The sequence below is a fragment of the Cervus elaphus genome, chromosome 21 (genome assembly GCF_910594005.1).
Source record: "Cervus elaphus chromosome 21, mCerEla1.1, whole genome shotgun sequence".
In the NCBI taxonomy this organism is placed as follows: domain Eukaryota; kingdom Metazoa; phylum Chordata; class Mammalia; order Artiodactyla; family Cervidae; genus Cervus; species Cervus elaphus.
In genome coordinates, this window is record NC_057835.1 from 4653106 (window position 1) to 4777661 (window position 124556).

The 124556-nt window shown below is 42.6% G+C and overlaps 2 protein-coding genes across 6 annotated transcripts; both read left to right on the top strand.

The window, feature by feature from the left end:
* The first annotated feature begins 20409 nt into the window (after window positions 1-20409).
* Window positions 20410-49093, top strand: LOC122678993 (GPI ethanolamine phosphate transferase 1-like). Of its 2 annotated transcripts, XR_006336307.1 has the most exons (12): window positions 20410-20552; window positions 22135-22288; window positions 30152-30273; window positions 30738-30834; window positions 33024-33173; window positions 36492-36616; window positions 39000-39116; window positions 41413-41453; window positions 44647-44756; window positions 45882-45974; window positions 46661-46716; window positions 48195-49093. XR_006336307.1 is itself a non-coding variant. In XM_043879185.1 (11 exons), exons 3-11 carry the CDS (start codon window positions 30162-30164, stop codon window positions 48313-48315), a joined length of 681 nt encoding a protein of 226 aa, XP_043735120.1. In that variant the 5' UTR covers window positions 20410-20552; window positions 22135-22288; window positions 30152-30161; the 3' UTR covers window positions 48316-49093. The 2 variants fall into 2 exon arrangements, 1 of the variants encoding a protein (XP_043735120.1); XM_043879185.1 differs by lacking the exon at window positions 33024-33173 and having other exon boundaries at window positions 36577-36617; window positions 38985-39116; window positions 44647-44706; window positions 48267-49093.
* Window positions 49094-55788: 6695 nt separating this feature from the next.
* LOC122678994 (conserved oligomeric Golgi complex subunit 2-like) lies at window positions 55789-88614 on the top strand. Of its 4 annotated transcripts, none has more exons than XM_043879189.1 (4): window positions 55797-56008; window positions 65218-65379; window positions 70285-70365; window positions 88594-88614. In XM_043879189.1, exons 1-4 carry the CDS (start codon window positions 55937-55939, stop codon window positions 88597-88599), a joined length of 321 nt encoding a protein of 106 aa, XP_043735124.1. In that variant the 5' UTR covers window positions 55797-55936; the 3' UTR covers window positions 88600-88614. The 4 variants fall into 4 exon arrangements, with proteins under 4 accessions (XP_043735121.1, XP_043735124.1, XP_043735123.1 ...); XM_043879188.1 differs by lacking the exon at window positions 88594-88614 and adding an exon at window positions 72172-72880; XM_043879186.1 differs by lacking the exons at window positions 70285-70365; window positions 88594-88614 and adding an exon at window positions 67762-70278 and having other exon boundaries at window positions 55789-56008.
* Window positions 88615-124556: the final 35942 nt, after the last annotated feature.

Sequence of the window (124556 nt, forward strand, 5' to 3'; positions counted from 1 at the left end):
TGGGGTGTCAACCAGGACCCAAAAGAATCTGAGGGACCTCCACTATATACCGCTACCTACTCATTAAGGTCTAGAAAGATGCGTCCCCAAAAGCTCAACTCCAGCCCACACGGAAGGGCCCTTACCCCATAATACTCTCGACCTCCACAGCACCCAAGTTGCCAAGGCATGACTCCTGGATTCACCACTTTCAAGTAAAGTCGTAGAATAAAACAGGAGAAGATTCCCGATGTACCTGCGAGCCTCTGGAAGACCACCGATATCTATTCAGGACTACAGGTGAGGGTCATTCTGATGAATATCCAAAAGCTGAAGCTCCAGGGGATAAGCTTTCTTGGGATGGCACTTGCATTCAGTCTGGGCTACCTCGTTGCCTCTCTCTTGGTTTGTGTTAGTCAGGGAGATCCTATCCTTTTCATGTCTGTTATCGGTTCCCATAACACCATACTCAGGACACCCCCATGTGGCTCATGTATCTCTGGGGCTGTCACTCTTATACACACTCCTGAAGTCCAGCCGCCACAGAAACCATGAACACGCTCAATAAGACTAGCTGTGGTATGTTCTAAAAAGCTGACTTATATCAATAGGTCAGGACTGAGCACCAAAAGCTTATTCGAAACTAATCAAATCCTGGACAAGGTCACCACAGCAACCTGGTTCCAGCCAGTCAAGGATGCGGCCCTACCGTGCATCTGGCCTATAACTCTGTTGGCTCCCTCTTTCCTCAACCTACTTAGTTTACTTCTCAGGTCAGCAAGATACAGGCTCAGCTTCTGAGACAGCACAGATATCAACCCCTCATCCCTCTGATGACTTCCTCAAGCCACTCCCCCTTGGACAGACAGAAGCAGCCCTTACTGGCCTCTCTCATTGACAGCTACCAAGTGATGGACACCCAAGGCCCCTCACTGCCCCAACTCAGCAGGAAGTAGCCAGAATGAATGACACCCATTTCCCCAACGAATTGGGGTCCATACACCTTGAGGGGGGACTGTCAGGTAGGAAGCTACATGAGCAACTTGAAGGGAGGCCTGGCTGAAAAGGGATGTAAATTCATCTCTAAACTCCACCCCAGACACACCCAGGAGAGCTCACAGATATATTACAAAATAACCACAGAGACTTTTCAACTCCTGCACATGGCCCTAGGCACACCAAGGATGCAAAAAGACCACAGGAGCTTCTCTTAGTAACCTCAGGCAGTTAGGAGACCATTAAGGACTCATGAACATCCTACATCTAACAGAATTATGGGAAGACATAAACAACACAGCCAGCTGTTAGACAACTTATAATTGTCAATCAGCCTCGGGCATATGCCCATTTGCATTCCCTTTCATTGATTGGTGGTGGGTACAAGCCCTATTTGACCTGGGCATAATCAAAAGGAAGTGTAAAAAGGGGAAGCCAAGACATCTACTATGTGCCAGGTAACTCTCTAGACACTAGCATACAGCAGTGAACAATATGGGCAAAAATCTTTGCTCCGAAGAAGGTCACATTCTATAGTGGAGGATGGCAAATAATAATATCAATCGAATAAAATATATAGCCTATCAGTGATAATAAGTGATAGGAAGACAATAAAATGGGATCTGGGGGAGGGATGACTGTATTAAAATATTACTATTAAATATTTTATTGAAACTTAACTCATTGTTGTAAATCCCACAGGGGGACGATGCCTACACCCATATCCAGCCTAGTCCTCTTTCCCTAAGCCTTACGGTCATCTGTCTGTTGGACACCTTTACTGGGGTGTCTTTAGGCACCTTAAACTTCACATGTCCCAAACTGAATTAATAATCTTCATAGAAGGGGGCGACAGAGGATGAGATGGTTGAACAGCATCACCGACTCAATGCACATGAGTTTTCACAAACTCCGGGAGACAGTGGAGGACATGTCTCTGATGTGCTGCAGTCCATGGGGTCACAAAGAGTTGGACACAACTTATCGACTGAACAACAACAAATTGTGTCTTCTACCTCAGTTTGATTTTGTCTACTAATCTTAATTAAGCACAGAGTCACAATCCATCCAACCCCCAATTTGAAGTCTGGACTCCTCTCTCACCTTCACCATTATCACCAAAATCTTGTGGAATTTACTTTGAAGTATTTTTGGAAATTTTTCCCTCTTCTCCATCACAACCCTAGTTCTGACTCCCACTATTCCTGCCTGAAACAATCATAGTAGCCCTTGAAATGGTTTGGCTAAAAATAAAACAGATTCAGAGAGAGCATGTCAACTGCCCAGGGACACACTGCCTGTAAAGGCAGTGCCATAATTTAATCTTGGTTCTCTCGTGTTCCCAAATCCCACCCCTCAGCTCTTCAGCCTTTGAAGATCTTGTCCAGAACTCATGATGGCGGGGAGCAGGGAGGGTTGCAAAAGCCCCTGCCTGCTCCCTCTGCCCCTGGTCATGCTGAGGGCTAGAATGTCAGCTGACATCATCGCCACCTTTGGAAAAGTCTACTAAATCCGTGCCAGGAGGCCGCATAGGCGCCACAGCCACCCCTCAGCTAACCCATCTATGGTTGGAAGAAGAATTATGTTGGATCCACTTACAGGCACACCCCAGTTTATACTATTTGTGAGCAGAAGAGATTGTGTATTTCATAGCACTGCATTACTTGCAAATTTCTCTGTAGATGCAAATAATAACACGGGGGTTCCCCATTTCCCAGGCTTCCTGTTTGCATGATGAGGGAATTCCATGAATGCACCCCTCTCACTCTCACTAAGGAGGGCAGTTTGGAAGAAGGTCTGAGCAGCATTGTCTTAGCACCTTTCTGCCTTGTTGGGGGCAGCCTGCCTAGGACACCCACCTTCTCCATCCTCCACTCTGTAAGTTCACTGGGGCACGCTCTGCCTGCTCTAGGGACACCCCAAATTTTCCAACTCAGCCAGGGCGGGTGGTAAGTCTGCCTAACTCAGGGTGCTGAAGCAGCACACTGGCTTGTAATGCTATAGCTCCAAAGCTCAATTCTCCTCCTTGATTCATCAGTAACTATCTCCATCTGGAAGATGGTTTGATCTCCATCAGGGTTTTCTATGTCTTATTTCTCCATTGGTTCTGGCCTTAGGAAAGGAGATGCCTCCCTCTCCTCCTCAAGTCAATAATCATAGAAATAAATATCAAAATGGATTATAAGAAAATGGATATTATTTCAGTAAGTGTTTAATATATACTTACTCCCAGCTAGAACCTGTGCCTGATCTCAGATTACAAATGTGAACAAGACACAACTGGCCCTCAGGGAGCTCACAGTCCACCAAGGGGTTGCTAGGTAAAGAACTCGTTTTTTAAAAAGAATGTTTTAAGTGTTCAAGATGAAGATAAACAAAACAGTGTGGGCCCGGAGTGTGGGCACATGGCCAGTCTTGGAGGGGTCAGTCTTGGAGGGGTCAGTGTGGAAGATTTTAGGGTATCATTGCTGGAGAGGGTAGACTCTGATCCAAGACTTGAGGAGTTAATTATGCCAAGAAGGAGGGGAAGGAAAGATGTTCCAGGAAGAATCCCCAGAATAGGCATAAAGTACTGAGGATAAAATTCATGACAAGAGTGGTAAAAATGATACACCATGGAATATTACTCAGCCGTTAAAAAGAACTCATTTGAATCAGTTCTAATGAGATGGATGAAACTGGAGCCCATTATACAGAGTGAAGTAAGCCAGAAAGATAAAGAACAGTACAGCATACTAACACATATATATGGAATTTAGAAAGATGGTAACGATAACCCTATATGCAAAACAGAAAAAGAGACACAGAAGTACAGAACAGACTTTTGAACTCTGTGGGAGAAGGTGAGGGTGGGATGTTTCTAAAGAACAGCATGTATATTATCTATGGTGAAACAGATCACCAGCCCAGGTGGGATGCATGAGACAAGTGCTCGGGCCTGGTGCACTGGGAGGACCCAGAGGAGTCGGGTGGAGAAGGAGGTGGGAGGGGGGATCGGGATGGGGAATACGTGTAACTCTATGGCTGATTCATGTCAATGTGTGACAAAACCCACTGAAATGTTGTGAAGTAATTAGCCTCAAACTAATAAAAAAAATTTAAAAAATAAAAAAAAAAAAGAGTGGTAAAAATGAGGCTGGAGAGAGAAAAGAGGCTCAGATTATGGAGGCTCTCGTATGTAACGGAAGGAGTTAGGATTTCTTTTTTCTAAATAGCAGGTAGGAGGTGGTGATCTTGAGTGATTTTAAAGCCACGTGATTTGATTTCCATAAGTGGATGTTAGAAGGCCAAGGAAGGGAAGCCTGGGGGCAGGGAAGCCAGGGTAAGTGTGTGGATTGAGTGAGTGAGTTCATGTCAGAGACAGACAATAGCACCTGTCATAGTCACAGTAGGATGTAAAGTATTTCCTGTTGTTGTTGTAGAGACGTACCTGGTGGCTCAGACTGTAAAGGATCCACCTGCAATGCAGGAGACCTCAGTTTGATCCCTGAGTTGGGAAGATCCCCTGGAGGAGAGCATGGCAACCTACTCTAGTATTCTTGCCCGGACAATCCCCATGGACAGAGGAGTCTAGCAGACTACAGTCCATGGGGTCACAAAGAGTCAGACATGACTGAGTGACTAAGCACGCATGCCAATGCAGGAGACGCAGGAGACGCAGGAGACATGGATTTGACCTCTGGGTCAGGAAGATCTCCTGAAAGAGGAAATGGCAAACCTCTCCAGTACTCTTGCCTGGAAAATTTCATAGACAGAGGAGCCTGGCGGGTTACAGTACATGGGATCCAAGAGTCGAACATGACTGAGCATATACAAATTGTTGTCATCCGGATGGTCTAGGTCAAAGGTCAGCCAGCTTTTTCTAGATAGAACCAGATAGAAAGTTTGTTAGGTTTTCCATGCCATTAGGCCTACTTTGCAATTCCTCAGTTCTTTTGTAATATCGTGAAGGAAGCCATAGACAATATGTAAATAAAACAGCATGGCTGGGTTGCAATAAACTTTATTTCTATAATTACAACCCACAAGCTATACTTTGCCAACCCTTGGTCTAGGTTATGCTGCAGTTTCAATTCCCAAAGCTCATTGGTTTATGAGGGTTACTCTTATTTCTATAATTATCCATCAGAATGGGTTAGGTTATGCTGCATTAACAAACAGCTCCAAAGCTTTAGTGATTTATCCGTAGAAGGGTTTTGTACTTACTCACACTGCATATCCACTATGAGTTGGCTGGGAGCTCCACCCCATAATTCCTCGCTTTGAAACCCAGGTTGAAAAAGCAGCCAAACATTTCTGGCCTCCGAGGGAGAGAGAGAGAGAACTTTGGAAGGTCCTGAAGCAGCGATTAAATGAGCCTGCCCAGGAGTACAAGCAGCAGATCCACTCACAACTCGTTGGCAGCACCAGGCACAGGGACCCACCCAATCACAAGGGACCTAGAAAATGCAATCCTGCCTCCTGCCCCAAAATCAGGGGGCTGGAAATACTTGGCAAACACCACTGGGATGATTTCCACATTACTATTACCTATGACGAAGCTTCCAAGTAGACATGTGACAGCTCTGGCCACACGGAGGAAAGATGTTCTCTCAGTGTAATTCCGAATTCTTAAGGCAGAGAATCTGATCAGCTCAGCTTGAGCCAGAAGTGCATAGCTGGTTCAATTCACCAAGGCAGCAGCAAGGTATTATATCATCAAGTATGGTTGGTGGGAGCCCTTTGTTTGGATGGGAGGGGGTGGAAAAAATTAAAGGGATTATTTTAAGTTGGGCAATTGCTCCAGTATTCACCAACCTTAGTAAAGTGGCAAATAACCGCAGTTCAGCTTTCTGTGAAGGCAGTGGGAAGAAAGACAGGGTCGGACATAAGTGAAAGCAAGGAAGAGCTATCCCAGAAAAACAGGGCACAAGCCCTGGGTCTGTGGCTAACCAGGCATCCGAACTGGGCTTGCAGTTGTTCAGTTGCTCAGCTGTGCCTGACACTTTGTGACCCCATGGACTGTAGCCCTCCAGGTTCCTCTGTCCATGACATTTCCCAAACAAGAATCCTAGAGTGTGTTGCTGTTTCCTTCTCCAGTGACCTGGGTTAAGACACCTCAAAAGCTTTTGGTGCCTCTTTTTCCTTCTCTGTGAAATATATACCTTAGTAAAATGGTAGAGAAAAAACCATAGAGTTCTGAGAAAAATGAAGCATATTAAGATGAAGGTCATGCTTCATTTTTCCAGAACACTGTGTTTTTCCTCTCTCAGTTCAGTTCAGTTCAGTCACTCAGTCATGTCCGACTCTGAGACCCCATGGACTATAGCACGCCAGGTTTCCCTATCCATCACCAACTCCCAGAGCTTGCTCAAACTCATGTCCATTGAGTTAGTGATGCCATCCAACCGTCTCATCCTCTGACGTCCCTTCTCCTCCCGCCTTCAATCTTTCCCAGCATTAGGGTCTTTTCCAATGAGTCAGTTCTTCGCATCAGGTGGCCAAAGTATTGGACTTTCAGCTTCAACATAAGTCCTTCCAATGAATATTCAGGGCTGATTTCCGTCAGGATGGACTGGTTGGCTCTCCTTGCAGTCCAAGGGACTCTCAAGAGTCTTCTCCAACACCACAGTTCAAAAGCATCAATTCTTTGGCACTCAGCTTTCTTTATAGTCCAACTCTCACATCCATACATGACTACTGGAAAAACCACAGCTTGGACTAGACGAACCTTTGTTGGCAAAGTAATGTCTCTGCTTTTTAATATGCTGTCTAGGTTGGTCTTTCCTTCCAAGGAGTAAGCGTCTTTTCATTTCATGGCTGCAGTTACCATCAGCAGGGATTTTGGAGCCCAAAAAATAAAGTCTGACACTGTTTCCCCATCTATTTGCCATGAAGTGATGGGACCAGATGCCATGATCTTAGTTTTCTGAATGTTGAGCTTTCAGCCAAATTTTTCACTCTCCTCTTTCACTTTCATCAAGAGGTTTTCTTAGTTCCTCTTCACTTTCTGCCATAAGGGTGGTATCATCTGCATATCTGAGGTTATTAATATTTCTCCCAGCAATCTTGGTTCCAGCTTGTGCTTCTTCCAGCCCAGCGTTTCTCATGAAGTACTCTGCATATAAGTAAATAAGCAGGGTGACAATATACAGCCCTGACGTACTCCTTGTCCTATTTGGAACCAGTCTGTTGTTCCATGTCCAGTTCTACTGTTGCTTCCTGACCTGCACACAGGTTTCTCAAGAGGCAGGTCAGGTGGTCTGGTATTCCCATCTTGTTCAGAATTTTCCACAGTTTATTGTGATCCACACAGTCAAAGGCTTTGGCATAGTCAATAAAGCAGAAATAGATGTTTTTCTATAAGTCTCTTGCTTTTTGCATGATCCAGCGGATATTGGCAATTCGATCTCTGGTTTCTCTGCCTTTTCTAAAACCAGCTTGAACATCTCGAGCTACCACATGCCTGAGGTCGGGGGTGGCGGGAGAGAAGCAACCCCACGTCCACGGAGCAGCGGCTGCGCAGGCACAGAGGGCCGAGAGGAGCTACTCCACGTTCAAGGTTGGGAGGGGCGGCCGTGAGGAGATACCCCACGTCCATGGTAAGGAGCAGCGGTTGTGCTTTGCTGGAGCAGCCGTGAAGAGATTCCCCACGTCCAAGGAAAGAGAAGCCGAAGTAAGACGGTAGGTGTTGCAAGAGGGCATCTGAGGGCAGACACACTGAAACCATAATGACAGAAAACTAGTCAATCTGATCACACGGACCACAGCCTTGTCTAACTGAATGAAACTAAGCCATGCCGTGTGGGGCCACCCAAGACAGACGGGTCACGGTGGAGAGGTCTGACAGAATGTTGTCCACTGAAGAAGGGAATGGCAAACCACTTCAGTATTCTTGCCTTGAGAACCCCATGACAGTATGAAAAAAATCTTAGTAAGTTCCAAAAAAGACAAATCCCATTTTCTCGCCATGTGTTGGTTATAAAATCAATTAACTAACCATTGCCTAAGAGGAACACAAAAAGAAATATTTAAAAATAACTTATATGAATGTAATTTAAAACATCTACAAAGATGGAGGTACAGTGCCTTTACAGATATAAAATACAATGAGTTAACTGTATGGAGCAGGTTTTAATGAACCATTACAAAACCTTAAATCCAATGTCTGCCTTCTAATATCAATAATCTATTTTACACTTACATACTTACTGCAAATGATAATAAATATTAATTCAGCTGAGTCTCATAACAGCTCTTATCAGGTAGGTACTGTTATCCTCAATCCTCATTTTTAGATGAAGAAATTGAGGCACTGAGAGATTAAGAAACAAGAATAAAAAAGTGGTAGAAACAGGATCAAAGCCAGGACTCCAAACTTTGTGCTCTTAACTCTCTATGCTGTACAGTTTTACTTCTTTAACTTATGGTGGCTACTCAAATAGAAAGGCTATCTATTTTCACATGAATTTTTACATGAATTTCAAGTACAGATGTTCCCAGTATGTTTTTTAAACAATTATTTTAATTAGGATGTCACATACTCATTCAGTTCAGTTCAGTCGCTCAGTCATGTCCGACTCTTTGCGACCCCATGGACTGCAGCATGCCAGGCCTCCCTGTCCATCACCAATTCCCAGAGCTTACTCAAACTCATGTCCATCCAGTTGGTGATGCCATCCAACCATCTCATCCTCTGTCGTCCCCTTCTCCTCCTGCCTTCCTTCAATCTTTCCCAGAATCAGCGTCTTCTCCAATGAGTCAGTTCTTTGCATCAGGTGGCCAAAGTACTGGAGCTTCAGCTTCAGCATCAGTCCTTCCAATGAATATACAGGACTGATTTCCTTTACGATTGAATGGTTTGATCTCCTTGCTGTCCAAGGGACCCTCAAGAAAATTCTCCATCACCACAGTTCAAAAGCATTAATTCTTTGGCGCTCAGCTTTCTTTATAGTCCAACTCTCACATCCATACATGACCACTGGAAAAACCATAGCTCAGACTAGACGGACCTTTGTTGGCAAAGTAATGTCTCTGCTTTTTACTAAGCTGTCTAAGTTGGTCATAACTTTCCTTCCAAGGAGTAAGCATCTTTTAATTTCATGGCTGCAGTGTCACTATCTGCAGTGATTTTGAAGCCCAAGAAAATAAAGTCTCGCACTGTTTCCCCATCTATTTGCCATGAAGTGATGGGACCAGATGACATGATCTTTGTTTTCTGAATGTTGAATTTTAAGCCAGCTTTTTCATTCTCCTCTTTCACTTTCATCAAGAGGCTCTTTAGTTCCTCTTTGCTTTCTGCCATAAGGGTGGTGTTATCTGCATATCTGAGGTTACTGATATTTCTCCTGGCAATCTTGATTTCAGCGTGTGCTTCATCCACCCCAGCATATTGCATGATGTACTCGGCACAGAAGTTAAATAAGCAAGATGACAATATACAGCCTTGACATACTCCTTTCCCAATTTGCTACCAGTCTGTTGTTCCATGTCCCGTTCTAACTGTTGCTTCCTGACCTGCATACAGATTTCTCAGGAGGCAGGTAAGGTGGTCCAGTATTCCCATCTGTTTTAGAATTTTCCAGTTTGTTGTGATCCATGCAGTCAAACGCTTTGGCATGGTCAATAAAGCAGAAGTAGATGTTCTTCTGGAATTCTCTTGCTTTTTCTATGATCCAACAGATATCCATTACTCCTGCTTAACGCTATAAATCAGTGCTGTCAGATATCACCTATTTTTCTCAGTCGTTTATCATCAGCAAATATGATCTAGTCTCCCCTGTTTCATCCATATTTTCTTACAAAACAAAGAAGTTAGTATCAAATGAGTTTTTGTAGTCTTCTCACATATATACCTTCATGTGAATGTCATTAAAGCTCCATAACCAGCACTGGACAGAAATTATTACTCTGCTTTACACAGAATAAGAAAGGTCTGAAAGTCTAAGTAATTAACCCAAGGTAATAGAGTTATAGGTGGCAGAGCAGAACTGAAGATCAGACATCAGTACTGCAAGTTCAGTGGTCTTCAAAAAATAGGCCAAGTTCACTTTCACTTTCAAAAGTATAGGTGGTACACACTGGCACAGACCTACTACTGTTTTATCAGCCACACAACTTTCCACAGTTACTCTTCTACCAAGCTCATATTTCTCTATTTCATTCACACCAATGTGAGAGATCTGTCACATAGCTTGCTATCATACAAATACATCAGCAGTAGGACATTCTTCTTGATCCTGTTATAGTTACCTTTTGCTGAATCTTAGTAAATACCATTGCTGTATTCAATTATATCAAGTATTCACTTCTCAGAAATCCAAAGAATCTATTTTTAAAGTAAATTAGACAATTTACATCCAACTTGTTCAGATTGTTCTGTGCAGATTTCCTTAGTTTGTAGAAACTATATGCACATATGGAATTGGAGAGCTATCAGTCTCCCATGCTCCAGTGAAATGGGGCCAGAACCACTTTTAAAAGTTAATCACAGGTACAAACTTCCAACAAGATAAGTCTTGGGGATGAAGTGTACAGCATGGTGGCCATAGTTAACAATATTGTTTTGTGTATTTCAAAGCTGCTCAGAGAGTACATCACAGAAGTTCTCATCAAAGGAAAAAACAAACAAACAAACTGTAACTGTGTGATGATGGGTGCTAACTAAACTTACTGTGGTGATCATTTCAAAACACAGACATGTATCAAATCATCCTGCTGGACACCTAAAACTAGTAAAATGTCATGACGATTACATCTCAAAAAAAGGTTAATGGTAATATTGCCATAAACATTCCCATGTTAAGGGAGCTGAAGCAGATCAATCCTAAACTAATGCAAATCCCCCAAAAGTCAACCAAAGAGGCATCGTGTTCAAAATATGGCCAAACAGTAGAACACAATTTATTTAAGTATCAACAAGTATGTTTTTAGTATAAATAATTTAGAAACCACATTTTATCATCAACTCTTACGGTACAGATGTGTGTGTTGTGTGTGTTTAGTTAGTTACAGTACATATACATAGAAGCCAATAAAAACAACTACCCGAAGGAAAAAAATAGGCTATTAATATTTAAGGCCCTTCTCAGTCGATATTTACAATTTAGATATAAGCAGACTGTACTTTTAGACCAAGGTAAGTGCTCTTTTTCAGTTAATCATCCTAAACCATGGGAGTTAAGGTAGCAGGCACAGTTAAAAGCCACCATACAAAAAACAAATAACAAAATTTAGTTTTTGACCTAAATAGACTAAATAAAATGAAAACCGCGCCAATCCTGAATGGTTTTTTCCAACAAAGGTGCTTAAAAAACAAGCAAAGAAACAAAAAAGCATACAGTCTGAAGATCATCTCTAAAGTAGAAAGTGTAAATTTAGTTTTTAACACAAAAAGGCCTGTTTGCTGACTAATACCCCTATCTTGTTTTCTTTTAAACTATGTACCATAATGGTTTGAAGTGTCACATTGCATTTTTATAACACCCAAATGGAATCACTTTATTAATTGTGAGCCAGATAATGGCAAGCATGTTCCCAGATGATGTTTTAAACAAGGCAAAATATAAAATAAATATTATCTTCTCTTTACCCTCACTTCCCTTTCCTCTTCCTCAGTCAGGATGAAGAGTCTAAATATGGCCAAATAAGAAAGTTACTGTTTATATTAAAATTTCACTCATACTTGAGCATCACATTAAAATTTTACTTTTTCAACAATTATCACAATCAACAATGATTTTTCTATATCTGAATGCTTACACTATTACCTGCACCATGGAAAACTATTCTATAGACTTTCAGGTGTTAGTCTTGCCTCTCCATTAAGAACATAATATGCTCAAGGATATGCAGTAAACTTCCTTTGGATTCCTATAATACTTAGCTGATCACATAATTTAATAAATTTACTGATCAATATAAAATATTGAATACCAACTATATGGAAGTCACTGTTCTAGGCAATGAAAATATCTGACTAAATTTCCACAAGAATTAAAAAGTTTGAAGCTGCTGAAAGGCATGGGTAAAAAATGACAGTCATAAAAGAGAAATTTAGGAATCTATACTAATAACCTCAGATATGCAGATGATACCACCCTTATGGCAGAAAGTGAAGAACTAAAGAGCCTCTTGATGAAAGTGAAAGAGGAGAGTGAAAAAGTTGGCTTAAAGCTCAACATTCAGAAAACTAAGAACGTGGCATCTGATCCCATCACTTCATGGCAAATAGATGGGGAAACAGTGGCTGACTTTATTTTCTTGGGCTCCAAAATCCCTGCTGATGGTAACTGCAGCCATGAAATGAAAAGACGCTTACTCCTTGGAAGGAAAGTTATGACCAACCTAGACAGCACATTAAAAAGCAGAGACATTACTTTGCCAACAAAGGTCCGTCTAGTCAAGGCTATGGTTTTTCCAGTAGTCATGTATAGATGTGAGAGTTGGACTATAAAGAAAGCTGAGTGCCAAAGAATTGATGCTTTTGAACTATGGTGTTGGAGAAGACTCTTGAGAGTCCCTTGGACTGCAAGGAGATCCAACCAGTCCATCCTAAAGGAGATGAGTCCTGGGTGTTCATTGGAAGGACTGATGTTGAAGCTGAAACTTTTTGGCCACCTGATGCGAAGAGCTGACTCATTTGAAAAGACCCTGATGTTGGGAAAGATTGAAGGCACGAGGAGAAGGGGACGACAGAGGATGTGATGGTAAGATGGCATCACTGACTCAAAGGACATGAGTTTGCTGAGCAAGCTCCAGGAGTTGGTGATGGATAGGGAGGCCTGGCGTGCCAAAGGCACTGGCACAACTTTTACCTTGCAATCTAACTGGAAACCAAACTGGCTCAGCTGGCAAAAATACAGGGGAAAACAGATAATTAATGTGTGTGTATATTCAAGCAAGTAATGTTACATGCAAAAGATCAAATCAGTTTATCAAGTGGACCTAGTAGGAACATCACAAGGATGCTACAATTTATCAAACACTGAGACTCCATGAGAGCTCATTTTAAATTCTTCCACTGAAAACAGCAAACTTAAAAAGCAATAGTTCTTTGATATGTTTTATAAATGTGACTTACTCTTTTAGTCAAGGAAAAAAAGATAGTATGAAGACTTCTTAAAGTATTTTATAATTACCGCTATACTATTATCTAGGTCAACAGATTTTTGGGCAAACAATTTAGTAAATCTTACAAAGTTAAACTGCTTTTGTGTGTGCTTAGTCACTCAGTCCTGTCTCTCTGTGACCCCATGAACTGTAAGCCTACCAGGCTCCTCTGTCCATGGGGATTCTCCAGGCAAAAATACTGGAGCAGGTTGCCATGCCCTCCTCCAGGGGATCTTCCCAACCCAGGGATCGAACCCAGGTCTCCACATTGCAGGTGGATTCTTTACCATCTGAGCCACTAGGGAAACCTTTTAGACATCTTTAAATAAAGAAAACTACTGTTGACTATACATTTATTACTCTGAAGTTTTATGAATTTTCAGACCAGACATACATTAATCAAAAATACATAAAAACAAAAATAATTTAATGTTTTAGATAATTTACACTATCAATCTTTATACTGCTTATAATAAACCAAAAACTACTCATTGAGTATTATAAAGTCATAACCCAACTAGCTACAATTAACATGGTAGAACTGAATACAGAGGACCTTTATAACCGCAGTAGTCTGGTCCTAAAGAAAGATTCATCCTCAGAGTTTCTAAAATATAATTTGTATATCCAACTATTAGTCAAAATCTTCAAAACATGGTACTAACCACAGATTTACAGACTTATTTTAGCATTTATCTATTTTCTGACTGTATTAAGACATTTAAATATATTGATATTTTGACATACAATGCATTTAGATTTAAATTATACTAAAGCTCATGCTATAAGTGTCTGCATAATTATAGGAGGAATATTTCAGAAATATTTCTTCTTTTTATGTTGCCATCATAGGCCTAAATTTAGAAACAGAAACTATAAAACTTCCAGAAGAAAATACACAAGAAAAATTTTGCAACTTTAGGATACACAAATATTTATTTAGGAAACAAAGACCATGAATCATTAAGGAAAAAACACAATTAACTGGACTCGATGAAATGAAAATCTTTTGCTCATAAGACACATTGTTAAAAAATGAAAAGGCATGGCTGATTCATTACAATGTATGACAAAACCCACTGAAATGTTGTGAAGTAATTAGCCTCCAACTAATAAAAAATAAATAAAGAAAGAAAGAATGCACTTTGAAAATAAAATGTGAAAAAAAAAAAAGGCAAATCATGCTGGCAGAAAAAACTTGGAAAACACATATTTGATGGAGGACTTGGGTTCAGAATATATAAAAGAACTACAACTCAATAAAAAGCTATTAACAGACATTGCACAAAAGATATGTAACAGCAGTAGACACACCCCCCAATGGCCATAAGCTCAAAGAAGGAGCTCAGCATTACTAGTCCTCAAGAAATAAAAATTAAAACCACAATGAAATACCACCGTACTCTCACTAGAATGAGTTAAATACAAAGCCTGAAAATACCAAGGGTTTGGGGAATGTATAGAAATTGAAACTCTCATACACTGGTGATGGAAATTTTAAATGATACAACCACTTTGGAAAACTGGTTTGACAGCTTCTTACAAATTTAAATGTATACTAACTATATGAACCAGCAATTCTATTCTTAGGTATTATCCAAAAGAAATGAAAACATATGTCTCTGCAAAACTTACACAAGCACGTTCATGGCAGCTTTATTCATATGGGCCAAAAATGGGGAAAAAAAATAAACGTCAGATGAATGGAAAAACCCAAAAAGGAATGAACTACTATTACACATAAAAACATTATTTGGATGAATTTCAAAAACATTCTACTGAGGAAAGTAAGCCATACAGAAAAGACTATATGCTCCAAACTGCATTTATATGAAATTTAAAAACAGGCAAAACTTATCTAAGGAAGTGGTTCTCACTGGGGAATTTTGCCCTCCCCTTCCTCGGACGGTGCTGGTGACATTTCTTGATTGTCACAACTTGGGGAATGGGGGCTGGGTGGTTGCTTCTGTTATGTAGTGGACACAGAGGCCAGCAATGCTGTTAAACATTCTAGAATGTACAGGACACTAACACAACAAAGAATTATCAGGCCCAAAATTCCAACAGTGCCTAGGCCCAGTTGGAAAATTGTTGTCTACTGTGGTCAGTGATGGTCTTGGGATACTGAATGCAAATGAAAATGAAGGTGACAATAAAAATGTTCTATATTTTATTTGTAGTAGTAATTTGTTTTCCAAAATTCACCACACTGTACACTTCAAATGGGCACATTTTATTGTATGCAATTTTACCTCAAAGTTGATGGTAAAAATTATAGCCTATCAAATAATATAAAGCTACAAAAACAGTTTAATCCAATTTTTGCTGTTAAACATATATGCATAGAAAAAACAGAAAAGGCAAGCAAGTACTATTGGTTGGATTATGGATAACTGTGATTGTTTTCCCCTACTGCTCATCTGTTTTGTATTCACTTGAAAATATGTAATAATGTACTTTTGAGTTATACCCAAAACAGGTCCAAATAAACTATGGAAGAGCACAACTACACATGAATATTTGACTATAGCTAAACTCTGATTTACGATCACAGGACTGAAGTTATTTCAAGAAACTATAAAAATGTATAATGCAAAGGCATTTAGAATTCAACTTTAAAAACAGCTATATTTAGAGCCTAAATTATAAATATAACTATTTCTGTACAAAAAGTATTTAAGAGAAATTTTCACTATAAACAGTGATACTACACCATAATAAGGTAGGCTGAAAAGATTAATAAATTCTTTTAAATTAAATAAAATAATGTTATAAAGGAATAACATTTCATTATATCTATACAGCAGAAAAACATAACAGATACAATTCAATTGTTCAACAACAGGCCAGGGACTATACAAACTGTGAGTAATAAAAAGATGTCCCTCAAGAAGCTGACTATCTAATGGAGAGAAATGATACTGTTAATAAATCAAATAAAAAGAGTTAAAGGCTATGGTAGAGGTTTGAAAGGAGTACAATGAAAGAATCAAACAACTAAGCCTTGGTAGTTTGGGAAGTATTTACAAAGATGACAGTTGAGCTGGGTCTTGAGGAAGTAGTAAGAGCTTATCAGGTGAAAATCATTATTAGACACTTCAAAAATCTTAAAACAAACAAAAGCCAACTGCCTAACAATTTTGTTACACTGCTCTTTTGTTACATTTTATAGTCTTAAAGGTCAGCAACAGAAAAACCAGTTTCAGGAAAAGGAAGATATTCTTGCAATACTGAGCAAGGAAGTTACGCCTGCTAGGAAAATTCCATATTCAAGAAAGACTGCATTGGATTTATCTTGAAGGAAAAAGGCACTCTTTGAAGTTTAACTACATCTAAGTTATATCTAAGTTAGGCAACTGTGGTGTTGGAGAAGATTCTTGAGAGGCCCTTAGACTGCAAGGAGATCCAACCAGTCCATCCTAAAGGGAATCAGTCCTGAATATTCATTGGAAGGACTGATGCTGAAGCTGAAACTCCAATACTTTGGCCACCTGATGCAAAGAACTGACTCATTGGAAAAGTCCCTGATGCCGGGAAAGATTGAAGGCGTGAGGAGAAGGGGACAACAGAGGATGAGATGGTCGGATGGCAGCACCAACTCAATGGACATGAATTTGGGCAAGCTCCGGGAGTTGGTGATGGACAGGGAGGCCTGGCAGGCTGCCGTCCATGGTGTCACAAAGAATCAGAGACGACTGAGGGATGCCAGCAAATATGGAAAACTCAGCAGTGGCCACAGGACTGGAAAAGGTCCGTTTTCATTCCAATCCCAAAGAAAGGCAATCCCAAAGAATGCTCAAACTACCGCACAATTGCACTCATCTCACACGCTAGTCAAGTAATGCTCAAAATTCTCGAAGCCAGGCTTCAGCAATACCTGAACCGTGAACTTCCAGATGTTCAAGCTGGTTTTAGAAAAGGCAGAGAAACCAGAGATCAAGTTGCCAACATCCGCTGGATCATCGAAAAAGCAAGAGAGTTCCAGAAAAACCTACTTCTGCTTTATTGACTTACGCCAAAGCCTTTGACTATGTGGATCACAACAAACTGTGGGAAATTCTGAAAGAGATGGAATACCAGACCACCTGACCTGCCTCTTGAGAAACCTGTGTGCAGGTCAGGAAGCAACAGTAGAACTGGACAGGGAACAACAGACTGATTCCAAATAGGAAAAGGAGTACATCAGGGCTGTATACTGTCACCCTGCTTATTTAACTTATATGCAGAGTACATCATGAGAAACGCTGGGCTGGAAGAAGCACAACCTAGAATCAAGATTGCCGGGAGAAATATCAATAACCTCAGATATGCAGATGATACCACCCTTATGGCAGAAAGTGAAGAGGAACTAAAAAACCTCTTGATGAAAGTGAAAGAGGAGAGTGACAGAAAAAGTTGGCTTAAAGCTCAACATTCAGAAAACTAAGATCATGGCATCTGGTCCCATCACTTCATGGCAAATAGATGGGGAAACAGTGGAAAGAGTATCAGACTTTATTTTTTGAACTCCAAAATCCCTGCTGATGGTGACTGCAGCCATGAAATGAAAAGACGCTTACTCCTTGGAAGGAAAGTTATGACCAACCTAGACAGCATATGAAACAGCAGAGACATTACTTTGCCAACAAAAGTCCGTCTAGTCAAGGCTATGGTTTTTCCAGTGGTCATGTATGGATGTGAGAGTTGGACTATAAAGAAAGCTGAGTGCCAAAGAATTGATGCTTTTGAACTGTGGTGTTGGAGAAGACTCTTGAGAGTCCCTTGGACTGCAAGGAGATCCAACCAGTCCATCCTAAAGGAGATCAGTCCTGGGTGTTCATTGGAAGGACTGATGTTGAAGCTGAAACTCCCAATACTTTGGCCACCTGATGCGAAAGAGTTGACTCACTGGAAAAAACCCTGATGCTGGGAGGGATTGGGGGCAGGAGGAGAAGGGGACAAGAGGATGAGATGGCTGGACGGATCAGTGACTCGATGGACATGAGTTTGAGTAAACTCCGGGAGTTGGTGATGGACAGGGAGGCCTGGCGTGCTGTGATTCATGGGGTCACAAAGAGTCAGACACGACTGAGCGACTGAACTGAACTTAACTGAGGGACTGAAGTTAGGCAATCTCAGTCTCCAGCACCACTTAAAAGTACTACAAAAAACCATCAGTTTGGCTACAATTTTAAATCATGTATTTTAACATGTGTGAGCAAATTTCAGTTGGCCTCACATAACAAATTGAAAACCTCATACTGTTAGCAAGGGAAAATCTAAGATGCCTCTTAAGAAGGATAGGTACTGGGACTCCAATATGCATCCTTGGTGGTACTTTTTTTTTGGGGGGGGGGGGGGGCTATGGATTGGGATAACTTAATGTAATTATGTAAGTGTTCCAGCAGAGAAAATGTCTGAGGCTATATTTTAAAATGTAAGAACCTTCTGAATTAAGGACATGTGCTAAGTCGCACAGTAGTGTCCGACTCTTTGCCACCCCATGGACTGTAGCCTGCCAGGCCCCTCTGTCCATGGGATTCTCCAAGCAAGGATACTGAAGTGGCTTGCCATGCCCTTCTCCAGGGTTGGCAGTACGTTTCAAAGACATAAGAAATGCTTATAAATATATGATGAATGAGGTAAACGACCACTCTATACGGTTAACAATGATTACAACGCGGCAGAAAAGTTAATTCCTAAACTTACCAAGAGAAAAAAGCCTACAGGGTTCTGAGACCAAGGAGGTAACACTGCAGGGAGAACCTGCCTACTCTGCTCCTTAGACTTCCTATAATTCTGGACACCCACTGAAATTAAGGAACCGAAAGTGAATGAAACTGAGTTTATTTAAACTGAACAAATTTTATGCAGAAGATGCAACTTTTGAGTAATCAACTCAACCCAAAGACAAGGGGTCTTCAAGTAGATCTGGTTTCGGGGAGAGAGCAACATATCCTATTCTTTACTCTCTTGACTTAGAGTCAAATAATTACTAGGAACAACATAAGGAACACTGTTTCCAGGTAGTGGCGGTTCAGGAGACAGGAGAGAATGGAAAAACGATTAAAGCGATAAACCAAGGTTGCAAGGGAGTCTTCTGGAGTCATGTAGTAGCCAGTGAACTAGAAACTCTGGATATTAAATAGATATCGACACCAATAGTGGAACCAGGAGCTGGTGGAGGCAGGCAGCGAGACAACAGTCGCTGTCAGATCCTTTGGCCTCCACCGCAAAAGATCACCGCCCGACCCCCGCCCCAACCATCTAGCTGAAATGCTCCCAGTACTCAGCACCGGCCCACAAGCACCCCCTCCCCACAATAACCCCCCACAACCCCAAAAGCCCAGTCGGAGGGACAGCGCCGTCGTTCACTTACTGAGCTGTCCCCCACCCGACGTCGTACTCCGTTCCCGACCTCCTGCGCCTTCCAGGCCGGTCGCCCCGGGGACCCCCGGCGCCCCCGTCCCCGGCGGGGTCCCGGTCTGCCTCTCGAAGTTGCCAGGATTGGAGAAGTAGTCGCGCAGCCGAGGGAGCTCGCGCCCGCTCTCTAACAGCTCGGTGTGCAGCTCCAAGGCGGTCAGCAGGTACTGATCGAGCAGCAGCTGGGCCGCGATCGCATCAACTGACAGGCGGGCTGGGATCTCCCCGAGGGTCCCACAGGGCCGCCGCCGCCGCCTCCCCGGGGAGCGCAGCTCGGGCACTGCTCCCCAAGGCCACGGGGTGCTGAGGCGACAGCGAGTCCGCAGAGCCTGGATCTAGGCCGCCCCCGGCACCCAGCCGAAGTCCTGCCCGCAGCCCGTCGGTCACCGAGACCTCGTCCTCATCCTCGTCCGAATCTCTGAGGAAAGGGTTCACGCCGCCGCCGCCACCTCCAGGCGCCATCGCCTCCATCTTAACTGTTAGGAGTGTGGGCGCCTCCCTGTCTGGCTCTGACAGGCCGCGGCCTGAGTCCCCGCTCAGCCTCGGCAGGCACCGCTCGCTTCCACAGACCCGGCCTTGCCACGTCCGGCCTCCTCACCTGGAGACCAGGCGCAGGCTCGGAAGCGAACCGTCCGGAGGCTGCAGCGATAGCAGCAGCCACTACCTCAGCCGCATCTGCACCAGCAGCCCGGCTCTGCGGGCGTCTTCCTGGTCCCCGGTCTCGCGAGAAATGGCGCGTGCCCCGCCCCTCTCCCCGCCCCGCCCCGCCTGCTCCCCACGCTGGCGAGCAGACTGAGGGGCCCCGCCCCCTGCTCAAAAACAAAGCCCCACCCCACTCCTTTTTGATTGGTCGCAGGAGGTAGGGGCGGGGATTGGAGTCACGGAGGATTGACCCGGGAATTATCGCGAGAGTAGCTTCTGGCCAGGTAAGTGTCAGGGTCGTTTCGTGGTTGGGGGGCGTTTGTGATGGTGGCTTAGGAAGCTTCTCTTCTGGGCTGGAGAGGAGCTCTGACTCGCAGCCGGGCCCCGCCTTCGCGCTGACGAGACCTCGTTCCCGAGGTCAGGCCTGACCTGCTCAAGCCCAGGTAGAGTCCGGGAGAAGTGGAGGCAGGGACCGGCCCGACAGTGGCGCTCGCCGGGGTGCGCCGCCCCCCTTCCTTCGCTCCTGCGGTGTGCGCTGCCCGCTGCTGACGTTTTCCCCGCGGGGGTGGCCGGTGCCGGGCAGGGCCGGTGATCAGAAGGGGGCTTGCTTCCTCTTTCTCGCCCTCCCAGCCTCGTGCCTGCGGGACCCGGGGGGCTGGGTGCGGCACAGGGACAGAGCCAATGGAACATGCAGCGGGGACGTTGGGATCTGCTTGGATCTGCAAATATCCCGATAGTCTCGACTTCGGTAACAAACTATTAGGAGCGCAGTAAGCACTTGTGATTTAATACACAGCTTGCACAATGGGGACGCTTCAAAACATCAAATGCTGTCCCTCAGAGAGTCCCTTGCAGAGCAAGGAGATCCAGCCAGTCCATCCTAAAGGAAATCAGTACTGAATATTCATTGGAGGGACTGATGCTGAAGCTGAAACTCCAATACTTTGGCCACCTCATGCGAAGAACTGACTCATTGGAGAAGACGCTGATGCTGGGAGGGATTGGGGGCAGGAGGAGAAGGGGATGACAGAGGATGAGATGGCAGGATGGCATCACCAACTCAATTGACATGAGTTTGAGCAAGCTCCGGGAGTTAGTGATGGACAGGGAAGCCTGGCATGATGCAGTCCATGGGGTTGCAAAGAGTCAGACACGACTGAGCCACTGAACTGAACTTGGGGTATCTGTTTTGTTTTCGGTAGAAGTTTTTTTGGTGCTTTTAATACTAAGAATTGGAAGCATTTTTTTTTTTTAACAGAACATTACTCCTAGTGTTTAATTCTAAATTTATGTGTGTGTGTGTGTGTGTGTGCGCGCGAGCATGCCATGTATTGAAGAAAAGCATGGGAAAAAAATCCCAGATCTTAGGAAAATAGTATCAAAAGAGACACCAGTGTTGTTTCATAGTCCTTAGCTAAAAGGTTTGCTGATCTTTATTGTAATTGAGTTGCCAGAGAGATTGAAGATGGAACCACTTTCTGGAATGGAAAAATGGGAAGGATTAGGGAATGGCGTGGAAAAAGCATGTTTAGAAATGGGTTATTTATATGCAGTATTTCCGCCTGTATAATGGGAATTTTACACATCTGTTGTACTTAAGGTCCCCACACTTAGGGTCTTCCTCTCAAGGACTGTGCTTATTAGGTTGAAGAGCCTGCATGCAGTTCATATCCCCGTCCTGCCAATGATTTGCCTTGAGACTTTTAAAAAGTTACTTGACTCATCTCAGCCTCCTCTGTCAAGGAGATACTTAAAGTACACAGACTTAGGAATGTGTTTGTCACAGTACCTGGTACCTAGAACACAACAAATGTTACAATCATTTATCAATTAATGTACTACTCGTATATCTTGACAATATTTGACAGATTTTTAAAAGTAAAGTGAAACAAACCTGATGTCACTCATTTAGTAGCGTTAGCCAGAAAAAGCTAATTGCCCCAAAGTAGGCCCCAAAGGGAATATCTTTTAGGGTCTGACTTCTAAAATGAAAATTGATAATAGACTTAAAATATGTTTCCTCAGAGAGTTGTAAGAAGTGGGATATAGAAGTTCTTCCTTGATAAGCAGCTTCCTATGACACATCTGTAATTCCCTGGTTCTACCTCATATCCTGTAATCATGGACTTGTTAATGTGACCTTCCAAGCCGCTAACAAATCAACTGGCCAGTTGTCTCAGTAAGTACCTTTCTCTTCCACAGTGCATAGAGATTTCCTTATCAATTAAAAATGTTGAAGAAATATTAATAGTGCATACTAAGATATTATTAACAATTGCTGATTTATATTTAATAATAAATGCCATTAATATTGTTGAGGAATTTTCCTTCTACTTACCAAGTTTTGCATTAATCTAGGTCTTTACAGCCAGTGTTTCACTGAATAATCTGGATAGACATTGATGCTTGTATGTTAGTGATAAAAAAAAAATATAAAAGATCACTTTTTTCCAAGCACTTCAATTGTTTTCTTGATTAAAAAATTATTTTTTTGTTTTAGTACTCTTAAAATAACCACAAGTAATATTTTCAGTGCAAGTTTTTCATTGATGTAAAGTTTTATAAATATCTAATTTTTTATACATTTTTACATATTCTAATTTTTGACATTGTTTTTCAGTGTGTGGTAAACATCCCAGAGGTATAAGTTAAATGACTTTTATTGATACATGGTTATGTGTATTTTAAACATTTTAGTAGTTATTCATTTTTTTAGGTGATTTCCAAATGATTCACCCATGAAGAAGTTCTTTTTCACTAAATTTGAATAAAAAATGGTTTTTAAAAAAGAGAAATATTAAATGATAATAGTGCTTAATTATATGTGCATAGCTATAATTAAGTAGCATGTGAAGGATGATATTTTGGAATCACTGAAATTTTATGTATGCCACCGCTGCTGCTGCTAAGTCGCTTCAGTTGTGTCTGACTCTGTGCGACCCCATAGATGGCAGCCCATCAGGCTCTGCAGTCCCTGGGATTCTCCAGGCAAGAACACTGGTGTAAATGACAAATGTGAAAGTTACTGTGGTTGTATTTATCTTGAATCTTCACTGCTCTTGTGTCTGTTCTTGGGGAATAAATAGAGAAGCAAGGCAGCCTCTAGTGGCTACAGTGCATATCACACATACCATTGAATGGACAGTCCTAGGTTATTTAATAGCCCTGACTAAGTGCCCAGCACTGGGCGGAGTACTGGAGAAAGCCTGTCTTGCTGGAATCAGCATGAAGTTACAGAGGCAGACATTACTACAAATAGTCAGAGTCATAGCTGTGTAGTTATAAACTGAAGTAAAGGGTTGAGCTTCTGATTTGGACTGAGTAGTCCCTGAGGAAGTGATGCTCGAAAGTGCCGGGGAGGGACCGACTAAGATCCCACTGTTACTATGTGAGAGAGCTAGATTTTTGTGTTAGCTATTACAGCTTCAGGGTCAAAGTTCTCAAATGTTTGTTTTACTACTTCAGTAAGCTTTAGGGTAGTGGAAAATTTGTATTATCCTTTAACACACTTTGATACTTTTGACACTTTGATACTTTTTACAGAAAAGTTGTGTAACAACAGTGGGGAAAAGAAAGAACATAAGTCCAGGGAGTTTTATTTGTAAATGCAAAATAAAGTGAGAAATGATAAAGAGATTTCCTTATTAATGAACATGATGAGGGTACTCAGGTTTCCATGGTAGAGAGGAGTATTTAAGTCAATGGGAGCTTCTCTACATCTAGGTAGATACCATATGTACTTTAGTTGTAAATCGAGTTTAAGATCTTACTGAAATGAATTAAAATGAGTTGAAAAATGAGTTACTTTGCATAACTAAATATGATACCTGATAGAAGAGTTCTGAGCTAGAGAACAGAAGAAAGAATAAGTGAACAGAATATTATGGACCGTTTTGTCATAATAAATTTGACAATTTGGATGAAATGGACAAATGGACAAAAGATACAAGTACCAAAACTTACTCAGCAACTAGTAAATAATCTTAGTATCTATCTCTCTGGATATGAAGAAATTGAATTTATAGTTAAAAACCTTCCAACAAAGGAAACTCTGAGCCATTGATATCCTGTTACACAATAAAGGAAGAAATAGTACTAATTCTACACAAACTCTTCCAAAAAATAAAAGGTAATAGCACTTCCTAATGCATTGTCTGACACCAAAACCAGAGAAAGACATTACAAAAAAAAATATAGTCTAATATCACTAATAAATATTAATTTAAAATGCTAAATATTTTAGCAAATAAAACCCAAGAGTATATAGAAAGGATAATACTTAATGATTAAGTTCAGTTTATTCTGGGAACCCTAGCTTGATTTAACATTTGAAACTCCATCATTGTAGAGGCCCCACACCAGGAAAGGCCCCACACCAGGAGATCCTACACCAGGAGATCCTACACCAGGAGAGGCCCCACACCAGGAGAACCCACACCAGGAGAGGCCCCACACCAGGAGAGATCCCACACCAGGAGAGGCCCCACATCAGGAGAGGCCCCACACCAGGAGAGGCCCCACACCAGGAGATCCCACACCAGGAGAGGCCCCACATCAGGAGAGGCCCCACACCAGGAGATCCCACACCAGGAGAAGCCCCACATCAGGAGATCCCACACCAGGAGAGGCCCCACACCAGGAGACCTCCACACCAGGAGAGGCCCCACATCAGGAGATCCCACACCAGGAGAGGCCCCACACCAGAAGATCCCACACCAGGAGAGACCAAAAGAGAAAAGCCAGATAGCCATGGCCCTCTCACTGGACAGGATCTCATGTGATCTGCCCCTCTCACTTTTGCTTTTGTCAAAAGCACTTGACAAAATCTGGCATTTTTCATTCACAACTTTAAAACTGCATATTGAGAGTAAAAGAGAACTTCTTTAATGCAACAAAAGGAGTCTCTGAAAAAAACCTGACAACTTTCATCCTAAGACTGGAAACACGGCAGGATTTCTGTTGTTTCCACACCTACTCAACATTACACTAGAAGTCCTGGCCAGTACAAGCATGAGACATAAATTAAAAGTGTATAGATTGATAAGGAAGAAGTCCTTTTATTCACAGGTGACATAATTTTTCTCCTTGGAAAATCAAAAGGCATCTACATAAAAACTACTATAACAGTTTTTCACTGTTGCAGAATGCAAGGTGAATATATAAAAATCAGTGGTAATTTAAAAACTAACGAGGGGAAACTGAAATAAATGCCATTTACAATAACATCAAAAAGTGAAATATATAGGGATGAGCCACAGGGGCATGAGGAAACTTTTGAGGATTATGAGTATGTTCACTCTCCTGTGATTATTATACACTTAAATATGTACACAGCTTATTACAGGCCAGTTATGCCTTAATAAAGCTATAAAAATGCTGTGAAGAACATTACTGGGACACTTCAAAAAGTTGGAGTATAAATGGTAGATTAGGTAAAATACTGACGTTGAGTTTATTGAAGTTGGTAACCACCGTAGGTACATAAGGGAGTATCATTATTGTCAGAAAATAAACACTGAAGTATACTCCTGCCCCCCCCACACACACACACCCACACTCACACACGAGAGGGATAAGTTAAAGAGACAAGGCAAGGACCAGAGAAAAATGATAATGTTAGAGATACATGGCTTAGGGGTATATGGATGTTTGTACCATTACTGCAGCTTTTCTCTGGACTTGAAATTGTTTTAAAATAAAAATATTGAAAGTCTGTACTAAAGAAAGTGTTGTCATCTACAAAAATTCCCTAGGTGGAACACAACATACAATCACCAAAGAAAAGTTAATTCATTGAACTTTCAGAATTTTTAAGTAAATTTGAAAAAATTTTGAAAAACACAGTTAAACACAGTGTTTAAAAACACAGTTAAAAAAATGAAAAGGGGATAAAAGAGGATTAAAAAATGTCCATTACATTCATGTAAAGTAGCTCGACATTATTGATCACCAGGGAAATGTACATTAAAACCACAATAAGTTAACAGACTGTACAAAATTAAACAGATTACAATAACAAGTTTTGGCCAATGTAATGGTTATGGCATTGAGGACATAATGCTCAGTGAAACAAGTCAGTCACAGGAGGACAGATGTGCACATTTCTCCTTGTCTGAGATAATCCAGAAGAGTCAAACTCATGATGGGTGGGGGTGGGGGGTGATGTTCCATGACTGTAAAATCTCACTTTTGCAAAGTGAATAAGTTGTCAAGATCTGATGTACAACAGTGCGTATAGTTTGAAATACTGTATTTTACACGTAAAAATTTAAGAAGGTAGATCTTATGTTAAGAACTCTCTTCTCTCTTTTTAAGTCGCTTAGTCGTGTCCAAGTCTTCATGACCCCATGGACTAGAGCCCGCCAGGCTCCTCTGTCCCTAGAATTCTCCAGGCCAGAATACTAGAGTGGGTTGCCATTCCACATCTCCAGGGGATCTTCCCAAGCCAGGGACCGAACCCAGGTCTCCCGCTTTGCCAGCGTATTCTTTACGGTTTGAGCCACTAGGGAAGCCCTCTTAGCCACAACTTGAAAACAATTACCCGTGTAGATAAGGCAAGTAGCCGCATAACAATGAAGCTTATTGAAAGACGGAGGAAATAAAAAGTGTCCACCAACCTAAGAAGTTTTTTGAGACTGAAAAATGAGGCAGGCAGCTCTAGTCATCAAGTAAGTTGAAAACATACTTGTTTGCACTAAGGCTTACCAGATTTAGTTTTGCTCCCTCTTTCCAGTTTCTCTTGGGGATTAGTTCCCCTGGATATGCTGCTGTACGTTGCTTTGGGCTTGCTTGTGCACTTCGTGTTCTTCGCCCCCATCTTCGACATGTATTTTACCTCTCCTTTGGTTCATGGAATGACTCCTCAGTTTACACCCCTGCCTCCCCCAGCAAAACGATTAGTGCTGTTTGTCGCTGATGGCCTGCGAGCAGATAAACTTTATGAATTAAACGAAGATGGAAATTCTAGGGCACCATTTGTTAGTAAGCATGTCAGCTGGTACAAAGACATCTCTGGAAATTGTTACGCTAATAATGTTTATCTCACATTGGGTAGAGAGGTGATGATGAAAAAGAGAGTAGGGCACATATGCCTCTGCCTTTGTCATAGAAATTAGCAAGTGTGTTCCCTTCTACAGTTACTTCTGTTATTGTGGAAGTTGATACCAGGTAGTCAAAATGCATGACCTTAGCTGCTTGGCCTCACTTGTCCTGAGTTCTGAATCCTGGCTTACAACTCAGTACATTATCTTTTTTTCTGTTTTCTAAAGTAAGACTGGTCAATTTTTAAGTAATGACAAGCATAAATTTCAGTGAATTGCCAATTACAAAGGTATTTAGCTAAAAAATATAAATTTCTATTCAAAATATGTTTTCTATAAAATAAAGCCTTCCAAATTTATATCGCTATGTAATATGATAATTTTGGATTCTGTTAAGTGGCTTTGAAAAGAAATATTTAATTTTTTGGACCTGTGGGGTTCTTGCAATCAACTATTCTTTATTTTTTTCATTCATAGCAAGCCCCTCAAAAGCCCTTCCTAATGCTACTGTGGAGAGATTAAAACTCAAATTCAAGGGAAGTTTATCTGAAATTGTCTGTCTTTCCCCTGTCCCTACCTGTCACCATTGCTTCCTATGCCTCTACCCTGTTTTGATTTTCTTTATAGTACTACTTAGCATGTACAACTTCCTCTAAGGCAGGGACTTTGTTTTGTACACTACATTATCTCTGGTGCCTAAAACATATTGGGCAGTTAATCAGTATTTGTTGACTGCTAGAAGAATGAATGAACCTGAATTCTATGTCAGATTTCCAGGAATAAATTTATGGTGCGTCAAAGAAATGCAGAATATATTAAAGGATACAAAGAAACAGGCAACTCAGGGCAATAGGAAAATACGAGTAGGAAAATAAGGTTGTCAGGGTTAGGTTCAGTACACAAAAATATGTAACATAAATTTCTATGACTAGTTTAAAAATTGGGGTGATATATTTGGTTGCATTTCTTAGTTGTCATAGAGAGGAGAGGAATGTAGTTCACTGCAAAGTTAATGACATTAAAATAGACTGGTTGTTCAGGCAAAGATGAGCGTCTCTGACAGCGCCTGTGTCTCCCCGGGGTGTTCTTCGTTTCTTTAAAAATACGATCTGATCAAAATGTTTCTCAAGAGAAGTATCCACATTGCTTTATACCTCCCTGTTTTTGCTTGAGTTCAGTTTCCACTATAGAACTGAAGAAGTTAGAAAATATTTCTCTCTTAACATGTGGTTTAATGGTTTTTCAAGCCTTTTATGTTTTATGTATGTATTTTACCAAAATAAGTCAATTAAAAGTATCTAAATCAGCACTTTTAGGTACTTCTCTCCAGAACATTTTGAGAGTTGAGAGTTCAGCTTGAAAACTGTTACAAATGAATTCATGTTTCATAACTTGTTGCTCTGCTGGCCTTTCACCTGCAATGGCATTACTGTTGCTTTTGCATTTTTCTCCAGATTTTGCAAATCACCCTTAGCTTAAAGAATGGTGATACATTTTAGCAAAACAAACTTTTGACTTGTTTTAATCTCAATAACCTCAGATATGCAGATGACACCACCCTTATGGCAGAAAGTGAAGAGGAACTAAAGAGCCTCTTGATGAAAGTGAAAGAGAAGAGTGAAAAAGTTGGCTTAAAGCTCAACATTCAGAAAACTAAGATCATAGCATCTGGTCCCATCACTTCATGGCAAATAGATGGGGAGACAGTGGAAACAGTGTCAGACTTTATTTTGGGGGGCTCCAAAATCACTGCAGATGGTGATCGCAGCCATGAAATGAAAAGACGCTTACTCCTTGGAAGGAAAGTTATGACCAACCTAGACAGCATATTAAAAAGCAGACACATTATTTTGCCAACAAAGGTCCATCTAGTGAAGGCTATGGTTTTTCTGGTGGTCATGTATGGATGTGAGAGTTGGACTGTGAAGAAAGCTGAGTGCCGAAGAATTGATGCTTTTGAACTGTGGTGTTGGAGAAGACTCTTGAGAGTCCCTTGGACTGCAAGGAGATCCAACCAGTCCATCCTAAAAGAGATCAGTCCTGAGTGTTCATTTGAAGGACTGATGTTGAAGCTGAAACTCCAATACTTTGGCCACCTTATGCGACGAGTTGACTCATTGGAAAAGACCCTGATGCTGGGAGGGATTGGGGGCATGAGGAGAAGGGGACGACAGGATGAGATGGCGGGATGGCATCACTGACTCGATGGAGTTTGAATAAACACTGGGAGTTGGTGATGGACAGGGAGGCCTGGCGTGCTGCAATTCATGGGATCGCAAAGAGTCGGACATGACTGAGCGACTGAACTAAACTGAATCTCAAATTTAGAAAGAATATTTAACTCCTAATTGAGAGTATAGCTGTTTCCTCTCTTAATTTTTTATTTTTAAAAAACTTTTAACTACAGAAATGTTGAAAGGATTATATCATGAATATTCATCTGTATATCCTTAATCTAGATATGACCATTTTAAACATTTTTCATATTTGCATTTTCTGTCTCAATACACACACACACATATACACACTTAAACTTTATTTTTTCCTGAATAATTTGAAAGCAAAGTATTTTAACACTTTACCCCTAAACACTTCAGTGTGTATCTCCTAAGAACAAGGACTTCAACATGATCACAAAACCATCATCACACCTAGTGAAATTTAACATTGACAAAGTAATACTTTGTGTATCAGTGATTTCTTATGTAGCACAGCGTTTCAATACTTTGTGACTTAGAGCTGTAGCCTCTATTTTGTTTTGTGATTCTGTGCAGTGGTTGGGTGGTTCCTTGTCTAAGAAAGTTCCTTGGGCTTTCTTATGCCGCGGAATCCGTCTGGTGGGAGGAACTGGGCTGAGCCCAGCTGGGATCAGAAATGTTCCTTCTTAAATTTTGACTCCTTCTTTTGATTGGATTTCTTCTGTGGTGATCTTGTTTTTCTAAAGCCTTACCAGAGCATGTGGTCATAGTGTGTGCTGACTCCTTGTCTGTGATACCTTTCAGGAATGTCATAATGAACGAAGGCAGCTGGGGCATCTCTCACACACGTGTGCCGACCGAGTATCGGCCCGGGCACGTGACCATGATTGCAGGGTTTTATGAAGATGTCAGCGCAGTTGCCAAAGGTACTGTCTCTTTAAATGATTTTATCACGTGAGGAGATTGATTGCATAAATATTGCTTCTTTAATACTGAATCATAACACAAAGCGAAGTACATTTTGAGATCCTTTTGACAAGTCATTTAGCTTACCTAAGTCACTTAAACACTCACTGGGACTGACTGAAGAATAAAACTTTAATCTTGTATCATCCTGTCCTGTTGATAGAATATGATTGGGTAGATCTCTGGTTTTCCTAGATGTTAACTCTCAAAAGTTCAAAAGTGATTCTGTATTTTAGTAAGAAGTCAATTAACTGTTGTAAGCTTTTTTAAAAAAAAAAATTTGTAGTATAATACAGATAACAAAATCTGTTGTTAGTTTTGCATTTGTTCTGCAGTTAATCCTCTTTGTTGTTATTTGAAAAATACTTCTTCAGGAGCCATACCTGAATTGTCATTGTTTGTTTTTTTTCTCAATTACCTGAAGGATGGAAGGAAAATCCTGTAGAATTTGATTCTGTTCTTAATGAAACCAGGTACACATGGTCCTGGGGAAGCCCAGACATCGTGACCGTTTACCAAAGGTAGGAGTCACTGATTGTATTTCCCCATATATTAAGTAGGCAATAAATCAATATGGTAATTTAAAATATATACATTTTACTTATTATGAGATACATGTTTTGACATATGTAACATCTCTGAAACGAGTGTATATTATAATAGATGTGTGAGTTTGATTTTTTTTTTCATCTTAGTTGTACTTAAAATGTTGGATTATACAGTTTAAATACCTTGGATTCAGTGAAATGGTATATGATTCTAACATCTAACAGCTTTTTAATCTTGGGTAAGTTAGATAACTTCTCTAAATTTCAGTTTTCTTTTTTGTAAAATGTGATAATAATAATTTCTATCTTACAGGTTTGTTTTGGGCATTAAATAAGTTAATTCATGTGAAATATTGACCAGAACGCTTATTAGAATGATCTCATTGTGATGATGTTCACTCACTTTGATTATTAAGAAGTTAGTATATAATCACATAAAGATTTAAAAATTTAAACTTTATATTTATAACTTCTATTTTCATGTATTCAAGATCACGCCATTGAGATTTGTTGTATTTATTGTGTTTCTGTGCATGAATCTGCAAGTATGAGAACATCTCTTGATGAGAAAATTTATTTGCATCATTTTCTAGAATCAGCTGGATTCCACTTGAATTTTATGTTATTAAGTGCTTTTTAGTGGGAGCATTATAGTCATTTCACCTAATGAAAAGGTTTGGACCTTTAGCCATGGGTATAATTATACTATAAATTATAACAATTGGATCATTAAAGATTATTCTGTATCTCAAAAGCAAAACAGATACTCAGAATTTTCTGTATGATAGTCACAGAACATTATTATTTAGAGCAGGTCCAAAAACTCAATACTGCTTGCCATTTATATACTCCCTCAGTTCAGTTCAGTCGCTCAGTTGTGTCGGACTCTTTGCGACCCCGTGGACTGCAGCACGCCAGGCCTCCCTGTCCATCACCAATTCCCAGAGTTTACGCAAACTCATGTCCATTGAGTCGGTGATGCCATCCAACCGTCTCATCCTCTGTCATCCCCTCTCCTCCCGCCTTCAGTCTTTCCCAGCATCAGGGTCTTATCCAATGAGTCAGTTCTTTGCATCTGGTGGCCAAAGTATTGATGCTTCAGCTTCAGCATCAGTCCTTCCAATGAATATTCAGGACTGATTTCCTTTAGGATGGACTGGTTAGATCTCCTTGCTGTCCAAGGGACTCTCAAGAATCTTCTCCAATACCACAGTTCAAAAGCATCAATTCTTTGGTGCTCAGCTTTCTTTATAGTCCAACTCTCACATCCACACATGACTCCTGGAAAAAACATAGCTTTGACTAGATGGACCTTTGTTGGCAACGTAATGTCTCTGCTTTTTAATATGCTGTCTAGGTTGGTTATAGCTTTTCTTCCAAGCAGCAAGGAGTTAAGCTTTTTTTGGTAGTGGTGAGGATGAAGTTGCTATGGCTTACCAAATTCACCTCCCTACTTCTGACTACAGTTCATAGGACAGGATCAAAGCCTTAACTGGAGACAATCCAATAGAAGTGTTCCATTTCTTATAGTAACTTGCAGTCTCACTCAGACCTTTACTTGGGATTTGAAGAGTAGAATGGTTGAGGAGTAGAACCAGTATCATTAGAGCTTAGCTTGTCATTATTACAAAAGATTATCATTATTTTATCTCTTCCTTATGACCTTTAAGAGGCTATCTAACTCAGAAATTCACTAAGTTGATTAGATCCTTAATAAAATCATACAAGTGTATAAGATTAATATATTTGTTGACCCTTTCAAACTCTTTGGCAATTATCAATATTTTTTCTTATATATTGAGAAAAATGCATGTGTTTTATGAATAAAAGAATTGAAATATTTGAATTTTCTTCTTGGTTAGGGAATTTTGTAAAACAGGTGATTTAATCTGTTTTAGATTGTACCATCCCTAGATGCTCAAATTCTTTGATTAGTTTCATCCTTACTTGAAGACAAACTCTGTTGTTTACTTTTGCGCTATTGTATACTAACTAGCGTTGTGATTTTTTCTCTTAGCATTTTAAATTACAACTCACTTGTATCTGTAAAATTGGAAAATGTTACTGGGAGAACAAAAGCAGCAGCATATGTTCAAGCATACACCATGGTCCATGGCATGTCATTAAAATTTCCGCCCCCCCCCCCCCAATTTCCTCTTCAGGTGACCTTGGAAACCATAATTTTGCACACACTTACGATGCTTCCAGTGAGGATTTTGGTGCCCACGATGTAACACAACTGGACACGTGGGTTTTTGATCATGTGAAGATATGTGCTATTGAGTGGCTAACCTGTAACACACTAGATGCAGGTATTTGTCTAATGTGCACTAGTTGTCTAGTACCTGTACCTAATGTGCTAGAAACTGATTTGTTAATACATGCATCTTAGTTTTTTCTGCTTGGATGAATTTGAAAGTTCCATACTGTAGCATACTATTTTGAAAAGACTGGATTCTAAGAAATTGCACATTCTACAATAACCATACAGGTTTTTAAAAAATAATTTGAAAATGTAAACCCTTTTCACTTCCACACTTCTGACAGTGAAGTGAGCCCTGGATGGGATTCAGGAACCCCACATTTCATTCCTCGTTTGCTGAATCACCCCAGAATGACCTTCCTGTTCTTTTGTTGACCACAGAACCGTCTCTTACAAGCAGTGATGATGTATGTGAAAGTCTTTTGAATGTTCAAATCTAAAGCATTTATTATTAAATAAGGTAGATAGTTTAAATATTTGTAAAGAAAAATTAGATAAGCAAAAAAACAAGTTCATAAGTTAATCATAATAAAACATTTGAGTCTCTTTAAGAAATAGAGGGGGGTTTTTTGGACTATTTGTTAGTGACAATCCTCACAGTTTCACCAGGAATCCAATAGAGTTTGTGTTTTCAAAAGTTGTGAGAGAATCTCAGCTCTGGATGTTGGCTGACTCCTATCTATCATTGTCTTCTTGCTTATCTCCAAATTAGAACTCATAATTCATCTATTGTAAGAGGCATTCATTAACTGACCTTTAGTTGTTCTTTTGTTTACCAGTAGTGTCTCTGGACTGACATTGTGGGCTTCTCCATAACACAGTCATTTTTTATTGTTTGTTTGTAAACAGTCAGTAGGTGTCTGCATATTTATCAGAAATTAAGTGCTCAATATGTTCTTTGATAAACCCTATTTCTTTTCTTAGAAGTTTTTTCCTTAAGATTTTCTTGTATTACTCAAACTGAAAGTGAAAATCTTCAAGTTAAATAAAATCTCTTTACAAAAATAGCAAATGATTTTGGTAAGTATCACTTCTTAATATAATCAACTTACGTTAGTATTTGTTTCAAGGCCCTTGGCTTCTAACTTCCTAAACATAGCTAAAAATGTTCAACATTGTGGATTTGATTCATTGTGGATAGGCAGATATAGTTAGTGCCTGGCTTGATTCTATGCCTTTTTTACCTTATTTCAACAGTGCTATTGACCAGAAAAAAAAAATTCCCTATAATTTTGTAAGATATGATAGAGTATGTACATTAGTCAGGTAACAACAAAAATATGAAATCATCCACAATAAAGAGTGGTGTGAAGGAATAATATAGGGACTAAGAATATATCTTTAGAAAAGTTCAATCTAAGCTGAACAGTTAGAGGAAGACTTTCCTCTGAGTTTTGAGATAATCTCTGGCGAAGCCTAGGAAACAAAGAAATGGTTGGACCTGGATTGCATATAGAGAAGAGTATCTCAGGCCAACAGCATAATGATAACTTGGGCTCCAAAGGAGCTCTGTAATAGAGTAAAAATATTGCTTTAAAGTTTGTTTGTCTCTCAATAAATAATAATGCCAGAAGTAGGCAGCCGAGGATTGATGTAGTCCAAGATTACCATGGTGGTTCCCCAGTGTCATTAAGACCCGGTCTCTTAAGTGTGTCTTCTGTCCTCAGAGCATGACCTTAGCTTCTGAGTTGTCTTACGACAGGAGATGCTGGTGTTCCAGCCATTGTTTCAGTGTTTTAGGTCAACCATACAAGGAATTGAAAAGGACCTTCTCTTCTACTAAATTAAATTTATTTCAAAAAGACTTTAACAAATAGTTAAATTTATTTCAGAAGGCACATCGTCTTTTGACTGAAGTGTTTGATTTCTGTCTCCTTGGCCATAACCAAAAAAGCACAGATAGGTAGCTGTGGAAGACAATAACAAATATGTAGGTTTTAAGTTTGAAGCACTGACATGTTCCCATAAAATCAGAAGTTTTACTTAGAGAAAAAGGGAGAATGCATGCACTCTCCCACAATGCATAGTAAATATTTAAGTACAAAAAGGAACGAGTGCCTTTGAGCTAGGAAAAAAATGGGAGTTGGTGGGCATAATTATACTAAATATCGGGAGTGGAGAGGAAGCTAGGAGTGTATTTCACCTCTTGTGTGAAAAAGACCAACTTTTTAAAAGGCCATGGGAATCTATCAGGTTGAGCTCTGCAAGATTAGTGTTTCATGGTTTCCCAGATCGTGTGTCCACGTTCAAATGAACAGCACTTTTTACAAAGCCGAATAATATCAGTCATGAAACAGATTGTAAATTCGACTCCACTCAATTGCTAAGTTTTTTTGTTTCTCGTCAGCTTTTCAGTTACATCTTTAGAATATAAGTCCTGTCTCTTGAAAAACTTCCCATTTCTATCTGGATTTAAAGTTTCTTAGGGGCTAATTAGAATGTATATGAAAGCTAGGGGGTCATTTTATGCTTTTAAGGATGATTCAGTTTATTTATATTTAATTTATATTTATTTACATTTAATTTCATTTGTATTCCTTTTTTTTTCTATTCGGAAATAGGTAGTTTCTCTAATGGCACCATTTATATGTTTTTAATGTTTGTAATAATGAAAAGTTAGTTGAAGGAATACTTCAGGCTTTTATTGGAAAGTTAAATACCTTGTTAAAATTAACATCTTATATAGTGAAAGACATTTATGTGAATAACAATTCTATATCTTGGCAGTCAGGTGACTTATTCAAAATAATTTAGAAGTACTTTCCATAGGTACTTGCTTACATGTTCATGTATATGTAAGTACAGGATGAACCCTTTTCGTAGAGGGCTTTATGAATCCAGTTTATCATTGTGAAATTAATCATTTTTGATCTGTATTTCTATTTGTCATGTGGACATTTTTCTGTCATACCTTGTGAAGCACAGATTCGAGTCTTGGGACGGTAGAAATAGGCTATTTGCAATGTTCTGAGTGAGAGATTATGGTTGAACTCGGGTGCTGACACGGGACAAGAAGCAGGAAGACATTTTAAACTCATAAAGCGTTCCTAATTGTTGCCATTAGTGCTGTTTTATTGTTGGCTCGTGTCAAAATAGTTCTCCAGTATGATTAGAGCTTCATGAAATCAAGATCCCCTTTCTATCATCTTTTTTCAGCCTAATAGCGGAAAATAGCTCACTTGTTTTTTGAATGTAGATGCCTGAACTGACAAGTACTTTGTGTTGGTAGGTCCTGAGGACAAATTTAAACAAAATAGGACAATTTAATTTTTTAGTTCTGTATAAGCTTAATTAAATGTTTTCATTGGAATTACTTTTTAAATAAAATTAATGAACTAAAAATTTTTAACTGATTTGTTACATATAGGAATTCTTTCATGCCGCCAGAAACAACCAATCTTTGTTTTCTAAAGTAAATGAAGACAAAATAGTTTTTTTCTTACATTTATTAGGAATAGACACAAATGGACATGCTCATTGACCATCATCAAGGTAATTGTAACGCTGTGTTCAATTTCATGGTTTTGAGGGAAATACCTGTTCTGTTTGAACTTTTAAAGGACTGTGATATTTTCTTTGTAATGATCACAACAGAAATTATATTTTGAATAACTCTAAAGTAGAATACATTCTAATTTATATGATACGTAGTATGATATTGTGGCTAAAATCACATGTGCTGTGACCACACTACACATTAATATAAGTAAAATGTGTTCTGTATGTGTATTCCATATTACTCATTTATCAAAGCAGAGAGAGAAAGATTATATTTTAGAAAGATTTTAATAAATTTTGAAACAAAAAGCATTTTTATGGTGCTAGTATTTACATCACAAAAAGATGTAACTAGCTGTTCCTTACGTTCCATTTAATCAGTGCTATATCTAGCAGATAATAGTATAAGGTTTTGTATATTATATTTCAGTTGCACTCCTTATATAAAACAGCAACTGTTTTTCTCACTTCTGCAGAGCATAAGATAGGAAGAATTCATATTATACTTTTATTTTTCATTTTGGATTAGACTTAGATTAGTCTAACTAACAGTAAAGTCTATTAACTTCCAGTAATGAATACCTCGTGCTTCTCTTCTTTAACACAATGCATTGTCTTAAGTAATAAAACTTACACTAAATCACCCCCTTGTTTAATTGTATGGAAAGCTTAAATATAGTTTGTTCAAAATGTATTATATCATATCACAAACACACTAAAGCATGAAAATATTCTATAGTTGAAACAGTGATACTTAACCTGTTTGATAAATGTGGCAAGAGCAACATAGTTTACATTATTAGAGACGTGAATTTAAAAGTCATCATTGTTGCATTTGAGATTTAAAAAGCATTCATGAAAATCTATTTGCTAATCAATACTTTTAAAAAACAATATTTTTGAAAATGATTTCAGATTGTTTTACTCATTTAAGAGAGGAAAAATTGTTTTTAACAGTCTACAGAGCTCTGATTTAAAAACACTAAGGTTGAAATCTAAAAGTATTTTAGGAATTATGGACTTTATCATAAATTCGTGTTGAATAAATTTGATTTTGCCAAATTAATGTAATTAATATAATTTAATTTGCTCTTCTGAAATGGAATATTCAGACAATATTAAATTAGTTGATAAGGAATTGAAAGAAATTGAGTCTACTGTTAAAGATGTTTATGGAAATGATGGGAAAACAGCATTTATCTTTACCGATGACCATGGAATGACAGACTGGGGCTAGTCTGTCTGTAAGTGATACATACTTTATGATTGAAGTAGCGGTAAATGTAGCTTGCAAATATTTTAGGGTATTGAAGAGGATTAGGTGTCTTAGTATATGCAAAGTGTCTAGCACATAATAGTATGCGTAAAATGTTAGCGTAAAAAGAACTAATCTTATATAATCTTTCTTCTAACTATGAAAGGAATATATTCTCATTTGACTTCCCAGGTGGCACAGTTGATAAAGAACCCGCCTGCCAGTGCAGGAGACAGGAGACACGGGTTCGGTCCCTGGGTTGGGAAGATCCCCTGGAGTAGGAAATGGCAACCCCCTCCAGTGTACTTGCCAGGAAAGTTCCATGGACAGAGCCTGGAGGGCTACAGTCCACAGGGTTGCAGTCAGACACAGCTGTGTGTGTGCATATGTGTGCACACACACCCCCACACACACACAGAAGAACCCTCCCCCCTAAACCCACATTTATCTGCCTAGAAGTAACTGTATGTGATGGCATAGTGCGTGAGTTTAAGGTGGTGTTGCTGGGGGAGCTAGGGCTACTGACTTTGTCCACTAGAGGAGACTGTCCACTCTGCCAGACTCCCAAGGCAGACACAGTGTGTGCCCAGAGAGCAAATCAAGGCGAAGCTGAGACTTGAGTCCCCGAATCACAGTGTAGAATTCTGATGAAGGGGTCCCACTTTATCAGGGGGTTTTGGCTACACCAGCCAGAGTGGTCGGGAAGAAAAGCAGACCAAGACTCTGCTTCCTCTTCAGAGCAGAGCTGGCCTCCACCGCCCACCCCAAACCTGGCAGTTACTCCCCAGAGGAGCCTTCCCTGTGGTTTCTGCCTTTGGTGCCACTCTGGTAGCATCTCCTCCAAGCCTTAGTCGTTATGATTCTTAATCTTCTTTCAACCAGAGTCACTCCACGGATGTTCTGGTTTTTCTTTTTGCCTGTTTGTTGTTGCTGCTCTAACTTGCCTTGAGGATATTTTAAAACTAATTGTTAAATAGAGATGCAACCTTTCGGGAGTGTGGTGGCAGAAATTAGCTCTTTATGGGTCTTTACAACTAAGTATTAAAAAATATTTAGGTATAGGTTAATCAGATATAGGTTCATCTTTATATACTTACGTTGCTCTTTGTGCCTTATTTGTAGGCTCCCTTGGAGCTGGTCATCCTTTAGAGACTTGTACTCCTTTTATCACTTGGGGAGCTGGAATCAGGCTTCCCCAAAAAGTGTCAGCTCGGAAATTTGATGACTCATATTTGCAAGGTAGGAATACTTACCTTTCTTGTTTTTATGAATGTGACATTTTAAAACTCAGAGTTTAATTTTAAAAAATGACTTTCCAAATTATAGCTTTCATTTTGTTATTTGTGACATTACTATTTCTCTGTATTACTTTTGTATCATTTATATTATTTCATTTATGATATTCAGCATAAAATACACATTATTATTTGCCTTATGAAAGTTCAAGTGTACTATTCTTTTTTCACAAACCTTATTACTCTAGGACTCATATTAAACCCTTGGCTTAGATCTTACCTGCAAAGACTATCAATCAGATAAGCCACATTTATGTCACAATTTACATTTCAAAACTGAACAGATTTTGCCCTGTCTCTAGTACTTGGGCTCAGCTGGTAAAGAATCTGCCTGCAGTGCGGGAGACCTGGGTTTGATCCCTGGGTTGGGAAGGTCCCCTGGAGAAGGGAAAGGCTACCCGCTCCAGTATTCTGGCCTGGAGAAGTCCATGGACTACACAGTCTGTGGGGTCGCAAAGAGTTGGACACGACTGAGCAACTTTCACTTCACTGTCACTAGTACTTCTGAAGGCCTTCTCTGTTGCGCATGCCCCCTTGTTTCTCAATCCATGATAAAAAGGAATTTCTTTTTCCTTGGAGCTCTGGTTCTCTTGCAAGGTAAGAGTCTTTTTAGGATTTCAGAGCTTTTACTAGTCAGACAAAATAAATTCCTCCGAATGTCCTTCTCCGGCTTAGTTGTGTCAACTCACTCAAAGTGCTAGTGAAGAATACAGATTGTTTAAAAATTACAGATTTCTAGACCTTATCACTAGATATTTCGATTCCATGAGTCATGGTAAGGCCTGGAAATTTTCTTTTTAAAACCTTCTCCAGGGATGTGAACTCACAGCTGTATTAGGTATTTCTGCTAGAAGACCTTTGGGTTTGTATAATAAAGTTTTCTTACATATTCTTTCTTTTCTTGAATTTTTTGGACATGTACTTCTCATACTATAAAATTCATGTTTTAAAAGTGTGTAATTGAATATTTTTTTAGCATATTCACATGATTTTGCCCCTACTATGCAATTTCATTGCTCTCCCCCACCCCACAAAAACCCTTATCCATTAGCAGTCACTCCTTACTCCTCTGTCCATTGTATGTATATACCATATTTTGTTCAATCATCTTATGGACATTTGGGTTGTTTCCCACATTTGGGCTATTATTACAATGATGCAGTGAACCTTTGTATAAAATTGTTTGTGTGGATATGTGTTTTTATTTCTCTTGGGTAGATTCCTTGGTTATAGGAGGAATAACAGGTAATAACAGGTCATATGTTCCTTATGTTTTATTTTTTGCAAACTGCCAAACTGTTTTCCTAAGCAGCTGCATCATTTTGTATTCCTATACTCTGTGTTAATAGATTGTTTTTGTTGTTTAGTCGCTCAGTCGTGCCTGACTCTTTGTGACCCTATGGACTGTAACCCTCCAGGCTCCTCTGTCCACGGGGTTTCCCAGACAAGAATACTGGAGTGGGTTGCCATTTCCTTCTCCAGGGGATCTTCCTGACCCAGGGATCACACCCGTGTTTCCTGCTTGGCAGGCGGGTTCTTTGCCACGGTTGCCCGTTAAATGGATTAGATTGGGTCTAAGTAGAAGCTAGGTTAAATAGGATGTTTGTACTTAGGAAACAGAACTTTATTTTGGCAGTTGATTTCAACCCACTTCAGTATCCTTGCCTGGAGAATCCCCATGGACAGAGAATCCTAACGGACTGCAGTCCATGGGGTTACAAAGAGTCGGATGCGACTGAGCTGCTAAGCACATACACATTTGGGATTAGTGGTGGTAGGAGCATCAGAGCTAAAAAACTTCATGTATTTTGCAAGCAGCTGCCATTACAAAAAAAAGAAAAGCTTAGAGTGGCTAATGGACGGTCGGCCGCCGTAGTGACTCCCTGAAGCAGGACTGTCACTGCAGTCATGTGATGGTTGTTATCATTGTGCCTTTTGCTTCCATCTTTCCTTCCTTAGCCTTTTGATGTTTTGAAACAATTATCCCCTAATGAGCATTTTGGAAGTTTAATAAACTGTTACAGAAAATATCAAATATATATTATTGAGTTACCCTTTTAAAATTCTAGTTTAAAAAAGTTTGCCACTCTGCCTTTTTATCACCCTCATGGTTCACACTTGTCTTAAAATCAACTGTCCCAATACTTTCTTTTTCCATTGACCACCTGCAATAATCAAATAACTTCTTTTTTTTTTTTTAATTCTTAACATCAGCACTCATGTTTATTTGTATCTTTCAGAATGGAAGTTGGAGAACTGGAAGAGACAAGATATTAATCAGGTATTCATTATATTTAATCATATTCAAATTTAATTTTCTCTCCTATAAGAAGTTTAGAACAAAAAAAATCTGGGCAAGAAAATTGTATTAAAGATGATAAAAGATTTTTCTAAAACATTTCAGCTACTAAGAGAAATCCTGCTAGTGTGAATATTTTCACCCCAAGTAATCTTTCTTTGGGCAAAATAAAGCAGCCTCAAATAAAACCGAAAGATATTTACTTCCTCCAAATAACACTGGCTAATTACAGAATTATTGTGCAAATTGACATCTGCATGCCTGTTACATTTGTGTGACTTTTTTGTCATGATTGCCTTGCTCAGTTGCTTTCAGCATGGGTCTAAGAAAACCCCACTATGGGTTTCCTTCCTGTTAGTGTGTCAGTTACTGTTTCTTCTTTATTAACGCAAGTTTTATCTTTAATTCTACCCCAAAATTTTTACAAATGCAGTGGGGAAAAAGTGACAAGAGTATATAGATTAGAAACCTTACATTATAGGAATCCTTACATTGTAGGAAACCTTACATTACAGGAAAATTCCTGGCCAATCTAATAGAGTTAGACCAGTAGCATCACCTGTAAATAGGAAGCACAGAATTTTCTTGTTGAGGATATGCTATGTAGATAGCTGTCTTCAAGTGAAAGGCATGGTGCCATTGGTGTGTGTCCTCCAGAATGGCAGGAATATCTTACACCTCCTCCAGGTGACCTCACATGTTCACCTCAGAAGCTGGCTTTCCTTTCTGTAGAGGATAAACCAAGCTCTGGGGTCTCATTTTCAGCTGTGTGCTCACAGAAGCCTTTTCTTTCTCAGCATATTAAGAATGGTGTCTTCTCTCCAGATGCATGCAAATGAAAATGTATAGAATGTATAGAATCAGATAGCAGTCTACTAATTTGCAATAAAAATCACTGTCAGGGGGATGGGAATATCTTGAAGTTCATAAAATAGGAGCATGTATTATTCATAGCCAGACTGGATCATAATCAAAAGCTGAATGCTATTGCTCTCTGAATACTGCTTCAGATCTATGTTAGATGAGAATTCTGTATTCATTCCTTCTGCCAGCGTTGTTATGTGTCAGCAGTATGTTTAAGCCCTGTGCAGACATTAACACTAACATTCCACATTGAAATATTAACATTAAACTCCGTGTGACAGCTGTCATGGTGAATAAAAAGCAGACACAGTCCCTCCCCTAGGAAGCTTATAGTTTAGGAATAGGATAAATGTTACATTTATCTTTACTTATCATACAAATAAATGTAAAATTATAGCAGTGATAAGTACAGCAGAAGAGGCCTGGCAAGTCATGAGGGCGTAGAGCAGATCTATCTGGTGGGCTGTGTGGTCAGCAAAGGTTTTCTGAGAAACTGAGGCTTGAGCCGAGACTGAAGCCTGAGTAGAAGTTGCCAGGCCAGGGCAGGAGGCGGGGAGCTTCTCAGCAGCTTGTACCCAGAGGTCTGGGAGGGGGTACATGGCATTTCAAAGGATCCTGAAGCAGGTGGCTGAACAGAGCACAGACAGCGTGGTTTAATGGGAGGCAGACACTGGACGCGCAGGGCCTCGTGGGCCTGTGGAGTTTATCCTCAAGTTTGGGGAAGCCCTCCTAGTGTTCGAAGCCTGGGGAGTGACACGATCTAAGGTTTTACGGCAGGATCTTCTCTATGTTGGAGAATAGTTCAGAGGCCAGCAGTGGAGGCTGGGGAAGGAGAGGATGCAATCAGGCGGCCAGGGGTGTTGTCAGTTTTCTGTGAGATGGGGCTTGGTAAAGAGGGCGTAGATGGTGAAAGTGAGACAGACTGAGAGCCTGGGACAAAACTCCAACTTCAAATGAGGGCTTGAGAAATCAGCTCTGAATGTTCACTGGAAGGACTGATGCTGAAGCTGAAGCTCCAATACTTTGGCCACCTGATGCGAAGAGCTGACTCATTGGAAAAGACCCTGATGCTGGGAAAGATTGAGGGCAGGGGAAGGGGATGACAGAGGATGAGGTGGTTGGATGGCATCACCGGCTGGATGGACATGAGTTTGAGTAAACTCCGGGAGTTGGTGATGGACAGGGAGGCCTGGCGTGCTGCAGTCCATGGGGTCGCAAAGAGTCAGACACGACTGAGTGACTGAATTAACTGAACTGAGAAATTAGAGATTGGAGACACTCTAACGGTGGGGTTACAGAGACCCAGAGGGGGTGGTCTGCACAGTGCCGAGTGGTGACATCATTATAATCGCAGCAGCGTCTGCAGCAGCTGGTTACTGCAGGATTATTACACACCAGCACCTTATAAATTGTCTCATTGCCTCGGGCCATAGTTCTGTAAGGGAGAAACTTTTACTTATTTTTTAACTGATGAGGAAAACTGAAGCATTGGAGAGTTGAAATAACCTGCCCAAGGTCTCAGAGATCACAAGCGAAGTGTTTGAAATTGGGCATTCTGATAGCCAAGCACTTGACCGCCTGAAACATCATCAGGACTAATACAAAAGCAATCAATTAGATGTAGAAAATGGAGGTTATTAGTTCTGTAGTGAGTGCAGTCTAGAGGATGATAAAGAGTCAGAATAAGTTAGAGCGGCCTGAGGACGGATGGGGAGGTGAGGCCATGGAGACCGGAAGCGTGGCCTGCTCTTCTGGACACTTGGACCTGGAGGGGGCTCTCCAAAGCCATGCTTGCGGACTTGTGTCTAAAGAGACTCTTATCCTGCTTGATGTCTTTTTCTAGACTCCACTGGCTGGCCAACCAACCTCCTTCTGCTATATTCTTTCTTTAATTACTCTATATATGTGTGTGTGTATATATAGATCTCGTTGAAGTCTACTTTTGCTGTTTATTTTCTGTCTAGTAAGCATCCTTGTCATAATACCCAAAAACTGTTACATTGGTTGGTCAAGCTATTAGCTTGTAGAATAAGTAACTTTTTGTTTTTTATCTTTTACTTTGGGGGCTCCTAGTGGTTTCAGATTTAGGTTCTCATGAGTTCGTGTCCCTCTAGCAAATGACATTTGTTTAGAGATCAGTATCTGCTGTGTATGGAATAAGTATTTGATGATAATGGATTAAAATGGATATCATGGTTATCTTTCTTTTTTGTTTTCATGGTTATCTTTCAAAACCCAGTTATACAAATTAAATTACTTAATGTCCTTGTTGATCTGTTGCCGTCTTAGATTTCACTTCTTCTGTTTGCAGGCTGATGTTGCACCATTGATGGCAGCTCTTATTGGAGTTCCCTTCCCTCTTAATTCAGTGATAAAGAGTACAATCTTCTTATCAACTCTCAGAATAAAAGAAAAATTATCGTACAGTAAAATTTACTTTTTATGTGTTTCTGAATCCATTTAAAGAAAATTTATGACAAAGATATTGCTGGTTTGCTAAATCAGTGCTCCAGAGACTCAGGACAAAGAAACTCACTCCGGTTCCGTGGCAGAGCCAGTCTGCAGGGTCACCGACTCGCACTGTGCCTCTTGTACTGTCTGTTCCTTGACCCTGAAGCTTCAGATTCCAGTGTTTATTAGCATTTGAGTGGTCCAGCCTGGATTACTTGTCTACCCTTTAGTATGGGAAGGCAGGGGACCTCATTAGACTCACTATGCTCCATCTAATATCTCAGCTTCCAATGGAAATGTTTTTAAGATGGGAACTGGATGCTGAAAAACTACAAGACAAACAGAATCCATTCCCATCAGCCATTCTTTCCAGCCCTTCAAGTCAAAGTTTAAAAAAACAATATCATCTGCCTCAGAACCCTGACTCATCTGACCCCTGTAGTCATAAATGTGTGTGTATGTCTATAACTGAAACGAAAGTTTCACAAAACATCCTCACTTTTAAGTATAGTATAATAGTGTGGAGCTTCCCTGGTAGCTCAGTTGGTAAAGAACCTGCCTTCAGTGCAGGAGAACCTGGGTTCGATCCCTGGGTCGAGAAGATCCCCTGGAGAAGGAAATGGCAAACCACTCCAGTACTGCCTGGAAAATCCCAAAGACAGAGGAGCCTGGTGGGCTACAGTCCATGGAGTCACGAGAGCTGGGCATGATTTAGCAACTAAACCCTAATAGCATACTCCTATTTTTCTTATGCCTTTTTTTTTTTTAATGTGCTGGCTGTGGCCCACCATAGTAGCTTTTTGTGTATGCAGAGCATTTAGTTCATTGCCTACCGTATAGTAATCTTTTGATAAATGTTAGGTTTTATTGGACTTAATTCATCTCTTTTGCTTTATTTATTTTGTTATATCTATTTTGTGAGAAAAGTAATAGAACATTTTTCAGTTACGATTTAAAAAAAGTTTTTTAAATTATTCCACAAATGTATTTGCCCATGTCTTATCTCTGTTACTTCCCTTGTAAGTCTGTTGTGTTTTATAAGAATAACCTGAGCTTTGTTAGTAGTAATATTAAACCAGTGTTTATTATTCACAGGAAATCATTCCTGTGGACATACTTAATACCTCCGATCTCTTCAAAGCAGAGAGCATGTTTGCAAATGCAGTACAGATTCTTGAACAGTTCAAGGTAAAACAAGACCACACACAAATATGGACATGATTCCAATTTTAAAACTGAATATATCTTGTGGAAATACTTGATTTTGCATTTGAAGAAATGATTTTTGTAATGTATTATCTTTAACTTGTCTGTACCTGACTAGCGTCCTGCAGTTCCACATTTCTGAGGTGCAGTTTTCATGAATCAGTTTGAGGGTGTAGAATTAGCGCTGAGGAGTGTCCCTAACTGTTAGAGTACCACATATGCTTATAAAGACTGCAAACCAAGTCTCTGTCGATGGAATTTGCCTTGTAGAAGTAGTTTTAGAGGCTGCAACTTTTCATGTCATTCTGTGTATATTATTGTTTGCATTAACAACTTGAAGAAATGACCGTTTAACTGAAACTTTGTTATTCATAACAGTGTTAATGCAGCATAGCTTATTTTGTTTCCTAAGAGTTAAAAAGTATAGCTTAATTCTATGACAGTTTTTTTCTTTTGCAGGCTTGATATGCTTCATTCTCAGCTTATTGTAATGGTACTATATAGCATTAACATTTTCTTTACATATTTATGAAGTAGGATAGTAACACAAAATTCCATTTATTTCTATCACCCGAAGAACCATTTTAATGGATATTTGTATTTCAAAATGAAATTAGTTCATTTTTTTCTCTTTTCTAATATAAAATATATTCATGCTTCGTTTCCAGGTAAAAATGACTCGGAAAAAAGAAGCTACTTTATCATTTTTGTTTACACCATTGAAGTAAGTTTCTTATGTTTTTTATTAACTTGTAGGAAAGAATTTTTCACTGAGTTTGAATGCTTGACACAGTAGATGAGGTACTTAGAAAATTTGTCTTTTCTGTGTACATTAGTGTCATATACCAAATGAAAGCCTCTTCTATTGTTTTACAAATAATGAACCAGATGCTGTATACCTTTGAGTGGCTCGTAGAGGAGATACAGGGGTGCAGAAAGACAGGAAGCATGAAGGAGATAAACTCAGCAGGGCTTGACTGGGAAGGGGCGAGGGCTCTTAGCCTGGCCGACTGGGGAGATGCTTATGCCGTTCTGGCTTATAGAAAGAGAGGAGAGCTGGTGTGAGAGGTGAGGCTGAAGGCTACTGAGCTCAACTTGCATATGAAGATACAGGAATTAGTTAAAAATAGGGATTTGGATCTCAAGATAGAGATCAATCGTGTCTGACTCTGTGACCCCATGGACTGTAACCCGCCAGGCTCTTCTGTCCATGGGATTCTCCAGGCAAGAATACTGGAGTACTTTGCCATTTCCTTCTCCATATAGCACTAGTGGTCAGTCCTAAAGGAAATCGACCCTGAATATTCATTGGAAGGACTGATGTTGAAGCTGAAGCTCCAGTACTTTGGCCACCTGATGTGAAGAGCTGACTCATTGGAAAAGACCCTGATGCTGGGAAAGATCAGGACAGGAGGGGAAGGGGACGATTAAGAATGAGGTGGTTGGGGGAATTCCCTGGTGGTCCAGTGGCTAAGACTCTGCGCTCCTGATACAGGGGGGCTGGGTTCGATCCCTGGTCAGGGAACTAGATCCCACACGCCACAACTAAGACTCTATGCAGCCAAATGAATAAAAATAAATGTTTAAAAAAAAAAAAAAAAAGAATGAGGTGGTTGGATGGCATCACTGACTCAATGAACATGAATTGCAAACTCAGGGAGATAGTGAAGGACAGAGAAGCCTGGCATGCTATAGTTCATGGGGTTAAAGAGTCAGACACGACTTAGCGACTGAACAACAACAATAACATAGCACTAGTGTAATAGTCATGAACTAGAAGCTTTTACCCTCTGAAGCATGTAATTATGATTCACTATGGCAGCCTGCTTCTGTGTGTGTGTGTAGGAGAGCAAGAACAAAGCAAAATTCAGAGACTGCAAGTCAAAATTAATTATATAATATAATAATATATGTAATAATGTTAATGAAATATTATATTAATTATATACGTCAAAGGTAGAATTATCATTTGAATAGTGTCCCTAGTTGTAAGGTTATCATATATGCGTATAGAGAGTATAAGCCAAGTCTTTATCAATTAGAATTAGTTAGACTCCTAATCCTCCAATTAGAATGTGTCCTATATTATATCATTTAGATATCATATGCATCTGTTTATTAATAACATAGTAGTATAGTCAGACCATAACAAAATAAAGAAATAAATGAATAAGAAATATTTTATCAATTCTTGGTATGAAGAAGATACACAGGCTATTGAAAATAACAGTCACCTAGGATCAGCAACTTTATCAGGGAGATGCTCTTCTGCAGGAGGCTCAAGCGCACGTTGCCTGTCTTCTTCCCCTCGGCCGGGAGCTGACCGTGACCCTGCCCTGCTCTGAAGCTCAACACCTGCCTGGGAGCTGCTGCTACCTTTGTGCCAGCTGGGGGCCCGACAGAAGGGCTGATTCTCATCCATTGGCTCACCCGTCCTGCCTGCAAACTTGTCTGGCTGAAAAGCACCATTTGTCGAAAGCCTGCAGCGTGACCAAAAAAGCCCCAAGATAAAAAATTAACTTATGAGGAAATCGATCATTGAAGGAATAGCAAAGGACTAAAAATATTAAAATCCTGAAATCCTCAGAAGTATCTGAGAAGCTGTTTTACCTATAAAACAAAAAGTGGCACAAACTTTACAAAAGGAGAAGTACAGGGTGCATTGTTTAAAAATGGGAAATGTGTCTAAAACCTCATGGAACGATCAATTGTATAGGAATGAGCCAAAGGGGAGGCCAGTCCTCCAAATTAGAAGAGCAAGTAGACCTCAAATGAGGTGAAATGAGTTTTCAGTAATATACCGATTGATGAGGAGCTAAGGAAACCCTGGAAGGCATCATTTCTTCACCCCCCTTGCGAAGGAAACTTTAGGAAAAGGAAACGTTTCAAACTGTACAAGAAAGCACCCTTGCAGCATGCAGCAACGGAAGACGTGATGCGATTTGGAACAATTGAGGCAGACACCTTGATCAGAGCAGACACAGGGAGGGGTTCATTTCTGTAATGGCAAGCTGAGAGTTGAGAACAGTGGGGCAGGGATTTACTGGTTGTCATTATGCCCCTCTGTACTGTTTATTATTATTAAAAATTATATCTGTCTATATGTGTGTATGTGTGTGTGTGTAAGGCACTTTCAGTTCAGTCCAGTCACTCAGTCATGTCCGATTCTTTGCGACCCCATGGACTGCAGCACGCCAGGCCTCCCTGTCCATCTCCAACTCCCGGAGCTTACTCAAACTCATGTCCATTGAGTCGGTGATGCCATCCAACCATCTCATCCTCTGTCATCCCCTTCTCCTCCTGCCTTCAATCTTTCCCAGCGTCAGGGGCTTTTCCAGTGAGTTAGTTCTTCGCATCAGGTGGCCAAAGTATTGGAGTTTCAGCTTCAGCATCAGTCCTTCCAATGAATATTCAGGACTGATTTCCTTTAGGATGGACTGGTTGGATCTTCTTGCAGTCCAAGGGACTCTCAAGAGTCTTCTCCAATACCACAGTTCAAAAGCATCAATTCTTCGGTGCTCAGTTTTCTTTATAGTCCAACTCTCACATCCATACATGACCACTGGAAAAACCATAGCTTTGACTTGACGGACCTTTGTTGGCAAAGCAATGTCTCTGCTCTTTTTTTTTTTTTTTTTAAGCAGCTTTTCATTTATACCCAATATATAAGACAAAAGATAGACATGTAAGGGACAGAGTTTCTTTTTTTTTTTTTTCATTTATTTTTATTAGTTGGAGGCTAATTACTTTACAATATTGTAGTGGTTTTTGCCATGCATTGACATGAATCAGCCATGGATTTACATGTGTTCCCCATCCCGATCCTCCCTCCCACCTCCCTCCCCATCCCATCCCTCTGGGTCTTCCCAGTGCACCAGCCCTGAGCACTTGTCTCATGCATCCAACCTGGGCTGGTGATCTGTTTCACACTTGATAATATACATGTTTCAATGCTGTTCTCTCAGAACATCCCACCCTCGCCTTCTCCCGCAGAGTCCAAAAGTCTGTTCTATACATCTGTGTCTCTTTTTCTGTCCTGCGTATAGGGTTATCGTTACCATCTTTTTAAATTCCATATATACGCGTTAGTATACTGTATTGTTTTTTTAATATGCTGTCTAGGTTGGTCATAAGTTTTCTTCCAAGGAGCAAGCATCTTTTAATTTCATGGCTGCAGTCACCATCTGCAGTGATTTTGGAGCCCCCCAAAATAAAGTCTCTCAGTGTTTCCATTGTTTCCCCGTCTATTTGCCATGAAGTGATGGGACCAGATGCCATGATCTTAAGTTTCCTGTATGTTGAGTTTTGAGCCAACTTATTCACTCTCCTCTTTCACTTTTATCAAGAGGCTCTTTAGTTCTCCCTTTCTGCCATAAGGGTAGCAGAGAAGGCAATGGCAACCCACTCCAGTCCTCTTGCCTAGAAAATCCCATGGACGGAGGAGCCTGTAGGCTGCAGTCCATGGGGTCGATAAGAGTCAGACATGACTGAGCGACTTCACATTCCCTTTTCACTTTCATGCATTGGAGAAGGAAATGGCAACCCACTCCAGTGTTCTTGCCTGGAGAATCCCAGGGACGGGGGAGCCTGGTGGGCTGCCATCTATGGGGTCGCACAGAGTCGGACATGACTGAGGCGACTTAGCAGCAGCAGCAGCCATAAGGGTGGTGATATCTGCATATCTGAGGTTATTGATACTTCTCCCAGCAATCTTGATTCCAGCTTGTGCTTCATCCAGCCCAGTGTTTCTCATGATGTACTCTACATGTAAGTTAAATAAGCAGCATGACCCATGTATAGCCTTGAAGTACTCCTTTCCGGATTTGTAACCTGTCTGTTGTTCCATGTCTGGTTCTAACTGTTGCTTCTTGACCTGCATCCAGATTTCTCAGGAAGCAGGTCAGGTGGTCTGGTGTTTCCATCTCTTTCAGAATTTTCTTTAGTCCTGTTCAACTCTTTGTGACCCCATGGACTGTAGCCCGCCAGGCTCCTCTGTCCATAGGATTCTCCAGGCAAGAATTCTGGAGTAGGTGGCCATTTCCTTCTCCAGAGGATGTTCCCAACCCAGGGATTGAACCAGTGTCTCTCACGTCTTCTGCATTGGCTGTTGGCTTCTTTACCACTAATGCCACCTGGGAAACCCAAATATATATTAATATATATAACTTTTATAAAATATAATTTAAAAAGAAATAAAAAATAGAAAATTTCCTGGTGGTACAGTGGTTGGCACCTGGTGTTTTCACTGATGTGGGCCCAGGGTCCATCCCTGGTTGGGGAACTAAAAGTGTACAAGCTGTGCAATGCAGCAAAAAATAAATTAAAAACAAAATAAAATTTTTAAAATAACTTAAAAGATATTTTAATCATTGGCATGAATCATAAAATCATGCAAGCTATGGGCACAGATAAAGAAACTTATTCTTTCATATAAATAATAGAATCATCATGTTGAGTTATATATAAAATTCTTTTTAGTTATTTTAATATATTTAGGAAGCAGTTGGAGAGAGTTGACATTTTTTACAATATTGAACATTATTTATTTACCTCTTCTGTCATATCCCTAAGTAAAATTTTATCATCCTTCACCCAATATACATTTCTCATTATTTTATTCCTAGATATTTTATTTCCAAATATTATGAGTAGTATCCTGTTTTTCCTATCACATATGCTCAGTATACCAGGAAAAACAGTTATCATCATTTATCATTTGAGTACAATGGGTTCTTTAATTTTCTCTATCCCAATAAGTTCTTGTCATTTCTACACATCTCTTTTCTTTCAGTCACCTTTATATATTCACCTAATGTCAGCATTGTCCACTTTGAAACTACAATGTAAAGTAATTATTGGCACATAAACATTATAAAAGATGAAAGTATACTGTGGTTACATATTCTTTTTGTACAACAGAGCTTCCCTGGTGACTTAGATGGTAAAGAAACTGCCTGCAATGTGGGAGACCCGGGTTCAATCCCTGGGTTGGGAAGATCCCATGGAGAAGGAAATGTCAACCCACTCCAGTATTCTTGCCTGGAGAATTCCATGGACGGAGGAGCCTGACAGGCTACAGTCCATGGGGTTGCAAAGAGTCCGACACAACTGAGCGACTATCACTCACTCAGGTTCTTGTTGCAAGTAATTGTTCAATGAAGTCCTTCCTTCTTGAATAAGTACTGTATTTCTTTTTTCTTCTTATAAATATATTGTTCACTCATTGGTGCATAAGTGTGAGAAAATTTATCTCTGAGGTATTGAGAACTGAAAATTCAGTCTTGAGATTTTGCTCATGTGATCAGTTTCACCAGCATCATTAGATTTTGGTTTATTAATGTCTCTTTACCATTCGTCCGTTGTCTTATCTAGTCACTTTTAGCATGAGTAATTGGTCTGTCCAGCACCATTTCCCCAACCCCACACCATGGTGCCTTGGTTAAAGGTGTGGATGTGCAACCTGTGCTGTGGGATTTGCAGTTATCACTCAGTAACACTGTAGCATTGAGCTAAAAGTCACACCTCTCAGAGCCAAGATGGATTGGTTATTGAAACTGCTAATTGTATTAGGTGGGACATTGGCAGTTTGTAAGAAAATGTGTTTTTTTTCCTTGACTTGTAAATGGAGGTGTTTGGGGAGCAGGAAATGATGTGGTGCTTGGAATTTGTCTTTAAAGACACTCCAGGCCAAAAAAGGGAGTGTTAGTGCAGTGGTAGGAGAGGACAGATGATTGCTGAAGCAAGGTGAGGGCTACATAGAGCGGGGTGGGGTTTTCTGTGCCCTCCAGAGTTGTGTGTATGTTTGAAACTTTTCACTAAGAGTGAGTGAACCAAAAACAAACAATAAGGATTTCCAAAGTGCGTGTACATTTCATAATTGCAATTTATTTGATTTTCCAGATAGATTCCAGCTCTCATCCTATCCATTAGCTTCCCTAGACATGAAGCAGGGATATTCCCTTTGACAAGACTTGCCAGGTCCAATGCTAGTGAGCACACTGGTCTGGATTCTGCCCGTTCACTTCAGTCACTCAGTTGTGTCTGACTCTTTGTGATCCCACAGATTGCAGCAAGCCAGGCCTCCCTGTCAATCACCAACTACCAGAGCTTGCTCAAATTCAAGTCCATTGAGTCAGTGATGCCATCCAACCATCTTATCTTCTGAGGTCAACTTCTCCTCCTGCCTTCAATCTTTCCCAACATTAGGGTCTTTTCAATTGAGTCAGTTCTTTGCATCAGGTGGCCAAAGGGTTGGAGTTTCAGCTTCAGCATCAGTCCTTCCAGTGAATATTCAGGATGCTTTCCTTTAGGATTGACTGGTTTGATCTCCCTGCAGTCTAAGGGACTCTCAAGAGTCTTCCTCAACACCACAGTTCAAAAGTATCAATTCTTCAGCACTCAGCCTTCTTTACAGGCCAACTCTCACATCCATACATGACTACTGAAGAAATCATAGCTTTGACTATATCAGTCTTTGTTGGTAAAGTAATGTCTCTATTTTTTAATATGCTGTCTATGTTGCTAAAGCTTTTCTTCCAAGGAGCAAGCATCTTTACATTTCATGACTGCAGTCATCATTTGCAGTGATTTTGGAGCCAAAATAAATAAATAAATAAAGCCCGTCACTGTTTCCGTTGTTTCCCCATCTATTTGCTATGAAGTGATGGGACCAGATGCCATGATCTTAGTTTTTTGAATGTTGAGTTTTAAGCTAACTTTTTCACTCTCCTCTTTCACTTTCATCAAGAGGCTCTTTAGTTCTTCACTTTCTGCCATAAGGGTGGTATCATCTGCACATCTGAGGTTATTGATATTTCTCCTGGCCATCTTGATTCCAGCTTGGGCTTCTTCTAGCCCAGCGTTTCTTGTGATGTACTCTGCATATTACTTAAATAAGCTGGGTGACAGTATACAGCCTTGACATACTCCTTTGCCAATTTGGAACCAGTCTGTTGTTCCATGTCCAGTTCTAACTGTTGCTTCCTGACCTGCATACAGATTTCTCAAGAGGCAGGTCAGGTGGTCTGGTATTCCCATCTCTTTCAAAATTTTCCACAGTTTATTGTGATCCACACAGTCAAAGGCTTTGGCATAGTCAATATGCAGAAGTAGATTTTTTTTCTGGAACTCTTGCTTTTTCAATGATCCAGAGGATGTTGGCAATTTGATCTCTGGTTCCTCTGCCTTTTCTAACACCAGCTTGAACATCTGGAAGTTCACGGTTCATGCATTGCTGAAGCCTGGCTTGGAGAATTTTGAGCATTAAGTTACTAGCGTGTGAGATGAGTGCAATTGTGTGGTAGTCTGAGCATTCTTTGCCATTGCCTTTCTTAGGGATTGGAATGAAAACTGACCTTTTCCAGTCCTGTGGCCACTGCTGAGTTTTCCGAATTTGCTGACATATTGAGTGCAGCACTTTCACAGCATCATCTTTCAGGATTTGAAATAGCTCAACTGGAATCCCATCACCTCCACTAGCTTTGTTTGTAGTGATGCTTCCTAAGGCCCACTTGACTTTGCATTCCAGGATGTCTGGCTCTAGGTGAGTGATCACACCATCGTGATTATCTGGGTCGTGAAGATCTTTTTTGTATAGTTCTGTATATTCTTGCCACCTCTTCTTAATATCTTCTGCATCTGTTAGGTCCATACTATTTCTGTCCTTTGTTGTGCCCATCGTTGCATGAAATGTTCTCTTGGTATCTCTAATTTTCTTCAAGAGATCTCTAGTCTTTCCCATTGTATTGTTTTCCTCTATTTCTTTGCCTGATCACTAAGGAAGGCTTTCTTTTCTTTGAATTGATCACTGAGGAAGGAGATACGGAATAGTTTCTGCCATATCAATAAACAAAGGATATCACAGTCGTCAGCAATTGCAGCCACCATGGAAGTTGAGCTAGTGAGCCCTGAGGGTATTCAGGATGGAAATAGTGCCTGCCATCTAGTAGCCATCAAACTGCAGCCATTCCCTATGGTGAGCCCTGAGGAAGCTCAGGATGTGAAAACAGACTTCTGGCCCCAGATAGTTTAGGGGCATATCAAAGGAATAATTTCAGTAAGCCTAGTCTCTTGCATCTTCCCGTACATAGAAAAGCACTAAATTTCTCAACTTGGGATATCTGGTTTTCTTTCAGTTACAAAACATTTTTGACGTTCAGACTACCTACACTTTGTTGCAAAACTTCTATATAACCTGTCCCCCACCTCCCTGCCTCCTCAGAGCAGTTCTCTCAGGGTCACTTGAGCCGCTGTCTCCCGGACTTGAAGTCCCAAAAATTCTCACCAAATAAAACATAACTCTCAACTTCTAGGTTGTGAATGGTTTCTAAGGAGATTACAAATAAATATGTATGCACATGTATTTGTGTGCTATGTTCTGACTAGCTAGGTAATGAGGTGCTCTTTAAGAAGAATGAAGACCAAAGTTACTCAAAGGCGCTCCCTTAAGAAGAGTGAAGACCCAAGGTTTTTCCGACCTCCCACTTGGATCTGAGCCAGACCCTGGAGCAAGATCAGGGAGGAGATGCTGGAAGAATGCTGCAGGTAGATTTTTCCCAGTGGAAACGGTGGCTGGAGAGGAAGCCCCAGACTCCTCCAGCCAGTGCTCTTCAGCCTCAGACCTACCTCACTGGGAGCCAGACTGCCCAACCCAGCTTGCCTGAGCTGCAGTGCCGCCCTCCGCCGCACGGAGGCAGCATGACCTACAGCGCGGTGGCAGCGGCGATCCCCACGCCCCTCTTGGCGGCGGCGGGCGGAGGCCGTGCGGCGGAAGCCAGCCCGCGGAGCTCTCGCTGATTGGCCGCGGTGCGGCCGCTGCCATGTTGGCCGAAGTGGCGTTCTCTGCCGGGGCAACTGGCTCTGGCTGCGGCTGCCAGGTCCTTGTGCACAGGGTCTTCCTTCTTCCCCTCGCCCGCGGTAGGCGCTGAGAGGCGGCGTCCGGCGGGATGGAGAAAAGTAGGATGAACCTGCCCAAGGGGCCGGACACGCTGTGCTTTGACAAGGACGAGTTCATGAAGGTGCGCCCGGGGGGCTGCGCTCCCCGAGCCGAGGCGGGTGGCCTGTCTTTCTTTCCCTCCGGGGCCTAGTCCAGCTGCTGGGCCGCGCACGCCCCGGATCAGCTCCCGGCGGGACCTCGCTGCCTTCGCAGCGAGTCTTTGGCCTCAGGTGGGGCCGGGGCAGCCTGCTGTGAGAAGGCACTTCTGTGAAATGGTTGCATGGTGACGAAAAGGCCTGAAGTTGTGGGCAAGTGGTTTTGAGCTAGGTGTAAAAGCTCCTGTTATTGCCCGAGCCCGTTACCATGCAGTGCAGTCGGAATTGCCAGATCCTGGGCAGACAGAAGTTTGTCGATCGCTGCCTTGCACCTAGAAGCTCAGTACGAATGTATTGACCAAATTTCTGGACCCACGTCTCTACCTAGGGATTAGGTGGGTGGAAAAGGCACTCAATCGAAAGTTTGTCCTTAACGTTCGCCTAAAGTTTCTGAATGGGATATTTAAAAGATTAGACTCTTATTACTGATTTTGTTGCAGTACACCAAAGCATACCATTTTGCTTCTCTAAAGTTACTCTACTTTTTATAAGGTGAACTTGAGGTTGGTCTGAAGGTAAATATCAGCTTACATGAAAAGTTGAAATATGATGGATATTAAAGGTTTATCCGGCACAGCCTTGAAAGTGTCCAAGATTCGAATCAGAGCTGGGAGGAACTTTGCATATTCTTTTGGGGTAATGCTCTGGAACTGTACATATACCATCAAGAAATACAGTTATGCTTTATTTCTAAGGATTGGGGGTTTTGATACCACTTAGTTACTGCTTTCAGTGTTAAAAAGTTAAATGTTTTGGCTTAGTAGACACTTAAATTTTTGAGCAACTGAATTTAAGTCTTACTTTTTTTTTTTTTGATGACTTCAAGTCTTAGTATGTTTTTTGCTTTTTAGCTTCATTAGTTTATCTTTTTGATGCTTGCATTCAGTTCACAGTCTCTAGTTTTAAACAGTATTTACATATGTTCTTTTTTATAGCTGAGTAGTATGTACCACATGGACTTGAGCTTGGGCAAACTTGGGGAGATGGTGAGGGCCGGGGAAGCCGGGTGTGCTGCAGTCCACGGGGTCGCAAAGAGTCAGACATGACTTGGGGACTGAACAACACCACATCTTCTTTATCCATTCCTGTGAACTTTTAGATTGTTTCCATGTCTTGGCCTTTGCGAATAGTGCTGCAGTGAATACTAGGGTGCGTGTATCTTTTCAAAGGATGATTTTCTTCAGATAAATGCTCAGGAGTGGGGTTGCTGAATGATATGGTAGTTCTATATTTAGTTTTTAAAGGAACTTCCATATTGCTCATCAAAAAGAGGAAAATAATGCCATTTGCAGCTACATGGATGGACCTGGAGATTGTCATACTAAGGGAAGTAAGTCAGACAGAGAAAGATAAATATATCATTCACATGTGGACTCTATTAAAAATGATACATGCATGCGTGTATGCTCAGTCTTAAGCAACTCTTTGAAACCTCATGGACTGTAGCCTGCCAGGTTCCTCTGTGCATGGGATTCTCCAGGAAAGAATCCTGGAGTAGTTTGCCATTTCCTTATCCAGGGATATTCTTAACCCAGGGATGAAACTCATGTCTCCCATGTTTCTTTGCATTGGCGGGTAGATTGTTTACCGCAGAGCCACCTGGGAAGCCTGAAAAGTGATAACAGATGAACTTATTTACAAAACAGACTCGCAGATCTCAAAATTAAATTTATGGTTCAGTTGCTTAGCTGTGTCTGACTCTTTGCAACCCCATGGACTGCAGCACGCCAGGCCTCCCTATCCCATCGCCAACTCCAAGAGTTTACTCAAACTCATGTCCACTGAGTTGGTGATGCCATCCAACCATCTCATCCTTTGTTGTCCCCTTCTCCTCCCACCTTCAATCTTTCCCAGCATCAGGGCCTTTTCCAATGAGTTAGTTCTTTGCATCAGGTGGTCAAAGTATTGGGGTTTCAGTTTCAGCATCAGTCCTTCCAGCGAATATTTAGGACCAGTCTCCTTTAGGATGGACTGGTTGGATCTCCTTGCAGTCCAAGGGACTCTCTAGAATCTTCTCCAACACCATAGTTCAAAAGCATCAATTCTTCGATGCTCAGCTTTATTTGTGGTCCAACTCTCACATCCATACATGACTACTGGAGAAACCATAGCCTTGACTAGTCGGACCTGTATGGTTACCGAAGGGGAGGCATGGGGAGAGGTGATAAGTTAGGAGACTGGGATTAACGTATACACACTACTGTATGTAAAGCAGATCAGCAGAGGTTCACTGTGCAGCACAGGGAGCTCTGCTAGCACTTCAGTGACCCACGTGGGAGAGGAGCCCCAGGCAGAGTGGGTCCACGCGTGCACACAGACGAGCTGCTCTGCAGCACGCCCGGGACTGGCACAGCCGTGCATGCCAGCTGTAGTAAAAAATTAAGTGATGCAGTTTCAGAAAAAAGCAGTTACATCTGGATCTTCTCCAGTGTGGCCATGTATTTTTCTTATGCAGGCCATCTAGACCCAGGAGTAATGTACTCTTGTCCTTGTACAGTGATGTTTCTGCTAAACCTCTGTGATGAAGGGCGTCATTTGAAAGGGAGTACCACGTGAGCTTGCCGATCCAGAAACGCTTTGTTCCATCCGCTGGCTGAGACCTGTCCTGGAGCAAGGGTAGGAAGAAAGAGCGTGATGAGGTGAGGTGTGCTGAAAGAAGCCAAGGCACAAGCAGAGATGAGGGGCTTTGTTCTGTTCGGGAATCTCAGAATACAGAGAGCTTAGCCTGACCAACTTTGCCTTCTCCAAGGCTTCCTTCAGGCCCAACACCAGCATTCTTTCTGACTTGCTAGCCCCACCATGTTTCTTGCTCTGAACTGATAGAAAGCCTTTGGGAAGAGAGGCTTCAGAAAGTAGAAACCTCACAATAAGTTCTAAAGTACAACTTGATGAAGGGGAGAGCAAACTGGGGAGGTGGCTGAAATGGCAGCAGTTTCATATTCTTTCATGCCTCCTAAGCCTCTGAATGTGCTCTGTAGTTTGTAGTGCTAATACGTATGACCACTTCACATGGAAGAGCAAAATACATAGGACAGCCACCCTGTGTTAAATGTTGATTTTCTAAGTGAGACTTGGAGATAAAGGTTACTTGCAATTTATGTTTCCTTCAGAGAGACATTTTAAAAGTTTTGGTCACATGGCAGAAATGATAGGTAGAGAGTTTGCCTTTGGGGTTATATTTCTTAAGTCTGTCTGATTCAATGCATATTGTAATTTGTGCCTGTGAGAAAGTTAGAGAATGTCCGATTTGCATTAGGAGAGTGAAAGTTACTCAAAAAATCCAGTCATTGGAAAATTTGTTTCCAGTCAAAGGAAACTTGTGTCACACACATGATGAGGCCCTATTAGGACAATGGTAGCAATCATTCATTTAATAAACAGGCACTCATTGATCACCTTGGAGAAGGAAATGGCAACCCACTCCAGTATTCTTCCCTGCAGAATCCCATGGCCTGAGAAGCCTGGTGGGCTACAGTCCATGGGGTTGCAGAGAGTTGGACATGACTGAGTGTCTATCACTTCACTTCACTGATCACCTGCTTTGTGTCCACCAGCAGTCTAGACTGGATAGTACAAGGGTAGATAAGATTTAGGCTTTTAGTGTGGTCACAGAAAGACCACAGTGTGTGCTGAGAAACTGGACTTAGTCCAAGAGGCTGCGAGGATAACCAGAATTGAGACTGGAAAAGTAGAAAGACAGCTGGGTGGGACTGCAAGTTGTTCTCGTGTACTGCACTGAGGGGTTTGCGCTTGATGAGTTACGGTCAGGTGGAAAGCAGGAAACGATGTAGTCATGTCTGTTGCATTGAACCCGTGTTAGAGGATGCTGGGCCACTGGTTACTTCAGGTTAATATGGGGTTCTGGTTCAAGGGGAAATTAGGTTGGATTTGAACTGATGAGCTAATATTTTGATTTGGGCCATTCTTGCACATGTATTTCAGTCCTAACTCAATGTCGTAGTGGTATCTCAGACTTTCAGGAAGTTATTTAATAAATGCTTAAGAAACAACCAACTACCTTTCTGAACATAGAGGGAAAAGGCTACTTAAAATGCTTCAGTGGTCCTTGTAAGATCTAATGAGAAATACAGAGCAGAGGACAGATTTGTGAAGGATGTAGGTGATCAGAAGACAAAAGTGGCAGATGGGAGTAGAGGTACCATCACTTGGGGACTTCTGTCACTTGGTAGTAGAGGTGGTGACGACATCATATCATTAGTTTTGTGAGCTTAAAAAATACAAAAATCCTTTGCGAGGGTTGATGGCCAACTAATACATGAAGTAGGACATGAGATACTAGTAGTACAGAGGAGAAGAGGCTATGAACAAAGATAACTTAGACGAATTCACCTAGGTGTGCTGCTGAAATCTGTCCTTCTATCTCAGCATATGACTTCTATTTTATAGAAAAAATAGTGCCATCAGATGGGAACTTCTTCATCTTAACTGATGACAGCTCCATTCTTGTGTATGTACCCATTCCCTTTCTCCTCCTCACCTGTTTGGAAAAGGGGTTTTCCTTCCTGAGGTTGGTCCTTCCTACCCCACTCCTCCCCGTGCTTGGAGCCCAGACCCCCTGGTACTCTCCCCACCCTCTGATTCCCCTCTCCTCTGACCTCATCCCCAGTGGCTTTCAAACACACTCCTGCTTTGGTCTCTTCCTCTTGACCCTCCTGCCTCTAGTCATTTTCATGTCATTCTCTTCCACATCCCAGCCAAACCCTTGAGTTGTTTTTACTTTCTTATATGCTGATTGGCTATTTGTATATCTGCTTTGGAGAAATGTCTATTCAGATCCTTTGCTAATTTTTTAATTGGTTTATTTGTCTTTTAACTGTTGAGTTGTAAGAGTTTTTTATATTCTGGATGTTAGACCCTTGTCAGATACATGATTTGCAAATATTTTCTCCCATTCACTGGGTTGTCTTCTCACTTTGTAAATAATGTGTTTTAACACACAAGTTTTAATTTTGATTGAGTTCAGTTTATCTGTTATCTTGATGCTTTTGTGTCAATCACTGCCTAATTCAAGGGCACACAGATTTTCACCTGTTTTCTTCTTAAAATTTGATTGTTTTAGCTCTTCTATTTGTCTTTTAATCTATCTTGAGTTAAATTTTTGTGTATAGTGTGAGGTTGGTATCTAAATTCATTCTCTTCCATGTGGATAATTTCTAGATAATAATATCAATTGCTGGATGTTTAGTAAATCTACAGTGTAAAGTGAAACTCTCTGGGAAATGAAATGTGGCAGTTATTACTACATGCCACTTTGAGTCTGAAGTCGTTTGCTGTCAGAGCAAAAGCTCCGATATTCACAGGTGTTCTCAGTCATTTTCTCTTGTGTGGGGCAGCATTTGTTTATCCAAGAACAAATACATAAATGGCAAACTGAGCACTAATATTGCCTAATAGCATTTGTTAGAGCTCAAGTTATATGACTTAGAATGCCATCGTGACGTTCAGATCTGAACTTCATCCGCTTGAAGTTCACACTTTCAAAGTAACAAGCCGAGTGCTCTGCATAGTCATACGGCTGGTCAGTACCAAGGCCAAGCTGCCAGGCTGAGTCCTGCCCCCACATTCTTTCTGTGATTGTTGTGTAACTGTGAGTCTAAGGTGTTATCTTAGGTAGTCTCAAGAAGTAAAAGAAACAGATGGTTTTTCAGTAGGTGGCTGTGAAATTATAGTTTGGTAAGAAATCTCTTATCTGACACTATTATAGCAGGTGTTTGGGTGATTAATTAAGAAAGTCAGTTTTTGTAAGTACTCTTACAGAATGGTGCATGCTGTCCTTAACATATGTGTATATTTGTTCCACATTGATGTGGCTCGAAACTCTTTTCTCTGAAAATCTGTCTGTGAATTCTATTTTTTTGTTGTTGTTGTACTTTAAGTTGAATGAGAATCCCAAGGCATTTGCAGAGAATCTGGTATAGAATCCTTCAAGATTTGTATGATTCTCCTTCCCACAGCACTACCTGGTTCATGGTCATCTCATACATTTAATATAATTCAGCAAAAATTGTCTTATCAGTTTCTCAGTAGCAGGTCTTTGCAAAGCATCTGCTGTAGTTTTCATGAAAACAGTTATCACTGTGTACTTATATTTTATTGGTTTATACAATGTTTAATAAAATTATGTAATTTTGGTGATAAGTATAAGTGGCCTTACCAAGTTTGGGAATCATCGTACCTGATACTTGATAACTAAACAGCTCAGTTAGTACCGAAGTCATAAGTAGACAGCAATTTGCTGTCTGTATGCCTGTGTGCCTTCCACGGGCATCAGAATGTTATAAAGGGAAACAGGGCATAATGATTCTGTGAACAATGCTTGGAAGTTGGTTTTGAAAGATTTTGAACATCTGTTCAGTTGAATACTCAACATCCATATAAAATGTCAATACCAATTAATATGTATTATGAAAAGACATTGAAGCTATATGTAAAAGGAGAAAAATAGCTTAGAAAAGATCTATTAAGATTCTGTGTGTGTGTGTCTGTGCATGTGTGTGTGAACATAGGAAAAGGTCAAGGGTTTCATGCAAGGAGGATCCCACACGCTTACCTCCTCCCGTGGACGCAGGAGATCGGTAGCTACTCGTGGAACAGTTTCCTCCTCTGAGCAGCTCCTGCACATCTGGCCGACAACCCACTCAAGGTGGATGGGAGAGGCTGAGACATGGCCTCACCATCCAGCCCCCTCCCAGCATGCTGACCCACAGTTGGAAGGAAGCTACCATCCCCAGCTGCTCCCTGAGAAGTGAAGGGTCTGAACCCTAAACACGGCAGCCCTCCTTTAAAGACTTGCACCTGGGAGATGAGCCCCCAAACATCTACCTTTGAAAGTCAGTGGAACTGGCATCTGCAAGACCCACCAGGCTCATGATGTGAGAAACAGCTTTTGAAGGGCAGCATGAACTTGGTCACCCTCCTGGGGCCTGGCAGAGGGACAGCGGCTGAAATGGGCCCAGACTTTCTGTGAAAGAGGCTTGTTTATCTTAAAGCATCAGCCTGAGGGGCCGGCCTCTCATTTAACACTCTCTGGGGGCTTGAAGGCTGGCAGGAGCCATCTTTGCCCTCTCTGCCTCATTCCAGCTGAACAGTATCTCCTATAAAGGAACTTGGGTACTTGTCTGGTGCCCCGATGTTTGCAGTTGCTGCCCAGAGACACATCTAGGTCACCTGGCTTTGGTGGCCAGTGAGGTATACATCTGTAGGTCCCCAGTGTTCACTGCAGTGTTACTTGCAATAGTCAAGACATGGAAGCAGGCTTAGTATCCATTGATAGACGAGTAGATAAAGAAACCATGATATATACACACCACACACACACACAGAGGAATATTATTCAGCCATGAAAAGGAACTAAATCTGGACTCCCCTGGTGGTACTGAAAGGAAAAGTTAAAATTTGACATGACCTCCTGCTCGTTCTGCCTGTGTAACTCAGCTTGCTCCTTGCAAAGTCTGGATCGGGTAGGTCACGCAGTCTCAGAAAGTGGGGATTTAAGATACGAGGAACTGGAGCTTATCTCACCACCCTTGTCCTGCTCTTTGCAATTCCACAGCCCCTGTAAACCTGCTTAATCATGCCTTTCCATATAAAGGTCAGGCATTCACCTCCCCATCTTGACTGCTGTTCCCATGCACACGAAACTGCTTCATTTAAACCAGCCTATTAGCAGCTAGTGTTGCCCACTACAGTCTATCTATGAAAACTCTGTAACCCCGCTGTTTGGGGCTCAGAGCTTAGAGTGTTAACTGCTCTGGGCCCGCTAGCGTAGTAAACGTGAGTTCTCCAACTCTCCGAGTGTGGTGCTTGGTTTCTTGAGTACTGGTTTCTACAACAGTACAGTGGCTCAGAATCTGCTTGCCAATTCAGGGGACACAGATTTGATCCCTGGTCCGGGCAGATTCAACATGCCACAGAGCAGATAAGCCTCTGAGCCACAGCTAATGTCCCTGTGCTCTAGAGTCCATTGCCCACAGCAAGAGAAACCAGCACAATGAGAAGTCTGCAAACCGCTACACAGAGTAGCCCCTGCTCGCCACAACTAGAGAAAGCCCGCATGCAGCACTGAAGATGCAGCACAACCAAGAATAATAAATCAAAATATTTTCAAAAAAGAAAGAAATCTTGCCATTTGTGGCAGCGTGGATGGACCTTGAGGGCATTAATGCTACATGACATCAGTTAGAGAAAAATGATCACGATCTCACTTTTATGTGAAATCTATAAAACAAAACAAAAATTAACTCAAAGGTACTGAGAACAGATTGGTGGTTGCCAGAGCAGGGGGTGGGGAGTGGACGAAATGGGCGAAGAGGTCAACTGGTACAGACTTCTAGTTAATCAGTTAAATAAGTCATGGGGATGTGATGTATAGCATGGTGACTATAGTTAATAATACTGTACTGTATATTTGAAAGTTTCAGAGAGTAAATCTTAAAATTTATCATAGCAAGAAAAGGAAATTTTTAACTGTGTGATGGATGTTACCTCATCCATCCTCACAGTGAAAATATTTGGGAAAAAAATTCCAGAAAATTTCAAAGCACAAAATTTGAATTTGCTGTGACAAATAGTTGGCAACTCTTTACATAGTATTTTCAATGATCTATATAACATTTATATTTTATTAGGTATTATGTAATCTAGAGATGATTTAAAGTGTATGTAAATACTGTGCCATTTTATTGTAGAGACTAGGACATACCTAGATTTTGGTGTCTTTGGGGGTCCTGAAAACAGGCCCTCATGGATGCTGAGGGATGGCTTTATTTATAGGTTGAAATTGTCACAGTGAATATTTGTTACTTTTAAAACTTAAGGGAAAAGGAACTACTTCTGTTCTGAGAAGAGCCTATTTAATGTGTGTAGTTGAAAACAAATGAGATCCCTTTTGGGAGTTGGGCAGCAGGAGAGAATGCTCTTGGTCAGCGGCCTCCATCTTGGCACCTTGATGTGTGCAAGCGCCTTTCTGTCCTGTGTGTTAAAGTGCTTTATCCTGACAGCAGTTCACCTTTCAAATGGATAGAATGGCGTTTCTCTGTTGTTCTCTCTCCTTTTATTTGTATATGTAAAATGTGATATTGTTGCAATAATTCTTTTTTTCTGGTTTTATTTTTAGGAAGACTTTGATGTCTATCACTTTGTGTCTGACTGTCGGAAGCGAGTCCAGCTGAAAGCACTTAGAGATGACCTGGAGCTCTACTATAAGCTGCTTAAAACAGCCATGGTTGAGCTCATCAACAAGGACTATGCAGACTTTGTCAACCTGTCAACAAACCTGGTAAACTTGAAATCCACAGTTCCTACCTGTCAGTGTATTTACTCATGTACTGCACACTTTTTTTCTCACTCATGTTTCTTCTTAACAGCTCTGAGTCTTTTTAGAAACCTTTTAGTTATTTTCCCCCCCAGAAACTTGAAGGGATTGCTAATCTTGATTAATAAAGGAACTAAACTTTCTTGATACACATGTTTTGTGTTTAGTTTAGTTTGATTATTTTTGAATGACTTATTAAGAAGTGGTGAAAAGTAAAGGATAGCAATACCAAGAGCGTTTGTTTTTGTTAGTTGCTAATTGATTCCCATGAAATCTCACCAGTTTAGACTAATTTCCGAGAGCAGATATCAACTCTTCTTAAGGAAATGTTTCATTTACTTTGAGGTACATGTGCTAGCCAGAGATAGGTTGAGAAAACATTGGCCAATATTGATCGTTAAGAAGCCTCTTTTTATACATTTTATAAAAATGTAGGAATTGTTTATAAGAAGCATATCAATTACTTGGAAAACTTGTTTAGAAACACTTGAGTTTTCATACTTGCGAAAGTCTTGTTCATATTTTGTTTTTAAGTCTGTTTGTCGAAAGAGGTATGGAAGTAGCCATCTCTATGGGAATTTCAAGAAGCATTGAGAATAATGAGCCATATTTGCTTTTGGGAAATACACCACTAAGATAAATGTTCCAGTAGGAATAGAGACCCTGAAAATTTTATTTCCATCCTATTTAATTTGGATTTTTCTGAAGGGTTGTAATAATGCTTAGGAGAGATGTAGCCATCAGACTTTCATATCAGCTGGTTGAATATCATAAACAACAGAGATAGCTATTGTTCCTGTTAGTTTTTTAAGTCATTTAAAATTTCATCCCAAAGGCAAATTGTGCATAGGAATTTTTGATTTATTATGACTTTCCTTATTTTTATAGTGCTTATGTATCAACAGGTTTTTCACATTCAAGGAGCAATGTTTATGGCCAAATAACATTTTTGTTACGTAGTTACTAGCAGCATATAATTGTACAGAAAGAATAACCTAAGCCTAATACTGCTTTGATCATTAAGCATAGGCTTCACTGTTAATCCTGGCCCTGATGCGTCTGTGCCAGCATGCTTTTGCCTTTAGGTTGGTATGGACAAGGCCCTCAGTCAGCTTTCTGTGCCTTTGGGACAGTTACGAGAAGAGGTTCTGGTACGTCCCCAGAATTATTTAACAGTCAACAATCTACCATAAAACATATTACACTTGTTTGCCTTCTCCAAGAATTCTTTTTTATTAATCTGTTAGATTGTTGTGGTTGGTGTTTTTTAATGTTCCATGATTATAGTGTAATACTTTCAAAATGTAAATGATTTGCATGTGATATTACAACCTAAGAAACATATTTGGTTTGAAGACAGCAAATTCTCAAGAGTAGAGTAGACACTTTTAAATGTCGGGGAGGAGGAGAAGGGTATTTCAAAAATTAAATTTGTTAATACCACCTCACCCATGTATAAGTGGTCTCCAGCTTAGAACTGGCTTACTTATATTTTAAAATTTGTCATTTTACAAGTATTTTCCCAGACAATATTTTAAATGTAGTTAGATTCGTGGATCAGTTTATACCAGCCATTTAACCCCTGATGTAACTGAAGGGTAATATAAATGTCGTGTAATACCTAGTTTCTCTGAGAAAATCTCTCCTTTGGGAATGGAACTGTCTGCCCCTAAGCCATGAGAACAGGGACTTCATCCGGGTGAACAGTGGAGAGGGAGTTTTGGTGTCACCTCCAACAGAAAACTGCCGCCCTGTCCTCCCCTCACCCTCTGGGCTGGGCTAGGCACCTCGCCCTCCATCCTCCCTTTGTTGTGAAGCACTGCACCGTCACTTCCTGTGTGTGTCAGCACTGGACCACGCCAGACCACGTGGCCTTATGCTCCTTGCCTCGAGACAGTACCTGGCACATGCAATGTTCTCAGTAGATAATGTAGTAAAGAGGTTCTGCTTGAATAAAGCTGTAGGAAATGCAGGACAATGGGAACGTCAGGGCTGAGAAGTCCCGAGGAGGGTAGGCAAGAAAAAATTCGTAAAAAAGTTAAGTTGTGAGCTGTGCCTTGAACTAGCAGATTGTTTGAAAGTTTGTGTCTTGTTTGAATTTTACAAAGCTTATTAAAGGGCCTTTTGTTGGAATGGAAGAGAAAGAAGTTTTTGGTCTGCTGCTGGATTCCACACCAGCCTCTGCATGGCCTTCCTGCCTCCTTTTCAGGACTCCTTCCTTCTCCCAAACTGTAGCCATGACATTTCCCGAACCCTGTCCTTTTTTAACCTTCCACTCTTCTCTCTGAACTCTCTCCACTCTGCTCACCTGTGCTTGAACTTCCTCGACTGCCCTCATGCCTTCAGGCTCTTGTCCTACACTGCCAGCGGCCAGCACCACCTACCGTCCCTTACTCTGCAGCTGTCTTTATAACCAGCCTTCTCCTCATCAGCCAAGACCTCACCTGCCTTTTTAATCTCAAGAAGCTTCTCTGAGATTCTAAGATCATTGAGGGATAAGACTGTTTCTGTCTAATTCATCATTGTATCCTCATTGGCTGACGGTTAGTAGACATTTCATGTTTATGGAATGAATTAATTCACTTTTCTATAAAGTTTTTGTGATTTGTCTGGTGGTGGTGGTTTAGTCGCTAAGTCGTGTCTGACTCTTGCGACCCCATGGACTGTAGCCTGCCAGGCTCCTCTGTCCATGGGATTCTCCAGGCAAGAGTGCTGGAGCGGGTTGCCATGTCTAGTTTATTCTCATCCTTTCTTTTACTTTTGCTTTGGCCTGATTCTTCATATTTTGTTTCATTTATTAGCTTCTGGACATGTTTCTCCACCTATGAGCTGCCGTTTCCTGGCCATTCTTTTCCTTACTCCTTGATTCGTAATATCCTTAGAACAACGTGGCATCATGAAGTATCAGTACTTAAGGATTGTTTAGCTCCTGATAGAATCTAGTCTAAAATTCTCCTAAATCAACACCCCTCCCCCCGCCATTTATTTCTACTTTTCTCCAAAATGAAGCCTGCTGTGCACCCAGGTGCACCCTCCAACCCTGAGTGCGCCCTGTCAGTTGCACCTTTCCACCCTCTGTCTTCCAGTGACTGCTCTCCTCCACCGTCAGCCTCCACAGGCTCTCCAAGTCAGACTCGAGTTCCATCCCCTGGGCCACATTTTCCTATTCTTTGATTCAGATGATTCTTTCTGTACTCTGACCACGTATGTCGGTGATTGTATATGTATTGGGTTGGCCAGCAAGTCCCACTGGTTTTTAAGTAAAAATAAAAGACACAGTTTTCATTTTCACCAAGAACTTAATTGAACAGTGTATTCACAGTTTTGTTCCACTACCTTCTGCCATTTTTTTCAGGCAGCTTCATAATTCCGTCTTCCCAAAACTTTTTATATTTTTGAGCAAAGAACTGTTGCAGGTGTCTTTTATGGTCTTCAGGGAATTGAAATTTTTCCATTAGGAGAATTTTGTAAAGACCAAAATAAGTGAGAATCTGAAAGTGCAATGTCTGGTGACTGTGGTGGATGAATCAGAACTTCCCAGTCAAGCTGTAACAGTTTTTGCCTGGTCATCAAAGAAACGTGGTCTTGAGTTATCCTGGTGCAAGATTATGCGTTTTCTCTTGACTAATTCCAGATGCTTTTCGTCTAGTACTGCCTTCAGTTCGTCTAATTGGGAGCAAGTACTTGTTAGAATTAATCGTTTGATTTTCCAGAAGGAGCTCATTATAGAGAGTTCCCTTCCAATCCCACCATATGCACAGCATCACTTGTGGATGAAGAGCAGCCTTACGTATGATTGTGGTGGTTCATTTTGCTTGCCCCACGAGCTCTTCCATTCCACATAATTGTACAGTATCCACAGAGGATGAGATGGTTGGATGGCATCATCGACTCAATGGACATGAGTTTGAGCAAACTCTGGGATGCAGTGAAGGCCAGGGAAGCCTGGCGTGCTGCAGTCCGGGGACAACTGAGCAACTGAACAACAGCAGCAATCCACTTTTCTCTCTCCTGTCACAATTTGTTTTAAAAAGTAAACATTTTTGTTACTTTTAAGTAGAGAATTCCCTGTGGAAATATGGTCAAGAAGGTTGCTTTTTCCCTTCACTTATGTGGAACCCAAACATGAAAACGATTCACATAACCAAGCTGGTGCAAATGGTGTTCAGCAATTGATTTGAATATTTTGAGTATGTTGGCCATCTCCTACATGGTATAACATTGATTGTTCTCAGTTAAGGTCTCAATTTGATTGCTGTCAACCTCAACTGCTCTTTTCAACTGTGGCAAAATCTATCCAGTGAGAAGTCTGCAGCACAGATCTTTGCAAGCCATTTTGGCACTTCAGTCAGCCACAGCACCTTCTCCATACACTGCACAAACCTTACTTTGCATTTCAGTTGTATTCTTACCTTTCTTGAAATAATAAAGCATAATATGCAGAAAATGTTGCTTTTTTTCTCCTTTAATATTAAAATGACTGCACAAAAATTCAGTAGTCTTGATTTTTTTTTAATGCGCACTGATATGACAGCTGTCACAATACAGTCTTACAAAATTATTTCTAATGAAATTAAAGACAGCCAAGCACTACTAGAGCCATCTTATGGTAAAAAAGTAAACTAACTTCTTTGCCAACCCAATATTATTATTCTTTTGGCCATTAATCCTCTGTGATCTTGGCTTTATATGTCATTTTGCCTTCGAATCATGAGTACCCTCAGCAGCAGGTGTATTTGATATTATGTATTTTTGTCAATATCTATATAATATTGGCCCAAAGATAATTAAGTTACATGGAATTTAATGTGTAAGTTTTGTAATGCCACAAAACAATTTCTGCAGTATGTTTTCTTTATTCTTTTACAGAGTCTTCGGTCATCTGTCAGTGAAGGAATTCGGGCAGTAGGTGAACGAATGTCTAAACAAGAGGACATTAGGGGAAAAAAGGTGTCCTTGAGTGTCATACTGTTAAACACGGGCTTATGGTAGCACCTTGGAGCTAACTGCACTTTCCTGGATGCGGTGTGATACACTCCTCTTGGTACCGCTGCAGAGAGGAGTGCGGGATCTTCCTTTCTCTTCAGGCATCAGCGTTCAGCCAGGCTCCTGAGGGGTTCAGCCAGAGCTGGAGCCCAGGTCTTCTCATTCCTTGGCTGATTAAAGTCCTATTGATAAGAAGGGTGTGGTAAAGTAACTAACTGAAGAAAAAGACAAAGAATATTGCATATTCTTCTTGTGCTTTATTAATGATAGCATTAAAAATTTTAAATGTAGATTTCTTATGCTACATGCCAGCTCAAAGCCTCATGTCTTCTCAACTTCTTACCATATGAAACTTTTTTTTTTTCTCCCAAAACTGTTTCTATGCTTATAATATCATGTTAACTATTTGAAATAAAGCTGAATTTTAGAGGTACTCTAATGGATACAAAATTAACATTCCTCAATTTTTCCAGAATAAGACACAGGAATAACTGGTATCAGTGAAGCATTTTACAGTTTAACAGGCATAAAACTAGTTTCTCAGCACCCTTGTAAAGAAGATATTCAAATTTTAGTGATTCGGGAGCAAGTAGGCCTTCTAAGGCCAACTCTTCCAGTGTTCTGCTGCAGGTGGAAAAACTAGTGTGTTGCTCTCTCATTCTACCGCATTTACTTCTTTTGTTTCCACTTCTTAACTGTACCTCTGCATGCACTACTTTTAATTTTCAGCAGTCTCATGTTTTGATTTTATTTTCTGACTTTAACGGATATAATATTACATTATCATATAATATTATATATCCATTATTGTATATATTGTAGTTATATATTATATATATATCCATTATTATTGGATATAATGGGATTAGAATTTGAGACAGTTACCAGCTTCTGTCCAGAGATTTCAAGAATGCAGTGCCTTTCTAGGAAAGGTTGTCAGCCCTGTGAGAGCAGGGGCTTTGTGCCGGTTCTGTTCACTCGTGTGCTCCCTGCCTGGATCAGTGTCTGGTGCACAGTAGGTGCTCAGTAACTGTTTACATATTTTATTTTGTCTTTTTTTAATTAATTTTTATTGGAGTCCAGTTGCTTTACGGCGCTTTAGTCTCTGCTGCACAGCAGAGTGGATCCGTCACACACACACACACACGTGTCCCCTGGTGTTTAGGTTTCTGTCCCATTCAGGTCACCGCTGAGCATTGGATAGAATTCCTGGTGCTATGCTCCTGCATAGTTCTGGGAACTGTTTGTTTAATGAGTGCTTTATGTCTTTCTGTGCTTTTAAGGATGGGTTTTTTATAATGCTCAACTTCTTTGATAAGGTTGTATAATAATGTCTTTAATGAACTGATGTTAAGCATATAATTGCGTCATATACATGTCAATAGGATAAAGATGATCAGAAGCTACAGTTATAACACAAAAAAGGGTCATAAGAAAATAAATGTAATACCTATAGAGAGGTTCATTTAAGATAGGAAAAGAAAGGAATAATAGTGTGGGAAATGAGGAAACAAAAAGTCTAGTTTTCTCCTTTTTTAACTATAAACTTGCAGTAGAATATTGAAAATGTGCTTCTTCTTGACACCTAAAATTAAGATTTGCATTCTTGGGAATTCAGTTTTATGTCAAAGCATTTAAAATATAGAATGCCCTACATACTCTTAAGTTGACTTTTTGCTTTGTATGTCCCTGTATTTAGAATGGGGAAATAGGATTATTAAGATTAAATATCGTGATAACTTTGTTTTTTGCTTAATTATTATTTTATAGATATGTGTGTTGCAGCTTATATAGGTTATTCCATCAGTTGACAAAATTGAAAAAATCTTAAGTTCTCAACATTGTAAAGAAATATCTGCACTAGAAGCAAGCAGGTAAGTATTTTCTTTACTAAATATTACATAAATTAATACTTCACATGTAGCCTAAATTTTTTATTTTTATTTTTTAGTTAAAATTCATCTCTGAAAAAGAAGAAAGGCCAAGTCTATGGTTCAGTGTTTTTGAGTGTAGCTTGTGGAAAGTGGAGGGTGTGAGATGGTAAAGTTTATAATACATCCTTATAAAGGCTTTATGGTTATGGGCCACAATTCCAGTACATCACTTCACAGGGAATCAGAGGAGTGTGCTTTTATTGGAAGAATTTTAGTCTTTGGAATTGCCTTAGAGAACCACTGGCAAAATTTTGTTGATCTTCAAGATATGAAATAGCTTTCATCTTTCCTAAATTCATTTAGACCACCAGAGTAATGGCCAGAGTATTGCCACTTATGTATCTTACCGTACCATTACATCATTAAGAAACAGGATAGGCACATTTAGTTAACATTGTCAACAAGGAAAAAAAAAAAAAAAATTGTGAAATTAGAAAAAGATGACCATTTTCTTTATTACATACTGCAACTGTCTTCTTCTTATCTTTATAGTCTGAATTTTAAATCAGCCAGGTAGGTGAGTGACTCAGAAAACGAGTAGCTCATACCAGCACCATGGGAAGCACCGTGGTGCCGTGGACAGATTTGTGCTGTATATTCCACTCTGCAGCCAGAGCCATGGAACTCAGCTCCTGGTGTCATTGACAGGGGAAGCTAACGGGAACTCCTCTGGCAGGGTTGTCTGACACTGAGGTGCCGTCAGCCCAGACCTGGCATGTATAGGCCCTCAGTTCAGTTGAGTTGCTCAGTCACGTTCGACTGTTTGTGGCCCCATTTGATGAGTCATTCCTTCTGACCCATCCAGGGGAGCTGTTTGTCTCAAACCGTTCCAAGTCTCTTGCCCTCAGCTGCCTTGGCAGCTCCTGCCCGCTTATCCTCACTCGACATCCACCATACCTGCCTTCCTGTTTTCTTTCCGTTTTTGACCATCCCTCCTCTTCCTTTGATAGAGATGCATCACAATGTCTTTTTCTATAATACTGTTCCTTTGTGATATTCCATCTTTAAATAATAGATATTATGCTGTTTTTGCTCAGAATCACCTTCGAGGACTTTTTAAAAATTCAGATCAGCAACTTTGAGTTGTAGAGGAGGGAAAGTCAGGGCAGTGTAATGTAAATAACCAGGTAGAGCTAGAGAGAGGGAAAGGAAGTTAACAATGAAGAAGGCCCTGAGTGGGAGAGACTGGGGGAGGAGATGTAAACACCCACACTGGCCTGGGCCAGCTCTTGCTTCTCTGCTGGCCCCTGTGGTCGGAGCCGGCAGTGTCAGGGGCTTATACTTAACTTTTCTAGTTTTCCACTGTCCTAGAACATGTTGTACCAGAGAAGGAAATGGCACCCCACTCCAGTACTCTTGCCTGGAAAATCCCATGAATGGAGGAGCCTGGTAGGCTGCAGTCCATGGAGTCGCAAAGAGGCAGCACAACTGAGCGACTTCACTTTCACTTTTCACTTTCATGCATTGGAAAAGGAAATGGCAACCCACTCTAGGGTTCCTGCCCGGAGAATCCCAGGGACAGCGGAGCCTGGTGGGCTGCCGTCTATGGGGTCGCATAGAGTCGGACATGACTGAAGCGACTTAGCAGCAGCAGCAGCAGAATATGCTGTAAAAGCTCATGGCACAAAGGATGCTATAGCTTCTACCTTATAACAAGGGGGCTATGGAAAAGCACAGTGAAAGCATCAGGATTGCCAATCATGTGATATATTCTTGGAAATTAAAAACCTTTAGAAATTAACTCTTTTTAATTGTCTCCACTAGCCCACTTTTGACTGAAATTTTGGAGAGAATTGCCACAGAATTTAATCACTTACAGTGTCATGCTGTTCAAAGCAAAGCCTTGCCTGTTTTGGATAAAATAAGACCAGGAACTGTTGTTCTAGCTTTTTGACACTTTAGTATTTAGGAATTAGCTAAATAATTTTGATTTTACCTGGTACAGGCAGACCTTGTTTTATTGCCCTTAGATTTATTGTGTTTCACAGATACTGCACTTTTTTTTTAATTGAAGGTTTACTGCAGCTCTGCGCCAAGCAGGTCTATCACCATGCTAGTACCCTTTTAACAGCACTTGCTCACTTCAAGTCCTGTAATCTCTGTATCTCATTCTGGTAGTTTTCACAGTATTTCAAACCTCCACCAGCAAAATGATGATAGCTTACTGATGGTTCACATGATGGTTGCATTTTTTAGCAATAAAGCATTTTTAATTAAAGTAGTTAAGGTCTATATCTTGTTTTTCTTACACATAATGCTTTTGCAAACTCAACATACTGTATGTAGTACAGTATAAACAGACCCTTTATATCTGCTGAGAATCCAAGAAACCCCCATACCTGACTTTATTGTGATAGTAGTCAATTTACTGTGGTGGCCTAGAACCACACCTGCAGTATTGCCAAGGTATGCCTGTATTGTTCTGACAGTTTTTGATCTGCAGGATTTTGAAACTAGCTTTGAATTTTCTCTTTCATTTTTTGTTTTTTAGGCCCCTGCCTCCTAAGTGTCACACATTATAGCTTTTGTGTAAAGACACAGGCATATCCTCTGACTTACAAGGGAAAAATTAATTCTAAATTTCATGTAACTTGACACACTATGTGATTTAGTCAGAATTAATTTATCCAAAACTCTTGACTGGACTTTAGAATCATGATGTTTGTCATATTTACTCTGTAGCTTAAAAGAACCTCATTCTGAAGTGATATCTAAATCCTCCTTTGTTACAGCAAAGATTAACTTACAAAGAGATGTGAGGAGGAGGAGAGATTCATTGTTCCTCTCCAGAAAATGTTAATATTTAATTTTACATGTCTTCTGTTGGAATAAGAAATTTGTTATGTGTGTGTTTGGATCTTTAGAAATGATTACAACTGGAGCTTTTTAACCTGTCTTTCTTGCAGCGTATAGCTGGTATTACAGCCATGTTACAACAGTCGCTGGAAGGCCTTCTATTAGAAGGTCTTCAGACTTCCAGTGTCGATATTATTCGGCCCTGCTTACGGACTTACGCCACAATTGACAAGACATGGGATGCAGAGGCATTAGTTGGTCAGGTCCTCGTGAAACCATACATAGATGAGGTTTGTGTACTGTTGAATAAGGCCTTCAATCAGCAGATGTTCATATAGAGCATCTGCTTTGTCTTGGATGCTTTACTGGGTGTAAGGGGTAGTTTAGAGGCCTTTCTCTAAAGATTCTCAGTTACTGTAGTACCATCAGTTGTAAGAAAAGGTTGGTCCCTGGTGGTTACAACCAGCATGCAGGAATCAGGCACCTTCTCAAGTGTTTTTTAGTGATGCCCAGGGATCATGTTAATTTAGTGGGATTAGGGTCTTGCCTAGGGAGAAGGAATGTATCAAAACGTTTTTAGGTTAGTTTTATGGTATCTGAATTATTTGCCACTAAATTCTTAAAATGAATTTTTAACTACTGGTCTAGTGTGTAAAATGAAACAAGTAAGCAGATACCAAAACCACAGTGTAAGTTCCTAGTAAGGGAGCCTGCTGAAACCCTGGCCATGGAAAGTCTGTGCTGAAGGTTGTCTTCACAGAGATGTGGCCTAAGTCTTGAATACTGAGGAGTCTCTTAGCCAGGAAGGTGGGAGGGAGGAAATAATCACTGATGCAGGACTTTCATAGGCAAATTAGCAGCATAATACCCTAAGTCCAGAACTTGACTATCCAGTGTCCTTCATCTCCAAGGATGCAGTTAAACTTTGGAAAGTATGCACATTCTGCCTTTGAGCAGCCAGGATGTAGACTGTACCATACGAAGTTGCCAATACTCAACGTTTTCTGACACACAAAAGCGGCAGCTTCATCTGGTTCAAACTGATAAAAGTCACAAGCCCATCCTCAGTGTTTGCGGACTCTTCAGTCCTCTGTCAGTGTGGATGCTCTTTCTGTCCAGTAAGTACAAAGCCCTGTTCACCATGACTTTGGGACGAAAGCCTCCCATTTATAAATGGGGGAAATGGAATCCCATTGATAAAAATGAAATGTAAGGATTAACTTCAGTAATCCTTTCAGCTTTTATTAGAGTTACTAAAAGTAAATGATCTGTCAGTTTCCTCTCTTCCTATCCTGTTCTATTTCTTACCTAACTTGATAAGAATGAAAAAGACAAATTACCTACATTATTTCTGTCTCAGTAAGTGAAAATCATTACTAGCTTATGCCTTTGTTTTTCATTGAACTGAACCTAAGAGAAACATTTGATGTTTCAGTGGCATATTAAATAAACCAAGGCCACATTTTCATTTTTTTTTAATTTGTATGCATATCTTGTCATTAACCTCCTGACTGTCAACCTTAACACAAAAGATAAAAAAGTAAAATAAAATACATATTTCCATCTTTCTCTGTCTCACGCCTTCCCCTGATCTAAATTATGGTAGAAGAAAAGGCCGAGATCAGTACAGGGAGGGTCTGTTGTTATGGGAAATTGTCATTTTATTTTGTTTTCAGTCTCGGGAGGGGAGGAGACAAATGTGCTTGGCTTTCCAGCTTCAGGCCAGTCTCTGTCACCCAGCCTGTGTCTCCCCTGGGTCAGAGCTGTGCTTCCAAATCCTGAATCTAGTTCTGAGTATAGCTGTTACTGTTGGAAAACATGTTAGCTGGGGAGGAGGGGGCATGAGGAAGCATACTTTTGAGGTTTTCTCTATTTTTCCTGTAGTGTGTAATTCATACCTCTCTTTTAGATGCTTTTTAAAAAATGCTATTTGTTTAATAAGTGATTCTAGAGCAGATTGTTGATAGTCATCTGAGTGATCTCCAGTTCACATATGATAAACTCTTGGAGTTCGTTCCCCATCACTTCCACCTTCTTCAAGAGGTCACAGGAGGAGCCATCTCAAGGTAGTTTAAGCAGCTGTACTCAGAACTTGCGCCTGCTGATTTTTGCTGCCTCGTTTGGGTCGGGTTCATATGTGCTCCCCTGGTGAATTGTTAGCATGGCACTATGAGGTGGGTGTGGGTCATCGCCTCAGAAGGAAACTGTAATGAGTAGGGCAGAGGTAAAGGGTGCATCTTTGTGAATTCACAACCCATATTTTCCCCTTTTGTGTACTTTTTCCTCAATTACATGTGAAATAAAAGTTGGTTTCCTTCCATTATTCTAATGTTGTAATCTGTTTATAACTATGAATTCAGTGTAATTCAACAAGTTTTATATTAATTGTGGTTAAAGTCATCTTAAGTTTTCCCTCCTCTTGCCTGATTTCCATACTTTTCGCTTTGTTTTATAAATACCCAGCTGCCTTTCACCATCACCACTGGCCTGATCTGGGCCTTCATCATAGTCTTATCCAGAATAACAGGATCTGCCCACCTCCTCTCCCTCCCTCTGCCTCCACCCTCTCCCTTCTCACCCGTCCCCTCTGCCCTTCGGCTGTCACACTGACCCACGATTTGATATTTAGGCACTGCCTTCTTCCTAAGTCTTCAGTGGCTTCTCGTTGCGTATGGAGGACAGTCTAGACGTCTTGATGCGGCGTACGAGGCCCTGCGCACTCCGGCCTCAGTGGTCCTTGTGTGTGGCACTCTGTGGGCTTCCCTTGCTCTGCTGGTCCCCGGCACACATTTGGTGGGTCTGTGTTTTTCCTCAGAGTCCTCTGCCTTTCCCTTTCTTTTTGTTGATCTGTCATTCCGTGTGAAGCCCCAACGCAGATGCCACTTCCTTCAAGAGACCACCTTTCATCCTGAAGTCTAGCTTTCATCCTGTTCTCTGTAGGCGATTGCATGTTGCTTTCACTTCTATTGAGGACTAATTTCCATCTTAACAGCTTGCTCCCATCCTGCACAACCCATACTCCCCACCCTTGGCACAGTGTCTTAAGACAGCAACTGTCCAATGTTTGTGAAATGAAAGACTCAGTCAATTTGCAGCATTAGAAAGGCAAATCAAGTCTCTTTGTTCATGGAGTAAAAATTATTTTTAGTCTTGAAATTTTTTTCTTTGAAAAGAGAAACCTGGGGAATAAATGTGCTAATTGACTGGGAAGTACCCTCTCTGTTTCCACTAGATGATTTCAGATGAAGCTTTGTTTTGCCACTTTTGTGTAATAATCATGAAGATTTAGTTGGATTTGGATTTGGGGTGAGAATTTAATAGAAGTCATCATGTGAAATTAAAGAGGCCACAGTAATGAAACAACCAATCTTTAGATTTGACAAGCCTAGTCTTGGTCCTGAAATGTCAAGTTTCATGCCTCACATGTTTGTTCTTTTCCACAGTTTTCAGGGTGGCAGAACTCATGTAGAAAGCTCAGAAATTTGAGTATCTAGACTGTACCTTGGTAGGTCATCTGCCTTTGCTTCACGCTGCATCATCTTGTTGCCCTGGACCCTCCCTTGCTCAGCATCTGCCGTTGGGTGCTCTGTATACCCAGCAACAGCAGTGATGTTCAGGAGTTATTTTCCAGAGGACGTAAATTAGCTTTTCTAACTGTTGATCTTGCAGAGTTAAATTTTCCTTTTGAGGCTTTAATTGTGTATTTAGTTTGGAAATGAGGTGATCTTGTCATTCATTTGCTCATATTGTGTGCATTTGTGTTCTAAAATCTTCAATTTTGTTCTGTCTTCCTATACCTTATTAGAGCTAGTTCTTACTGGGATTAAAAGTATATGATATGATACATGGAATTGGGTATGTGGGACATAGGCGTCTCCTTTCCCTCATCGAATATAAAGAAAATTACCTTAATATAGAGCATGTTAACAATGCAGCAAAGTGGGTAGGTCAGTGAGATGCTGTTGCCTAAAGATATTTACAGATTTTTAAGTAGAGAGAAACGTAAGGAACCCACCTTTTTTATTTATGTACTGTGTATTTAACACTATTAACATAGCACTATATGTTAGTAAGTGCTAAATGCTTTACAAACCATACACCATCCTAAATGCTTTACAAATCTTATTCCATATAATGACCCTATGATTTTAAAGATGAGGAAACCAAAACACAGAGAAGTTAAATGACCCGAGATTTGAACTCAGGCTCTGTGGCTCCTGAGAGCTTGATTTTATCTTAGTGTTCTCTCTCACCTAAGTGTGTGAATTAGAAACTCAGAATTTGGCCTTTTTGCTTACAATGCAAAATAAAGCATGTGCATATGAAAACCATGAATGTTATCATTTTTTTTGTATTAAGATTTGTAACCCAGATTTTATATGAAATAGTCATAGAACATTAGACCTGAAGGTAATCAAAGATAGCTGAGTCACAAAGCTGTTAGTAATTGGTAAATCAGTGTGATTTACAGTGTTTTAGAGTTGAGTGGTGTTAAGGTTGAATACAAAGATTGTTTTTCTTGTGGTATTAGATTGCTGTTTTTTCAAGATAGTGTATAAACATGGTAGCCCATTTTAGGGGAGACAACTGCCACAGCAAGTTGGCGTAGTTTTCCATTATCCTTGACCCCAGCTGTCTGCTATGTGATAATTGTAGGAGTCAGGACACAGAGGATGTGTCAGGTTCTAGGTGAGAATGAGATCAAGGAGTGAAATAGAAGTTTGGGCCTAAAAACAGAATAATTGACAAACATAGTTGTTTTTAAAAGGTTGAAGTAAATTTTAGGCTAAGGAACTTTTATTTTAATAAAACATCACAATGGAATTTTGCTTTTTGTAAGTAGATGTTTCTGGTGTATTTGACTGAAATTTTTCTCTTATCTTACAGTGAAAAGGGCAATACTGTTTCTGGCTATGATTTTTTGGTGAATTCTCTCTGGCCAGAAATAGTACAAGGATTAGAAGAAAAATTACCCTTGCTTTTTAATCCTGGGAATCCTGATGGATTTCACCAGGTGCCTTTCCCTCTGTTGTCTTGATTCTTGCAGTTGTTAACCTGAGATAGTCATGTCTTTTTTGCATAGTCTTGGTTCTGTGGTTTATTGAAAATCACAATCTGAGTTGCAGAGCCAGCATTTACCTTAAAAATACACACATTATTTTATTCAAGTCATAGTCTGTGATACTTTGGGGACTAAGAATATTTTTTAGAATGTAAGGTAGAATTCAGTTGAGAAGCAATTATGACTAGATATGGCTGTTTTTTATCTAAGTTTTAAAAAAGATCTTAAGGACCGCTGAAAACAAATCTCTTTACAGTTGTTCTCAATGAAAAATTAAGTTTGTAGATCTCTGCTATATCCCTTTGAAGGAAAACAAGAAGTAGTAATTGGATTGTAGTATATATTATATAACTAATATTATAATTATTAATGTAGTATAAAAATGTCCTATATAATTTGAAAGATTAGGAGGCCTTGATATTCCTTTTTTTTTTTTAAATCATGTTTTTTATTTAAAGGACTTCGTGGTTGATATATCAAAAGTAAACGCATATGTTCATTTTCCGTCTTTTAGAGATGTTAAAGTGTCCTGGAGAGGAATGAAGACTCCAGGCCAGATGGCCCGAGTCTGCACCCGCCCGCCTGCTCAGCGCCCTGCTGCTCGGCCGCTTAGTGCCGCTCCTCCTCTTCCTGCTCTGGATTTTGATTTTTGTGTTTTTATTTTTTTATTCAATATGACAATCTTTGTCTTATAATTAGGTAATTTATTAAATTTGCAATGATCATAGTGATTGATATATTTACAGTTTTTTTAGTTCTTCCTATTTGTCCCATTTTTCTTCCTTCTTTTCCTTTCTCTCATTTTTTTTTTTTTTTTTTTCCTTTCCCCTTCTTTGTATTGTGCACTTTCAGGAATTTGTTTTTCTCATTTATTCTCTTTTACCCCTCTACTAATTTGGAAGTTCTGCCCTCTGTTTATTTGTGTGTTAAGTAACCTTAGTGTTTACTTAACAGAATTTAAAGTTACTGGTGTTCTTCAGCCTCCCGTACAGCACAAGGATCTTAGATGCCAATCATGCCATTCCATAGTATATGTTCGTTACCAGGGTCTTATTTCTATTTTGATTTTTTTATGCCCCCCCAATTGGGCATTATTTTTATTGCTTTAACATGGCCATCCTCCTCCTCTCAAAAATATTCCACATGTTTATCATTTCCTTTGCTTATTGTTCCTTCTTGAATGTTATACCTTTTCTCTTAGATCATTTTCCTTCCTCCAAAAATTCATCTGTTATGAATTTCTGTTGATAATAAATTTCACTTTTTTATGATAAACCCTCAGTCAATATTTGTTTGAAAATAACTTTATACCTTTTATGTTTGAAAGGTAGTTTTGCTGGAAGTAGAATTCTGTGCACTTTGAACTTTGTCACTTGAAAGTAGTTGTTGCTTGGTAGTTATAACGGCTTTTCCCCGGCTCCTTTTAAAATTTTCCCAGTGACTTTGGTGTGCTATTTCGTTATGATATATCTAGTATGGACTTCTTTTTATTTGCTGAATTTAAGATTTGTTGGGTTTTCTGAATGAGGATTGGTGGTTTTTTAAATCATTTCTATGTCATTTTTATTCATTAACTCAATTGTGCTTCTGTCTCATTCCTTTATTATTTGCTTTTAGAACTCTTAATTAATTATCCTCACTTTATCTTTCATGTTTCCTGAATTTACTTTTTTTATTTTTCATCTTTGTGCTACATTCTGGGTAATTTCTTGGGACTTTTCTTCTAGTTCAAGAATTCCTTCTTCAGTTGTGTCTAAATTCCTTTTCACCTGTTTCAAATTTATCATTATTTTCATTTCTAGAACCTCTGTTTGCCTCTTTTTCTAATTATGCTTGGTCGCTTTGCTTACTAATTTATAAAGTGTAGAGAGGCACACGGAGAAGGCAGTGGCACCCCACTCCAGTGCTCTTGCCTGGAAAATCCCATGGATGGAGGAGCCTGGTAGACTGCAGTCCATGGGGTCTCGAAGAGTCGGACATGACTGAGCGACTTCACTTTCACTTTTCACTTTTATACATTGGAGAAGGAAATGGCAACCCACTCCAGTGTTCTTGCCTGGAGAATCCCAGGGATGGGGTCGCACAGAGTCGGACACGACTGAAGTGACTTAGCAGTAGCAGTAGAGAGGCACAAGTTGAGTGTGGTAAGCCTGGGCCGAATAACTTCACAACAGGTAAGACACCAAATTTGGAACTTTATTATCCCAGAAATACCACTTATCTGTTCTCTTGGCCCTTGTTACAGTATGTTGAACCATATAATTAAGTAATATGATTTTCAACAAGTTGTGTGACACTGAGTTTTGTGACTTTATAAAATAGATCTTTGTAAATAAATAAAGTAGGGCTTTTAAAAATAGATACCATAAGCAGAATGAAGTAATGGTCTTAAGCATTAGCAATTTAGACTCTTTACACCCCTCTTTAGAGAATCATATTTATCATGTTAGGCTCAGGAGATTTTCCAGCTCAGAAATGAACCTTTCTGATGAAATGTTGACTTTAGAATTCTAAACCAGTACTTAATGGTTGTGGTTACATTTCTTGCAAGAAATGCTTTCAGTTTTCAGTGTTAATGGGACTTGCTTTTGAGAAGAGAGAAGTATTTTTGCATTCCTTTAACATCCATTATATGCAGGGGTGTAGTTTTATCCCAAAAGGGATGAGTAATACTTTTCTTTCTCTCAGCTCCCCACATTTAGACCACACTTAGGGAATTCAGTAAGTGTAGCTAAGAGTCGGATGTGACCGAGCGACTTCGCTTTCACTTTTCACTTTCATGCACTGGGAAAGGAAATGGCAACCCAGTGCAGTTCTCGCCTGGAGAATCCCAGAGACAGGGGAGCCTGCTGGGCTGCCGTCTGTGGGGTCGCACAGAGTCGGACACGCCTGAAACAACTTAGCAGCAGCAGCAGCAGCTCAAAACCAGCTGAAAGGAATTTAACACTACAGTAGTCTTTACTGTACCACACTTCCCATGTAATCACAGACATCATACTTAGGCGATTGGTTTGGTGACCCAGAAGAGAGCTTCCCTTCAGTGAGAAGTCCGTGGGAAACCCTCAGTGTCCTCCCTGGAGCCTGGGGACTGAGAGCCCTTGCCAAAGGACGTGCAGCTGCAGTTTTCACTGCTGACTGTCTGGGCTTCTGGTCCCTCTCTTTCCTTGCTTTGTTTCTGAGTCAGTTCTCTCTGAGCCTGAGCAGAAGAGGAAGTGTCATCTCTATGGGAGATGATAATAAAAGCAGTTAACCTGGTAGTATAGTTTTCTGGGTTAATTAAATAATAGAATTGTAAACACTGTCCAGATGATACATGTTCAGTAAGTGTTACCTGCTGCTCTTAGTGGTGTTGCTAGATTCCCCTTGTCAGTCTTCATGCTGTCCCATCTATAAAAATGATGTAATTACTCACATGGTTTGAGTAATTGCTTTCCTTTTCTTCCCTCCTTTCTTCCCTTTCTTTAAATTTTCTACTTCTTCTTGAAAGGCAGTGAAAATTATACCACTCAATCTGTGATCTCTCGTGGTTCCAGTGGACAGTTAGGGGTGCCCTAGAAGATGAGTGAGAGCTGTCACTTAAAGACCACTGGACTTAGAATACCTGGGTCTCTTGATGGGCTTGCCACCTAAGACCTTGAGCAAGTCATAGAACCACTTTGGGCATTACTCAGTGTGCGGATCTTCAGAGGAAGATCCTGTAAGGGCCTAATGAGATCTTAAACCTGTGATTCTGTGTGTTGATCTTTATCTTGATTTCCATTTTTCAGTATATGATCCCGATTCTGGTTAGTTTCCTTAAAATGAAAATTCCACCTGTTTGTTCTTATTTTAGAAATATACCAAAAAAAAAAAAGAAATATACCATAAGTATGGATTTTGTAAGAACGTTTCAACGGCAGTGTGGATCAAAGGCCAGTGTAAAAAGATTACGAGCACATTCTGCCTATCACAGCGTCAATAATAAGTGGAACTTGCCGATTTATTTTCAAATAAGGTCAGCAATTTTTTTTTTCCCCCTCCCCTCCCCTCCTCCGCCCGCCCCGCCTTCCCCTCCAAGGTCAGCAATTTATTCCCATCACCTCCACCCTTCTGAAATAGAATTTGAACACCAGTTCAGATGGACTGAACTTCATCTCACAGCCCCTTCTTGGAGACCATCATATTATTCCTTGGGAAACAATTTAGAGCAGAAACACACAAGAAGTATCATGATTGCCAAAGTTCTGGCCTGTATGACAAAAGGATTAAGTTTTACTTTCTTGTCATGAGCAAGCTGAGAACGCTGGACTCCAAGGGAGCTAGACCAGGCCCAGCTTCATTCCCAGGTGCTACGCCTTCATTCACTATGAAGAGACAGAGAGAGCTGGTCACCTAGCAGCTCTTCCTCTCCATTTTCCTCTTTCATCACTTGCTTCAAATAGCAGACCTATCCTTCATCTGTAGTTTTGTAGTTTTGAGTTTTGCTCACCTGTAACATTTTTATCCTCAGAGGGAATCAGGAAAAGTATTCTTTCTTGAAACATTCTTTGTAGCAGATTCCATCCATCAATTTATAAGAATTGTAGTTATTCTTGGTGAGTGTTCTGGAAAATGGTGACACTCTCCTTCCAGATAGCAGCATAATGATATCACCAGGGTCAGTAAGTGGTCCTGTAGACAATTCGGGGGCAATTTAGGATAAATTCTTAACAATGTATGTTCCCCTAGAAAAAGAGATGATAATATAGCCATTTTTGCAGATTCTCTTGAATGAGATCACAGTAAGTTCCTCCATAGAATGATGTTAACTTGAGCATTTTAGTTAGAATGGTTTTTAAAGACTTGCAAGCTTTTTGTTTAAATCGCTGGATGCACAAAATAAATAAATAAATCGCTGGATGCTTTCCTTAATTATGATGCAGTCCTTCCCTGGAGGTCTGAGGAATAATTACAGAGAGGGAAATACATTAAATCCCTTGACTTGTAATTACTTGCCATGATTGAGAATGTATATAATCATCTTTTGATGATGAAATCTAAGCTGTCAGACCGTTAGTTTGGTGCTCTTTTACATACAATACTGAGCTTTAATTTTTCAAGGTTATATTATAATGTAGGTAAGAAATTAAGGATCTGTTTGTCTGAGATACTCATGGACTGCATGGGACGTAATCGTTACTTGATGATCAAGATGTAGCCAGGGCAAGAAACCCTTTTGGTTTGTGAGAAAATTTTAAAATGGTGCAGCATCATTTTATAGTTTAAGAGTGCAGTAGAGAAATAATATTTAAACTTTCCGTGTCTCCTGTAGTCTACGTTTTGGCTTAGATTGCTTTAGATATCTAATAACCATCACAGCCCATACTCCTGTTTACTGCCTCCAGACGCCTCTTATCTAGTCATTTCCCCACAGCCCAGACCCCACACTTGGGAATCTTGCATAAGTGTCGTGTCCAGAAGGACTGTCGCGTCCTTCTGCCTTCTGGAGCTCTGGGCCCTGCAGGGTAGCACAGCCTGGCCTCAGCCTGTTCTCTTCTCCTTATAGGTTCTCTCAAAGCTGGTAATTGAGTCTTAAACTATGCTGAAACTCAGCCAGTCCCATGAAAGACATTTTTAATCTTCACCAGAGTTTAGTCATAAGCATTCAAAGGAATTGCTTTTCTTTGTGAATAGTTTTATTTAAAATTGATGAAATTAAAAAAGTTACGTTTGAGTTATGACGTGTGTAACCTGTTCTCAGTGCATTTGCTCTTCCACTTGAAATTCAGGTACTACTTTATAGAACACCATTCTGTTGATTTTTGTCAGTGGTTGGGTTATTTATTCTCTGGGATAACAGAATGTTCTGCAGACATGGCTGGTGTCAAAGCTGTATTGCTCTCTGATTCACTTCAGGGTCATTTAAAGTAAGCCTGAACACCAGTAGGGTGGTGATGTTTCAGCAAATTTCTAGGAAGGAATATCGGTACTAATATTGCACTCTCGGTAGCAATCAGATAGTCCTGGGTCTGGCTCTGTGCCGACATCCCCGTCATCTTCAGGAAAAAAGGCACCCCTCCCACCACCTCCATTCTGTGAGCACACGGGCACCCCTTCTGTCTCTGGTCCCCTACTGTGTCAGCATACCCTATTGTGTCAGCGCTTCATGTGTTCTTCCAGGAGTTTTGGGAAGTAGGGTTAGGCATTAGTTTTCATAGAAAGAGATTAAATGCACATGGGCCCCCAGCAGTCTCAAATGGTAGTAAATCAGCGGCTGCCTGGAAGCTGGGTGTGAGCGCCTTAAATGCTACAGGCAGTGGTGTGTCTTTCAATTGAACTCTTGCTAGAATGGTGCATGCTCCCAGGATGGTCACATGTGTGTTCTCTGTCTGCTCCATTCAGCACATGCTTAGCGTGGTGTAGCTCCTTTACAGCGTGGAGTCCGTGTGGTACTGATGCGCCTTCCTTCCCCTCCACCCTCCTCAAGTTGTGTCCATGCGTCAGTAGAGCCGTGCATGGGGGAGGGGGTGTGTGTCTCCAGATCATCCCCATACCCAAATGGAAGAGTTTAGGAGTGTTTGTATTTGGGGTTGCCTTTCTTACAAATCCTCTATCAAGAGTAGAATGGCATCCCATATATATGTGAAAACTACAGCATAACTTTCCAAATTTCACCAAAGTAACATCTCACTTTGTTTATTTTCTAAGAAGAAGTACAACCTAACACCTCAATCCTGGAAGTTACTGGCCAGCAAAGCTACTTGAGGGGCGGGTTCTGGGCTCCTGGAAGGTAGGGAGAGGGGACAACTGGGTCACACGACTTAGACAGTTTTAGTCTTAGGGATCTCACACCTGGTCACACGTCATCTGCACGTCTGTTTAAAAGGCATTAATGTTAGGGGTCTGCTGCATTTGTGTCTTGCACTTTCTCGTTTGTATGGTTTTCGGATTGTTGTGGCATACATACAGTTTTATCCTGTGTCCTTACTTACACTGAGTTATACCTGTTCCTCTGATGGCCGCAGAACTTCCAGCTGACCTCTCTTCACGCTGCTTTCAGTAGGAACTCTGCCGCATGTTACGGAAACCTTCCCTTCCTTGGGGCTGTGAAGGTGGCTTCTGGTTCTCCGCGTTCTGAACAATGCTGTGTTGGTGTCAGGCCTTTTCTGTGCTGAAGCTTCCCTCCTGTGTTTCGTGTGTTAACAGATGTGGGCAGATGGTGGGCTTCGGGGTCTGAGGCGAATGCAGGAGCTGGTCTGCTCTTGTCACCGCAGGGCGGCCCCTGACCTCTCCTCCGCAGTGTGCTCGGGAGCACCGCCTTCTTTGCGGTTCTCCAGTGCTCCCTTCTCTTCCTCCACTGCTCTTCTGCCACTTGTTCCCTCTGGGCCTCTCCCTGCTGCTTGGAGAGACTCGCCTTCCACAGGCTTCATGGGGCAGTCGCTGAGTTCTTTCCTGCGTGTGGCACAGGGAAGCTGTGGGGAGCGGCCAGCTCCAGCAGGCAGGGTGGGCCAGGGTCCTCTGCTCTCGGCCACTCGTGCCTTTGAGGGCAGGGCTGCTGCTCTTTCTATGAAGTGCTGCTGCGTTTACTCTCCAGTTTCCTGAAGATCAGTCTCTGAACTGCTTTTAAAAAGCATGTAAGTACTATCCAAAAAACCAAGATTGTGGATTAGGTAAATTGATGTTAAGTATGTGTCAGAATTTATTGGTAGCAAGGGAACTAGTGGGTGACAGAAGAATGTATGGTAAAGAAAGTATGAACATGGAAGGTTATAGAGGTGGGAAGGAGGGGGCTGCATAGGCAGCTAATTAAGGAAATGAATACACACACGGTTTCATTTCACAGTCATAAAAATGTGTCCACATCAGGTATTATAACAGAAGGCTGTGAGAAGATGGTATGAAATGACAGATGGCCCAGCAGAGAAAACAGAAAACCCATCCAGAAAGCAGATCCTGAGCCTCAGGGTGGGCCTGCAGTTACCAGTAGCAGCACGAGAGACAGGCAGCAGACCTCTGATGAGCGCCAGGCAGAGACTTGTTCTGGTTTAACTGCCTACTTTCAGTGGTATGTCTCAAGCTGCAAACCAAGATACAGAATATAGCTTCTCCATTTCTTAGTTGGAGGGACATTTGCCTTCTTCTGATAGTGTGGAGGTAAGAGGACTGGAAAAACCAGTCTTACGGCCCTAAAGTGGTTACCTGATTATAGGTGGTGGGACTTGCCAGAAATGGCTTCCTGGTCAAGTAATTCAGATAAGTTTATTTCCTGCTCAGTAAGATAAAAAGTCTGGAGGCCAGGCATCAGGGCTGCTGGGGCATCTCTGAGGCACTGGCCCTACAAGCAAGCAGGAGAATGGTCCTATTGCCTGGGGAGGGGGGAGTTGGGGGGACAGGCACCTGAAGCAGAGAAAACAGCCGTTTACGCTATTGTTTTTCTCTCAGACTTAGAGAAATAGCGGGATCCTTAGAAGCAGCACTTACAGATGTCCTGGAAGATGCACCAGGTAATATCCTCAAAGTGACAAAGGCTATCATTAAGTGGGTTAATTCCATTCACCAAGTCTTCTTGGTGGCCTTAGCGCCCTGGGAGCACTTTGACCTTTTGCTGTCTTCCAGTAGTGTTACTTGCTCAGTCATGTCCAACTCTTTGCAACCCCATGGATTGTAGTGTACCAGGCTCCTCTGTCCATGAAATTCTCCAAGCAATTACTGGAGTGGGTAGCCATTCCTGACCCAGGGATCAAACCCAGGTCTCCTGCATTGCATGCAGATGATTTACTGTCAGAGCCACCAGGGAAGTAAGTTAGACCCTGAAGATATAGTTTAAGTTCTTTTTTAAAAAAGGGTTTCTAGAGCTTCCGGCTGTATAGAGACGATGTAAAGAATGCTTTAAGAAAACGGGAAGGAGACCACATTTTCGCTTCTGAATATAATGTGTCAAGGGGATATAACCCCTGCTGTGCTTAAGTGACAGCCTTTTCTTGTAACCTTGTGGCTACCCTCCACTTCTCTCTCAAGCTGAGGTCAAGGATCAGAATGTCCCTTCCCTCCAGAGAATAACTCTCAGCTCAGACTGCTGCCTCAGGCCTCCAGAGCCCTTGGCCCAGTCCTGGGACAGCGGGCGGGTGGCTGGGGTCAGCCTACGCTTTCCAGACGTGTTTGCATCTAGTCACTCTTTAGGCGTCCCTGGTGCCTGCTCACCTAGGTGGCTGTTCCTGTAGCCACAAAGCTCCACTCCACTGTGCTCCCTTTTGTGTGGCCAAGTTCCATCTAAACTGCACTCTTCTAGCCTCAAAAGTTTATTTTCAGCTGTCTTTGCAAAGGTAGCCATGTGTAATTGACTTCCTGTATTTAAATAGCATATTCAGGAGTGGAAGAGAAGACAGGACAAATTCAAAACCAAAGAGTAAACCCTTGCAAGTGACTGCCACTCCAATTCGCATTTGTTGCTTTATTATAAAGTACCTGTTAACTGATTATTTCTGATTGTTATGTATGTTTAATATGCATCAAATACCTGGGAGAAGGAGTCATGTAAAATTAGAAAACAGCGTTTAAAGGCCTCTTGGCTGTCCACTCCACCTCCCTAAATCTTTGCTGACCTCATAGGATTCTTCAGAATGTCATTGGCTTCACTCTTGGCTTGTCCGTTGAAGATTTTAGCTGTTAGCCCTTCCGCTGCAACTCCTTAACTGTGCATTTTTACCTCTAGCTGGGAGCTTGTATTGCCTTTTGGCTTCTCACAGGACGTGGAGCAGCCTTCAGAGGTGCTGGTCTGACAAGATGTTCTTGCCGCTGCTGGCACGTCGTCTGTGGAGACTGACGCTGCAGATTCTGGCGCGGTACTCCAAATTTGTCAAGGAGGTGAGGGCTGGCTGGTGCTCATCCCTAATCAAGACTGAAATGAATTAAAGACAGGTTAAACTAAACGTGCCAAGATTTTTAAAGCCCATGTGGTCATGAGAGGTTGATGCAAGGGCTATAGTCCAGCTTCCCTAGTTTCTATCCATTTCACTGGACTTCCTTTTCACTCTTGTTTATGTGATCTTTAGGGGCATCAGTTGTCACATATTCATTGCTTTGTCTTTTTGAAAAGCACTGCATTGACCTCATTTTCCCTTAGGAAAACCAGAATCCTTTTATGGTGCCTCCAATACAGAGGCACCATAAAACAGAGATGGTCGTTTTAATGAAGATAATAAAAATATGCATAGTTTTTCCTTAATATTTGGAAATTGAAAAACACCAAATGGCTGAGATTAGAAGGTCTTAAAATTGGTTAACCTTCCCTTCGTTTCAGAAACCCTTTTCAGCTTGGATGTATTAGGGATTCACATGCCTATAATGATTGATTAATTTTTGTGCATAAAGCCAGAGGAGCATTCATGTGGTCCAGTGCTGAGCACCCGGCCCCACCAGGTCCGCTCCAGGTCTCAGAGATGCCTGCTGCACAGACAGCTCAGTGATAGACACACACCCCGGCCAGTGCAAGGTGATGATTATAAGGGAGCATGAGCGGAAGTGTGGGAAAGATGACGTGGAGAAGCCATCATCCACGGACACGGAAGCACTCTGTCAACTGGAGGACAGTGTTTCAGTGGAAACAGCACAGGCTTCAAGTCAGACCTTGGCGCTGCTGCTCTTTAATTATGTGGTCTTAGGGAAATTGGCTGAATCTCAGATTCTTCGTCTGTAAAATAGGAACACAACTTCTACATGTGCTTGTTGTGAGGAGTAAAGAGATTTCTTGCCCAGCAAACTGATAACAAAGGTGCCCAGCAGATAATGGTGCTCCATCCAAGTTCCTCTCCTCCTCCTCCTTTGCCTCCCTCTCCTCAGAGGAGTCTCAGTAGAGCACCCTGCCCTATGAAACTGTTCATGAAGATTGTGCAGTTCCTGGGACACCGTGGACTTGATATGATCCTCTGAGGCCTGGGCTTGCTTCATCATCCCCAGCAAGATGCCAGCCAGTGATTATTCTTACACCTAGAATATTCCATTCTTTTCTCGATGCAAGTGGTCTGCTCTTAGGTTTTTTTCCCCTGTAGCAGTCCATTATGCAGAAGACACTTAGGTTGTTTGTATTATTTGAAGCATAATTGAGGTTGAGACTTTTATTTTTTACCCTATGATAATAATTTATTAAATAAATATAGTAAATTGTTTACCTTAAGCAGTTAATTAACTTTTTAAAGCCTAGGATGTTCCAGATCTTAATTTTCCTTTAGTTTTGGGACCTCTTGCTTTCTTTCTGTTACTTAGGTCAAGGAGGGGAAATGCACGCAGGGTCACAGTCTGTCCTGTTCCTGTTTTTCACACCTACCTGGAGAGGCAGGGTGTGGTCTCCTTTCCTGAGTTAACTTTCACTTAATACTTTGTCGACAGCTGGCATTTTGTGTTGAGTTACATGCTCATGTATCTTGCAGGTGGAAACATTTTATCGCTGAAATCCTTTTTCAGCTTTTACTCAGGCCCATCTCTAATGAAAGTGCTAAGGATATTAAAAAGCCTTTGGTAACTGGCAGCAAAGATCTTTCTATCACCCAAGGAAATTGCGAAGACCAAGCAAGTGGCCCTTCTGAAACAAAGCCCATCGTCTCCATTTCCAGCACTCAGCTTGTCTGCGTGGTCACAGACCTGGACAGGCTTCAGGAGCAGGCAAGCCTGTGTCACAGAGGATTCTAAGTGTGGGGTTCAGGGTTTTCACTGTCTGGCCTTGTGGGCCAGACACTGTCTAGACTTGTGGGCCCAGGGCCCCTGAGAGACAGCATCCTTTCCCTCCCTCTGGCGTCGCCTCCGCCCCCGACGGGCATGCTGTCCTCCTCGGGTAGCAGCCTCTGCTCTCACTGTCTGGCCTCATGGGGTTTAGACTTGTGGGCCCAGGGCCCCTGAGAGAGAGCATCCTTTCCCTCCCTCTGGCGTTGCCTCCACCCCCTGACTGGCATGCTCTCCTCCTTGGGTAGCAGCCTGTCTACTGCGTGCCTGCCTGGAGCCCTGGCTTCCCCTGAGCAGTGACGCCACAGGCCAGGACAAGCCAGGCCCTCATTAGCTCAGCTCACCCTGTGGAGCCACGGTCTTTATTATTTTTCTTTTTAATTAAAAAAAAATCATTTATAATGACAAACACAGTTTTTAAGGAAAAAAGTTTGATTTGAAGTACAGACACTGGATCCCCAATATCTAAAAAAAATTATTTCTATTGACAAACACAGGTCTTAAAGGGGAAGAAAGGACCAGAAAAAGCAGCTTCAAAAATGCAAGGAAGCAAAGTAAATGGGAAAACAAGAAGAAAGAAAAAAAAGATAACTCAAGTTTACTAATACTGAAACTTTCAACAGGCAAAGTTTCATTTTTTAGAATTTTGAGAGCAACTCATTTGGAATTTTAAATAAATAAGCTTAAGTTTATTCACATCTTCTGGTCCAAGCAGATCTCTAGTGCCATGACTCTGCTTGCTGTTGGTCAAATTCACCTATTAGTCTCTTGATGGGAGCTAGCTTGTTATGAAGATACTTGCATCTGTATTTTTCTTCGTGGTAATTGGGACTAGACTGCTTTATCTTCTGATATTCTTGTAAGACTTCTTCATGAACATTCTGATACTCTTTTGAGCCTGGAGAAAGGCTCTTTCGCTGTGCATCCAGTTTGATAAATCTTCTAGCCACAGTCTCCATCCTGGCATGCAAGGCCCTATATTCGTCATACTCAGCGTTGAAGTCATCCTTGTAATTCTGGCCTTGCTCGTAGGAGACGATGGCAATATATTTTATCAAATAATCTGGGAGTTCAATTGTTGAAGAAGGCTCTGTGGAGGTAGTGCAATCCTCTTTAACTCCTTCATTGGAATCCGGATTGGAGTCATTCAGCTTGACAATTTCCTCTTCTCTTGTAAGGTCCTCTTCCTTTTCCTCAATCATCTCAACGTCGTGATTTTTTATTTGGTCCTTTTCCTTGTGTTTTTTAGACTTCTTCTTGGACTTTTTGTGAGACGAATGGTTTTCTTCCATAGGCTTTGGACACTTTAGTAGAACTGAACCAGGGGGTAAGGTTTCCAGAGAAGTCCTAGAGGTATATTTGTCTTGCTGGTCCTCATAGATACTACTATCTTGACTAAAACTGTCAACAGGTAGGTCTTGAGTTCCCTGGCCTTCTGGGGTGCTAGGGGAATTGGAGTTAGAATTTACAGTCTGAGGCGGGTTGGAGATAGGCAGGTGGGTTGAAGGCAGCGGTGGAGGAGTAGGGATGGCAGCGGCTGCAGGGGGCGGCCGGAGGCCTGCAGCGGATTTTTCACTGGTGGAGCCACGGTCTTTAATGGGTTGGATTCTAATTGTTTCTAGTCTACTTACCCAGTACTTATCCTTTAAAAGTGCTGAACTTTTAAAACGTCTTCCTATTTCCTCCACATAGGTTTCATCTTCTTGCTTTTACCATTAACAGAACTTTGTTTAGGAACAGAGTGTGTTTAAGTGCTGTGATACATAATTCTGCTTATTTCAGGTTTAAGTGTTTTGTGGTGCTTGGACAAATACTGGATGTGTTGAGCAAAAACATGATCTTTATCATAAGGTTTTTTTGGTATTGAAGGGAGCTACAGAATAGTGTTAATAGCCGTGAAAATACGATTTTCCATGTTGTTGAATTATTTTCTACTGAAAGCACTAATGAATTTTGTTTTCTTCTGATGAAAGTTACTGAAAGTTCCAAGTTTAGTTTTATCATTAATTAATAACAGTCTAGAGTTGTAGGTGCATATAGAATTGTCTCTTCCTTTGATTAGTAAAAAGTAACTGAATATATAAAGTGCATATTTATTTCAGCTTCCAGAACTCTTAGAAACAATCAAGCCAAAACGTGAAGTGATGGGCTTTAAGAATTTTTCTTCTATCTCAGGTAAAAATGAATCTTTAAAATTCAGCAAATCTGTGAATAAGAAATAACTTATAATAGAATTTTAGAGACTAGGATATATTTAATTAGCAGTATTCTCTAGTTGTAAATCCTTGGTTTTTCTGTATTCTGTTCTGTGGTTTTTAACTTCTCTGAATGAGATATTTTAATTCTAATACTTTGATTTGGTTTGGTTTATTGTATATATTGAGCCTGTGCCCCACAACAAGAGGAGCCACTGCAGTGAGAAGCCCCACACCACTAGTTATGGCCCACGCTCACCCAAACTAGGAAAAGCCCACACACGAAGACCCAACACGGCCAAAAATAAATAAAATCGTATTCCTAAAAAATGCATATCTGACAAAGAATCTGTACTGAAATTGTCCAAGAACACTAGAGCAAACAAGCCCATTCATAACTGGTAAAGATTGAAATAGACACGTGGCCACGGAGGGTATACTGATAGTAAACTCTCCTACAGAAACATACTCAAGATACTGGTGGGATGCATGCACAGCCCCCTTTGGAAGACAGTCTGACAGTTTTTTCAGTAACCACATGGGACAAGCACTGAATTCTATACATGACAAGTGGTGGAAGCCAGGTATCTTACCATTGGAATGGGAAATGGGAAGTTACCGATAAACCAAAGGAAAGGTTACAAGATCCATGGAGACATCATCACAAATTACCTTTAACTGAGTATGTTCAACAGTAAGCTGGAATACATGTATATATTTCCAAGTATTGTCAGCTGAGCATATTTACCTCCTACATGGTTTTTTTTTTTTTTCATTTATTTTTATTAGTTGGAGGATAATTACTTTACAATATTGTAGTGGTTTTTGCCATACATTGACATGAGTCAGCCATAGATTTACATGTGTTCCCCATCCTGATCCCCCCTCCCACCTCCCTCCCCATCCCATCCCTCTGGGTCTTCCCAGTGCACCAGCCCCGAGCACTTGTCTCACGCATCCAACCTGGGCTGATGATCTGTTTCACCCTTGATAGTATACTTGTTTCAATGCTATTCTCTCAGAACATCCCACCCTCGCCTTCTCCCACAGAGTCCAAGAGTCTGTTCTGTACATCTGTGTCTCTTTTTCTGTTTTGCATATAGGGTTATTGTTACCATCTTTTTAAATTCCATATATATGCGTTAGTATACTGTATTGGTCTTTATCTTCCTGGCTTACTTCACTCTGTATAACGGGCTCCAGTTTCATCCATCTCATTAGAACTGATTCAGTGAATTCTTTTTAATGGCTGAGTAATATTCCATGGTGTATATGTACCACAGCTTCCTTATCCATTCATCTGCTGATGGGCATCTAGGTTGCTTCCATGTCCTGGCTATTATAAACAGTGCTGCGATGAACATTGGGGTGCACGTGTCTCTTTCAGATCTGGTTTCCTCAGTGTGTATGCCCAGAAGTGGGATTGCTGGGTCATATGGCAGTTCTATTTCCAGTTTTTTAAGGAATCTCCACACTGTTTTCCATAGTGGCTGTACTAGTTTGCATTCCCACCAACAGTGTAAGAGGGTTCCCTTTTCTCCACACCCTCTCCAGCATTTATTGCTTGTAGACTTTTGGATAGCAGCCATCCTGACTGGCATGTGATGGTACCTCGTTGTGGTTTTGATTTGCATTTCTCTGATAAGAAAGATGATTTTTTGATGCAGGATGGCCGTGATATTCCTTGGACTTCAGAGAAAATTGGTTAAAATGAAACTTTTTTTTTTTTCTTGGAAACTGCAAAGCTGGTTCTTTTAGCATATGCAGTTGAAAACATCTAGGTTTGTTAGGTCAGTTTTCATTCCACTCCCAAAGAAAGGCAATGACAAAGAACGTTCAAACTGCTGCACAATTGGACTCATCTCACATGCTGGTAAAGTAATGCTCAAAATTCTCCAAGCCAGGCTTCAGCAATGCATGAACCGTGAACTTCCAGATGTTCAAGCTGGTGTTAGAAAAGGCAGAGGAACCAGAGATCAAATTGCCAACATCCACTGGATCAAGAAAAAAGCAAGAGAGTTCCAGAAAAACATCTATTTCTGCTTTATTGACTATGCCAAAGCCTTTGACTCTGTGGATCACAATAAACTGTGGGAAATTTTGAAAGAGATGGAATACCAGACCACCTGACCTGCCTCTTGAGAAATCTGTATGCAGGTCAGGAAGAAACAGTTGGAACTGGACATGGAACAACAGACTGGTTCCAAATAGGAAAAGGAATATGTCAAGGCTGTATATTGGCACCCTGCTTATTTAAGTTGTATGCAGAGTACATTGTGAGAAACACTGGGCTGGATGAAGCCTGAGCTGGAATCAAGATTGCCAGGAGAAATATCTATAACCTCAGATATGCAGATGACACCACCCTTATGGCAGAAAGTGAAGAAGAACTAAAGAGCCTCTTGATGAAAGTGAAAGAGGAGGGTGAAAAAGTTAGCTTAAAGCTCAGCATTCGGAAAACTAAGATCATTGCATCTAGTCTCATCACTTCATGAAAAATAGACGGGAAAAATAGTAGAAACAGCAGCAGACTTTATTTTGGGGGGCTCAGAAATCACTGCAGATGGTGACTGCAGCCATGAAATAAAAAGATGCTTACAACTTGGAAGGAAAATGATGACCAAACTAGACAGCATATTAAAAAGCTGAGACATTGCTTTTCCAACAAAGATCCGTGTAGTCAAGGCTATGGTTTTTCCATATGTCATGTATGGATGTGAAAGATGGACTATAAAAAAAGTTGACAGCCGAAGATTTGATGCTTTTGAACTGTGGTTTTGGAGAAGATGCTCGAAGGTCACTTAGACTACAAGGAGACCCAACCACTCCATCCTAAAGGATATCAGGCCTGAATATACATTGGAAAGACTAATATTGAACCTGAAACTCCAATACTTGGCCACTAGATGCGAAGAGCTGACTCATTTGGAAGTTGCTTTGATTTGCCTGTGAGTGTGGGAGCCCTACCTGGGCACAGGGCCTCAGGGGCCATTGCCACTGAATCATGACCTCCACGCAAGCGCATTCCAGCTGTGTGACACTCAGCACGCGGGAGACTGGGAAAGCTATCTTCCTTGGAGGAAGGAAAGGCATCCATACAGAGTGTGTTGTCGGGCCTCTATCTTGCAGCAAATGTTTTGCTTCTCAGATGTCAGACCTGCAGGCCTGCTCTGAGGGCCTCAATTCCCGAGTCAGGGCCCTGGGTCTGCCTGCACATTCCGAGCCTTGCAAACACATTCTTAGGTAAGCTCGGTCCTGCCCATGGGGAAGGACACTGCGAGAGTGCATCTGAGGGGGCCGGGTGCCATGCTGGGTTCACCTGGCCGAGGGCACCTGGCACCTCCCATGGGCCCCCGGCAAGGGGTGGCACTGGCTTGCCAAATGCCAAAGTGGGGAGCAAAGCTAGCTCTGGCAGAAGGAAGCAAACAGCAACGGGAGGCCTTTGCAAGTAATTGCTGGGCTGCCCCACGTAAGGGCTCCCCATGAGAAAAATGCCAGTTTGGGGCCCTAGGCCTGGGATCCAGGTGGGTGCCCAGGGTGTTCTCCCCACAGGATCCAAGCACGGTGCAGACAGGCCTCGGCCTGGGAGCTTTCTCCTGCAGAGCAAACGTGATGGAACAGCCGTGTGGAGGTTGCCTTGATCTTCCCTGGGAGTGTGCGAGCCCTTCCTGGGTGTGGGGCCCCAGGGGCCATTGCCACTGCAAAATGACCTCCCAGCCAGCGCTTCCCAGCCAGGGGTGACTCTCAGCCCGTAGGCAGCTGGGGACGATATCGTCCTTGGAGGCAGGAAAGGCAGCCCCAGAGAGTGGTTTTTCAGGCCTCTATCATGCAGCAAGTGTGTGGCTCCTCAGGCGCCAGAACTCCGGGCCTGCTTCCAGACCTCAATTCCTGAGTCAGGGCCTGTGTCTGCCTGCACTCTGCGAGCCTTGCAAACACATTCCTAGATCAGCGCGGCCCTACCCATGGGGAAGGAGGCTGCGGGAGTGCTTCTGAGGGGGCCGGGTGCCATGCTGGGGTCACTTGGCCAAGGGCACCTGGCACTGCCCAAGGGCCACTGTGGGGGGTGGCGGGCCGGCCCTGACTTGCCAAAGGCCCAAGTGGGGAGCAAAGCTAGCTCTGGCAGAAGGAAGCAAACAGCAACAGGAGGCCTTTGCATGCATTGGTGGGCTGCCCCGAGGGGTATCACACTAGACACTGTGGAAATGTGACCCCAGGTCCAAGGTCTAGAGGGTGTCACACTGAATACTGTAGACATGTGACTCCAGGTGCAGGGTCTGGGAGGTGGGGTCACCCTAGAGACTGTGAACATGGGACCCCAGATACTGGGTTTTAGAGGCGGGGTCACACAGTAGACTGTAGACATGTGACCCCAGGTACAGAGTCTGCGAGGTGGGGTCACCCTGGGGACTGTGGACATGTGACTAAAAGTGAAGGATTTGGTGAGGCAGCTCTCCCTGGAGATTCTGACGTGTGATCCAAGGTGAATGGTCTGGGAGGGGGTCACCATGAAGACTGTGGACTTGTGACTCCAGGTATAGGGTCTAGGAGTTGGGGTTACCCTAAGACTGTGAACATGTGACCCTGGTACAGGGTCTGAAGGTGGGCTCATACTGGAAACTGGAGGTGTCACCCCATGTTTATGGCCTGGGGGGTTACCCTGGATACTGCAGATATTTGACCACAGGGACAGGATCTGCAAGGAGGGGTCACCATGGAGACTATGCGCATGTAACCCCAGGTACAGACCTGGGAGAGGTATCACCCAGGGGACTGTAGAAATGTGACCCCACGTGCAGGATCAGGAGCAGTCACCCTGGAGACCGTTTAAGTGTGACTGCGAGTTCAGGGTTGGGAGGTAGGATCACCCTTCAGACTGTAGACATGTGACCCTGGTCCAGGGTCTGGGAAGGTGTCACCCTGGAGCTTGTGGACATGTGACCCAGGTGCAGGGTCGGGAGGGTTTCACCGTGGAGACTGTGGACATGTGACATCAGGTGTAGGGTTTGTTCGGGGAGGTTACCCTGAAGACTGTGGACAAGTGATCCTAGGTACTCAATCAGGTGTGGTGAGTCACCCTGATCTGTGGACATGTGATCCCAGGTACAGGGTCTAGGAGGGGTGTCATCAAGGAGACTGTGGACATGTGACCCCAGGTGAAGGGTCGGGGAAGGTTTACCCTGGAGACCGTGGACGTGAGAAGCCAGGTGCAGGGTCTGGGAGGATGGTCATACTGAAGACTCTGGTGGTGATACCCCGTACAGAGTCAGAGAAGTTGGGTCACCCTGGAGAATGTGGACATGTGACCCCATGTGCACAGTCTGGGGGGTTTGTCACCCTGGAGACTGGTTAGGTGACCACAGGTGCAGGGTCTGGTAAGTGGGTGTCACAACGAAGACTGTGGGCGTATAACCCCAGGAGCAAGGTCTGGGAGGGTTGTCCCCCTGGAGAGTGCACGTTTGACCCCAGGTGCTGGGTATATGGAGACGGGTCACCTTGGAGACTGTCGACATGTGACCCTGGGTGCAGGTTCTGGGGAGGGAGCTCACCTGGGAGACTGTTAGACATATGGCCCCAGGCACGTGGTCTGAGATGTGGAGTCATCCTGGAGATAGTGGACATGTGACCCCAGGTGTAGGGGCTGGGAGGGGAGGTTCCCTATAGACTTTGGTTGTAAGACCCCAGTACGGGACAGGGAGGTTGAGTCACCGTGGAGAATGTGGATGTGACACCATGTACAAAATATGGGGAGTATGGTCACCCTGCAGACTGGACATGTGACCCAGGTACAGGGTCTGGGAGGGAAGTCGTGCTGGAGACTCTGGACATGTGACACCAGGTTCAGGATCTGGGTAGGGCTGTCACATAGGACATTGTGGAAGTGTGACCCCAGGCACAGGGTCTGGGAGGGTGTCACTCGGGAGACTGAAGATATTTCTGCCCAGGTACAGGGTCTGGGAGGAGGGTCACCCTAAAGACTGTGGACATGTGACCCGGGTACAGGGTCTGGGAGGGGGGTCACCCTAGAGGCTGTGGACATGTGACCTGGGTACAGGGTCTGGGAGGGGGATTCACACTGGATACTGTGGACATGTGACTCCAGGTACAGGGTCTGGGAGGTGGGTTCACACTGGACACTGGACATGTGACCCCAGGTGCAGGTTCTGGGAGGGGTGGTCACCCTAGAGGCTGTGGACATGTGTCACAGGAACAGGGTCTGGGAGGGGGGTTCACACTGGACACTGTGGACATGTGACCCAGGTACAAGGTCTGGGAGGGGTGGTCACCCTAGAGGCTGTGGACATGTGACCCCAGGTGCAGGTTCTGGGAGGGGTGGTCACCCTAGAGGCTGTGGACGTGTGTCACAGGAACAGGGCCTGGGAGGGGGGTTCATACTGGACACTGTGGACATGTGACCCCAGTGCAGGGTCTCGGAGGGGGGTCACCCTTGAGACTGTGGACATGTGTCCCACGTACAGGGCCTGGGAGGGGGGTTCATACTGGACACTGTGGACATGTGACCCCAGTGCAGGGTCTGTGAGTTGGTGTCCCCCTGGAGACTGTACATGTGACCCTAGGTACAGGGTCTGGGAGGCGTGGTCCCCCTGAGGACTGTGGATGTGTGATTCAAAGTGCACGGTTTGGGGAGGGGGCTCTCCGTGCAGACTGTGGATGTGTGATCCAAGGTGCATGGTATGGGAAGGGGTCACCATAGAGACTGGACCTGCGAATCCAGATAATGTGTGTAGGACTTGGGGTTACACTGCTGATTATGGACATGTCACCCCAGGTGCAGGGTGTGGGGTCACTCTGGAGATTGTGCAGGTGTGACCCTAGGTACAGGATCTGGGGAGAAGTGTCACCCTAGAGCTTTTGGAAATGTGACCCCAGGTGCAGGGTCGGGTGGGGATCACCCTGGAGACAGTGGTCGTATGATCCCGGGTGCGTGGTCTATGAGGGAGTCACCATGGAGACTATGGACGTGCGGCCCCAGGTTCAGGCTCTGGGAGGTGGGGCTACCCTGTAATGTGGGTGTGTGATCCTAGTTGCTCAGTCTAGGGGACGGGGTCACCCTGAAGACTGGACGTGTGACCCCAGGTACAGTGTCTGCGGAGGGATGTCACCTCGGCACTATGGGAATGTGACCCCAGGTCCACAGTCGAAAGGAGGTCACCCTGGATACTGTGGACATGTGACCCCAGGCGCAGGGTATAGGAGGTGCCATCACCCTGTAGACTTTAGGTGTGGGACCGCAGGTGCTGGGTCTGTGAGGTGGGGTCTCCCTGGAGACTGAGTACACATGTCCCCCATTACAGGTTCTGGGAGGTGGGTTCATTTTGGGGACTATGGACGTGTGACCCAAAGTGCAGTGTCTGGGGAAGAGGCTGACCCTGGAAATGTGGACGTGTGTCCCAGTGCATATGGTCTAGGAGGGGGTCACCATGGAGACTGTGGACTTGTGACCTCAGGTGCAGGGTTTGAAAAGTGGGGTCACTCTTGGGATTGTTGACAGGTTACCCCGGGTGCACAGTCTGGGATAGAGTCACCTTGGAGACTGGACACGCGACCCTAGGTGCAGGGTGTGGGAGGTGCTGTCACCTCGCACACTGTGGTCATGTGACCCAAGGTGCAGTGCCTGGAGGTGGGCTCATCCAGGAGACTGGGACCTGTGACCCCAGGTAAAGTGTCTGGGCTGGTTCATACCCCTGTAGACTCTGGACATGTTACCAATGTGCAGGGTGTGGGAGGGGGTCACCTGTAGGAGACAGGACTACTTAAAGGCCTGGCAAAAGAGTTAAGCAATCTTGCTGAGAGGACATGACTCAGCATGTCACTCCTGAAGGAATCCAAGAAGGAACAAAAAATATCTTGAAAGCAGGATGTACTCCTGGGGGTGGAAAGCCATCAACAGACTGTTTCTTTGTCGCCTGTGAGGCACATAAACATTAACTAGGTCTTTGTCCCTGAAGCAGAAAAACAGGGATTAAAAAATGCTAAATATTAATTGCACAGGATTATCATTGAAGGCCACCCGGCCTGCTATGCTCCTGTAAACACATGAAAGCTGGTCTCAGAAAGTGTAATAAAGCAGACATGAGATCAGTGTGGGCACCTTCCCCTCATGGCGGTGTTGGTCCCCTGATCCCCTCTGTAACGTTCTTGAATGTTTCTCATCTTTTGCCATGCCATGCTGTCAGGAACCTGTGCTGTTGAGTTGGACTCAACAGTCACCATGGAGACTATGGACGTGTAAGCCCAAGTACAGGGATCAGGAGGGGTAAACCTGAGGGACATGGACCCCAGGTGTAGAGTGTCGGAGGTGGGATCACCCTGAGACTGTGGACATGTGATCCCAGGTACAGGGTCTGGGAGTTGGGGTCATTCGGGGACTGTGGGCATGTGACCCCATGTGCAGATTCTGGGGAGGGTTCTCACCCTGGAGACTGGAAAATTACCCCAGGTACATGACTGGGAGGTAGGGTCACCCAGGAGATGTGGACATGTTCCCTCAGGTGCAAGGCATGGGAGGGTTTCACCCTGGAGACCGTGGATGTGAGAACCCAGGTGCAGGGTCTGGGAGTTGGGGACTGTGGACATATGACCCCATGGGTAGAGTCTGGGGAGGGTGCTCACCCAGGAGACTGTGGATATATGATCCCAGGTACATGGCTAGGAGGTGGGGTCACCCTGAAGACTGTGGACATGTTCCCTCAGGTGCAGGGCTTGGGAGGGTTTCACCCTGGAGACTGTGGATGTGAGAACCCAGGTGCAGGGTTGGGAAGTTTGGTGACCCTGGAGACTGTGGTTGTGATACCCCAGTACTTGGTCAGGGAAGTTGGCTCACACTGGAGAATGTGGACCCCAAGGACAGAATCTGGAGATAATTGTCATCCTGGAGACTGTGGACATGTGACACCAGGTGTAGGATCTTGGAGGGGTTAACAGGAGACTGGACGTGTGACCCTAGGTGCAGGGTCTGTGGGGAGTCACCCTGGAAACTGTGGACATGTGACCCCAAGTACCGGGTCTTAGAGGCAGGATCACCCTGGAGACTGTGAACGTATGACACCAGGTACAGGGTCTGGGAGATGGGGTCACCCTGAGGACTGTAGATGAGTGATTCAAAGTACAGGATTTGGGGAGGGGGCTCCCCCTGAAGACTGTGGACATGTGATCCAAGGTGCATGGTATGGGAGGGGGTCACCATAGAGACTGTGGACCTGCAAATGCAGATATAGTGTGTAGGACTTGGGGTTACCCTGCTAATTGTAGACATGTGACTCCAGGTGCAGGGTGTGGGGTCACCCCACAGACTGTGAAGAGGTGACCCCAGGTGAACAGTCAGGAGGGGGAACCCTGGGGACAGTGGTCGGTAATCCCAGGTGCAGGTGAACCCCAGGGAGGGGTTCACCGTGGAGACTATGGATGTGCAACTCCAGTTATAGGGTCTGGGAGGTGGAATTACCCTGGAGACTGTGGACACGTGATCCTAGTTGTTCGGTCTGGTGGGTGGGGTCACCCTGGAAACTGTGACCACATGTACAGTGTTTGCAGAGGGGTGTCTCTCTAGACACTGGGGAAGTGTGACCCCAGGCCCTGGGTCTGGGAGGTAAGTCATGCTGGACACTATGGATATATGACACCAGGTGGAGGATCTGGGCAGGTGAGTCAACCTGGATATTGTAGAAGTGTGCCTCCAGGTACATGGTCTGGGAGTGTGTCACTCTGAAGACTGAATACATTTGACCACAGGTACAAGGTCTGGGTAGGGGCTCACCCTGAAGTCAGTGGACATGTGACCCAGCTAAAGGGTCTTGGAAAGGGTGTCACCCTGGAAACTATGGCCATGTGACCACAGGTCTGAGCAGATGATCACAGCAGAGACTGTGGGTATGTGACCCCAAATACAGTGCCTTTAAGAGGTCACCCTGGGGACTGAAGACATGTGACCTCAGGTACAGAGTCTAGGAGGGTGTCACCCTGTAAGGTGTGGACATGTGACTTCCTGTGTAGGGTCTGAAAAGTGAGGTTACCCTGGATACTGTGGACTTGTGACCACAGGTACAGGGTTTAGCAATGGTGGTCACCCTGGTGATTGTGGACGTGTCATGCCAGGTTAAGGGTCTGGGATGTTTGTTACCATGAAGACTGGACAAGTAACCCCAGGTATAGGGTCTGGGAGGATAGGCTACCAAGGAAACTCGAAATGTAACCCTAGGTACAAGATCTGGGAAGGTTGTCACCAAGGAGACTGTGGACATGTGACCCCCAGGTGCAGGTACTTTGAAGGGGTCACCCTGGAGACTGTGAACATGTGACCCCAGGTGCAGGTTCTGGGGAGAGGTCTCTCACTGAAGACCGTGGATGTGTGACCCCCTGTGCAGAAACTGGGGAGGGTGCTCACAAGAAAGACTGTGGACATGTGACCCCAGGTACAGAGTCTGCGAGGTGGGGTCACTCTGAGACTGTGGGTGTTTAATAAAAGTGCAGGGTTTGGGGAGGGGGCTCTTCTTGGAGACAGTGGTGGCGTGATCCCAGGTGACTGGTCAGGGAAGGGATCACCAAGGAGACTGTGGACGTGCGACTCCAGGTATAGGGTCTGGGAGGTGGAGTTACCCTAGATTGTGGACATTCGATCCTAGTTGCTCTGTCTGGGGGGATCGGACCACCCTGGAGACCGTGGATGTGTGACCCCATGTATAGTGTCTACAGAGGGGTGTCACCCAGGACACTGTGGAAATGTGACCCCAGGTCCAGGGTCGAGAGGGGCTCACGCTGGATACTGTGACCCAGGTGCAGGGTCCACAAGGTGGGTTCACCCTGGAGACTTTGGCTGTGAAACCCCAGATGCAGGGTCTGTGAGGTGGGGTCTCCCTGGAGACTGTGTACGCAGGGCCTACAGTACAGGTACAGTTTCTGGAATGTGGGTCACCCTGGGGACTGTGGGCGTGAGGCACAAAATGCAGTGTCTGGGGAAGAGGCTGACCCTGCAAAGTGTGAATGTGTGTCCCAATGTATATGGTCTGGGAGGGGGTCACCATGGAGACTGTGACATGTGACCACTGGTGCAGGGTATTGGAAGTGGGGTCACTCTTGGGATTGTTGACAGGTTACCACAGGTGCGTGGTCTGGCAAAGAGACACCTTGGAGTGTGTGGATGTGCGACCCTAGATGCAGGGTCTGGGAGGTGGTGTCAGTCTGTACACTGTGGTCATGTGACCCCAGTTACATTGTCTGGAGGTGGGCTCATCCAGGAGACTGTGGACATGTGACCCCAAGTAAAGTGCCTGGGAAGGTCTGTCACCCTGTAGACACTGAACATGATACCAAGGTGCAGGGTCTGGGAGGGGGTCACCCTGGAGAGAGTGGACATGTAACCCCAGGTGCAGGGTCTGGGAGGGGAATCACCATGAGGACTATGCACATGTGTCCCCAGGTACAGGACGATGAAGAGGTGTCACCCAGAGGACTGTAGAAATGTGACCCCAAGTGCAGGGTCAGGAGGCAGTCACCCTGAAAACTGCTTGAGTGTGACCCCAGGTGCAGGGTCTGGGAGATGGGGTTGCCCTTCAGCCTGTAGACATGTGGCCTCCATCCAGGGTCTGGGATGCTGTCACCCTGGACATCCAACTCCAAGCGCAGGGTTGGGAGAGGTTCACCGTGGAGACTATGGACACGTGACTCCAGGGGCAGGGTCTGGGAGGTGGGTCACCCTGGAGATTTTGGACGTGTGTCCCCAGGTAAAGGGTGTGTGGAGAGGGGTCACCGTGGAGAGTGTGGAAGTTTGACCCCAGGTACAGGGTCTGGGAGAGGGGTCACCCAGGAGACTGTGAACATGTTCCCCAGGTGTAGGTTCTGGGAGGGGTTCACCATGGATACTGGACATGTGACCCCAGGTGTAGGATCTGGGAGGGGGGTTACTCTGGAAACTGGAAATGTGATCCCAGATACATGGCCTGGGAGGTGAGGTCATCCTGGAGACTGTGACATCTGACCCAGTACATCATCTGGAAGGTGGAGTCACTTGGAGAATAGATATGTTACCCCACGTGCAGGGTCTGTGAAGGAGGTCACGCTGAAGACTGTGGACATGTGACCCAGGGCATCACCCTGGAGATTCTGTACCTGTGGTTCCAGGTACCCGGTCAAGGGGGACTGAGCCACTCTATACACTGTGGAAATGTGACCCCAGGGTGTCACCCTCGAGATTCTGTACCTGTGGTTCCAGGTACCCGGTCAAGGGGGACTGAGACGCTCTATACACTGTGGAAATGTGACCCCAGGGCGTCACCCTGGAGATTCTGTACCTGTGGTTCCAGGTACACGGTCAAGGGGGACTGAGCTGCTCTATACACTGTGGAAATGTGACCACAGGTGCAGGTTTGGGGGTGTCTCCCTGGAGAAAGTGGACGGGTGACCCAAAGTGCAGTGCCTGGGGTAGAGGCTAACCCTGGAGCCTGTGGGGGCATGTGACCCCATGTATATGGTCTGGGAGGGGGTCACCGTGCAGACCTTTAACCCCAGGTGCAGGGTTTGTGGGTGGTCACTGTGAAGATTGTGTATGTGTGACCCCAGGTAAAGGGTCTAAGGAGAGGTGTCACCCAGGGTACTGTGGAAATGTGACCCCAAGTGCAGGGTCTGGTGGGGATCACCCTGCGTGTTGTGGTACTGTGAGCCCAGGTGCAGTGCCTAGGAGAGGTCACCCTGGGGACTCTAGACATGTGACTGCAGATACAGGGTCTGGGAGGGTGTCAACATGGACATTGTGGACTTGTGACTCCAGTTGCAGGGTCTGGTTTGGTGGGGTCACCGTGAAGACTGTAGACGTGTGACCCCATTTACAGAGTCTGGGGGTGTCACCATGGAAACTGTGGGCCTGTGACCCCAGATTCAGGGCCTGGGAGCAGTGGGCACCCTGGAGACTATGGACGTGTGACCACACTTAAAAGGTCTAGTGAGGTGTGGTAACCTAGACGTTGTGGACCAGTGACACCAGGTACAAGTTCTTGTGAGGCAGGCACTGGACACTGCGGACATGTGAGACCAGGTGCAGTGTCTGGGACGTTTGTTACCCTGGAGACTTTGAAGATGAAACCCCAGGTGAAGGGTCTGTGAGGGGGTGGTCACCCTGAGGACACCAGGTACAGTGCCTGGGAGAGGTCACACTGGGGACTATAGACATGTGACCTCAGAACATGGTCTGGGAAGATGTCACCCTGGAGACGGTGGATATGTGACCCCAGATACAGGATCTTGGGGGGTGAGATTGAGATTCTGGACGGGACCCCAGGTTCAGGGTCTGGGAGGGGTGGTCACCCTGGAAATGTACATGTGTAACCAGAGTTAAAAGGTCTGGTAAGGTGGACTCAACCTAGAGCCTATGGACATGTGACCCCAGGTCTAGGGTGGGAGAGGGGGGTTACCCTGGAAACTGTGGACATGTGACCCCAGAAACATTTTCTGTGAGAGGTGCTACCTAGGATACTGTGGACATATGACCTCAGGGGGAGGTCTGGGAGGAGTTCACCCTGGAACCTGTGAAAATGTGATTCCAGGTGTAAGGCCTGGGAGGGGTGTCACCTTGGAGACTGTGGACAGGGTCTGGGGAGAGGGCTGTCCCTGGAGACTGTGGATGTGTGACACCAGGTTCAGGGTCTAGGGAGAGGGTTCACCCTGGAGACTATTGACATGTGACTCCAGGTGCACGGTTTGGTGATATGGGGCACCCTGCCAACTGTGGACACGTGAGCCCAGGTGCAGGGACAGAAAAGGGGCATCATCCTGGAGACTGTGAATGTGTGACCCTATGTACGGGGACTAGATGTGGGTCACATAGGAAACGTTGGATATGTAAACCCAGGTCCTCACTCTGGAGACGTGAATGTGTGACACCATGTACAGTGTCTGGGAGGGGGTCACCATGGAGACTGTGGACTTGTAACCACAGGTACGGGGTCTGGGAGAGGTTCAGCCTAGGGTCTGTGGACCTGTGTCCCCAGGTGTAGGGTCTGGAAAAGGGAGTCACCTCGGAGACTGGATGTGAGAACCCAGGAGCAGGGTCTGAGAGCTGGGGTCACCTTAGGGTGTGTGGATGTGTGACCATAGGTACAGGGTTGGGAGATGGGTTCACCCTGGAACCTGAACGAATGACCCCAAGCCATGGCCTGGGATGTGGGACATCCTTGAGATTTTGGATGTATGACCCCAGGTGCAGGGTCTGGAAGGTGTGGTCTCTTTGGAGACTATGTACTCAGATCCCTGGGTACTGGTTCTGGGAGGGGGGAGTCACCCTGGGGACTATGGACTTGTGACCCAAAGTGCAGTGTCTGGGAAGAGGCTGACCCTGGAGACTGTGGACATGTGGCCCCATGTATATGGCCGTGGGGGTCACCCTGGATATTTCAGACATTAAAATCCAGGTACAGTGTCTGGGGTGGGGTGACACTCTGGAGACTGTGGACATGTGACCCTAGGTGCAAGGTCTGGGAGGGGCTAACCCTGGAGACTTGACATGTGAGCCCAGGTACTGAGTCTGGGAGGCAGGATCACCCTGGACACTATGGAGGTGTGACCCCAGGTATATGGTCTTGGAGTTGGGATCACACTGGACACTATGAACATGTGACCCCAGGTACATGGTCTGGGAAGTGGGGTCACTCTGAGGATTGTGGATGTGTGACCCCAGGTACTTGGTCTGGGAGGTGGGGTCACCCTGGAGACTATGGATGTGTGACCCCAGGTACATGGTCTGGGAGGTGGGGTCACCCTGTACACTTATCACCCTGTACACTATGGACGTGTGACCCCAGGTACAGGGTCTGGGAGGGAGGTTGCTCTGGGGACTGTGGACATGTGTCCCAGGTACTGGGTCTGGGAGGCAGGGTCACTCTGGACACTGTGGATGTGTGACCCCAGGTATGTGGTCTGGGAGGTGGGGTCACTCTGGACACTATGGACATGTGGCCCCAGGTATATGGTCTGGGAGGTGGGGTCACTATGGACATGTGACCCCAGGTATATGGTCTGGGAGGCCGAGTCACCCTGGACACTATGGACGTGTGACCCCAGGTACATGGTCTGGGAGGTGGGGTCACTCTGGACACTGTGGACATGTGACCCCAGGTATATGGTCTGGGAGTTGGGGTCACTCTGGACACTATGGATGTGTGACCCCAGGTATATGGTCTGGGAGGTGAAGTCACCCTGGACACTATGGACATGTGACCCCAGGTATGTGGTCTGGGAGGTGGGGTCACTCTGGGCATTATGGATTGTGACCCTAGGTATATGGTCTGGGAGTTGGGGTCACTTGACACTATGGACGTGTGACCCCAGGTACAGGTTCTCTGAGGTGGTATCCCCTTGGAGACTGTACATGTGACCCTAGGTCTGGGAGGTGGGGTCACTCTCAACCTAGAGATGGTGAACATGTGACCCAAGGTACAAGTTCTGGTGAGAAGGTATAGAGATTCTGGAAGTGTGACCCCACATGCAGGGTCTGGGAGTGAGGTTACCCTTGAAATTGGAAATGTGACTGCAGATACAGGGTCTTGGAGGGGAGTCACCAAGGAGACTCTGGACATGTGATCCAGGTGCAGGTATTTCGAAGGGGTCACTCTGGAGCCTGTGGATGTGTGACCCAAGGTGCAGGGTCTGGGGAGAGGGATCACCTTGCAGACAGTTGACATGTGACCACAGGTGCATGGTTTGGTGATGTGGGGTCACCCTGGAGACTGTGGAGTTTTGAAACCTGATACAGGGTTTGGGAGGTGGGGTCACGCTGAAGACAGGACATTGACCCCATGTACATGGTCTGGAAGAGGATCACCCTGGATATGGTGGACATGTGACCTCAGGTACAAAGTCTGTGAAGGGGTTCACCCTGGAGGCTGTGGCCTTGTGACCCCAGGTACAGGATCTGGGGTAGGGTGTCAGGAATGTGTTGTCAAGGCTCTCTAAGTGCAGGGAAACACACAGCCTTGACTCTGGAAAATAGGTCTTCTGTGCAGACCTGGAGTCCTCACATCTAAGAATCTAGACAGCTACTAGGTGTGAAAAGCACTCTCCTTTTTGCCTTTCATTCCCTGGTGGCTCAGAGGATAAAGCGTCTGCCTCCAATGCGGGAGGCCTGGGTTCGATCCCTGGGTTGGGAAGATCCCCTGGAGAAGGAAATGGCAACCCACTCCAATATTCTTGCCTGGAGAATCCCATGGACAGAGGAGCCTGGCAGGCTATAGTCCACGGGTCGCAAAGAGGTGGACACGACTGAGCGACTTCACTTTCACTTTCAATCAAATGAACATAGGTTTCCCAGCATTCTGTTTGCTGAGAGTAACACATGGCTTGAAAATCCTTGCTTGGAGTTCAGTTTTAAGTAACAATTTCCCGTCCTTGGTGTTACATTAGGGAAGGCAAACACACAGGGAAAAGCAAAGAAACATCAAAACGTCTGTTCTATGAAATATTCTCTGTAGGAGGGATCCAGTGATCCTAGGTCTGTCTGGAAAATTCTTGGATACTTCAGAGACACATGATGAGTGTGAACCTGGATACTGGACCTTGTTGGCAGAATTAGCATTTTCTCTCTGTTGACCCTAAAACAGTGCACCTAGCTACTGCCTGAAAATCCATCCAATTGCTGTTCTCTTACTTGAAATAGCAATAGCTTTGTTGAAACCTTTGTGATTTCTGAAGATAGCAGGTAGCTTGCAACTCCTTGCCACTGACGTATTTCCAATGGAATGTCAACTAATCTAGGTAAACACACTATGGCACTCAGCACTCTCAGACACTCTGCTACAGCCAGTTTCCTCATGGACTGTCCCAGTATGACCTAGGAAAGTGTTCACAAGGCTCGCAAAGTGCAGGGAAACATATGGCCTTGACTCTGGAAATTAGTTCCTCTGTGCAAACCTGGAGTCCTCTCATCTTAGAATCTAGACAGCTGCTGATAGATAGGTGCATGAAAACATTCTCTTTTTTGCCTTTCATTAACCAAAGGAACATAGGATTCCCAGCATTCTGTTTGCTGTCCAAAACACACTGGAAATCCTTGCTTGGATGTCATTTTTAAGTAACAATTTCCCCTCACCTTTAAACAGTAGGGATGGCCCCCAAATCATAGGGGAAAGAAAAATATCAAACCATCTGTTCCATGATGTTTTCTCTGTAGCAGGCATCCGGTGATCCTAAGTCCGTCTGGAAAATTCTTGGATACTGCAGGGACACATACTGAATGTGAACCTGGATACTGGACCTTGTTGGCTAAATCAGCATTCTCTTTCTCTCTCGGCCCCAAAACGGTGCAGCCGAGAAGCTGCCTGAAAATTCATCCAATTACTGTTTTCCTACTTATGATAGCTATAGCTTTGGTCAAACCTTTGGGATTTCTGAAGCTAGCAGGCGGCTTGCAAGTCCTTGTAACAAGATCATTTCCACTGGAATGTCAGCTAATCTAAGTAACAACAGTATTGTCCTCAACTCTTTCATACACACTCCTGCAGCCTGTTTCCTCATGGGCAGTGCCAGTGTGACCTAGGAATGTGTTCACAAGGTTCAGAAAGCGCAGGGAAACGTGCTGCCTGTGAATCTGGAAATTAGGGCCTCTGTGCAAGTGTTCTTCTCATATCATAGAATCAAGACAGTTGCCAAAAGATAGATGCCTGAAAAATACTCTCTTTTTTGTCCTTTCGTTCATCAGAGGAACATAGATTTCACAGCACCTCTTTGCTGACCGAAACTCACTGCTTGGAAATCCTTGCCTGGAGGTCACTTTTAAATAACAATTTCCCCTCACCTGTTATACAGTAGGGAAGGCCCCCAAATCACAGGAGAAGAAAACAAATATCAAACCGTCTGTTCCATGATGTTTTCTCTGTTTCCAGGGATCTCTGTTTCCAGTGACCCTAGGGCTGTCTGCAAAATTCTTGGATACTGCAGGGACACACACTGAGTGTAAACCTAGATACTGAACCATGTTGGCAAAATTAGCATTTTCTCTCTGTTGGCAGCAATAGGATGGCACTCAGCACTCTCAGACACTCTCTTGCAGTCTGTTTCCTCATGAGCAGTCCTAGTATCCCCTAGAAATAGGTTCATAAGGCTCAAAAAGTGCAAGGAAACATACTCTCTGTGACTCAGGAAATTGGGGCTTCTGTGCAAATGTGGTGTTCTCATATCATAGAACATAGACAGTTGCTGATAGATAGATGCCTGAAAAACACTCTTTTCTTGCCTTCTGTTCATCGCAGGAATGTATGTTTCCCAGCATTCTGTTTGCTGAGAGTAACCCACTGCTTGCAAATCCTTGCTAGGAGGTCATTTTTTTAAATATATATTTTAATTGAAGGATAATTGCTTTACAGAATTTTGTTATTTTCTATCATGCCTCAACATGAATCAGCCGTGGGTATACATATATCCCCTCCCTTTTGAAATTCCCTCCCATCTCCAGCCCCATACCACCCCTCTAGATTGATACAGAGTCCCTGTTTGAGTTTCCTGAGCCAAACAGCAAATTCCCATTGGCTATCTATTTTGCATATGATAATGTAAGTAGAGTTTTGCTAAGAGAATGCACTAGCCATAGCAAATGCCCTCTTCCAACAACACAAGAGAAGACTCTACACATGGACATCACCAGGTGATCAACACTGAAATCAGACTGATTATATTCTTTGCAGCCAAAGATGGAGACGCTCTATACTGTCAGCAAAAACAAGACTGGGAGCTGACTGTGGCTCAGATCATGAACTCCTTATTGCCAAATTCAGACTTAAATTGAAGAAAGTAGGGGAAACCACTAGACCATTCAGGTACGACCTAAATCAAATCCCTTACAATTATACAGTGGAAGTGAGAAATAGATTTAAGGGACTAGATCTGAAAGACAGAGTGCCTGATGAACTATGGCCAGAGGTTCATGACACTGTACAGGAGACAGGGATCAAGACCATCCCCAAGAAAAGGAAAAGCGAAAAAAGCAAAATGGTTGTCTGAGGCCTTACAAATAGCTGTGAAAAGAAGAGAAGTGAAAAGCAAAGGAGAAAAGGAAAGATTTGAATGCAGAGTTCCAAAAAATAGCAAGGAGAGATAAGAAAGCCTTCATCGGTGATCAGTGCAAAGAAATAGAGGGAAACAATAGAATGGGAAAGACTAAAGCTCTCTTCAAGAAAATTAGAGATACCAAGGGAACATTTCATGCAAAGATGGGCTCAATAAAGGACAGAAATGGTATGGACCTAACAGAAGCAGAAGATATTAAGAAGAGGTGGCAAAAATACACAGAAGAACTGTATAAAAAAGATCTTCATGACCCAGATAATTGCGATGGTGTGATCAGTCACCTAGAGCCAGATATCCTAGAATGTGAAGTCAAACGGGCCTTAGGAAGCATCGCTACGAACAAAGCTAGTGGAGGTGATGGAATTCCAGTTGAACTATTTCAAATCCTAAAAACTGATGCTGTGAAAGTGCTTCACTCAATATGCCAGCAAATTTGGAAAACTCAGCAGTGGCCACAGGACTGGAAAAGGTCAGTTTTCATTCCAATCCCAAAGAAAGGCAATGCCAAAGAATGCTCAAATTACCGCACAATTGCACTCATCTCACAGGCTAGCAAAGTAATGCTCAAAATTCTCCAAGCCAGGCTTCAACAATACGTGAACTGTGAACTTCCACATGTTTAAGATGGATTTAGAAAAGGCTGAGGAACCTGAGATCAAATTGCCAACATCTGCTGGATCATCAAAAAAGCAAGAAAGTTCCAGAAAAACATCTATTTCTGCTTTATTGACTATGCCAGAGCCTTTGACTGTGTGGATCACAACAAACTGTGAAAAATTCTGAAAGAGATGGGAATGCCAGACCACCTGACCTGCCTCTTGAGAAACCTGTATGCATGTCAGGAAACAACAGTAAGAACTGGACATGGAACAACAGACTGGTTCCAAATAGGAAAAGGAGTACGTCAAGGCTGTATATTGTGACCCTGCTTATTTAACTTATATGCAGAGTACATCATGAGAAACTCTGGACTGGAAGATGCACAAGCTGGAATCAAGGTTGCTGGGAGAAATATCAATAACCTCAGATATGCAGATGACACCACCCTTATGGCAGAAAGTGAAGAGGAACTAAAAAGCCTCTTGATGAAAGTGAAAGAGAGTGAAAAAGTTGGCTGAAAGCTCAACATTCAGAAAACTAAGATCATGGCATCTGGTCCCATCACTTCATGGGAAATAGATGGGGAAACAGGAGAAACAGTGTCAGACTTTATTTTGGGGGGCTCCAAAATCACTGCAGATGGTGATCACAGCCATGAAATTAAAAGACGCTGACTCCTTGGAAGGAAAGTTATGACCAACCTAAATAGCATATTTAAAAGCAGAGACATTACTTTGCCAACAAAGGTCCGTCTAGTCAAGGCTATGGTTTTTCCAGTGGTCATGTATGGATGTGAGAGTTGGACTGTGAAGAAAGCTAAGCACTGAAAAATTGATGCTTTTGAACTGTGGTGTTGGAGAAGACTCTTGAGAGTCCCTTGGACTGCAAGGAGATCAAACCAGTCCATCCTAAAGGAGATCAGTCCTGGGTGTTCATTGGAAGGACAGATGCTGAAGCTAAAACTCCAGTACTTTGGCCACCTCATGCGAAGAGTTGACTCATTGGAAAAGACCCTGATGCTGGGAGGGATTGGGGGCAGGAGGAGAAGGGGATGACAGAGGTTGAGATGGCTGGATGGCATCACCGACTCGATGGGCATGAGTTTGAGTGAACTTCGGGAGTTGGTGATGGACAGGGAGGCCTGGCATGCTGTGATTCATGGGGTCGCAAAGAGCTGGACATGACTGAGAGACAGAACTGAACTGAACTGAACAAATAATCCATAGATTGTTTACATATTGGTACATATGACTTGTACTTCATGTATAATGAATTGCTAGAAATAAATCTGTTGTGACTTCATTTGCAAAATATGAAACAAATAATGGGAATTTCATTATGATGAAATATTTGATGGGGATGGTAGATCAATAAGTGCACTGTTGCCAATTATGATCAACATCTTTCTTTTTTTCAATTATGATCAACATCTTGAATTTTCAAATGTTGGCCATTTCTGATCTTACAGTCAAAACACAATGATGATTTTTCATTTCATTGCCATGTTTCCATTCCATGTATGAGTACTGATGACATTCATTGTATTCTGTTGCTAGTTTTATAAGGTTTTTTCTTCCAAATCTTCATAAATTGTAGTGGGGTTGATTTATTAACATGGTAAAATTGGTTGTGTTATCCTAATGAATTTTTGATGAGTGATTTGGGGGATTAATTTTTTAAATATATAGAGTAATTCTTAGTAGTTTTTGGTAATGCAACAGCTATGGCTACTGAGCAGAATGCTAAGGTTTGAGTTAAAAATTGTCTTAGGTTTATTTCCTTTCTGTAATGATGGAAAACAGATTAAAATCACAATGCAATATTTGTTCATATTCACTAAATGATTGTAATGAAGATCAAAATATTAACAGCAATGTACAAAATTGAAAACTTTACACTTTGCTTGTGGATATGGAAAATAGTACAGACTATATGTACAATAGTTTGGCATCTCCTCAGAAAGATAAAAATATACTTACTGTTTACTTCATCAACTCCACTCTTGGATATACACGTCAATGAACTGAAAACAGCTGTTCAAACAACAACTGGTACACAAACATTCATAGCAACATTATTCACAATAGCCCAAAGGTACAACTCATTCAACTGTCCATCAGTGGATGAATGAATATGGAAAATAGGGTATATGCAAAGGCTTCAACAATATTCTATCATACAAAAAATATAGTGAAAATGTACAGCCACTGTCCAAGGGTTTTTTTTGTTGTTGTTAAAATTCATGAACAAATTGACAATATGTCAATTCCAAATCAGGTTATGTACCCAAAAGTTTTGAAAAAACAGGCTGAAAAAATAAACATATTTCTACACTCATATTCACAACAGCATTAGTCACATTGGCCAACAAATGGAAGGAGTCCAAGTGTCCATGAACAGACAATTTCATAAACAAACTGTAATATACATACAATGGAATATGATTCAGCCTTTAAAAGTAGGTAATTCTGACAATACTACAATGTAGATGAACCTTACAGTCATTATGCTAAGTGAAACAAACCAGACCAAAAAAGGACAAACATTCTGTGATTCTGCCACTATGAGACAGTGGAATCATCTCAAAGCAAGTTAAATTCAAAGACAGAACAGCAGCTGAAAAGAGCTGATGTTTCATGGATGCGGTTTCACCTGGGGAAACTGACTTCCCAAGACATCTCCAAAACCTGTTGTATAAATAACTGGAATCCATATGCAATCAAATGAAAGTAGAAAGAAATTTTATGATTTACACCAAATTCACTTAAACTTCTCAACAGACAAAATGCAAAGCTGTATCTACAGTACTTCAGTTTTGCTTATGAATTTTAACCAAAAAAAAACTTAAGTCTATCCCAAAAAAGATACAAAATTTAAAACATGACCATTAAAAATTTAAACTCATAAAAGACCTTATTCAGAAAACCTAAACACAAGTCACAAACAGAGAAATACATCTATAAAATACATATCTGATAAAAGGTTGTATACTCAAATAATACCAAAAAATCTGGAACAAACAACCTCATTAAAGATGTATAAATCCGAACACCTGGCCAAAGAAAACGTACAGATAGTAAATAAACATAACAAAAATACTCAAAAATCATATCATTAGGAAATCACAAATTAAAACTACAGTGAAGTAGCACCACACACCTATTAGAATCTGTAAACTCAAAAAAAAACCAAAACCCAGGGGCTTCCCTGGTGGCTCAGTGGTAAAGAGTCCACCTGACAACGCAAGAGACTCAAATATGATCCTTTATCTGGGAAGATCCCATGTGCCACAGAACAACTTAGCTGTTTTTTTTTTCCAGAGTAAACAAGGCTCACCTGAGGATCAAACATTGCACATCTAGTATTTAGAAAACAGCTTTGAAAAAGTGTCCAAATAAAAACTATCATGCAATAATGCATAGCAGCTCTACTTGTAATACCTACAAACTTTCAAATATCAGGATGTCTTCCATAGATGACTGTGTAAGCAAACTGGGATACATCCAAAGTGAGGGGGAGCAAACGCAACCCCAAATACACCTCTTCAACATGAGAATTCAGTTCACTTCAGTTGCTCAGTCGTGTCCGACTCTTTGCGGCCCCATGGACTGCAGCACGCCAGGCTTCCCTGTCCATCACCTGTCCATCACCAACTCCCGGATCTTGCTCACACTTATATCCATCAAATCGGTGATGCCATCTCATCCTCTGTCGTCCCCTCCTCCTCCCACCTTCAGTCTTCCCCAGCATCAGGGTCTTTTCCAATGAGTCAGCTCTTCGCATCAGGTGGCCAAAGTATTGGAGTTTCAGCTTCAGCATCAGTCCTTCCAATGAATATTCAGGATTAATTTCCTTTAGGATGGACTGGTTTGATCTCCTTGCTGTCCAAGGGACTCTCAAGAGTCTTCTCCAACACCACAGTTCAAAAGCATCAGCTTTTTTGGCACTCAGCTTTCTTTATAGTCCCAACTCTCACATCCATACATGACTATTGGAAAAACCATAGCTTTGATTAGACTGACCTTTGTCGGCAAAGTACTGTCTCCACTTTTTAATATGCTGTCTAGGTTGGTCATAGCTTTTCTTCCAAGGAGTAAGCATCTTTTAATTTCATGGCTGCAGTCACCATCTGCAGTGATTTTTGGAGCCCAAGAAAATGAAGTCCGTCACTGTTTCCATTGTTTCTCCATCTATTTGACATGAAGTAATGGGACCAGATGTCATGATCTTATTTTTTTGAATGTTGAGTTTTAAGCTAGCTCTTTCACTCTCCTCTTTCACTTCCATCAAGAGACTCTTTAATTCTTCTTTGCTTTCTGCCATAAGGGTGGTGTCATCAGGATATCTGAAATTATTGATATTTCTCCCAGCAATCTTGATTCTAGCTTATACTTCATCCAACCCAGCATTTTGCATGATGTGCTCTGCATATAAGTTAAATAAGCAGGTGACAATATACAGCCTTGACGTACTCTTTTCCCAATTTGGAACCAGTCTTTTGTCTCATGTACAGGTCTAACTGGTACTTCCTGACCTGCATACAAATTTCTCAGGAGGCAGGTAAAGTGGTCTGGTATTCCCATCTCTTGAAGAATTTTTCACAGTTTGTTGTGATCCACACAGTCAAAGGCTTTGGCATAGTCAATAAAGCAGAAGTAGATGTTTTTCTGAAATTCTCTTGCTTTTTCTATGATCCAATGGATGTTGGCAATTTGATCTCTGGTTCCTCTGCCTTTTCTAAATCCAGCTTGAACATCTGGAAGTTCACAGTTCACGTATTATTGAAGCCGGGCTTGGAGAATTTTGAGCATTACTTTGCTAGCCTGTGAAATGAGTGCAATTGTGCAATAGTTTGTGCATTCTTTGGCATTGCCTTTCTTTGGGATTGGAATGAAAACTGACCTTTTCCAGTCCTGTGGCCACTGCTGAGTTTTCCAAATTTGCTGGCATACTGAGTGCAACTCTTTCTCAGCATCATCTTTTAAGATTTAAAATAGCTCAACTGGAATTGCATCACCTCCACTAGCTTTGTTTTTAGTGATGTTTCCTAAGGCACACCTGACTTTGCATTCCAGGATGTCTGGCTCTAGGTGAGTGATCACACCATCATGATTATCTGGGTTGGGAAGATCTTTTTTGTATAGTTCTTCTGTGTATTCTTGCCACCTCTTCTTAATATCTTCTGCTTCTGTTAGGTCCATAGCATTTCTGTCCTTTATTGACCCACCTTTGCATGAAATGTTCCCTTGGTAGCTCTAATTTTCTTGAAGACATCTCGTCTTTTCCATTCTATTGTTTTCCTCTGTTTCTTTGCACTGATCACTTCACTGATCACTTCATCTATATACTCCAATTCAAATTTTTTTAAAGCAGAAGAAGAAAAGACGCAAGACATACTAACTCTATTCCTTTAGGCCATGGTGACCTGGGCTGGTATCACATCCCTGGAGACAGAGCAGGCTTCGGTACCAAGGCTGGAGTGTTGTGGAGCTGAGGGAGCTGGGAGGATGAGGCAGGAAATGTGCCCCCACAATGGACCTGGAGTGCCTCTTGCTTTCAGATTGAGTCCCCAATCTCTGGATCCAGGAGGGCCCTCCAGCAGAGAAATCAAGCCTACTGCATCGAAAGAACGGTGGAACCTCTGGGCTGGAAGAGCTTTGAAAAGTTCCCTGGGCTCCATGTGTCCTCTGGGCTGGGGTTCCCCCGCCCCCCGCCCCGCCAGCCCCCTTCCTTATGGTCGTCCCACCTACGAGTGATAGCAGCCTCCACAGAGTGGTGTTCCAGGAATTGGGGTGTGCTTTGGGCAATAAAGGGGAAGGGAAAGAAGGAATGAGATGAGACACAAGCCTTGAGCGTTGCTTCTGGCGCGCTGCACTCTTGACCATCTGCGAACGGGATCTTCCTCATGTCCCTGCCTGCGGAATGAGCCAGAGTTGGGCACGAAGAAATGCTGTCGCCTTGTGGTCACTTTTTGTAATAACTTTTAAATCTCTTGAAGGTGAAAGAGAAGAGTGAAGAAGCTGGCTTAAAACTCAACATTCAGAAAACTAAGATCATTACATCCAGCCCCATCACTTCATGGCAAATAGATGGGGAAACAATGGAAACAGTAACGGACTTTATTTTCTTATGCTCCATAATCACTGTGAACGGTGATTGTAGCCATGAAATTAAGAGACGCTTGCTCCTTGGGAGAAAAGCTATGACCAACCTCAACAGCGTATTAAAAAGCAGAGACATTACTTTGTCGACAAATGTCTGTATAGTCAAAGCTATGGTTTTTTCCAGTAGTCATGTATGGATGTGAGAGTTGGACCATAAAGAAGGCTGAGCGCCGAAGAACTGATGCTTTTGAACTGTGGTGTTGGAGAAGACTCTTTAGAGTCCCTTGGACTCCAGGGAGATCAAACCAGTAAATGTTAAAGGAAATTAACCCTGAATATTCATTGGAAGGACTGATGCTGAAGCTGAAACTCCAATACTTTGGCCACCTAATGAGAAGAGCTGACTCATTGGAAAAGACCCTGATGCTGAGAAAGATTGAAGGCAGGAGGAGAAGGGGACGACAGAGGGTGAGATGGTGGGATGGCATCACCAACTCAATGGACATGAGTTTGAGCAAATCCAGGAGACAGTGAAGGACAGGGAAGCCTAGCATGCTGCAGTCCATGGGGTTGCAGAGAGTTGCACACAGCTGAGCAACTGAACAACAAGCCATGAAGTCAGTGGCATTTTGTCACAGCAGCCTCAACAGACTCTGATGCCCAAAAGAATTGAAAACTACTCATATAAGCACTGATGAGCATGTAAGCACATGTATAAGCATATTCACAGCAGCATTATACACAATAGCTGAAAGACGGACACCACAAATGTCCAACAGATGAATGGACAAACAACTTTTGTTATATAATACAGTGGAACATTATTCAACCATAAAAAGGAGTGAAAGAATAAGACGGATACAAAAGGTAACATCATGTTTTATTCCACTTATATAAAATATCCAGAATAGATAAAATCCATAGAGACAGAATGTAGATTATGTGCAAGGGCTGAAGGGAGGGAATATTGGAAGGAAACTACTTAATGAAGATGTTTTACTTCAGCGTGATGGAAATGTTTTAGATTAGAGAGAAGTGATAGTTGCACAACAATGTAATTGTTTAAATGGCACTGCTTTGTGTACTTTAACATGGATAACTTTGTTATGTAGTTTCACCTCAACAAGTATTAAGAGAGACTCCAAAGTGGTGTTCCTGTGTGTCATAATGAAATGACATTTAAGAAGCAGGTGGATCTGAGCAATGTAGGGCTATGTGGCCGCAGATGTTGCTGGCATCCAACCTGAACACTTTTCCCCTACCTGCTTCGAGTGTTGAACTCATAGCTGCCTTTCCCCCAGAGACCTGCCCTTGCTAAAACAGGAGCCACTTTAACCTGGACACTACAAGTCATCCCTTGCACCTCTTCCTCTTCACACACTTCCCTAACTGGCACAAAAATCCCCCTGGTGGTGGGGAGTCAACCCTGTGGGACAGGCTGCCCTCCAGAGCTCCCTCAGGGAGAGGCAGGCGGAAGCTGAGACAGAGAACTGCCCCAATAATTCATCTGAGCAAGATTTGTGGTCTGAGGCTTTCTTTCTATGGGAACTGATGCAAAATGGTTATGTAAGCCCAATACTGATGGTGAATTTTATCGTATTTGAATCATATCTCAACGAAGCCATTATTTTTTAAAAATACATTACTCATTTATAATAAAGGTTTTTTGTTGTTGCTTTTCTTGTTTTTAAGAGCCCATCTCACCAGGGTAACACATTCCTGAATTCCCTAGTCAGATTGTTTCTTAAGTTGAAATTGTAAGCATCAATAATTTAAAGGGTAAAAATGTTTGTTCTTGACTCCCAAACGCCCATTCTTTTAAAACCCTAAATTCCACTGAAATGATCTCTGCGACAATAAACGAAGTTAACCTCGTCACCCCTGCTTGACAAATACAGCTGTCTCCCCCCATTAACGCAGTTGTTGATATACTCGTTGTCTTGTGACTTCTTGCTTAAAAAAATCCATACCCACAAAGCAGGCACATCGATTCAATGTTTATGTAATTCAACCTTTATTAGAAATTTTAAAAAAAAATTTTAATGGAAATGATGTACAAGATGATCATAAAAGCATTCTAGTGAGCAACAAGTCCTGGAGATAAATGGAAAAGGCAGCATGACAGTTCTTAGCAGCCCTGCCACCCAAGGAGGTACAGTGTCCACACTAGTCCTCAGAAAAATGAAGAAAAGCCTCTTATGTTGAAATATGGGTTTTTAAAATAAGTTTTCCTAAAGTCAATTTCTTATCATGCAAATGCCTGTGATGTGCCTTTACTGACCCTTGATGTTCACAATGACGTTTGTATATTATTGTGTATGGCCAGACCAGAAACCTGCTTTCACTAGCAAACTTGGGCCTGTGATCTTGGCCTCGCTGTTCATCAATGTACTGGCCGTATCCAGAAGAGTTCTACAAAAACTTATGGAACAAACAGCTCTCCGTTCAAAATCATTTTCTTTAAATGATTGGCTTAGTTGAGAGATTAAAAAGGAAAAAGTCAGGAATCAGAAACCAACCCCTTGGTGGAAATGCAATGAATAGGCCCTGACAGTTCTCAGAGGGGGAGAAATAAGACACCTAAATATCCTTTTAGAATATTCCCTGATTCTCTTTACTGTCCCACAGGCCTGGAGGGTCCATCCCTAATTTGGCTTCAGGGTCTGGTGTGGGCCTTACACCTGTTAGTGGCATGTTCTGACGCCGACCCACAGGGCAGGGAACCACATGGAAGGGTCAGGTTTCACGGGCCATGGAAGTGGGGGGGGGGGGGGGAGGGCGGTGCAAATAGGACAGCTGGGTTTGTAGGAGGTATAGCAGCGGACAGCCTGGAGGTCTGCCTCAACTGAGAGCTGAAGGATTCTCGAGGGAGGGGTCTTCTGAACGGCCCCTCTCCACCAGGTGGGCCGTGGAGAGGCCCCCTGCGGCTCAGGAGGGAGAAGGGCTCTGGATGTGGCCATGCTGCTTTGTCTGGCACATCCTCCTCCTGCTCCAAGTCAGTGTTCTGTGAGCAAGGCAGCAGGTGAGGCCTGGCCTTGCATTACCCAGTTGTAGCTCCGACACCTCTAGGGGCCATGCCCACAGTGAGCATGTTCTGCCTGCAACGTCAGTCTACAGGCTTCTGCACTGCACCCCTATGGAGAGAATCCATCTTCTCCATGCCACCTGACATTTGTGCTGGACCTACCTCAAGGTCCTGCAAAACCTTGTCCGTGAAGTCCCGGGAGTTCTATTTTTAAGACACAGCTAGTCAAAGTGCATCATTGAAGAGCTGGGGTGGTGGGGAGGAAAATAAGGCTATGGACACCAGTGGCTGGGACTCGGCCTGCCCTGTACCCACTGGCCCATCGTCATCACTTATCCACACAATACTCCACCCTAAAACCATCACCTTTTCCCCATCCCCTGACTCCATGCTGGTCAATATGCGTTTTCTTCACCAGACCCAAACCATCACCTCCCCTACTGTCGACACTCACAATGATCCCTTCCTGTCACCACGTGCTCACCAGGACCCCCCAACAATGCCTGTCCTCACCAACAGCCCTGCAGTCAGCCACTTCTCTACCACTTCCCCAGAAACGTCAGCACCAGGCCTTCCCCACCTTACTAGACCGTCTCTGCAGTCTCCTATTACCTTCACAACATTGGTATCATCAGCAGCTGAGACCAAGTACAGGAGCAGGGAGAACTTCCTGGCAAAACTGAAGTTTTGGGTCACCTTCATGTCTGCTGTAGAGAGAAGGTAGGACATTGGCCTGTCTACCAAGGAAAAAGGAAGGCTTTGAAGGGTTGGTCACTGGAGGTCCCATTTTAGGAATTGGGACAACCAGGGACAATTAGCAGACATGTCATAGAAGGAGCTCATTTAACTGGGATCTGTGTCTCAAGGAGGCAGGTTGGCTCACGTGGATCTTACTGGATGGGAAGTTATGGCAAGCAGCTAAGGGGTCTATATTGGGAAGAACAGATCACTGATGGTTCGATGACCCAGGAAAGGAGGAAGACATGTGTGATAGTGGGTTCCCCTATGAATTGCTGGCACCCAGATGTAAAAACCAAAGACACAGATGTAAAAGCAGACATTACTTTGCCAACAAAGGTCTGTCTAGTCAAAGCTATGGATTTTACAGTAGTCATGTATATGGATGTGAGTTGGACCATAAAGAAAGCTGAGTGCCGAAGAAATGATGCTTTTGAACTGTGATGTTGGAAAAGACTCCTGAGTCCCTTGGACTCCAAGGAGATCAAACCAGTGTATCCTAAAGGAAATCAGTCCTGAATATTCATTGGAAGGACTGATGCTGAAGCTGAAGCTCCAATACTTTGGTCACCTGATGTGAAGAACTGATTCATTGGAAAAGACCCTAATGCTGGAAAAGATTGTATGCAGAAGAGGACAGAGGATGAGATGGTTGGATGGCATCACCAACTCGATGGACGTGAGTTTGAGCAAGCTCCAGGAGCTGGCAATGGACAGGGAAGCCTGGCGAGCTGCAGTCCATGAGGTTCCAAAGAGCTGGACACGACTGAGAGACTGAACTGAACTTAGATGCAGGGGTAGCCTCACCGTTGATTTTACTGGCCACCACGATGCACGGAATCTCTGGCCTGTACCAGGGCTCAGGTTCTTTTGTGATTTCCCTCTGCACATCAAATACCTGCAGTCAGCAGAGGAAAGAAGACAGCCCAAGTGCATCACTGTCTCTGCACACCACCCCCAGGTGAC

Excerpts from the sequence above, each read along its gene's own strand:
- LOC122678993 (XM_043879185.1), top strand. The coding sequence starts at position 30,162 with ATGAACGAAGGCAGCTGGGGCATCTCTCACACACGTGTGCCGACCGAG. Across the intron at positions 30,835-36,576 it reads ATCGTGACCGTTTACCAAAG|GAATAGACACAAATGGACAT; the intron begins GTAGGAGTCACT and ends TACATTTATTAG. Across the intron at positions 39,117-41,412 it reads TGATGACTCATATTTGCAAG|AATGGAAGTTGGAGAACTGG; the intron begins GTAGGAATACTT and ends TGTATCTTTCAG.
- LOC122678994 (XM_043879186.1), top strand. The coding sequence starts at position 55,937 with ATGGAGAAAAGTAGGATGAACCTGCCCAAGGGGCCGGACACGCTGTGC. Across the intron at positions 56,009-65,217 it reads ACAAGGACGAGTTCATGAAG|GAAGACTTTGATGTCTATCA; the intron begins GTGCGCCCGGGG and ends TTTTATTTTTAG. Across the intron at positions 65,380-67,761 it reads TCAACCTGTCAACAAACCTG|GCTCTTGTCCTACACTGCCA; the intron begins GTAAACTTGAAA and ends TCATGCCTTCAG.